At 39.6% G+C, this 144,179-nt stretch overlaps 2 protein-coding genes and 1 pseudogene across 2 annotated transcripts; 1 reads left to right on the forward strand and 2 right to left on the reverse strand.

Moving 5' to 3' along the window:
* Positions 1 to 1,320: 1,320 nt before the first annotated feature.
* Positions 1,321 to 22,347, forward strand: FRMD7 (FERM domain containing 7). Its single transcript, XM_070292004.1, has 9 exons — positions 1,321 to 1,406; positions 1,718 to 1,815; positions 11,221 to 11,335; positions 11,895 to 12,042; positions 16,010 to 16,105; positions 17,419 to 17,582; positions 18,985 to 19,053; positions 19,170 to 19,245; positions 20,313 to 22,347. The coding sequence occupies exons 2-9, from the start codon at positions 1,794 to 1,796 to the stop codon at positions 21,405 to 21,407; spliced, it is 1,785 nt and encodes a 594-aa protein (XP_070148105.1). The 5' UTR covers positions 1,321 to 1,406; positions 1,718 to 1,793; the 3' UTR covers positions 21,408 to 22,347.
* Positions 6,503 to 6,731, reverse strand: LOC138930102 (NADH dehydrogenase [ubiquinone] 1 beta subcomplex subunit 1 pseudogene; annotated as a pseudogene).
* A 1,066-nt stretch (positions 22,348 to 23,413) lies between the features above and the next one.
* Positions 23,414 to 93,950, reverse strand: STK26 (serine/threonine kinase 26). Its single transcript, XM_070292005.1, has 12 exons — positions 93,222 to 93,950; positions 92,969 to 93,119; positions 45,896 to 46,126; positions 35,451 to 35,507; positions 30,669 to 30,777; positions 30,426 to 30,583; positions 29,387 to 29,572; positions 28,134 to 28,282; positions 26,949 to 27,042; positions 26,491 to 26,553; positions 26,272 to 26,408; positions 23,414 to 25,190 (listed from the first exon to the last, which is right to left on the reverse strand). The coding sequence occupies exons 2-12, from the start codon at positions 93,008 to 93,010 to the stop codon at positions 25,166 to 25,168; spliced, it is 1,251 nt and encodes a 416-aa protein (XP_070148106.1). The 5' UTR covers positions 93,011 to 93,119; positions 93,222 to 93,950; the 3' UTR covers positions 23,414 to 25,165.
* Positions 93,951 to 144,179: the final 50,229 nt, after the last annotated feature.

Here is a 144,179-nt window from a genome sequence, read left to right on the forward strand (position 1 = left end):
TGATTCATCAGCTGTTCAGAGGAAGGATTTGGTATTTGCAGCAGGCAGCTGCCTCCTTAACAGCAAGGAATGTGTCAAATGAGAAGTTTACTTTCTTTCTTGTTAGGAGTAAAATGAAATTCACTTCCCCTTTAGCAATTGAGGCTGATTATTCTCATTTACATCTATATTTGAAAGCAGGCAATGGCAAAGTTTAGACTTCCTTTATTTTTTCCCCATTGGTCCATTTGAGAATACTTAACTGTAGTTGACTTTACAAGGAAGCGTTGTTTGAGGCCAATACCTGAGTTTCTCAGAGTGCATTCAAATATAACTTTTCTAATTGAATCATTTCTACTCCTTTAGGGGAGCATCACTTTTCACTTTCATAATGAACCCTTTTGTGAAGTGAATAATCATCTACTAATTTATCTGTTTTCTCCCAGTCTGTATTTTCATCTACCACCTGTAGTTAATTTTGATTCACCACATTGCCTTCAAGTCTTAACTGGTTTTAAAACATCTAGATGGAACGTTATTTAGAAAATTATCAATTACATCTTATATAGGGAAATGCACACAGTAGATACTCAATAAATGTTTTAATGTCTAAAATAAAATATTGGAAACAGTTTTGGACCAAGAAGGGACACAGTCAGCAGTAGAATCTTGATTATACACATCTTTTTGAAAGTAGATTGCCTTTGATAAGGGCTTGAAAGTATGGAACAAATGCTCTTTGCCTGTTCGGCAAAGCTCTGGATGCCAACATGCACTTTCTGGGTCCCTGATTATCAGTAGGGGGCTTCCCAGGTGGCGCTAGTGGTAAAGAGTGCCAGTGCATGAGATGCAAGAGCCACAGGTTCAATCCCTGGGTCAGAAAGATCCCCTGGAGGAGTGCACGGTAATCCACTCCAGTATTCTTGCTGGGAAATCCCATGGACAGAGGAGCTTGGCAGGCTACAGTCCATGGGGTCACAAAGAGTCAGACACGACTGAAGAGACTTAGCACGAATGATTAAAGCTGGGGAAAAGGGCAGTCTGGCTTCATTCCATTCGGGACACAATAATTCCATACCTGCTCTGTGCAAAGGGCTGGGCTGGGCCCTGGTGATACAGAGACGGGGGTCCACGTGAAGGGGCAGAAGCATGGCCTCAAGTTAATTTCTGAAAGACCGTCTTTTGGGTAGGAGCCAGCCTAAACTGGATGGCAGACCTGAGATCTGGCCACAGTTTCACTCTTTCGGGGTGATAGGACTTTGCCAAGATCACCTAACCTCTGTCTTTCCATAATTGGAACACGGGGTGATGATGCCAACTTTCTAAGTTGTTACCATAGTGAGGACGGGAGAGCATTTTGTGAACAGAGCAGCCCTGGCCTCCTGCACAGGCGTATTCTTGCTGAATCTCCCTTTCTCTCTGGCGGGGTATGTGGCTTTGCTACGTGGCAGAAACCACCAGAGGATGGCTGGCCAACTCCCTTGAGTTGGCGGGAGGACTTGGCCAGGGTGATTCCTAACGGCTGTAAGGCCTGCCAAAGCGCTGGCTCAGCCGAGTCGTGGTCTAGCTGCTGGTTAGGGGCTGAAGGAAGCCTATGCCTTACTCACCACCCCCAACAGGCATCTCCCTGACTGGGGGCACCGTGTCTTTCTTGAAACATCTTGGGTCTGGGCAAAGGGAAATGCTTCTGTCTTGTTCCTGTTTCTTTCTCAAGAGATGTCCCCCCACTTCTTTGCAGGTACCTTTTTACTCTTCAAATAAAGAAGGATTTGGCTCTGGGAAGGCTGCCATGCAGTGACAACTGTACAGCGTTGATGGTGTCCCACATCTTACAATGTAAGTAGCAAATGTCGGCTTTGGGGCCTGTCAGTCAGCTAGAGAACCCAGCAAAGGAGCTGAGCACCCTCAACGTCCCCACCATTGTGCTGGGACCTTTCTGTGGAGGAGACAAAGCAGGGATGAGATAGATGGAAATGACATGGTGCAGTAGAAAGGGGCTGGTCACTGTAGTCACTGAGATTTGGATGCAAATCCTATCTCTGCATTCTAACTGTTGTAGCCTGGAGTGAAGTACCCTTGTCTGTCTCTGCCTGAGTTCCCTAGTCTTTAAAATAGTGACAAGAATGCCTTCTCAGAGTGCTTGTGTAGATTAAAAGTAAATGCTGCTTTCCTTCTATCTCCGTTTAACCTTGCCCTCCCACTGCCCTCAGCTTGCTCACCAGGAGCTGATCTGGACTAATCCAGGCAGGGACTTGCCAGGCAGGCCCCCTACTCCTTCTGCTTCCCCCAGGAGCCATTTGTGGTACGTGCTTTCTGTGGCACACTGTCACATTTAATGTGATTTCCATGTTGCTCTTTATCATGATTCCAGAGAACAAAGCGCAGAGTCCAGCAGGTGGAGAGAGGCTAAAAGGGAAAAAGGCCCCAGGCGTCTATTAGAGTTCCCCATATCCTAGCAGCCAAGCCGGTGGACGAGGCTAAGTAAGGAAGGCAGGGAAAAGGAGACCCAGGGAACAGCGGGGCCTTGCCTGGGAGGGGGTGAAGCTGGGCAGGTCAGCCTGTTCCTCATCCCCAAGGGTAGGGTTGAGGCAGCTGGAAATAATCATTATGATTAATTTCATGTGTATAATCTATAATATGTGTTCAAAGGAGAATAGGCTGTTCCTTCCTATTCCTGGAGGATCATAACTTCATCTTTTTGGTTTCATTTTTTTTGACCTCTATCCATTGCCTCCCTGACAGTCCAGAAATGGTCAATTTCTGACTTCAGTGGGAACTCCAGGGTAAAGGGCTTGGATAGAGACAGTGTCTGAGTCATTGTTTACCAAGTGACTCGTAACTGAGATAGAGTGACAGCCCAGGATCTCAGGAAGGCAGTGAACAGTGAGAGCAATAGTTAATCAGAGAAGGCTTATGGAGGAGGTGGCTTCTGTGCTGCGCTTTAAAGGGATGCATAGGAATTGGATATGTAATGATAAGCAGAGAAAAAAGCAAAAAAAAAAGGGGGGCAGTGATGGTATAAGCAGGAAGTATATACAGAGGATACAGCTTAAGTACAGCTTGAGCATAGGGTCAGATTAAGGGACGTGGCCAAAAACTAGGCATCATTTTGAAGGGCCTTGAATGCCAAGGACACTAACTCCATGTCCAGTATTGTGCTTGGGGTGGGGTCGGGAGATGGGGTATGGCAAATGGAGAAAACAGTATTGGAAGACTTATCCTTCTCTACTTTATCCGCCTGCTAAATCAGCAGTCAGAAGATTGGGGCTCCCCAGACAGCCTTTGATGGGGGAGCCCAATTTCATTCTTAATGGTTCAGCATTATGGATTTGAGCACTCCCTAGTGGCCATTTCAGGCACAGCGCAGAGCACTTCAGATTTTCTAGAGGGCATTTTGTTTGCCAATAGAAGCTCTTTCCACAGAAAAAAGCTGAAGTTTCAAGGAGTCAGCTCTTCACAATCCATGCAGGTCAGATTATTTCACTGGATGCTGAGACAGTGTGCAGAACCCAACCAAGCTGCTCATTCATTTGCTTCTTTAATATTTATGTCCCAGGCATTCAAGGGCCTCCACATTCTGACCTTGTCATCTGCTTAAATCTCTCTTACACACCCCTCTGGCTCTAGCCAGACTTCCTCCCAAACACAATTTGTGCATTCCAAACAAACCTTCCATTTATGAATACCCTTAGTAACTCTTCTTTGTCATTCATTCAGCAAAAATTTATTGAGTACCTACCACCTGCCAGGTACTACTATAGGCACAGGGAACATAGCAGTGAAATAAACGACAAAAATCCTTGCTTTCATGTAGCTCACATTTTGGCAGTGGAAGACAATCAGACCAAACTAAGGAAATATATAATGTATTAATATGTTTGTCGGTGATAAGTACACCGGAGGCCATGAAATATGGAAGGGAGCGAAGGAAATTCAAGGGGCAGGTACTGAATTTTTTAAAAAGGTGGTCAGGTTAGGCTTCACTGTGAAGGTAACAGCTGAACAAAGACCTGGAGGAAGGAAAAGACCAAGCCATGCAGAAATTGGGTGGAAGAGAGCATCCAGTGCAAAGGGCCTGAGAGGAGAACATGCTGGGAATATATAAGAAATATTAAGTAGGCTTTATGGCTGGCTGGAACTGAGGGAAAAAGGGAGACAGTAATCATGGAGAGTCTTAAAAGTGTATTAAAATCGACTCCCCTGGCAGTCCAGTGGCTAAGACACTGCGCTCCCAACGCAGGGGGCCCGGGGTTCAATCCCTGGTCAGAAAACTAGATCCCACATGCTGCAACTAAAGATCCTGCATGCTGCAACTGAGACCCAGTGTAGGCAAATAAATATATAAAAATAAAATCTTTTAAAAAGCATATTCAAGACATACGATATGACTCTAAATGTGATGGGAAGCCATTAGAGCATTTGAAGCAGAGGAGTGAAATGATCTGAATTAGGTTTGAACTACATCATGCTGGCTGCAGTGGTGAAAACAGAAACTTGTAGCAAGTCATAAATAAGCCATAGTGATCTAATGTAAAGTATAATGAATGTAGACTGTAATAGTGTATTATAATTATGTAATGTGATGAATATCGCTACAACAGCAATCATATTGCCATCTATAAGTGTATCCCAATGTTATAGTCAAATTTATTCAATTGAAAGAAGAGAGAAAATAGACCTTATAAAGGATGAGAAGTGGGGAGACTAGATAACAGGCGATAACAGGCAATGGCAGGACAGAGAGAGGATGGTAGTTTGGACCAGCGTGCTCACAGTGAAGGTGCAAATGCTCTGTGCTGCCTTCTATCATTAATGATATTTACCTATTTGTATGTCATAGGTCTCTTCCTAGATTGTCAAGAGAAAAACAAGCATGGTCTTATGTGTTCTATGTTTTCCTTAGAGTCAGCATAGGGCTTGTGCTTAATATTCAGAAAGATTGGTGTGTGATGTGTGTGTGTCTAATTTATTTTTTAAAAACAGCTCAATGGTGGTATAATTTGCATACCATAAAATTCACTCGTTTGGAAGCCTATAATTCAACGTTTTTTTTTTTGTAAATTTACAGCGTTGTGCAACCCTTACCACAACTCAGTTTTCAAACATTTCCATCAGGCCAAAAGAGATCTCTCAGGACCGTTTGCCCATGCTCACCCAGCAACCACTAATTGATTTTCTGTTTCTGTGGATTTGCCTTTTCTGGACATTTCATGGAATCACAATGATAAAATATGTGGTCTTCAGCATTGGGCTTTTCTTAACAAGCATAATGTTTTGGACATTCATGCATGTTCTAACATGAATCACAGCAGTCTGTTCCTTTCTACTGCTGAGTAGTATTCCATTTTATGGGTGTACCACATTTTGTTTATCCCTGGTCAGGGATGTCTGGACTGTTTCCAGTTAAGCTATTATGAATAATATTATGAATATTCATGTACATGTCTTTGTGTGGACACGTTTGTTCATTTCTCTTGGGCAGATTCCTAAGAATGTAATTGTCTCATCTGAAGGTAAATTTTTGGGGCTTCCCTGGTGGCTCAGAGGTTAAAGCGTCTGCCTGCAATGTGGGAGACCTGGGTTTGATCCCTGGGTTGGGAAGATCCCCTGGAGAAGGAAATGGCAACCCACTCCAGTACTCTTGCCTGGAGAATCCCATGGATGGAGGAGCCTGGTGGGCTACAGTCCACGTGGTCACAAAGAGTCGGACACGACTGAGCGACTTCGCTCACTCAAGGTAAATTTAGGGCTTCCCAGGTGGCGCTGCTACCGCTGCTGCTGCTGAAGTCGCTTCAGTCGTGTCCGACTCTGTGCGACCGCATAGACATAGACGGCAGCCCACCAGGCTCCCCCGTCCCTGGGATTCTCCAGACAAGAACACTGGAGTGGGTTGCCATTTCCTTCTCCAGTGCATGAAAGTGAAAAGTGAAAGTGAAGTCGCTCAGTGTTCCAGTCTTTGCGACCCCATGGACTGCAGCCTACCAGGCTCCTCCGTCCATGGGATTTTCCAGGCAAGAGTACTGGAGTGGGGTGCCATTGCCTTCTCCGCCAGGTGGCGCTAGTGGTAAAGAATCCACCTGCCAATGCAGGAGACATAAGAGACGTGGGTTTGATCCCTGGATAGGGAATATCCTCTGGAGGAAGGCATGGCAATCCACTCCAGTACTCTTGCCTGAGAATCCCATGCATGGTCAGAGGAGCCTGGTGCGCTACAGTCCATGGAGTCGCAAAGAGGCAGACATGATTTAGTACCTGAGCATGCGTGCATAATGACTGTTAATATTGAGTACCTTCTCATCTGTTTTGTTAACCCTGCCTATGTTTTCTTTGGTATATTTTGCCAATTTTAAAATATGTTGTCTTATTGGACTTTAAGATATTTTTATATATTCTTATAAAAATCCTTTATGAGCTATGTAATTTGTGAAACTCTCTTCCAATCTGTGGCTTGACTTCATTTTCTTTGTGTATGCAAGCGCATTTTCTCTCTCTCTCTCTCTCTTTTAAAATAATGAATGTGTTTTTATTTCTCTAACAATTTAAAAACTGTGAACATTTTGTGATTCAGCCACAGCCTTTGCTTCCGGGTGACTCCTTCATTGGGTTTCAATGTCTTTTTATATAACAGACTCCTGTTCTGGAAGGCAAGTTAGCTTTTCATCATTATTTTTGTCTACATAACATCCAAAGACAAATTCCATAGGGACAAGTATATGTACCCAGTGGTCGTGCACAACCTGAAGTAAATTCATTATCAATGCTGCAGCCTTAGAGCCAACAAAAACCCCATGACCAAGGGCACCAGCCGCTGGTGGCAGCTTCTTTTTTTAAATTGAAGTATAGTTGATTTATAATGCTGTGTTACTTTCAGGTGCACAGCAAAGTGATTCAGATGTACGTTGTTGTTGTTGAGTTGCTAAGTCCTATCTAGCTTTTTGCGACCCCATGGACTGCGGCATGCCAGGCCTCCCTGTCCCTTACTATCTCCTAGAGTTTGCCCAAGTTCATGTCCATTGAGTTGGTGATGCCATCCAACCATCTCATCCTCTGCTGCCTTCTTCTCCTTTTGCTTTCAACCCTTCCCAGCATCAGGGTCTTTTCCAATGAGTCAGCTGTTCACATATATGCATATATATATACTATATATATATATACATATAGATATATACTCATATAAATACTTGTTCAGATTATTTTCTAAGTTACTATAAGATATTGAATATAGTTCCCTGCGCTTTAAGTAGGTCCTTGTTGTTTATCTTATATATATATATATATAAATGGAAGTTCAATTCAGTTCAGTCACTCAGTCGTGTCTGACTCTTTGTGACCCCATGAATTCCAGCACGCCAGGCCTCCCTGTCCATCACCAACTCCCAGAGTTCACTCAGACTCACGTCCATTGAGTCGGTGATGCCATCCAGCCATCTCATCCTCGGTCGTCCCTTTCTCCTCCTGCCCCCAAGCCCTCCCAGCATCAGAGTCTTATCCAATGAGTCAACTCTTCGCATGAGGTGGCCAAAGTACTGGAGCTTCAGCTTTAGCATCATTCCTTCCAATGAACACCCAGGACTGATCTCCTTTAGGATGGACTGGTTGGATCTCCTTGCAGTCCAAGGGACTCTCAAGAGTCTTCTCCAACACCACAGTTCAAAAGCATCAATTCTTCAGCGCTCAGCTTTCTTCACAGTCCAACTCTCACATCCATCCATGACTACTGGAAAAACGATAGCCTTGACTAGACAGAACTTTGTTGGCAAAGTAATATCTCTGCTTTTCAATATGCTGTCTGGGTTGGTCATAACTTTTCTTCCAAGGAGTAAGCGTAATCTCATACTTCCCAGTTTTCCATCCCTCCTCCCAACTCCTAATTTCTTTAATTCTGTCTTTTGGAGTGTGAGAGTTTTTAATTTTGGTGGGCTTTCACTTTCTTAAGATGTTTTAGTCCATCATGTTTTTTGGTGTTTTATCTAAGAACTTTTTGCCTAACCTAAAATCAAAAGAACTTTTCTCTCAGTTTTCTTCCAGAACTGTTTTAGGTTTATCCCTTGGGTTTAGGCCTATGATCCATTTTGAATATTTTTGTATGTTTGTATGGCATATGATTGTGAGGTAGGAATTCAACTTCATTTTTTTCTTTCTTTCTTTTTTTTTTTTTTTTTTGCTTGAGGACGTCCATTTCTATTTGTTGAAAACACAATTATTTCCGCATTGAATTATCTTGTCATCTTTGTAAAAACAACAACTGGCCATAAATGTAAGGGCTTATTTCTAGATTCTCAACTACATTCCATTGATCTATGTGTGCTCATGCCATTAGCACACTCTATCATTTACTGTAGCTTTGTGTCAGCTTTGAAATAGAGAAGTGTATATTCTCCAGCTTTGTTCTTTTTCCAAATTGTTTCAGTTGGTTTGCATCCTGTGCATTTCCATGTTCATTTCAAGATCACTTGTTTCTACCCCCAAATTTGGTGGGACTTACACTAAATTCATAGATCAGTTTTGACAGAATTACCATCTTATAAATATTGAGTCTTCTAATCCTTGAATCTGAAATGTTTCTCCATTTATATAGACCTTTGAAACATTTCAGCAATGTTTTGTAATTTTCAGCCCACAAGTTTTACACATCTTTTGTTAAATTTATTGGTCTTTTATTCTTTATGTACAATTGTAAATGGAATTGTTTTTCTAGTTTTCTTTCTTCCTTGTGCTTTGCCAATACATACAAATCCAAAAACTTTGTATATTGAGCTTCTATCTTGCTACCTTGCTGAACTCATCCATTACTTCTAGTAGCTTTTTGTAGATACCTTGATACAAAGGAAAGACAGTTTTATCTCTTCTTTTTCAGTGAAAATTCTTTATATTCTTCTTCTTGTCTGATTGCACTGACTAGAATCACTGGTAGAATGTTGGACAGAAGTGGCAAGAGCAGACATTTTTGTCTTTTTCCTGGTTTTAGGGGGAAGCACTGTTTCTTACCATTTAGTATAATTGTGATGTTAGCTGTAGGCTTGCCATAAATAACTTGGTCAGGTTGAAGACGTTTTCTTCAGCTTTTTGTTTGTTGAATGTTTTTTTATCATGAATTGATGTTGGATTTTGCTGTATCTATTGAGATGATAATGAGGTTTTTTGGTCCTTTATTCTGTTAACATAGCATGTTACATTAATTAACCTTCACACGTTGAACTGATCTTTCACTCCTAGAATAAATCCCACTTACTCATGATGTATAATTCTTTTTATATGTTGCTGGATTCAGTTGACTAGTATCTTGTTGAGGATTTTTTCCCTCTGTAATCATGAGAGATATTAATCTGCAGTTTTCTTGTGATGTCTGTGTCTGGTGTTCGTATCAGAGTAATACTGGCCCATGAACGAATTGGTAAGTGTTCCTCAATCTATTTTCTGGAAGAATCTGAAAAATTGGTATTTGTATCTTATTTGAATATGTGATAGAATTAACTAGTGAAACCATATGGATGGGCCTGATTAAATTTGAACACGATTTGTACATTTTTCAATGCGGGCAAAACAGAAATAGGTAAAAGAGCCATTGATTTCGTCTTTTTAAAAAAGCTTGTTATATAGAGATTTTCATTCTAATGTGGTTTTTTAAATATACAAGCATGCCTCATCTGTCTAAAAATGAGCATGCCATCTGTCTAAAACACAATAGAAAACCAAGACAAAAGAAAACTAACTTTCTAGTACTCAAAATTGATGCCCCATGTCCATGAATTTTACTCAATAGGAGAGCACCACATTATTCCATGGAGAGTTATTTATTCTTATAGTTCATAAAATCCTAATAGGTTTGTATATCTGGATTAGCTTTTTTTTTTCATTTAAAATGTGAATTTTAATTGTAAAAACTGTTTTGGGTTCCTATTTTATGGTAGATTAGAAGTCATTATTTGGAACCAAGTAGAGACTTCTTTAGGGGAAGTCAATGACAAGGAAGTGATTCTTATGGCTCTGACAGAGAGTGGAAAGGCCTAAAAATTATAAATAGCGTGTAAGAATTCAAAAACCAAAACAGGAGACTTCTCTGGAGGTCCTGTGGTTAAGACTCTGGGCTTCACTGCAGGGGGCATGGGTTCAATCCCTGATCAGGGAACTAAGATCCCACATGCTGCGTGATGCAGCCAATAAATAAATAAACAACAACGTCAAGCCATTTATTGTAGGGGCAGTAAATATCTGCCTCAATTGCATTTGTAGGCACAGTGTTATAATAGACATTTATAACAATAAATTGGATACATTTAGAACAGAATGTTATGACCAGGAATAAATTTCCAGTGATTTGGAAAAACAAGAATGATTTCCAGAATGATTCACCTACTGGGGATTCCACATAGTGGGGTTTTACTAGATTCCCAATGTACAGAGTGATGAATGGCTGTGGCTGGCTTACATTGTAGTTGGCATTTATAGTCTCCTTTCTTAATAATGTCTGATCAGTGCAGAGTGAGGTTAGGCGGCTGTCTTAGTTTGCTAGGGTTACCATAACAAACAACAACAGACTAGCCGACTTAAATGACAGAAATTTATTTTCTCCCAGTTCTGGAGGCTAGACATCAAAGATTGAAGAGTCAGCAGTTTTAGTTTCTTTGGAGGCCTCCCACCTTGGCTTGCAGATGGCTGCCTTCCTGACGCATCCTCACGCAGTCCTTCCTCTTGTACCTGCATTCTTGGTGTCTGGCTGTGTCCAAATTTCCTCTTCTCAGAAGGACACCAGTCAAATTGGGTTAGGGCCCACTCTACTGCCCCATTTTAACATAATAATTCATTTATATACCCTGTCTTTAAACACAGTCACATTCCGAGGTACTGGGGTACTGGGGGTTTAGGACTTCAACATACGACTTTGAAAGGGAGGACACAATTCAACTCACAACAGGGACTGATCAAGAATAGAAGAGATCATAAACAGAATGTGGGAGAATAAAATAACATTCATCTATGATCCTGGAGCCTCTAAGACCTATACCGTGTCTGTGACTTCCTATGTTGAGACTTCATAAAAGCCCACTGCTTTATTTGAAAAAGAACCAGTTAGTTCTTCCATAAAACAAAACAAATATGCATCAAGTATGTGGTGGGAGGTTTAGGGCTGCATTGGCCGCCAAGAAAGGGCTGTTTGGGGGCAGTCAGAGGGTCTGTTGGGTGCTCCGTTGCTTAACTCATAAATGGTAATGTGAAAGATGTCACTTTTCTGTCATGCAGCAGAACTGGGAGACTTTCATGAAGAAACAGATAGGAAACACTTGGCACAAACCCGGTACTTACCGAACCAAGATGATTTAGAGAGCAAGATCGTGCACTTCCATCAGAAGCACATGTAAGTTCTCTCACTGGCACCTGTTTCCACCTGTTCCACTGGCAGGAAAGACTGAAGCCAGGGACAGACACTTAAAAGCAAGCTTTTAAGTCACAGAAGCTTCACTTTAGTTCAGTTCAGCCGCTCAGTCGTGCCCAGCTCTTCCACCCCAAGGACTACAGCACGCCAGGCTTCCCTGTCCATCACCAACTTCCAGAGTTTGCTCAAACTCATGTCCATTGAGTCGGTGATACCATCCAACCATCTTATCCTCTGTTGTTCCCTTCTCCTCCTGCCTTCAATTTTTCCCAGCATCGGGGTCTTTTCCAATGAGTCAGTTCTTTGCATCAGGTGGCCAGAGTATTGGAGCTTCAGCTTCAGCATCAGCCCTTCCAATGAATATTCAGGACTGATTTCCTTTAGGATGGACTGGTTGGATCTCCTTGCAGTCCAAGGGACTCTCAAGAGTCTTTCTTGACACCACAGGCTCAAGAAAACATTGAGTTCCTCTTGGAACTCTCGGGGTGGAGGTGTCATTCTTGCTGCATTTATTAGGCTCATAAATTCTTTCCCCTTGCAGTGGCAGGAGCCCAGCTGAATCTGACATTCTGCTACTGGACATAGCGAGGAAGCTGGACATGTATGGCATCAGGCCACACCCCGCCAGTGATGGTGAAGGGATGCAGATCCACCTGGCTGTTGCTCACATGGGTGTACTGGTGTTACGGGTAACAGCTCCTTTCCTTTAAAGTCCTCAGCTTTGGGGGTTATCTTGGCTCAAACTTGAGTGTCCATTCCCAAGGTGACCCCTCCCCTCAATTTTACCACCAGCCAGAAAGGGAGGCAGTGCTTGGAAGAGTTTGAGGTAAGTTCCCTCCCCTTGATGAGCTGTTTCCTTTTGCAACCTAGAACTGACTGTTTTCTCAGAAGCTCACATGTTAGATCAAGCCAGCATGGTGGAGAGAGGAAGTCAAGAGGCTCTTCAGAACTTTTAGACCCTACAGAAGAATACAGATTTTGGCATCCTAAAAGCCCAGGCTATGATATAAAGTGCATTCAGCCTGTCCAAATCCGCCAGAAACAACCCAAAGAGTTTCTCATTCAATTACAAGTTGGAGGTGCCCAGTGCCCACAAGTAGGGCATTAGTGCCCAACCCTGCAAGAAATCTTTACTGTTAACAGGCTCATCCTTTCCCCAGGATTCTGTTTTCCAGGTTAGAAACCAACTCAGGGCTCTCTGTCCTCCATCATCATTAATCCTCATGCCTAGGAATGTGGCCAGAGGCTATTTTCAACAGTTTTTCCGTCTGTTTAGACTTCTATATCTGTGAATATTCAATGAATTCAGATCCAAGTTAAAGTTTAAGAACCTTCAGAATGATAGGCAGATACCTGGACACGTTTTCTCCCCTTGTGAGAAAGCAAGGGATGGCTTTGGACACACTGACCTCTAGGACCGAATTATAGCACTGAAATAAGTCACAAAGCAGGTCAGGCACAGACTTGGCTACAAAAATCTTCACTTTTTATTTGGTTGTAAAACTTTACAGCATGTGACTCACATTGATGACCAGAAGACCCAATGGATCACAGACATACCTGTTCACCCAGGAGGAAATTTTTACCCAGGCCACTCTAACTCTGATTCATTTTCTTTTTAAAGATAAGCAACAAGGATATATTATACAGCTCTGAGAAATATAACCACTATCCTGTAATAACTATTTAAGCTTTTTATTTAATATTGAAGTATAGTTGATCAACAATGTTGTATTAGTTTCAGGTATATAGCAAAGGGATTCAGTTTTACATATACATGGATCATTCTTGCTGATCCTGATTCTTGCTATTTCCTGTTGCATGAGAGAAGTTGGTGAGGGTAGGGGGCCAAGATCATCGTGTTAGCTGTGATCTCTTCCAGTGTGGCTACTTCTGTGGACAGTTGGGAACAATACAGATGGTCTATTTTGTCCTACATGGAATCTAGTCAAAGAATATTCATGTATTGAGTGCCTTCCACATGTTCTTCATTGTATTATTTTCTTAAAAAAGTTTTATTGAGCTGTAATTTGCATACCATGAAATTCATCTGTTTTAATGGTACAAGTCAATGAGTTTGAGTATATTTATAGTTGGGAAGCAATCCATTCATCTTTCTATCAGTATATTTATTGTACATCCACTCTGCACCAGGCACTAGAGATACAGAGGTTAATAGGAATGATCCTGACTTCATGGAACTTAAATTCTAATAGGAAGACAGTTAAGCAAGTAATTATAAAAAACTGTGACATACTTTGTGCTAGAAGAAACATAGGCTGATACGGTAACACATGTGAAAGGGACTCAGCACTTAAGCAAGCCCAAAGGGATAAGGTTGGCAGATGAAGGAGGGTGTTCCAGGGAAAGGGCACATGGGCAAAGGCCCTGAAAAGGATATAAGGATGACACAATTAAGAAGCTAACATTAAGCATGACACATGGCTCCTGTCATTAAGATAGTCACAATTTATTTTGAAAGACCAGAGAAATAATGGTCAATATCAGAAAAGAAATAATCAAAAGCTAATCTATCATATTTACTTTAGTTGCACAAGTAGTACACACAACAGAATAACGTGGTATGTGGTTACCTGTAGAGAATGGTTAGATGGGGACAGAGACAGGAGTGACAGTGGTGGGAGTGAGACTTCTCAATATATTTATTTTTCTACCTCCTTTGATTTTGGACCATGTGAATAAAAACCAAAAGAGTTAATTTGTTCGGGTAGTCCAGGAGAGCTAAGGGAGTTCAGAGGAGTTGGAAATGTGTGTGGGCTGTGACAGTGATATGGAGTATCCTAGACGAGGCGCTCCCAGAGCTGGCAAGAAGGCTTGACCATGGGGAAGTCATTCTGGTAGGAGAATGAGACGACCTGTGGGGGCAGTGGGAAAGGTACAGAGTTGGATGGAAAGGTGTTTTCTGGGAGTAATGCGATCAAAGTCATAGTCAATATAAGGGCGAGAAAATCCAGCCAAAAGTTTCAAGTTGATTCAGGCAGTGAGTGAGGAGCTACTGAAGGTCTTAGAGTAAATGAGGTGGCAGGATAAATGGGATTTTTTTAAGCAGTTCAGTCTGGAAATATAGGAAGAGGTGAGATTAGAGAAGCTATTCAGTTCAGTTCAGTTCAGTCCAGTCACTCAGTCGTGTCTGACTCTGTGACCACATGGACTGCAGCATGCCAGGCCTCCCTGTCCATCACCAACTCCTGGAGCTGCTCAAACTCATGTGCATCGAGTCAGTGATGCCATCCAGCCATCTCATCCTCTGCCGTCCCCTTCTCCTCCTGCCCCCAATCTCTCCCAGCATCAGGGTCTTTTCCAGTGAGAAGCTATTGAAGTGCAGGTTTCCCCTGCTTCAAAAGTAGAGCGTTCCTATGAAACCTTTCCTAGCTGACATGGTGTAAAGTGAAGAAGCATTAACCTAAGGACACATCGTCCTAATGGATGCACAAGATAAATCGAGATAAAGTACTGGCTGGATGCTGAGCTGCTGAGTAGCGTGTAGTTCCTGCGAAAGGAGCATAGAGATGCCACTCTTACTGCTTGGCACATGCACTAGTTTATAACACCTTGACGCAAAACAAATGCTGATTTTTATTTTTGCCTTTATTTTTTTTTTGTAAGAGCAAAATTCCTCTTTGGATTTCTTTCAGTTAGTGAAAACAGGTAATAATGTGGGGTTTTCGTGTAATAAAAGCAAAGTGGCATAAAGCAAACTTTTGAAAAGCAGGGGACCCCTCAGTTCAGTTCAGTCCCTCCATTGTGTCTGACTCTTTGTGACCCTGTGGACTGCAGCACACCAGGTTTCCTTGTCCATCACCAACTCCCAGAGCTTACTCAAACTCATGTGCATCGAGTCAGTGATGCCATCCAACCATCTCATCCTCTGTCATCCCCTTCTCCTCCTGCCTTCAATTTTTCCCAGCATCGGGGTCTTTTCTAATGAGTAGGTTCTTCGCATCAGGTGGCCGAAGTATTGGAGCTTCAGCTTCAGCATCAGTCGTTCCAATGAATACCCAGGACTGATTTCCTTTAGGATGGACTGGTTTGATCTCCTTGCAGTCCAAGGGACTCTCAAGAGACTTCTCCAACACCGTAGTTTAAAAGCATCAATTCTTCAGCACTCAGTTTCTTTATAGTCCAACTCTTACATCCATATATGACTACTGGAAAAACCATAGCTTTGACTAGATGGACCTTAGTTGCCAAAGTAGTTTTTTCTGACTTCCCTATGCTGGTTAGAAACCTTTCCCTTCTTACTTGCATTTCAGGGCAGGTTTGTGTCCCACCTAGAATGCCTTCTGTGGCCATAGTAAAGTGAAGTCGCTCAGTCGTGTCTGACTCTTTGTGACCCCATGAACTGTAGCCCACCAGGCTCCTCCATCCATGGAATTTTCTAGGCAAGAGTACTGGAGGGGGTTGCCATTTCCTTCTCCAAGGGATCTTCCCGACCCAGGGATCGAACCAGGTTCTCCCGCATTGCAGGCAGACGCTTTACCATCTGAGCCACCTAATACAACTGGATCAGTCTATACAAGAGATAGACCAAGGATAGCCCTGTTCATGTGATGCATTTTCCAACAGGTTCACATTGTCTTACAAACCAGCCTGTGCTGCTATTCATCCTGAAATCTGCCATGTGTTTTGTTATAGGGAAATACAAAGATCAATACTTTCAACTGGGCTAAAATCCGAAAATTAAGTTTTAAGAGAAAGCATTTTCTCATCAAACTTCATGCCAACATCTTGGTAAGTAGCTTTTGAATAAATTCTTTTACTTTCTACTCACTTGAGATTTCTTGGTTGTTTCTGCAAATGATTGGATTGTGAGTGGTGAAAGCTGGCTGGCCCCAACCAGTGATGTGCTTCTTCTTTTGCCTCTATATAAATAAACCAGAGCTTTGGTCAGATTTTCACTAAAGGCAAAACACTAAGAAATCCTATTGGCAGTTCTGAATGAGTAAAGTGATAGGAAAATGGGGTGACTGGGATGAAAGGCAAGTCTCCTTAGATATCATTTTTCAGAGATTTGATAAGTCAAATGAGGGAGCCCAGATCTAAGACTGTGTTCATATTAATTCAAAGTTATTTGCTTGATTTTATAAAGTATTTTCATCTTTCCTGAAGCCAAAAAAAAAAAATTGAACACCTACTATGTGCCAAATAACTGAACACCTACTCTTTCCCAAAGCAGGATGTGGGGATTGGGTATATATTAAGCCAAAGAAGCAATTATTGGGCAAGGCTGCATTGTACAGGTGAGACAAAAGGGGCTAGAAAGACTTTTTATGACTATAAAGGAAATGGAAGATATGTTATCAGCTACTTTTTTGACCTAAAGATAATTCATGCTCCGGATCTTAACCTTAGATAAAAATATTCATGTGAGCAATTTAGAAGACTGAATCCAGTGTGAAGCTTGTGGAGAATCCCAGGGCTGTATCCAGAGACCTGGAGAGGAATGGGAGAAGGGGAGGAGCAAAGTGTATTGCGGGTATATAGTGAGTCAGGGGATGGGGCAAACTTTAAGGTCTCCTCTGCAGCAGATTAGGAGAAGCTAAATGAACATCACAGAGCATCATAGAACAAGGCAGCATAAACAGGGAGAAATGTTTCCAGCTGGTATGTTACAAAGACTCGTGTATATGCAGTCATCCTATAAAAGGTAAAAAAAAAATCTCCTCCCTCCCCCTTTCCTGTTGGTCATTTATAACTTCTTGTCACCTTGAAAGGGTGCCCTTTGATGTTCATTTTAACCTAATTTACAACTTCATAAAATGTTCCTGGCAGAGAAGAGGGGGTAAAAGGGGGTGTGAGGTGAGGAGGGTGTGCAGAGTAAGACTTGCTTCATAGAGAAGGCTCTGTTTTTGAGCAGTAGCCCTGTCTGTTCCTCGGAAGGTTGCCAATCATTTGATTTCAGTAGGTGTGAAGCCTAAAGGGAGCCAAGTGGAAAATCAGAAGCTGGATGTGGACCCTGGACCAATAGTTTGGCAGGCGTTGGGCTTTGAAGGTCTTTGATATTCTTGAAGGATGTTTTGCTTGATGGAAATTGGTTTATACAGGTGTTGTGCAAAGATACTTTGGAGTTCACCATGGCCAGTCGAGATGCCTGCAAAGCTTTCTGGAAAACCTGTGTGGAGTACCATGCTTTCTTCAGACTTTCTGAAGAGCCCAAATCAAAGCCCAAAACCCTGCTCTGCAGCAAGGGTTCCAGTTTCCGCTACAGGTAATTAAATATTGCACATAAGCAAACTAAACACACAACTTCTTTTCAATAACAGGGAAGGCAGTAGGAACAGCTTGAATTCTAGAAGCAATAATCCATTTCAATCACATAAAGGATGATATCCTTAACTGGTCATTCTCTGTGTAACTCATTAAGTCAATATTTTCTAACAGAGAGGCAGGGGAAGGAGTACACCCCACTTACGGGATTAGATCAGAATTTCTGCCAGGATAGAGGGGCATATACTGTGGAGAAAATGTAGTCAATGAACCTATTGTTTTCCTTATGTGCAACTTACATGCTAGCCATGGGAGGGCTAGTTCAACAACATCCTTTTGGTTATGGTTAGGCAAAAGATAGGGTGAGAAAGCCCTGTAGGGCCTAAGGGATTAAAGAGGTTGAACAATATGGTAGTAGAGGCTCCATACTACACGTTAACACCTTGGAGAAAAGGAAGCGAGGTTGAAATAAGAACTTGTTTTTACTTGAACCCCCCAGCCTAGGAATTCTTTGAAAGACACTTTCAAACTCTTAGCTAAGATAAAAATTCTAATTCAATGCTTCCTGTAAAGGATTTTTCAAGTAGTAGAAGCCTGCCTCAGTAAAAAGTGGGATTTTTACAATGTACATATTTTTATGGAGTCGTTCCAAAATATATTCTACAAATCTCTGTCTTCTTAAACAGATGATACTAAGCATGTTTCTCCCTTTTCCTAATGACCTGAGTTATTATAAACAGTGCTTATTATCCTCTGCCAGCAGCTGTGGTACAGCAGCGACCTCAGGGCGGGGGTAGCATGTCAGAGCCTGCACCATAGTGATGAATGGCCCTGACTTTGGGGGTTTTATTATGCTCATGATTTCTTTTTTGGTTCCTGTGTTTCTCCCAGCAGTCGGCTGGTTTTCTTTGCTAGTGTATGTCTGACTGGAGCAACTTTCTTCTACTGTTTAGTTAGGTGTTTTTCTCCTGTCATGGGTTGGGAAACCAGACACATACCCTCAATAGAAACTATGTGTAAATTTAGAGGAAGGGGAAAGGCCTTTAAAGGAAAGTATATTAGTTTTCAAGGCCAGAGTTTGTACCTGTTAAATAGCCCTGATCAGATGCTTTTAAAAATTTTCTGGGTTCTGAGTAGTTGAGATTGCTCTGCCCGATTCTTGGGTTCTGAGTAGTTGAGATTGCTCTGCCCGATTCTTGGATGAGTATTATTAACATGCTGGTCTGGCACGCTCCAGTCCATGGGGTCGCAGAGTCGTACACAGCAACGTGCTCAGAGATTCATGACATACGTCACTCCTCCAGACTCTTTTGATTTCAACAATAAATGATGCTTTTGAGTTTTAGTATCCTACTGGCTTATGAAGAGCATTCATAAAATAGTTTATCTCATTTTTCTCACAGTGGAAGAACCCAAAGGCAACTTTTGGAATATGGGAAGAAAGGGAGGTTGAAGAGCTTGCCATTTGAAAGGTAACCTGGTTTTGTTTCTCTCTGTGATGGTAATTTTTTAAGTTGAATTTAGAGTGTTAAAGGGATCCTGTATTCACATGAAGACTATTTCAATTCCTTCTGTTTGGGGATTTCAGGAAACATTACCCATCTCAGTACCATGAACGACAGTGCAGGTCCTCCCCAGACCTCCTCTCTGATGTGTCAAAACAAGTAAGGTTTTTTGAAAATTTCTTCTTCTTTACGTAAGTGTAATGCATCCACATTTCAAATGCTTCCAAGAATGGATTGTGCCAGAATCTCCCAGTATGTAAAAAGGTGTAAAAAGGTTACTGTGATCAAATAGGCTAACTTCCTGGAGTCTGTCAGCTAAAGATCTCCAGCCAATAGAAGATTGTTGGGTATACTGTGGTGTGTACTATATGGACTGACAAGATCTGGGCAACCTGTATTGCTAACATCTTGCAAAATGCAGATCCAAATGAATTTCTATGGCTTTCTATTTTTGAAACTAAAAGCTTTGCCTTTTTACCTACGAAAATCTGAAGTCTTAGAGAAGCTATGAGATCTTGGGTTAAGATTTGAAAATACTTTTGCTATGTAATTTTGTTAATTTAAGAACAAAGTGCTATTCTCTTGGAGCTGAGAGATGATAGCTTCATTTGAGTTTTATAGTATGAACCATGTTCATTTTTCTTTTGCTCTCCCTTAAAAAAATCTAATTAGAGGTCTCATAAACTCTGTCTTCATTCAAGTCAGAGGCAGTTTTTATCTGAAAGGAATCAGACTTCTAATGCTGGAAGGTACCATCAAATGTTTAATCATCTCCTGCCATTCACAGCCCTCCTCCCAACCATTTTACAGAAGGGAGGGAGGAGGCTAGAACAGTGAGGTTAGGAGACTTACTTGAGGTCACACAGCAAGTAAAGACAGAGCCAAGCCAAGACCAAAAGGCAGAACTCTTGGCTTGTGAATATAGCTACTCAGCCATACTGCTTGAAGTACAATGCTGGGGCTCAAGTAGATAGAGAATATAGAGTCTGGGAGTGTGATGGTGTTGAGAAAGAGTAGTGTTATGACTATTTTTCAGCACATATATTGGGATGCGGTCCAAGTTAGAACCTTTTATGTATGTATTTATCAACCCTGGCAGAGAACATGGGCAGAAATGACTTTGTGAAAAACTACCTTTGTGAAATCAAAGGCTGATTTAGATGCCTGTCCCCACCCCAACCAAATGGCTTTTTCCCTTCTTTCACCCGCCTGTCCTTTCTCTCAAGGTGGAAGAGCTGAGACTAGGCTATGGCAGTGGGCACTACAGAACCGTGAATGGAGTGCACGCCTCTGAGCCTGTGCTGGATAGCAGGAGGAGAAATTCCACAGCGGAGGTGACGTTTGCAGCTGAGTTGGAGCATTCCAAACCAGAGGCAGATCCCATATCATTACCTCAGTCCCAAAGCAGTTCCTCTTTCCCTTTTATTTATACAGACCCAGTCTTTACTGCTGACCCTGATCCTGACACTAATCCCAGAGACTACTTTGAGGAAAGGAGTCCTCTAAGCTCCTTCCAAACAAGCTCTAAGTTTGCTGACAATCCCATGAGCACATCTTCTGGCCTTACAAGCAAAGTGAGTCCAGCAAGGCAGCTTACTTACACAGATGTGCCCTGTATTCCTTGTACTGGTCAGCAGGTTGATATTATGCCTCCCCAAGTCTTCTTTTATGTGGACAGACCACCCCAGGTGCCCAGACGGTCTCCAATCATGGCAGAGGGAAGGGAAAGACCAGACAGCTGTCTACAGTCTACTGCAGTGAAGTCAGCCAAAAGAAGCCCAAGGAACATCAGAATGAAGAGCTTTCAGCAAGACTTTCAGGAACTCCAAGAAGCTAAGGCCAGGACCACTGGCAGGAGCAATGTGAACGTAGATCTAGAAGAGCAGGATCCAACTACAGAAGATGCATTTGCATATAACATTCAAGAGCCAACCCCTAAACGTTCCCAGAGCCAATCAGACATGAAAACGATCCGATTTCCTTTTGGGTCAGAATTTAGACCTTTAGGGCCTTGTCCTGCTCTCAGTCGTAAAGCTGACCTGTTAACATATATGTTTGCAGAGCAGGAGTTTCCAACAGTTTTAATGGATCAGGGAGCTACAGAAAGGTATGTGCCTAGTGAATCCAGTGATTCAGAGTCAGAGATTCTTAAACCAGACTACTATTCTTTGTATGACAAAGGCATAAGGTCACCCATGGCCAGAATCCGCTTGTCTTCTGGTAGTCTACAGCTAGATGAAGAAGATGAAGATGTTTCTTTCGATACATCAACTGCTGAAGACAGGACTTTGCAAAAACCATGTAATTACTTTTTAGCCTAAAATGTGAACCCTATGAACATGTCCAGACCAATTCCATGTTACTCACTTAGGTGAAACATAAGGCACTTTCTGCAAAAAAACATTTTCTTTATTACTATTCACTAGTATTAAGGGAATCTTCTAAGCTTGGGCACCTAGCTTATGAAAGATCCAGCTACTGCCTCACTCCTCAAGCCTCTCTTCTATTTCCTCTGAATCATTCTGGAACATGCCCTTTCCTCACCAGCCCTGAGGCAGGGTGAGGTGGGTATCTGTCATCTCTATTATACATTTCCCCATAGAGACTTTATAAATGAAGGTCAGGCTTCTCAACACTGAAGAAAAGTAAGAACAGTAACAGTATGGACTGGCATACAAAACTGGCTTCTGATATCATTTAGTGATAACAGGCTGTGACTGTGTTGATCATTTTGTTCTTTTTTTTTATTTATTTTTTTAATTTTAAAATCTTTAATTCTTACATGCGTTCATTGTTCTTAAACAACACTGCAACTAAAGGTTTCAGTCCTCATTATTTGTGTGGGGCCCACTAAAAACGGTCCTGTTTTATGTTAAAAGACTTCAATTTTTATAACATATATTAGGGGGAGCATGGCCCTCTTGTACTTCAGGAACAGAAGGAACATGGATCATTTCAACAGAATACAAGTTTATAATTAATCTAGGACTTGGCAGAATTATAAACCTTGGAAATTCATGAACTGATCAGTTTCTAAAACCAGTCATCTGCTGATGAGGACAATATGATGTTTGACTTATTCTCTATTCTTCACTAGCTATAATATGTAGTGAAAGATAAAAGTTAACATGTTGGTCTGTGTATCTAATTTCTTCTGCAAGAATTAATTTTTTTGCCATCTCTTGTTGCATGCATGTAGGCAAGAAACTGAGATGAATAGCATTTTAATAAAGAGTGATGGAAACCCATTTACTTAAAAAACAAGTTGTAAGTATGAACTTCCTTTTGTTTTAATCAATTTCAGAAGTGATTGTCTCTAGCCTATAATTAAGGGAAGGCACAGTTAGAGAACAAGGAAAAGGAGGGAAGCAGGTGAAAATGTATAGTCAGGGATGGAGAAGTGGCAGAAATGGGGTAGCTAAAAAGAAAAAGGATAATACTCCACACTGAGTTAATGAACCACAGTTCTATTCTTGACCCATTCAGGATTTCTCTATTATTCCCCCTTGAAAGGTATAGCATTCTATTTGAGAACTTTATCTTCTTTTTTTATTTTAATGGTAAGTACAACATATTTACAAGATAATGTTAGGTAATGACATCAAAGAAATGATGCACTTATATAAGCAAGTTATTTTTATATATGACTGAATAGATAAAAGATAGATGGAATAGTTTTCTTACTCTCCTAGCCCTTACACCAGAAAAATCCCTTTTAATAAACCTCACTCTACTGCTTTTCAACATTCCAGCACTTTCCTTCCTGCTTCTGGAACCAAATCCAATAACTCACAAGTCTACAATAGCTATTTCATAATAAGAATATATGAAGCCCAATCACTTATGTATTAATCATATAGATACTCAAAGCTACATTAAGTTAATCTCTGACCTTTTCTGTTGGAAAAACCCAAACTCCTTTATGATTATATGCTGTTTCTCATCTCAATTTCCAGAAATCTTTGCAAAATTTGTTCAAATACAGGGTTCAAATCTGTATAAGATTTCCTAACAAAACTATATTAGGGCGACCATATAATTTACTGTCTAACCTAGTAAGGATATTTTCGAGTGAAAGAGGACTCTATTAATAACTTTGTCAGGACAGGAGGCAGAAATCATGACAGATATTCAAGCAGGACAGAAATCAGATATTCAAATTATAGTCCATTGGAACTATAATCAATGCATAATAAAATTGTGAAGAATATCTTCTAGTTTCCAATGGAAACTCTGATGTTAAAGTTCCAACAATAAATGAAAGGGGAAAGGAGAAATAATTTGAAACAATGAAAATACCATACCCCTCAAGAAAACAAACATTAAGGACCATGAAATTTAAATATTTATTTTTAAATCCCCCCAAAACACTGAAGTATGCTTACCCAGAAACAGTTTACAGGACTAATAACTAAAATGAATAAGCAATACAATTTTCTATTCATAATGCAGCTGTGCTGAAAGTTTCAAATAATCAATTTAAAAATTTGTTGCTTTTACTTTTATAAAAATATTCATTTAACACATGAGTTGCAAAATTATTACCAGGCCTCTACAAATTATAAACGGTGATTGAGTTTCAGTTAGTTAGCAGGTGAAATTTTTCACTGAACTATTACTTCAAAATAAAATGTGTTAAAAGTAATTATTACAGTATAGGCACCAATGAAAACATTTTCTTGGCATATGACACAACAACAACTTATTCAAGTGTCTGTATTATTACAAAAGAGGAGGAGGTAATGGCCACTTTGACTAAAAACTTATTCTTCACTTGAAGAACATCTTCTAACATTTGGCAATTATTGAGCTTTATTAAAATGACTTTTGTGCAAAACCCAAATTGTGCAGATCCAAACAATAAAACATAAACTATCAAAACTAATTAATATCAATAATTCTACAACTACTGAAATACAGCCCCACTTCAGAACTTAGGCAGGCATAATATATATACTGGGCTTAACAGAAAAGGGTATTACCCACGTAACAGTACCATAAATATAACTGAAAATTAACTGTACAATCTAACCTACCTTTGTACGGACAGAAATCATCCGGTACTATGATTATTTTCATATGAATTAGAAAATGCTTATTTAAATACCCTCTCAAAAATGAACAAATGATGCTTATGTATTGGATCGTTATGAAGAACAAAAATGTATAAATAGTTTATAGGACATTTTAAGACCATGACAAAAATATGCTGGTGTAAATTATATTCATACCTGTTGACCAGGTATTTATAATCACATGATAATCAGCTTCTTTTAAGCTCCCCAAATCCACTCATATAATATGCGATTTGAGTTGGTTTTTAAAATGAATCCTTATTCTTCCGGTATTACTGAAAATTCATCCTTGGCTAATTGGTATTGCTTTAACTTCCCAACCATGTTAAATAAGGATCAACCATCTCTTCTGTAAGAGAAAGTAAATACTGCACACAAGAGGTACCTCTGTTGCTACATGTTGCCTCTAAACACTACAGACGCAGGGCTCTCAAATGTAATCATTATTGAGCTGCCTGAATATCATACCCACTTCGTAGAAACGTCAATACTTTTCCAGGTTTCATTTCTAAGAGCTTATCAAAAACTTCTATCTTAAGAATGTGTAACTTGTTTCTGCTTCCCCACCAATAGTCATTTTTAGAATATGCTGTGTTTAAAACAAACTTTTTGAAGCTTGATGATTATAAAAGTTGAATATTTATGATGACTTTGAACAACCTGTATGTTTCATGAGTGTACAGTTAACTAAAGATCAAAACATGAAAAGTATTCATCCTAGTAACTTAAGTAATAATGATACGTAAAAGCAAAACTGTCTCAACATTTACTAGAATACAGGTGAAACTATAGTATTAAAAAGTTACTCCCTACAAAATAATCTCTTTAAAATAGAAAATGATAAACACCATCACAAAATAGTTGAATAGCTTCTTCCAAATCTTCAATGTTGCAAAGATCCAAAAGGCACATGGAGCTCATGAGTTAAGCATTGGTAAGCTTGAAGTAGCTTTGGTGGGTTTCTCTGGGTCCATATGAAATAGAAGCCAATAACGAGAAGTTTCTTAGGGGGATTCATCTGTCGAACACCTATAAAATTAGGAAAAACTTAAGTGATGTATAAGTATGCGTGTGTCTATCTTGTATCTGTATGAACTCTCCAGTGAAGGAAGTGATTGAGCAGACAAAACTGTATTGGGTCTCATCATACAGATGCTAAAACATAAGGAAGTTAAAAAAAATCCCTTTTGTGTCTGATTTTACAGCTTCCAATTGATTTGTTTGATTTGGAAAAGAGAAGGGAGGTTTTCATTAAAAACTAAGGGATTTTAATTAGCCTCCAATTAAAATAAATTAATTTAAGAAAAACTAAGGGATTTTAAGAGGGGTTTTAACTGATGAATATAAATAGGCTTTATCAGCTAAAAAGATCTAGGAGAGTATGTTTTACAGCTGTATAGTTTGTTCCAACTTGATCCCAGCGGCATCACAAATACAAAGAAATATAAAGATATGCTGAGAAGCCATATAATGAGATTAAGGCTAAGATTAGTATTGCTTTATAACTTGCTTGAGCTAAGAAGTTGTGTTTGTATATACATTTTTAAAGGGAATTTAACAATTAAATGTAAGAACTTTACTGAGTGTGTAAAGCAACAGTTCAAGAGACAGTATAGAAACTGAAATCAACCATAAGAACTTTTCAGAATCTTTATTTGAGTTTCTCTACCTAAAATCCTTTCCTTAACTTTTCCTATGGGGGTTAAACTTAATGAACTATAGCACTGAAACTGTGACTAGCACTGTGATAAGAACAGCAACAAGAATGAAAGCATTCCTAAATGGTATTTACAAGGGTCCAAATAAGAATATGCCCCCTGACCTTTTGTCTATACTCCTACTAACAAAAAAAAAAAAAAAGAAAAAAAAAGGGAAAAAACCAACTAGGCCATTTCATTCAGTGGAAAACTACCTTGTAATATGTGCAGATAATTCCAAAAGCTAATATTTCAGATGGGCGGCAAACAAAACAGTTTTCAATTATATGACTATTAAGAATTGACTTTGTTAGGAATAACCAAAATAAGTAGGTAATCATAGTATCACATCATAAATGAACATCCAACAGAAAATGTCAAATAGCTTTTTAAAAATGACATTTCAAGCTTACTTTTGAAATTTTTCAATTAATTTCTTCACCATTTTATCTGTAATGCCAGGACAGGCAGCTTCGGCCACGGCAATACTTTTCTCCAGTTCTTCGATTGCCTGATTCCTGCTTGCATTATTCTCATCCTGCTGTTTAAGCTGAGAAAGATCAATAGCTATAACATTTAAAATTACTAAACTTCTTAAATTAGATAGCCAAAGCTGATGAGTCTGTACTTACTTCAGCAAATGCAGGTGTGATTATCATAGACAAACAGCTCAGGGTTTGTACAAGATCTTGCTCCTTTGAACAAATATTATAGATTATACACATGAAATTAAAATATCACTCATGTGCATTCATTGGAGTCCTCCTCAAAAAAGACCCAATACAAGGCAACTCTCCATACTTTCTTCTCATCACTCATTCCCATCCATCGTCCAGAGGCCTCTAACTTCTAGGATTACAATTAATATGCACAATTCTATTTTAAAACATACCAATGGCTACTTAAATGACTTCTATGACCTTTTCTTAATTAGTTTGAAATGAATGGCAAATGAAACATACTGTGGACCACAGTGAGGTAGACAAGCATTTAGGGGTATTAAATTCTAACAATTTCTGGCCATCACACTGTCTCATTTTATAGTTCGACAAAGTCTACCAAAAGGAAGAGATCATCTCTGTATACATACTGCCCCATTCTGTAGTTTCTTAGGATCAGGCTTCTTTCGCACAGTGGTAAAGCTCCATTCAGGATGAGTATTATTTTCCCTGCTGGTGGACTCCCTAAAGAGATTGCCAAAGATATTTCTATAAGTTCCCAAATGACACAGCTTGGGAAAAATACCAAATCAGTGCAGACAGATTCTGAATGGATAACTGCCCCAAAGTATAAAAAAATAATTTGATCTCAGTTTCAAATACACAGTGGTTTCTGCTAAAGAGTAGCAGTGGTACCCAGCTCTAAGTATATATCAGAATCACATGTGAAGGTCTCTTACTATATATAAAGCCCTGGCCCAATCCCTTCCCACTGACTAGATCAAGATCTCCTGTAATGTGGCCTGTGGTTTTTGTTTTTTTTTTTCCATCTTATTTTATATTGGAGTATAGTTAATTTACATTTTTAAAGGCTCCAAGAGTGACTAATGGGCAGCAAAGGCCAACAACCATTAGAACAGAGTAAAGACAACTACCTTGGTACTTTTTAGACTTTTTAAAAGTTGGACAACTTCTCATAAATGCAGATATTATCTGAAGAGATGTGGTGTTGCCTTTGTGTCAGTTCAACTAGCAGAGAAGTAAATTCTGGTGTAGCCTACAGACTCTGTAGTCTAAATTAAGTTAAGGAGTTAGAGGCTCAAATGTTAGTATAAATGCTGTAGTTAAAAAAACAATGTAACTTTTTAGGGGGTACAAATCAGATATAAATGAATATTTCAATGGACCAGTCTGATCACAGTTTGGTACATGGCCAAGAGGTGAGAAACGTTAGTTCTCCAGAGGGGTTTTATAGGTTGCCAGGAAAGTATGAGAAGACATTGCTCTTTATCACTTTGGGCAAGCTAATAAAGCACCTTAAATGCAATCTTGTTCCAAAATTTTGTAATATGCTCAAGTATCCACTAGGGGTTAGACTGAGACCATTTAAAACTAAAGAAATTCACTTCTAAGGAGAAAAAAAAAAAAAAAAAAAACGTGTTTCCAAATTCATTGTACTTCACAGACCACAATTTTAAAAGATTTTCACAATTTCTAAAGTCACGCTTTAGAATAAGGTTTATATTTTATGCTAGAGAAAACACATCAGCTCACAGTAACAGATATGAAATACTGAAATGGGCTGTCTACATAAAAAGTAAACAATTGGTACGTACGAATCAGACCCGTCAGAATCAGATTCATCATCGCTGTGTCCTTCTGCCTTCCATCTCTTAAATCGATCTATCAGTTCAGTCAGATAAGAAGTCTTCTTTGAATTTTTTACAATGAATTTATGTTTCAGAAGTTCTTTAGCTGTAGGACGCTAAGGAACAAAAAAGAAAGGATGCGCCAATATGTCTAGGCTTTTTATGATTGCAAAGAGTGATATGAAATCATTATCAAGTTGAAAGGTATAAAAGTTTGTCTATAGATATGAGGATAACTAAAATGCCATAGGACAATAGCTAATTCTATTTCCGAAGTGGCTCAAGGCAACCAAATTAAATTCACTGCTTTGGTATCAATTTGCTAAAATCCAGTGGCAAAAGGTGGCCTATGTACCAGCAAACAGGCAGGCGGGGCTTTCTTCAAAGTAGAGAAACACATGATAGGACTTTGATAATTACATAAAAATTTTAAAACAAGATCGTGCATTAAAATACTTTTATTATATTTACTGTAAATTGGAATAAAAAGGATGAAAACTAGCAAGGCTATAACTTTCTTATTATCTGCACACATCATATGACCCCCATATTAATCCCTTCTCCATCACACATTTATTCATATTGCACCTAAATAAAAATACCATGTGCTGTAGGGGATATTTCCTCCCTAATATTTTATTAATATCAGAATATTCATTAGTAACCTATGATAGTTACATCCAATTTAGAGATAGTTCTTGTATATTTTAGTTTCTCACAGTTATCAGGCAACTTTATTTTAAAAACAAAAACAACAACTGTAATCAAATTTGCCAACTAAATGAATGGAGTTCACTAGACTTCAGGAAAAGTATACAACTTCATGTTGGAATTTCTGAACATTAAATAAAAAATCGTGAAACACCAACAACTTTTCATGAAAAATGCAAACAGGTGAATAAGAATCATTGTGCATAGTTATACTTTCTTAATGACATCCTACAAAATGAACTTTATTTCCCCTTGAAATAGGAAATGATCAACAGAATGAGGAAGATGCTAGGGAACATAGCAAAAAGAGAAGATGCAGGGCAAGGAGAGAAGGAACTACGGACCTTGTCAACAACTGAACAAAATTAGCTACACAGACGGGACAGTCAGGTTCCTGGATGGTCTGTAGACAGTTTCCACAGGCATTGTATTCCTTACTGTTGAACAAACCACACTGGCTCTATGTATATCTGATCACAGAAAACAACGGTCATAGCACATATACTCACAAATGATGGATCTTTGTTCAGGCAAGCATCAATAAACTCCTTAAAGGATTTAGTAAAGTCTCCGACAAGAGTTGGAGGATTGTTTTTTGGAATAAGAAACAGAACTCTCATTGGATGCATATCAGAGTTAGGTGGTTCTCCCTTGGCTAGTTCAATAGCAGTAATTCCCAGGGACCAAATGTCAGCCTAAGGTAAGGAGGAAAGAACAATTACCTTGAAATTCCATTCTAACATTCTGCCACAAAATAACCCGTGGAGTCTCATGGTCATACAATATTAAAATGTCTCAAGAAATGTGGTGTTAATAACTTTTTGATGGAATTCATTTTTTAAGAAAAGTATCAAATTCCCTACTTTGTGCCAGGCACCGCATTCCAAGCACTGAGAATTCGGGTGGTGACTAAACCAGACAAAAATTCCTGCTCTCAAGAGGCTTATGTTCTAGTAGAAGAGAAAGATAAATGAATAAACAATAGGATGTCAGATGGTATTAAGTTCTGTGAAGAAAATACAAAATCAGGATAATGGAATAATGAATAACAAGGTAAAAGGGCTGCAAATTTACATGGGATGGCTAGGGAAGACTGTTCTGTGTCAGTAATGTTTAAGCCGAGACCTGATTGAAAGGAAAGTTATTCCAGTTAGAGGGAGAGGCAAGTGCAAAGGTCCTGAGGCCAGAGGGGACTTGCTGTGTTTATGGACCAGTAAAGAGGCCACTGTGGCTGAAATGGGTAGAAAATGGAGGAGAGTGGTAGGCGATGAGGCAGAGGTAGACAAGGGCCAGACAGCAGACGGCCATGCACGTGGTAGTAAGGACTTTGCATTGTATTCCAAGTAGGATGGAAGGTCACTGAAGGGAAGATCCAAATATTCAGTATTACCAGCATCTAGGGAACTTATGATTTAGCAGCAAAATTTGACATGGCTCTAGTTATAGAAATACTCTAAGAGGAAGGAGAATTGAGGCAGTTTATTAAATAGGATAGGATGCTATGTAAAACAATATTAAAAACAAAATAGTTTATAGGTAACACTTCACTTTTGAGTCATAAGCTGACTGCTGGATAACTTCAGGAGCCATCCAAAATGGTGTTCCCACAAAGGTATTTCTTTTAATTTGTGTATCCGTCAGCTGGCCAGCCACTCCAAAGTCAGCAAGTTTCACATCTCCTTGCTCTGAGAGCAAGACGTTGGCAGCTAAGAGGGAAAAGGAAACGAAAAAAACCTCAGCTTCCTCAGAATGCATCTATTTTTCTCAGGTTCATATTAGACTTCTGTATACCTTTTATGTCTCGGTGAATTTTCTTTTCAGAATGCAGGTAGTCCAGACCTTTCAAAATTTCCTTTAGCATGGTAGCAATCTGGAACTCATCAAATGGACCAGCTCGCAGCTTAGGGGAAAACACACGCACACACATGTAAAAGTTTGGAACGATAAGGTTCAAACTTAACATTATCTTTGAAATAAGGGAATTGCTTATATATAATGAAACAGTTCTGTTTATTAAGCCAGTATTTAAACAAATGAGAAAATTCTTAAGGGTGAAGAGAGTTAAGTCAAAGGGCTAAAAGGGTTTTCAATGATTAGATTTTAATGATTAGATTTAATCTTGAAAGATAATATAACTATATATTAGCTTCTAATCTTGAGGTTCTTAAATATTTACATTAAAGATCTAAGGAACATGCTTAAGTAATGACAGATAGAAAAAATATATCAACTACTTAAATTTTGGCATTTGCTGTTTAAAACATTAAATATTTACACTGAACTGATTTTTAGATCAGATGGTCCATAAGATTTCTGCAGCAACCCAATTTGATCATATGGGTCAGCTGTAGGACCTTTCTTAACATTTACGTATTTCAAAAACATTATAAAGCAGAGACTTTTTGGAGACTCAGATTTAAGTTTTAGCTAGGAATATAATAATTAAACTATTCAAGCTTTCATTGTAAAAAGAAATTCAAATCATGGAGGGATACAGTTTTTCAAATAAATGTAACACATTTCTCTTTCTTTCCCCATCCCTGTACTAAAGCCAGTGGTTTCAACTGCAATACAAGGAAAGCAATGATTAAGTTTCAGGAGAATTTGTAATGGAATATCTGAAAATCTCTCTTTAAAATAAATGGTTATTTTAAAATTCTGGTACCTCATAAAGCACAAACAGTGGACTGTATAATATTATTACAGGAAAGGGTGGGAATCTAAAGTCAGAGCTGAGGTAGAGCTCTGTTTGCTGGAAGGAGGGAAGAGGTGGTGAAAATCAAACATTGCCCACTCTGCCTCACACTGGGAGGGATTCACAGCTCTTTGGCACCTTCTGTATTTCATCTTTCATGAATGCCATATTTATTCTGAATAAAGGGTACTTTCATGTTGAGATTTAACAGCTTAAAATAGAACCCATACTTCGGTCTCACTATTTAATATTAACTATGCTCTGGATATATAGTATACTTCAGGGATGTTTATAGTTCAGTAGGTGCCTTTCCTAGGTAACATTATCTATTTACTTTCAAATGTATCAACTTCCACCCCAAAGTATCTATTTAAACACCAGTGATTAAAAGTCATCTAAAAGGTGAAAATGGTATATTATTTTATTGATTGCTGGTAATGAAATTCTGAGGTACTACCAAAGAACTTAAAGATAAATGTCAAGTAATACTACTTAAGACTAGTACTTTAGTATCATTGATTATAAAATGTTGACAGGGCCAGAGGAGGTATATTCTCAGTCACTTAGAAAATTGGGCAAGGTCCATATAAAAGGTACTAGCTATCATTCTGAAAGATTTCTAAAAGTGGTCTGAATAATACAGAATTTTTAAAATATACTTAAGTAAAGACAAACGGAAAAGTGGTCCTACAGACACATTAGCTTATCTGGTATACTTAGGTCCAGTTTAAAATTCAATGCAATCTCACTTAACTGGGTACTGGAGGAGGATGGGAAGGGCACTTCTGTGGCAGGGAAATGGGAGTGGGGTGGTGGCAGAGTTGGGGTTTTCTTGTTCATGTCAGACAGAAAACTATCCCAAACCTTGTGGTTAAAATGTTTCCTTAGCCATGATGATAATGATCAGAAGAGGAGAAAAAAAAGGAGCTGGAAAGAGAAGGAAAGTAAATAGATGGAATAGAGGTTGCTTTTTAAAAATTTCCAATGTAACCTTGGGAGAGATGATGCCAAGATCCTGGTCCACTGTCCTTGGAGTGCACAATGGAGCTTCTCTCCAAAGACTGAAGACTTTACCATGTCTCTAATGGCTGACACATCTACCCCAGGGCAGGGCGCTGGCTTTGTATGTTGTGCCTTTGCTGTCAACTGACCATATTCGAGAGGGACATTTGCAGGCTTGGGGGTGTTCTCCCATACTCCTCTGACTTCCAGCCAGTCCCTAATACAGCATGTTTTGCTATGCTTTCTCTTATGGTTAGCATATCGTTTCCAACTTTTTCCCCTGGTGCTCATGTTTTATTCTCTTAACCTTATTATATGTGTTTTTGTTGTAAGCCACTGCAATTTTTATTGGAAACAAGTGAGGTATAATCAATCCAATAAAATAATGTACATTATGCTCAAAGTCTGTTCACACACAACTAATTTTTTTGTAAGAATGGGAGGAAATCTTGAGGTATATAGTTGTTTTCAGTTGCTAAGGTGTGTCTTATTCTTTGCAACCCCATGGACTGCAGCCCGCCAGACTCCTCAGTCTATGGGATTCTCCAGGGAAGAATACTGGAGTAGGTTGCCATTTCCTTCACCAGGGGATCTTCCCGACCCAGGGATTGAACCTGCATCTCCTGTACCTTCTACATTGACAGGCTGGTTCTTTACCAGCTGAGCCTTTGGGGAAGGTCCATATACTATATAGTGTTGAACTTAATTACTGGTCATAATCATATTACGCTATCAGGCACCAGTTTAATGGGATGAACACTTTTTGCCCAGCATTCCTTTTAATTTCTCTTGTCCCTGGTAGCAGTGCCCTCCTCTAACCCTGATCCTTTCTTAGATTCCTCCAAACGATAGCATTCTCCTAAATGAAGAAAGTGTATTCTCATCATTTGCTCTCCGTAAAAAGTCGAGTCAATGAAGTTTATAATTAAATCACAATAGTATTAAGTGTTAAAGCTAGAAAAAAGAAAACTAGAGAGATTACTCATCTAATTTCTTATTTGAACATTTGAAGCACAGGTTAAATAGTCTGCCCAATATTAGCCAGCTAGTCAATGGCAGAATTGGGAATAGGATCTAGGTCTCTTGATTTTTGGCCACTACACAGCTAGAAACATTTCAAGTTCATTGAATTTATGCTAATTGTTATTTTTTGACTTAGGCAGAGCTCAGAATGAGATTAAGATCTCAAAATCATTTCATTCAGAGGTTTCATAAAACTGCCCCAGCTACTCTTGGGGGACACAGATTGTATTAGTTAGGGCTGGGCCACTGTCCAGTGCTTCCCGTTGCTATCAGAGATTCCGAGGAAAGCAGTGCACTGGTCTTGCCAATGCCTACAAAGCAGGGAAGTGACATGATAAACATTTTGGGGGGCCAGTTAAGGTAACTGTGATAAATTTAGAAAGGATTCTTAATATTTAAAAAGTAGGAGGAGGCTCCTAGAGCAATTGTGAGGCTTCTTGTGGAGCTAATGAATAAACTATTGTTTAATCAAACTACATGACAAATAGAGCTGAGGTCATTTAATGGTGAGAATGAGACCTGACTCCATATGCATGAAGGACTATCAGCCAAAGAAATACCAGTTATGTTCTCTCACTAGACAGGAGAGAGAAAGAAAAAAAAAATGAAATGGAGCTTTAGGATGTAAGAATTAGATTAGATACAAGGAAGGATGGCCTAACTCAGCAACTGATTAAACTGAGATGAATTCCTAGAAGATGAGGCTCTCCATCAAGTTTAATTACCATTTTTTTGGAATGGTTTAACTATGGTTCTGTCTAAAGGAAGGAAAAATCGCTTATGGTCATTTCTGTTCATAGGATTATTTGAAACTTTGGAAGTACTGGCATTCAATATTAAAGGCTTTAAAAAATATTTGATCATTTTCAGTCAGAAAAATTCATTTCTACTTAAAAAAATAAAAATTAAAACATTACTCGGTGATCTTAATCATCAAAACAGTTTATTTTTAGAAACAGCAGACTCCAATTTCAAAGGCAGAGCATATTATATAAAAGTCGTATAATATTAAAGATGGAAGACAACTTAGTGCAACTTCATTTTATAGGACGTCAAGTCCAAGGATTTATGTGCCTGGCTCACAGTCACAGACTTAGTTATAAACAGAGGCAGCCCTACAAACTCAAACTCCCATAGGCCAGCCCAGCAGTCATTCTATTACACAAAGTTGTCTCCAGTCATTCATATTGCATTTTAAATACAATGTCATATTAATAAAAATTTTAAAGAGGGAGGGACAACACTGATAGAATCACACCACTTGGGGGAAGACAACCAGTGTTTCTCAATAACATTTTGTGCACAAACACATCTTCATTTATTAGAACTTTTCCCTCACACTGCAGGATTTTAGCAGCCTGGTCTGCTAAAATGGCTGTGGCATTTCCAAGTCATTGTGACAAAAATGCCATCACACTTCCAAGTCACCTATAGAGAGGCAGAGAGAACTCTGCACAGAGCTGGGTCTGTAGGGCTTCTTGGTCAAAACCCAAGAACCACATTTAAAAACAGTTATCTGGATGATATCTCTTCAAAAATCTAAGAACGCTCAGTCTTCTCAGGGATAAGCATGTAAAGTAAAACATGAAACTGATGGCAACTCTCACACACTCATTCTTAATTTGGAGGGAATTTTATTAAGCTGTTTGCATTTCTTATATACTTTAAGAACGCCAGCAATGTGCAGAACCTGCAATACAGCGGAATCTATGTTAAGAGTAGCAGTACTGAAGGCAGAGTGAACATATTAACTAAAGCAACCACTTAGCTTGCCCAAAAGCCAATGCTCACTCCAATTAAAAGAAAAAAGTGAAAGTATGGATGTGTGTGTGTAATTGTTTAAAAATACTTACAAGATCCAGCGCTGAACCGCCACCCAGGTATTCCATTATTATCCATAATTTTGAACCCTGTGAAAACCATGAAATAGCTTAATAATCATAAACCTGAGCCAAATAACATAGCATAGCATAAATGTTCAACCTGACATACTAATGTACTGGTTCTAAAATACAGGTTTAAAATTAGTTGTTTGGAACTCAATATATTTTTCCATAGACTATTACAAATAAGAGTCAAGTCCTAAGTCTTGACTCTCCCTGAAACCTATTGAATGTATGATATAGCTAAATATTAGAAATGACACATTATTGTTGCTTATTGTCGAACTATTAGCAACTTTAATAAAAGTTAGAAAAATAAACCATAGCTTTAAATTATTATTTTGAATGATGCTGCTGAAAGGAAATGAATGAGGAGGTAAATGGAGACTTGTAGAAATTCTGAATGGGGCTTCTGAGTGCTTCCCATGTGATTTGAGAGTTTGAGGACACTGGGTACTATACCTTATTTTAGTTTTTGTTTTAATCTACTTTACAAGTTTTATCAGCCACGATTAATGGGCATTTTTTTGTACACATGTAGAAACTAGTAAGAACACTGTAGCCCCCTCTCCCCCAAGGTAAATGGATAAGAGAAAGGGAATGTGTAGCTTGAAGAGCATGATGATTAATCCAGGTAAAATTAACTTCACTGTAAGTTGTACAATAGGAAATGGAGCTCATAGAGGGAACACACATATTTGAATTATAAAACAGGTGTGTACACACACACAGTATTCAGCTGTATCAGACAAAATTTGGAAATCATTAAATTTTCTTTCAGCTACAGTTTGAAATACTGGAGACATCTTTCTCTCCCCATAACATTTCATGAGTGGTATTCTCTGAATTTTTTTAGGACCACAGAATTGACTGGAAGCGGAATGGTTGGTTTTATTATACTGGCAAATAGCCAAGCTGTGAATGGATTGTATTCCAAAAGCCCATCTTTTTAAAGAAAGATGTTTGGGATTTGGAAAGCCAGCATTTTGCCATAAAAATAATGCCTAGGTTCCTGGAGCAGTCCCCTCCAAAAGACAATTTAACACAAAGGTATCCATAGTATACCTGAAAGAACACCAGAGAAACTACTATTTATACCATAACAATGTTTCTAGGGGAAAAGTGGATTCAGTGTCTTGCTTCACGTTGGGATTCCGGGAACACATTTCTCACCTTTACAGTCCCACTTGCAGGATAGATTCTCAAGCTATTGCTGGTAGTCCTGAAACTCTAAAATCCTTGGGAAGTAGGAGTTCCATTCAAAATTTCCAAGTGTCTCTGGGCCTTTACGATGGCAGAGAATGGACTCCAGGAAAATGATGATGGGTGTTTAGGGGACACTGTAGTGTGGGGAATAGGCTGTGGCCGAGAGTTAGGGACTGGGGAAGGAAGGTTCAGTTAAATTAAGATGTTGACACTATGTAGGATGTCTAAGAGAGAGAGGAACAATACCCATCTTGACACCCGCTCTCTCCTGTCACAACAAGCTAGCTTGAGCTTAGGAGAGAGAGTAGCACCTATAGTAGAACGAGAGAAAATGAATCCCCGTTACAGTGAGAGGGCAGAAGAGTTCCAGGAGGGATTCATGCAGCTCTCAGAACATGATAACTGAATCGTTCCTCACAATGCCATACAGCCTGAGAAGCTTGTCTTTTGCCACAGTTTGTTTCTAATAAGTACTACATTCTACCTCATGAATTCAGATTGCTTCCCATGCACGTGACATTTCAAAGAAAAATTAAAGATCTTACAAAACATGTTTATCTGTTTTGCAGTTCTGTGTGAATGAGAGCATCTGTTTTCCAAGTTAAAAACAATGTGTGGCTTTTTTTTTTTTTGTACCAATTGAAAACAGAGACTTACCAACCGTCTGTTCGTCACTAAAAAGTATTCATAGAAAGCTTAAAAATGTCATTAACCTTATGACTAAGCAACTTCCAGGTCTGAAAATGCTTCCTCTTTGCAAGCGAGCTATTCAGTGGAACTAGGACTCTTCCTAAACAGGCAGGGAACCAGAGCTGTCTCATAGGTTTTCTGGGTGCTTCCTTCTGACCGTCACTTTTGCAGACAAGTGTCGCTGGAGGATGGTTCTATGTCTGGACATTCAGACGACTGTGAGGCAGGCAGAGGAACTGAAGCAAAGTACGACTGGGCACAGGCAGGAACGGCAAGCTAGTGGGGCTCCTGCCTACTCACGGATGCTTTCCTTGTCTACAATGGGTCTTACTGAAAACACCAATCACAAACCAAAGCTGACCAAAAATCCCAGATCCTGTGTTTGTATTCTTCTGGAGAACTACAACTATTACCTTTGATTTCTGGTAAAAGATGTTTGCATTTGAGAATGCAAATATTTGGTTTATTCTTAAATAATTTAAAAGCCTAAGATGATATCTACATAGTGGTTTACAAATCCAAACGAGCCAAGTGGCTCTAAACCATAACCATATATCCGGCACATTTAAGCATAGGAAGTCCCTGCAGGGAAAATGCCACTTTTCCAATTATAAAACGACCCACAAGTTTTAGCAATGGGTTGGAAAGAGTAAGTGTAAAGTCCTGCATCAACATGGGTGGTAAGTTAGGGGTCAGGAAATGGCTCTCTGTTCCAAAATGCAGAAAACCTAAAGAGTAAGTACTTCAGAGTTATACTGTTTACCGGGGAGAAGCTGGAGTCTAGTTTTAACAAATCACTGGTGTCTGGAGTATCAGCTCCATTACCCCATGGGGCCTTTGAATGCCACTGTGTGCCACTAAAGCAAACATTTGGCCAAAGGGGGCAGAAACGCTACTGTGGACCTTGGGATTCATTTGTTCACAGAAAAACAAAAATTTAAAAGAAAAGAACATGTACAATAACCATGATATGTATTTTTAAGATAACAGATCATAGATCAAGTTCATATACATGAACACAGATCAAGTATATGTTGAATTAAGCAGGTTGGTCTATGAAGCAAATAGCCAAATCTAACACTGACCACATGAACCAGCATATGCAAGTAAGATAAACAAGTCACCACTGGGCAAATGTTGTATGATCCCACTGATCTGAGGAGTCTAGGGTAGGGAAACTAAAGACAGAAATTAGAATGGTGGTTACTAAGGACTACGGTGAGGAGAGAATGGGGAGTTACAGATTAACGGGTATAGAGTTTTGGTTGAGGAAGGTGAAAGCATTGTGAAGATGAATGGTAGAGATGGCCACACAGTCACTTGAGTGTATGAAATGCCACAGAACTGTACATTTAAAAGGGTTAAAATGATAACTTTTGTGATGCATATTCTACTACAGTAACAAAAAAAAGAGACAGAATGTAAAATTTTACAGAACTGCAAGGAATAGTAGAGATCACCTTGCCAGAATTTTACCATCTGAGATTTTTTTTCCAGTCAAGAATGCCTTGTCTAAAAAAAAAAAAAAAAAAAAAAAAAGAGAGAGACGGAAAAAAAAAAAAACAAACAAACAAAAAAAAGAATGCCTTGTCTATACCCCAGTCTCATATCCCAGTTCAGTTCAGTTCAGCTGCTCAGTCATGTCCGACTCTTTGCAACCCCATGGACTGCAGCACGCCAGGCTTCCCTGTCCATCATCAACTCCCAGAGCCCACTCAAACTCATGTCCTTTGGGTCAGTGATGCCATCCAACCATCTCATCCTCTGCTGTCCCCTTCTCCTCCCACCTTTGATCTTTCCCAGCATCAGGGTCTTTTCCAGTGAGTCAGTTCTTTGCATCAGGTGGCTAAAGTACTGGAGTTTCAGCTTCAGCATCAGTCCTTCCAATGAATATTCAGGACTGATTCCCTTTAGGATAGATTGGTGGGATCTCCTTGCTGTCCAAGGGAATTTCAAGAGTCTTCCTCGACACCACAGTTCAAAAGCATCAATTCTATGATGCTCAGCTTTCTTTATACTCCAACTCTCACATCCATACACGACTATTGGACAAACCAAAGCTTTGACTAGATGGACCCTTGTTGGAAAAGTAATGTCTCTGCTTTTTTTTTTTTTTTTTGGTATCATCATAGTTTAATCTATTTGATTCCATGAGGAAGGAGTTTTTGATTTTGTCATATTATATCCTTAACATATCTCCTTGCTAATCTCCATTAAAAATATTTATTTTAATTGGGGGTTAATTACTTTACAATGTTGTATCGGTTTCACCATACATCAACATGAATCTGCCACAGGTATACATGTGTTCCACATCCTGAACCCCCTTCCCTCCTCTCTCCCCGTACCATCCCTCTGGGTCTTCCCAGTGCACCAGCCCCAAGCATCCAGTATCATGCATCGAACTTGGACTGGGAATTCATTTCATATATGATATTATACATGTTTTGATGCCATTCTCCCAAATCATCCCACCTTCTCCCCCTCCCACAGAGTACAAAAGACTGTTCTATACATTTGTGTCACTTTTGCTGTCTCACATACAGGGTTATATCTAAATTCCATATATATGTGTTAGTATGCTTTATTGGTGTTTTTCTTTCTGGCTTACTTCACTCTGAATAATAGGCTCCAGTTTCATCCACCTCATCAGAACTGATTCAAACGTATTCTTTTGAATGGCTGAGTAATACTCCATTGTGTATATGTACCACCACTTTCTTATCCATTCATCCGCTGGTGGACATCTAGGTTGCTTCTGCTAAGTCACTTCAGTCGTGTCCTACATTGTGAGACCCCATAGAAGGTAGCCTACCAGGCTTCCCTGTCCCTGGGATTCTCCAGGCAAGAACACTGGAGTGGGTTGCCATTTCCTTCTCCTGTCTCTGCTTTTTAATATGCTGTCTAGGTTGGTCATAACTTTTCTTCCAAGGAGCAAGCATCTTTTAATTTCATGGCTGCAGTCACCATCTGTAGTGATTTTGGAGCCCCCCAAAATGAAGTCTGTTACTGTTTCCTCATCTATTTGCCATGAAGTGATGGGACCGGATGCCATGATCTTAAGCTTTCTGAATGCTGAGCTTTAAGCCAACTTTTTCAATCTCCTCTTTCACTTTCATCAAGAGGCTCTTTAGTTCTTTGCTTTCTGCCATAAGTGTGGTGTCATTTGCATATCTGAGGTTATTGATATTTCTCCCAACAATCTTGATTCCAGCTTGTGCTTCCTCCAGCATTTCTCATGATGTACTCTGCATATAAATTAAATAAGCAGGGTGACAATATACAGCCTCGACATACTCCTTTCCCAATCTGGAACCAGTCTGTTGTTCCATGTCTAGTTCTAAGTGTTGCTTCTTGACCTGCATACAGATTTCTCAGGAAGCAGGTCAGGTGGTCTGGTATTCCTATCTCTTTAAGAATTTTCCAGAGTTTGTTGTGATCCATACATCAAAGGCTTTGGCAGAGTTAATAAAGCAGAAGTAGATGTTTTTCTGGAACTCTCTCACTTCTTTGATGATCCAACAGATGTTGGCAATTTGATCTCTGGTTCCTCTGCCTTTTCTAAATCCAGCTTGAACATCTGGAAGTTCATGGTTCATGTACTGTTGAAGCCTGGCTTGGAGAATTTTGAGCATTACTTTGCTAGTGTGTGAGATGGGAATGGCAAATCACTTCAGTATTCTTGCCTTGAGAACCCGATGAACAGTATGAAATGGCGAAAACACAGGACACTGAAAGATGAACTCCCCAGGTCGGTAGGTGCCCAATATGCTACTGGAGATCAGTGGAGAAATAACTCCAGAAAGAATGAAGAGATGGAGCCAAAGCAAAAACAGTGCCCAGTTGTAGATGTGACTGGTGATGGAAGTAAAGTCCGATGCTGTAAAGAGCAATATTGCATAGGAACCTGGAATGTTAGGTCCATGAATCAAGGAAAATTGGAAGTGGTCAAACAGGAGATGACAAGAGTGAATGTCAACATTTTAGGAATCAGTGAACTAAAATGGACTGGGATGGGTGAATTTAACTCAGATGACTATTACATCTACTACTGTGGGCAAGAATCCCTTAGAAGAAATAAAGTAGCCATCATAGTCAACAAAGAGAGTCCAAAATGCAGTACTTGGATGCAATCTCAAAAATGACAGAATGATCTCTGTTCGTTTCCAAGGCAAACCATTCACTATCACAGTAATCCAAGTCTATGCCCCAACCAGTAATGCTGAAGAAGGTGGACAGTTCTCTGAAGACCTACAAAACCTTCTAGAACTAACACCCAGAAAAGATGTCCTTTACATAATAGGGGACTGGAATGCAAAAGTAGGAAGTCAATAAACACCTGGAGTAACAGGAAATTTGGCCTTGGAGTACAGAATGAAGCAGGGCAAAGGCTAATAGAGTTTTGCCAAGAGAACGCACTGGTCATAGCAAACACCCTCTTCCAACAACACAAGAGAGGACTCTACACATGGACATCACCAGATGGTCAATACTGAAATCAGACTAACTATATTCTCATATTCCAACCCCTATCAAAATCATACTCAAGACCCATTTTAAATGCTACTCCCCAGTTTGGGGATTAGTATACTTGATAAACCTACTCACAGATAAGTGGGAGATATGAGGGAAGTTAGATCGACCTATCTGGAGCTAAGGTGAGAGGCTGAAACCAGAGACAGGAATCTAAAAACTGTCAGAATAAAGTAGATGAGACGGATGAGGGTGAAAATGCACAGTGAGAGGAAGACACAGAGGAGGTACCCAATTAATAAATATCTGCTGCATTGAGTCTAATATGAGGCTTCTTATAGGTGTATTATAGGAAATTTAAAACGATTCTTATTTTGAGTGAAAAAAAAAACCACTGAAAAAGGAGGAAATATTTCCCTCTCAATTTCCTTCAAGTTGCACCAGAAAACTAAATTTTTTTTAATCTAAAGAAAATTCCAGAAATATTCCAGAAACATTCACCATACATTGGGAATAAGCACACATAAAAGTCTCAGGAAAAATAATAAGAAAGCTGTGTACAGATCCTATTCTGGAATATTTCACCTCAATCACTCAATTCTTTTTTAAAAAATAAATATCAGGAGTTGTGGTATATGGAGGGGGGCATATATCCTCAACATAAACAGAAATCTAAAAGCAATTTTCAGCAGCACATAAAGGCATGATTCAAATTCTATTCAATGCCTGAGTGACCTTCATTTTAAGATTTACATCGAACTAGAAAAATATTTAAAGATTATAAAAGATTCTTCCAATATTATGAGATCAGAAGGGAAGGGTTTGCTTATTTTAGCACCCTTCATAAAGACTAACTTTGTCTGTCAAGAAAATCTGCACTGAACTAAAATTAAAGGAAAATACTGTGGTCATACTGATGTGTTTATCTGGTTTTTACTCTTGTTTTTAAAAACAAAGTTATACAGTGAGCTCAGTCAAAATGAATACCCAGTACATTTTTGCAAGTCTCACGAAAAGCACTACAACTATATACAGTTTCAGAGAGCATATAATTTTCTCTCAAATGCAATAACTTTTCCTCCAGCTTACAGTGAGGTCCTGGTTATATCCTGTATTAGGACAACCTGAGAAGAACTCAGTATCCTACTTTACTCAATTAGCTTGACTCACAAAATCCCCCATGTTATCTGAAATGCAAGGATGGGCCACAATAAGAACAGAAGTCAACTGATGATGCAGTTCTCTGATGGTACTTAGAGGATGTAGCCTTGAGTTACATTGACTGCACCAAGCCAAACCCTGTTATATTTGATGTGATTTTAATTTAAAAAAAAAGCAAGCCTGAAAAGTCACACTATGTCTTAATATAAATGGAAAATAAACAAGGGGTTGATTTAAGAAAGTAATTTAAATAAACAGTATTAAAGAGTTATAAAATTATAATTCTTTTGCTCTCTGTGTATATACGTACACCCAAAATGAGACAATATGTGTGTATGTTTGTGTACAAATAATCTAGACACAAATAATCAATACCAGCCATCTGAATTTCTACAATTTTATCATGAACTAACATGTTCTTCAAAGTAGTCTTTCTCATAATGTACTTTAATGATCGGTTAAAGAGATAAAAATAATGCAGTTTAATTCTTTAAGAAGACATCTTGGATAAGAGTTCTGTATCCTAAACTGGCCTAAAAATATTCTGCAATCAAGATTTGGAGAAAACAGACTATCAGTTATATTAGTTAAAAGATTAAGTATTTGGGGGATGACTGGTACGTGTATACTATGAGGGAAATTTTTTAAAATGTGAAATCTTAGGAATAAATAATGCAAACCGAGTTACAATTCATTTTCCATGGGAGTATTGACTACAAATAAAGGTTGTGAGCAACCAATGGGGCTTCCCTGGTAGCTCAGCTTGTAATAAATCCACCTGCAATGCAGGAGACCCTCGTTCAATTTCTGGGTTGGAAAGATCCCCTGGAGAAGGGCATGGCAACTCACTCCAGTATTCTTGCCTGGAAAATCCCATGGGCAGAGGAGTCTGATGGGCTATAATCCATGGGGAAACAAAGAGTCAGACACAATTGAGTGACTAAGCACAGCACAGCATAGCACAGCAAAAGCAACCAGTAAAAGTCAATACCATGTCAGTACACATTTTAAATAGGGCTTACTTAATATTTTGAGTCAGTTACCAAAAGTAGCTTATCTGGTACAGATGCCTAAAAATAGCAAGTGTTCAGATTTGCTCCAGAGTGGATCTGAAATTATAAGGAGTAAACCAGAATGAGCATGTGCGCGCACACACACACACACACACACACACACACACACACACACACACACACACCACCATTACCACCACCACCAAATTTCCTGGGCTGCCTACAACCACGGGAACTAGAAGAGGGGGACCTAAAACTACTGAGACTGAAGGCCAATAGGATACTGAAACAAGGAATCTGACCTGCTAAATAAGCTTTTTAGGAAAGAATATGAAAGCCAAGTACACCACAAAGAATCAAGTAATTATGTACACAGTAAAACAGAGTAATGGCTAACACTCCAAAGTATATTGGATATGAGTTACTAGCAGTATTACTGCCTCCTGTGAGTCTTTCCTTCATACCATAATGGGAAAAAATGATAGAAGTGACCATTTGCTTATTTATGCAAATGGCACCTTGGGCCTTGTATGCATTCAATCACAAAATCTACACCATTGTAGTGCAAAATGGGATTGTAAGCTCTTCAAAGGCAGGAGCTGTTCACTTTTACATCTCCATAACCTAGTACAGTGTGACACACAGTGACTGGTTATTTAATGATTCATTCTACTATGCGTTAATTCCACAGTCACCTAATTCACATACTCTTAGACTAAATTAGCCTCTGTTGGGAATTCCCTGGCAGTTCAGTGGTTAGGACTCTGCACTTCTACTGACAGGGGCTAGGGTGCAATCCTGCAAGCCACACAGCTTGGCCAAAAACAAAAAAATATTAGGCTCTATAAAAAGCCAGGGAAATTGATAATGAATATCTATATAAGTATTAACTAATACAGTTTATCCCAGCAGAACATAAAAGGATAAAAAGACAGCATTAACTTTTGTGCAGGCCAAGAGCCTAATGGGTTATAAACACACCCTTCTGGCCTAGAGATAGAAAAGCAAATAAACAAAAAAACCCTTCCCTCTTATAAGCCCTGAAAATCAAAGATCTAACTAATACTGCCTTCCTCTGAAAAATATCAATATGGGGATATATTTTTAAATTTTAAAATAATTTAAACTCTAAGCTAGATTTTTCTAATTATTTATTGTTTATATTTCAATAGATACAAATCTTGACTCTAACTCTGGAACCCAAGAACTCACCAAAGAGTTTTCTGTGATGCAGAAATACCTCCATCTGCTGGAATTTTAGGTGTCTGTTAATTCTATAACCCTGGAAACTAAAAATCCAACTTTTTTGGTGGTGGGGTTAGATATTATTCTATTTAATTACATTTCAACAAGTATTTATCATGTGCTGAAGATGTGCCATGCCCTGTGCTATGTGATGTGAAAACATGACAGGTTGAACTAAACTCCCTGATATCCAGAAGCTCACAATCTAGAGGGAGGGAGAGTTGTGTAAATAACCACCATAACTCAATGGAACAAGTGACATACTTACAATACATATGCCATCAATTCTGAGGTTGAGATAGACTGGGCCATTGAGAGTAATGTGTGAAAGTCCAAGAAGAAAGCTCTTTCCTGACAAAGGTTATGTGTCAAGGCTCAGCTGCCTTTCTGCTCCTCCATCAACCCAAAAGTTCAGGTGTGGAAAAACGGTACAGCTGAGTACTGGATGCATTCAGGACACAGCTGCTAAATCTAAATCTATTTTGGCCCTACAAATGGAGCTAGATTCTGCCTGAAGGCCGAAGGCTGCCAAATCCTAATTTAAGACACTGCCTTTCAAAAAACAGAATTAAAAAAAGAAAGAAATACTCATAATGAAAGTACCTCATGATCCAGTGCACACATTACCTTTAAATATGATCCATAGTATTTCGTTACGTATGAGCTGTCACACTGACTCAAAACCGTTATTTCTTGCTGAATGTCTTCAATTTCATCTTCGGCTTCCTCGAGGTCTATGATTTTAATAGCAACCACTTGCTGGCTACGGTTATCAATTCCTTTGAAAACTTCTCCAAAGGAGCCTTTTCCAATGCGTTCTAATTTCGTGAAGAGCTCTTCTGGATCGGCTATATTATTCTGAGGGGGCAGGGAGAGAAGAAAGGGAAGAACACAAACATTTTGTATCAAAGTTTTAAATGAAGGAAAATAAATCATTTTAAGACAATATCACATTTACCTAAAAGAAAGCATACAAATTCCCTTGACTCTCCACACGTGCTTTGTTAGAACAACTGTAACCCAAATGGGTAGTCCATATTCTACTGGATCACCCACATTAAATGGGCTTAGCTGATCCTGCTATCAGAAACAATCTCATACAGCAAATGTTGTCTCTGGTGCATGCCAAAGGGCCAGACTCTTTTTAGAATAAAGCAGTTGACTATATACAATTTACACATTAGTACAATGGTAGTGATAGTGAGAGAATACCTAACCTACTGTAGGTAGGGGCGTCATTAAAATTCTTACATTCCACCAGCAAAATATTACCTTTAAACTCTCCGACTTGGACAACCCAATCACAGCACCTGTACTTGAAAACCACCATGTAAACAACACACAACACAAAAGACCCAAGAATCTACAAGTCTTTTTTTCCTTCTTCTTTATTTGGGATCCTATCTGTATGTGTGGCTCAGATGGTAAAGAATCTGCCTGCCATGCAGGAGACCTGGGTTTAATTCCTGGTTCGGGAAGATCCCCTGGAGAATGGAATGGCTACCTACTTCAGTATTCTTGCCTGCAGCATCCCAGGGACAGAGAAGCCTGGTGGGCTATAGTCCATGGGGTCATACAGAGTAGGCTATATGACTGAGCATCTAACACTTTCAACTTTCATTTGTATGTAATGCTCTCATCAATGGCTGAAAATAAAATTCCAGAATAAGTCAATATTTTTCTACAGAAAAATCTGAATCAAGCATAACTTTTCAGGTTAACAAATGTATTGGCAAGACTTAGATTTTATAACTTCACTGTCCTTCCCTGACTCAGAAATATCCTTTATTTAATAGTGCACAATTTTTATTTCAAATTTGACTCCCATAGGATAACCCTTAACCTTACTTAAATTCATATTGCTGAATATATACTGCTGATCAAGTAGAAAAAAGGATTTCCAAACCTTATTTCCAAACCAAAAGTCATGTTATTAATTAATTTTACTTTTTCATGGAAGGGCATTTTATTTTAAATATAATAGTAGTGTGTACATGTCAATCTAATTTACACTTAACTGCCTTATTAGTCTACAACTAAAACTTTACTTTGAATTCCTTCAAAATATAGAAGAATGTTATATAGTTCTAACTTGTCTATATTTAATTTGTTAATTGCACCTAGATTATCTGTTCATTTATTACAATTTAACCTGGTCATCAATTTCAGGAGGCAAATTATAGAGTTATTAGCATGTTCCTCTAATATCTTTTTTATTAGACAAATAGATCATTAACATTAATTTTCTCTCAAGTTCATTGTACCATCATCACCAAACAGACACAGTAAACTGCCCGCTTTTGAGTAACTTAAAAACTTATGACTGATTTTAAAGAATTTCATCAATTTTTCTCTTTTCGACCTGCCTAAAAGACAGTTTACACATGACCTGCTTAATTTACAAGCTTACCCATTCTCCTTGATTGGACTTTTTCCATTTTTAAAAGACAATTTTCCATGTATGCCATAGTCTCTTTGGTATGGCAAGCTACTTGTTATCTCCACCCACCTCCAGTACTCACATGGGACAAATACATCTTCAGCTGCCCATATGGGCTTTAAAAATAGTTTAGACTTCTTTAAATTGCAAACGTTTCTTTAATGCCAACATTTTGTTATAAAATACCTTTTACAAAACTTGAGTACCATCACTATTGATTAACTTGGTGCTTAATTTCTTACCAAGACATTGTGATTACTATCACATAATAGCTAACCCACAAATTATTCTTCCTACTTTTGGTAATGGTTCCTTTCTTTCTAGTAGCTTGTGGCAAAAATACTCACCAAACAGCTCAGTGATAGGTTCATCACCTTATAGTTCCCTAAATTCAGTGAATTTGGAAAAATAAAAAGAGCAAATCTTTCAGGTTTCCTGATGTAACTACAAAATACTCTAAAAGTTATAAATATACCATTGATTAAAAAGTAGACAATACGGACTTTCTGATAACACATTCTGGACCAGGAGTATATTAACTGTATAATGAGATTTTTTTTGTTCTTGGAAGAAACAAAGATTAAATCCTAATCTTCCTAATTCATGTTTTAAAAGGATTTGACTGAAACAACCACCCCGAGGGAGAACACAGCTGTTCTCGCTTTCTATAATAAATGGGTTCCTGAAAGTATGTAAATCAAAGATTTAAAAATCAAGTCACATTTTGAATTTTAAACATGCTCTGAAGTGAATCCTAACTCATCAGTGTAATATAAGATTTTAAATCAAGGAATGCAAAATTGGAAAAGAGAAAGATCTATCATTTATACATTTGCATTTCCCAATCTTTCATTGGGGGACTAAAATATTATTGTTTGGGGGTTTTCTCATGCAAAACCCCAACTTTCAGAGTGAAGGGAATCTTGAAAACAAGTTTTCACTAGTTATAACCTCACCTCCCTGACTTTCTAAATCTGGGATAGACAATACCTAAGTCCTAATTCCCCATTCACTGCGTCACCAGCTTCTTAAACCAAAGTATCCTAAGTCTTTATTAAGACATATTTCCTCCTGGCTTTTCATGCAAGGGTAAAAGTCAAGTAAATAAATGGTAAACACTCCAAGCAATGTAATTTAAAAACCACCTTATAAAGACGCTGGTTTGCCCAATCATTCACATTTACTCTTCTTTAGAGCCTCTAAGAGAATCAAGTCAGCTCCCTCTCAACCCAAATCAAATATTCTTTTAAGAATATTAAAATGTTTAAATCTATCTCTATTGCAAATGAATTTATTGAAATATCTGTGTTTGCATTGCCTTCTCAAAGCCATAGCCCAGGAAGAAGCTCTAAGTTCTGCAACAGCAAAAAGGATGAATGGCTAAATTCATGTCACATTTACTATTAATAACCTCAGATATACAGATGACACCACCCTTATGGCAGAAAGTGAAGAGGAACTAAAAAGCCTCTTGATGAAAGTGAAAGAGGAGAGTGAAAAAGTTGGCTTAAAGCTCAACATTCAGAAAACGAAGATCATGGCATCTGGTCCCATCACTTCATGGGAAATAGATGGGGAAACAGTAGAAACAGTGTCAGACTTTATTTTTTTGGGCTCCAAAATCACTGCAGATGGTGACTGCAGCCATGAAATTAAAAGATGCCTACTCCTTGGAAGAAAAGTTACGATCAACCTAGATAGCATATTGAAAAGCAGAGACATTACTTTGCCAACAAAGGTCCATCTAGTCAAGGCCATGGTTTTCCCAGTGGTCATGTATGGATGTGAGAGTTGGACTATGAAGAAAGCTGAGTGCCAAAGAATTGATGGTTTTGAACTGTGGTGTTGGAGAAGACTCTTGAGAGTCCCTTGGACTGCTAGGAGAAGACTCTTGAGAGTCCCTTGGACTGCTAGGAGATCCAACCAGTCCATTCTAAAGGAGATCAGCCCTGGGTGTTCTTTGGAAGGAATGATGCTAAAGCTGAAACTCCAGTACTTTGGCCACCTCATGCGAAGAGTTGACTCATTAGAAAAGACTCTAATGCTGGGAGGGATTGGGGGCAGGAGGAGAAGGGGACGACAGAGGATGAGATGGCTGGATGACATCACCGACTCGATGGACATGAGTTTGAGTGAACTCCGGGAGATGGTGATGGACAGGGAGGCCTGGCATGCTGCGATTCCTGGGGTCGCAAAGTGTCAGTCACGCCTGAGCAACTGAACTGAATTGAATGGTAGATAATTTATACATGCTGCACAAAAATGGGTCTGTGAAAATGAAAACCTCAGAGATCTACCTCAGGACATTCTCGCTATTCCTAACCTTTATCACCTGTCCTTTGCTTGGATTTGAACTCTTCTGCTATAGGTACATTGTTGCAAACTGAAGTCTTAGACAGACAGTATGATCACCACTAAAACAACAATGATAACAACAACCTTTTACTATGGAAATATTCTTAGAAAGTCCAAAAGGAAAAAATGAAGGATCATCATCTTGTCTCTCATGGAAAGTCAGGAGCAGATGGGTAGGAGATCAAGATGGCAGAGTGTGAGGATTCTGGGTTCACCTTCTTCCATGAACACATCGAAAGACATCTACATGTGAACCAACTCTTGCTGAAAACAATCTGGGACCTTTATGGCTCATCTACAACCAAGGTTACAAAGAATGCACAGAGTTGGGTAGGAATGGAAGAAATGCAATCTGGCCAGGGCAAGTGCCTCTAGTAAGGGACACACAAGAGGAGGGGTATTTCACAGTCTCAAGGATCCTCCTTGAGAATGATGGGTTAAAGACACATGTTGGGCATGACTCCAGGAAGACAGCCCCCTTAGCTGGTTTGAAAACCATTGGGACTTAGCAGAGGGCTGTAAGAAACCAACACTCTGCTCATGAAGCACATGCATACTTGCTTACTGTCATGGAACAAGGCAGAGGAAACAGACTGCAAACTACCTGGGGTTCTGGCTGGTTTCCCGCAACTGCCACAGCCTGTTCCCCAGCCTGGCAGGGTGCCCACTCCAGCTTCTCTTGCTCCAGTGCAGTGCATTGCTGCAAAGGCTGCTGCCACCAAGAAGAGTGTTTACTCTTAGAGAGAAGGAAGCTGCCTTGGACATATCCCTGCCTCTGAACAAGGAGAAGGAAGCCATTACCAGCATGCACGCGAGGAAACAGCCTGAAAATTGCCTGGGGCTCTGACTAACTTGCTAGGATGGTCTCAGCACTTACCCTGGCCTGTCCCGCAGTCCTCTGCTAATCCCTGTTGTTCACTGCTGCTCTCTACTAGGGCAGAGGTGCCATTGCCAGGGGGAAAGCACACACTTGAAACAGAACCAGCTAGGACCTGATCCTCAGGGCTTCTGCTCCAGTACCTTGGGCACCAACTCTGCCCCCAATGGGGTGGTGATGGCCATTGAGCATAGGAGAAGCCCTGGCTCTAGCCATTCCATCTCTAGCCACACCTTCTACCATGGTGATAGCTGCCAGCACACCCGGGGGGAAGGTGTGACTCCTGCTCACATCAGATTCAGCTCTCCCACCAAAGCCACTGGGTCCATGTAGACTGCATAGGGATGCTCCCACAGAAGCAACTTTATAGAGACAGAGATGTTAGGGAAAGAGGATTTTAAAATGTAGATATTTTAGAATGTGGTTGAACTTATATGACTACCAGTTTAAAACAAGTACATTATAGGTCAACATATAGGAACCTGATGGTAACCACCTATCAGAAATCTACCACAGATTAAAAAAAAACTAAACTAAAAAGAAAGGACCATACCATTAAAGAAAATCATCAATCAACAAGGGAAGAAACAGAAGAAATGAACAGATAACTACAAAAATAACTGGAAAAGAAGTAATAAAATGGCAATAATGACATACCTATAAATAATTACTTTAAATGCCAATGGAATAAGTGCCCCAATCAAATACGGTGCCTACTGTATAGCACAGGGAACTCTTCTCAATACTCTGTAATGACCTATATGGGAAAAAAATCTGGAGTAGGTATATCAGTTCAGTTCAGTCGCTCAGTCGCGTCTGACTCTTTGTGACCCCATGAATTGCAGCATGCCAGGCCTCCCTGTCCATCACCAGCTCCCAGATTTCACTCAGACTCACGTCCATCGAGTCAGTAATGCCATCCAGCCATCTCATCCTCTGTCGTCCCCTTCTCCTCCTGCCCCCAATCCCTCCCAGCATCAGAGTCTTTTCCAGTGAGTCAACTCTTTGCATGAGGTGGCCAAAGTCCTGGAGCTTCAGCTTTAGCATCATTCCTTCCAAAGAAATCCTAGGGCTGATCTCCTTCAGAATGGACTGGTTGGATCTCCCTGCGGTCCAAGGGACTCTCAAGAGTCTTCTCCAACACCACAGTTCAAAACCATCAATTCTTCGGCACTTAGCCTTCTTCACAGTCCAACTCTCACATCCATACATGACCACAGGAAAAACCATAGCCTTAACTAGACGGACCTTAGTCGGCAAAGTAATGTCTCTGCTTTTGAATATGCTATCTAGGTTGGTCATAACTTTTCTTCCAAGGAGTAGGCATCTTTTAATTTCATGGCTGCAGTCACCATCTGCAGTGATTTTGGAGCCCAAAAAAATAAAGTCTGACACTGTTTCCACTGTTTCCCCATCTATTTCCCATGGAGTGATGGGACCAGATGCCATGATCTTCGTTTTCTGAATGTTGAGCTTTAAGCCAACTTTTTCATTTTTCTCTTTCACTTTCATCAAGAGGCTTTTTAGTTCCTCTTCACTTTCTGCCATAAGGGTGGTGTCATCTGCATATCTGAGGTTATTGATATTTCTCCCGGCAATCTTGATTCCAGCTTGTGTTTCTTCCAGTCCAGCGTTCACTTTGCTGTACAGCAGAAACTAATACAACATTGTAAATCAACTATACTCCAGTAAAAAAAAAAAAAAGACACAGAGTAGCTGACCGGATAAGATAATGAGACCCATATATATGGTATATAAGAGATTCACCACAGAGCTTAACACACACAGAGATTGGAAATGAGAGGGTAGAAAAAGATTTCATGCAAACAGAAATGACAAGAAAGAAAGGATAGCAATACTCATATCAGACAAATAGACTTTAAAACAAAGCCTATAACAAAAGACAAAGAAGGGCATTATATAATGATAAATAGATCAATATAAGAAGATACTATATTCATTTAGATATATGTATCCAATACAGGAGAACCTAAATAATATAAAGCAAATATTAACAGACTTAAAAGGAGAAACTGACAATAATACAACAATAGTAGGGAACTTTTGACACCGCACTTACATCAATGAACATATCATCCAGACAAAAAATCAATAAGGCAACAATGGTCTTAAATGACACAATAGACAAGTTGGATTTAATAGGTATTGATTTATAGGACATTCCATCCCCAAACAGCAGAAAACACATTCTTTTCAAGTGTACAGGAAACATTCTCCAGGATAGATCACAAGGCCACAAAACAAGTCTCTCAACAAATTTAAGAGAATAGAAATTACATCAAGCATTTTTTCCCAATTACAGTAGTATAAAACTAGGAATGAACTACAAAAGAAAAATGGGAAAAGCACAAACAGGTGGAGACTAAAAAATAAACTATTAAAAGACCAATGGAAAGTGAAGAAATCAAAAGGAAATCATAAAATACTTCAAGATAAATGAAAATGGAAATGCAACTTTCAAAAATCTATGGGAAGCAGCAAATGCAGATCTAAGAGGGAAGTTTACAGTGATACAGGCCTCCCTCAAGAAAAAGATCTCAGACTAACCTACTATCCAAAGAAACAGATAAAGAACAAAGCCAAGAGTCACCAGAAGGAAGGAAATAATAAAGATCAGAGAAGAAATAAATAGAGACTAAAGAACAATAGAAAAAAAAAATCAATGAAACCAGGACTTGTTTTTCGAAAGCATAAACAAAACTGAAAACCTCTAAATAGGCTCACCAAGAAGAAAGAGGACCCAAAAGAACAAATAAGAAACCAAAGAGGAGAAATTACAAGCAATATCACAAAGATACAAAAAAATCTTGAAGAGAGTACTACAAACAATTATATGCCAATAAGTTGGATACCTAGAAGAAATGGACAAATTTCTAGAAACATGCAACCTGCAAAGACTGAATTAAGAAGAAATAGATAATTAACAGCCTGATCACCACTACTGAAACTGAATTTGTAATAATAATAAAAACTCCCAGCAAACAAAAATCCAGGACTGGATGGCTTCACAGGGGAATTCAACCAAACATATAAAGAAGAGCTAATGCCTGTCCTTAAACTATTCCAAAAATCTGAAGAGAATGAAACACTCCTAAACTCATTCTGTAGGGTCACCACTACTGTAATACCAAAACCAGACAAATACACTGTAAGAAAAGAAAATTTCAGGCCAATATCTTTGATGAGTATAGATTAAAAAATCCTCAACAAAATATTAGCAAACTTCATACATACACTATGATCAAGTAGGATTTATTCCAGTGATGCAAGATTGGTTCAACAGTCACAAATCTATCACTTAATATACCACATTAACAGTAGGAATAAAAATCACATGGTCATCTCAACAGATGCAGAGAAAGCTTTTGACAAAGTTCAACATCCATTCACAATAAAAACTCTCATCAAAGGTGGTACAGAGGGAACACATATCAACATAATAAGGGTTATTTACGACAAGCTCATGGCTAAAATCATACTCAATGATAAAGGTTCAAAATTTTTCCTCCAAAATCAGGAATCAATTCAGTTCAGTTGCTCAGTTGTGCCCGATTCTTTGCAACCCCATAGACTGCAGCACACCAGGCTTCCCTGTCCATCAGCAACTCCTGGAGCTTGCTCAAACTCATGTCCATCAAGTCGGTGATGCCATACAACTAGCTAGGATATTCACTCTCACTACTTCTAACATCATATTGGATGTCCTAGCAACAGCAATCAAATAAGAAAAAGAAATAAAAGACATCTAAACTGGAAGGAAAGAAGTAAAACTGTTACTATTTGCAAATGACATGATACTTTATATAGAAAACCCTAAAGTCTCCAACAAAAAAAAGAGAATAAATAACATAGTAAAGTTATAGGATACAAGATTATACACAGAAATCTGTTGTTTTCATTTTAAAACTAATTTTATTTTTAATTGGTGGAAAATTGCTTTACAATATTGTCTTGGTTTCTGCTGTACAACAATGTAAATCTGTCATAATTATATCATACTATAAATGAACTATCAAAAAAGAAATTTTAAAATACCATTTAAAATTGTAGCAAAAGAATAAAATATCCCAGAATAAATTTAACCAAGGAGGTGAAACTTCTATATTCTGAAAACTATAAAACACTGACAAAGGAAACTGAAGATGATACAAACAAATGGAAAGTTATCTTCCATGTTGTGGGTTGGGAGAATTGATATTATTAAAAATGTCTATAGTACCAAAAGCAATCTACAGATTTAATACAATCCCTATCAAAATATCCATGACTATTTTTTATAGAACTAGAACAGATCATTGTAAACTTTATGTGGAACCATGAAAGACCCTGAATAGCCAAGGCAATCTTGAGAAAAAATAACAAAGCTGGAGGTATGCTACCTGACTTCAAACTACTACAAGTCTATAGCAATCAAACCAGTTTGGTACTGGCACAAAAACAGACACACAGATCAATGGAACAGAATAGAGGGCTCAGAAATAGACTTCCACATTTATGGTCAATTAGGAGATCCAACCAGTCCATTCTGAAGGAGATCAGCCCTGGGATTTTTTTTTTGGAAGGAATGATGCTACAGCTGAAACTCCAGTACTTTGGCCACCTCATGCGAAGAGTTGATTCATTGGAAAAGACTCTGACGCTGGGAGGGATTGGGGGCAGGAGGAGAAGGGGACGACAGACGATGAGATGGCTGGATGGCATCACCAACTCGATGGACGTGAATCTGAGTGAACTCCGGGAGTTGGTAATGGACAGGGAGGCCTGGCGTGCTGCGATTCATGGGGTCGCAAAGAGTTGGACACAACTGAGCGACTGAACTGAACTGAATCTATGCCAAAAGAGGCAAAAATATACAACGGAGAAAAGACAGTCCCTTCAATAAGTAGTGCTGGGAAAATTGGACAGTTACATGTAAAACAATGAAATTAGGAGAACAAGATGACAGAGAAGTAGGTGGATGTGGAGTACATCTCTCTCCGTGGATACATCAGGAATACACCTTCAGACACCGAAGTGCATGCAGAACACCAGCTGAGAGCAGACAGGAGTACCTGACCAGTGGAAAAGAATTTACAGAACCATGCAAAACTCAGGAGGACGAAGGAACTAGGGGGAAAAACGGGGATGTTAGTAAGACTGGACCTACCCTTGGCGGGTGTGAGAACTGAAGCAGGAGTCCAATCTCCACATCGGGGCGATTGTCTGAGTCAGAGGAGAAACACTTAAGGCTGAGAGTGAAACAGCTGATCTTTGTCAGCCTAAATGGAATGAGAATCAAACAGTCCTTGCTGCATCCACACGTACCCTGCACAGGGACGCAGGTCCCCTAGAAAGCGCAGCACCTGGGAGCTGGAGCTTAGGGACTGTGGAGCAATCCCAGGGTGAGGGCTTCTGCTGACTGTGGAGAGACGGACTGAGGGGATATGAGGGAGGAGACTGTGGTGGGAAATGCCTATGGAGGAAAGCCAGGCAGCCATGGAAGCAAGGTGATACTGCTGAGTCGCATGTAGGGGGTGGAGCCATCACCATAGCCTCTCTCTCCCCACACGCCAGCATCAGCAGTGTAACAATAGAGAGGCTGGCCCATCAAGCATCTGATACACAGAACTACAGAGTAGGACCCCACCCAGGGTGCCCCTTTAAGTGCGTGATGCACTGATCTACAGAGTGGGGCCCCAGCCAGGGGGGCCCCTCTATGTGCCTGACAGGCCAAACAACAGAGAAGGACCCCAGGCAAGGAAGCCCTCTAAATGCCTGAAGATGCAGAGCTATGGAGAAAGACTAGCCAAGAGGCCTTCCGAACGCCAGTTACCAGAAGCTCAAAAAAAGACTCTGATAGGGCCATAACTCCTGTGGCTGGGGCAGTCTGTGTCCCTGCACACTTGGTGCCACCAGGGGACCCACAACCCATGCAGCTGAGCCACGTTCACACTCAACCCTCACTGAGGAAGAGCTGCCACAGGGAAAAAAAGTCTTGCATCTATGCACGCAGAGTCACTTTGGTCATGTCCAACTTTTTGTGACACTGTGGACTGTGGTGTGCCAGGCTTCTCTGTCAGGGGGGTTCTCCAGGCAAGAAGACTGGAGTGTACTGGCCAATACTGGTTGCCATCCTCTTCTAGAGCACTAGATTTCCTGCTGCCCTAGCTGCCAACTCTCCTGAGTACCCAGTGCTGCCAGAACCCTTGAGACCCAAGCAGCTGCACCACCTCTGCAACTGGCCCTCACTGGGGCAGACTGAAGTTCTCCAGGGCAGCCTCAGGAGCAAACCCCAGTGGACGACCCACATACAGAGGAGGAAATAAAACCACAATTGAAACCCAGGGTCAGTGGAAGTGACTAAGGAAGAAGACCCAAAATCTTCCCACCAGCTGTACAAGCTGCAGATTAAATCCACACGATCAACTAGGCAGACTCTGTGTCTACAGAATATATAAAAAGACAATGAGAGCTCCCCCAAAAGAAAATGCACTAGTGCTGATAGCTGTGGACATTGGACACACAGGAGTTGGACCAGACTAGAATCCGAGCTGCCCCCACAGCAAGTCCAGAGACCAGCACAGTGTGGGAGGGCATTCTAGGGAGGTGAGGTGGACTGTGACTCCCAGCAAGGCAAAGGACCCTGACAGCAGTAACTCAAGAAAAATATTTATTATTCTTATGTTTTTACCTGTTCTCTAGTTTCTTTTGGATATTTTTTCTTTTTTCCTCCCTCTGTTGTAGTTGTTGATTTTATTGGCACTATGAAATCTAATTAAGCTTTTGAGTTTTTTTAATCACACTTTTTATTGTTGTTACAAACCTCTGCCTCTTTTCTTCTTTTTTTAACTTTAATTTTTTAAAACTATTATTATTTTCACATTTATTCCTTTGTTTGCTTTTCCTATTGTTCTTTTCCCCTTCCAGTTAATCTTTAGTGTATATAAATCTTCTTTACCTACTTCTATTTAACTTTGAATATCTATTCTTCCTTTCTTTCCTTTCCTCTCAACATATTTGTTAGGTTTGTTTTCATTGCTTTATTCCCTACTTGGCACCTTGCTTTAGTTTTGTTTTCCAGTTTGTGCTTTAGTTTTGTTCTTAGCTGGTAGATATAATTTTTGGTTTCCTTTGTTCACCGGGGCAATGTATTTGACTTTATTTTTGTTGGACTGTTTTGACTTTGCTTATTGGTATATATGTGTATACTCCATTATTTTAATTATTATTTGCCTGATTTTGTAACTGCCATTTGTTTGGGGTTTGTCTTTGGTTGCTCATTTTTGGCTATTGGTTTTAATCTCACTTAATTCCATAACAAACCACTTGTGGAACCTTTGTTTTTGACCAGAGATCAAGCCCTGAGCCTTTGGAGTGGGAGCACTGACTCCAAGACCCTAGACTACCATAGAACTAACCCTGTTGCTGCTGCTGCTGCTAAGTCGCTTCAGTCGTGTCTGACTCTGTGCGACCCCATAGATGGCAGCCCACCAGGCTCCCCCGTCTCTGGGATTCTCCAGGCAAGAACACTGGAGCGGGTTGCCATTTCCTTCTCCAATGCATGAAAGTGAAAAGTGAAAGTGAAGTCACTCAGTCGTGTCCGAGTCTTAGCGACCCCATGGACTGCAGCCTACCAGGCTCCTCCGTCCATGGGATTTTCCCAGCAAGAGTACTGGAGTGGGGTGCCATCGCCTTCTCTGAGAACTAACCCTAGGGAGTATCAAATAGTGAGAATTCACACAAACGAAACCATCTGAATACAAGACTGGCCATCACCCAACCACCAGTAGAACCCTCCAGTAGCACCACCAGTAGCACCAGTAGCAGGATACCTCATCCAAACAAAAACAAAACAAAAATACAAACCCAATCATCAGAAGACAGGATTACCACCTCACTCAGGCTTGCCCATCAAAAGAAAAAGCAAAAGAAAACTTAGCACAAATCTCATCCTATATGAAGCTTACACAAACCACTGTGCCAATCTTAGGAGGGCAGAAACCAAAATGAAAGAATTCAGCCTTTAAGCCTGGAAAAAGGAGACCTCAAACACAGTAAGTTTAAAAATAAGTAATGAAAAGGCAGAGAAATATTGCACAAATGAAGGAACAACCTAGAAACACAGAAGTCCAAATAAATGAAGAGAGGAAATAGGCAAACTACCTGAAAAAGAATTCAGGATAATGATAGTAAAGATGATCAAAAACTTGAAAACACAATGGAGAAAATGCAAGAATCAATTAACAAAGACCTAGAAGAATTAAAGAATAAACATACAGAGACAAACAACACAATTACTGAAATTAAAAATACTCTAGAAGGAATCAATAGCAGAATATCTGAAGCAGAAGAGCAAATCAGTGAGCTGGAAGATAAAATGGTGGAAACAACTTCTGAAGAGCAGAATAAAGTAAAAAGAATGGACAGAACTGAGGATAGTCTCAGAGACCTCTGGGACCATATCAAACACACTAACATTCAAATTATAGGGGTCCCAGAAAAAGACAAGAAAAAGAAAGGGTATGAGAAAATTTTTGAAGAGGTTATACTTGCAAATTTCCCCAACATGGAAAAGGAAATAGTCAATCAATTCCAAGAAGTGAAAAGAGTCCCATACAGGATAAACCAAAGGAGAAACACACCAAGCCACATACTACTCAAACTAACAAAGATTAAACACAAAGAAAAAATATTAAAAGCAGCAAGGGAAAAGCAACAAGTAACATACAAGGGAAAGACCATATGTTTAATAGCTGATCTTTCAGCAGAAACTCTACAGGCCAGAAGGGAATAGCAGGATATATTTAAAGTAATGAAAGGGAAAAATCTACAACCAAGATTACTATACCCAGCAAGGATCTCATTCAAAATTGATGGAGAAATCAAAAGCTTTTCAGACAAGCCAAAGTTAAGAGAATTCAGTACCACCAAACCAGCTTTACAACAAATGTTATCAAGGCTTATATAGTCAAAAAACACAACAGAAGAAAAAGATCTACAAAATCAAACCCCAAACAATTAAGAAAATGGCAATAGGAACATATATACCAATAATTACTTTAAATGTAAATGGATTAAATGCGCCAAAAGACACAAACTGGCTGAATGGATATAAAAACAAAAGCCATATATATGCTGTCTACAAGAAACCCACTGCAGCCCTCAAGACACATACCTCAAGACTGAACCCACAAGACAAACCCACACAGACCTCAAGACTGAGAGTGAGAGCATGGAAAAATATATTCCATGCAAATGGGAAGCAAAAGAAACCTGGACTATCAATCCTCATATCAGACAAAATAGACCTTAAAGAATATTACAATAGATAAGGAAGGACACTACATAATGATCAAGGGATCAATCCACGAGGAAGACCTAACAATTGTAGATATATATGCACCCAACATAGGAGCACCTCAATACGTAAGACAAACACTATCAGACATAAAAGGAGAAACTGACAGTAATAAAATAATAGTATGAGACTTTAACACCCCACTCACACCAATGGACAGATCATCAAAACAGAAAATTAATAAGGAAACACAAGTCTTAAATGATACATTAGATGAGAAGGATTTCATTGATATCTTCAGGACATTTCATCCAAATGCAGAAGAATACACCTCAAGTGCACATGGAACATTCTCCAGGATAGACAACATCTTGGGTCACATATCAAACTTTAGTAAATTTAAGAAAATTGAAATCGTATCAAGCATCTTCTCCAACCACAACACTATGAGACTAGATATCAATTACAAGAAAAAAAACCTAAGAAACACAAGCACATGTAGATTAAATAATATGTTTCTAAATAACCAACAGGTTACTGAAAAATCAAAAGGGAAATAAAAAAATTTCTATAAACAAATGACAATGAAAAGATGACAACCCAAAACCTATGGGATGCAGTAAAAGCAGTTGTAAGAGGGAAGTTTATAGCAATACAATCCTACCTCAAGAAACAAGAAAAACAACCTAACTTTACACCTAAAACAATTGGAAAAAGAACAAAAAAAAAAAAAAAAACAAAATTAGTGGATGGAAAGAAATCATAAAGATCTGAGCAGAAATAAATGAAAAAGAAATGAAAGAAACAATAGTAAAGATTAATAAAACTAAAAGCTGGTTCTTTGAGACAGTAAATAAAACTGACAAACCTTTAACCAGACTCATCAATAAAAAAAGAGAAAAGAATCAAAGCAACAAAATTAGAAATGAAAAAGGAGAGGTTACAACAGACAATGCAAAAATACAAAGGATTATATAAGACTATTATGAACAACTATATGGCCATAAAATGGATAACCTGGAAGAAATGAACAGATTTTAGTTCAATCTTCCAAGACTGAACCAGGAAGAAATAGAAATTATGAACAACCCAAATACAAGCACCCAAATTGAAGCTGTGATCATAAATCCTCCAAAAACAAAAGCCCAGGACCAGGTGGCTTCACAGGAGAATTCTATCAAACATTTAGAGAAGAGCTAATGCCTATCTTTCTAAAACTCTTTCCAAAATTGCAGAGGAAGGAACACTTCCAAACTCATTCTCTGAGGCCACCATGACCCTGATACCAAAACCAGACAAAGACAACACACAAAAAAGAGAACTACAAGCCAATATCACTGACGAACATAGATGCAAAAATCCTCAACAAAATTTTAGCAAACAGAATTCAACAACACATTAAAAAGCTCATACACCATGATCAAGTTGGGTTTATCCCAGGAATGCAAGGATTCAATATATGAAAATCAATCAATGTGATACACTATATTAACAAATTGAAAGATAAAAACCATATGATAATCTCAATAGATGGAAAAAAAGTCTTTGACAAAATTCAGCACCCATTTATGATTAAAACTCTTCAGAAAATGGGCATAGAAGGAACCTACCTCAACATAGTAAAAGCCACATATGATAAGCCTACAGCAAACATTGTTCTCAATGGTGAAAACCTGAAAGTATTCTCCCTAAGATCAGGAACAAGACAGGGGTGTCCATCTTCACTACTATTACTCAACATAGTTTTGGAAGTCCTAGCTACAGCAATAAAAGAAGAAAAATAAAAGGAATCCAGTTTGGAAAAGAAGTAAAGCTCTCATTTCAGATGACATGATATTGTACATTGAAAACCCTAAAGATAACTATCAGAAAATTACTAGAGCTAATCAGTGAATTTAGCAAAGTGGCAGGATACAAAATCAACACACAGAAATCACTTGCATTTTTATATGTTAACAATGAAAAATCAGAAAGAAATTAAGGAATCAATCCCATTCACCACTGCAACAAAAAGAATTAAATATCTAGGAATAAACTTCCCTAAGGAGACAAAATAACTGTACACAGAAAATTATAAGATACTGATAAAGGAAATCAAAGATGACATAAACAGATGGGGAGAGATTCCATGTTCCTGGGTAGGAAGAATCAATACTGTGAAAATAACTATGCTGCTGCTGCTGCTAAGTCGCTTCAGTCATGTCCGACTCTGTGTGACCCCATAGATGGCAGCCCACCAGGCTCCCCCATCCCTGGGATTCTCCAAGCAAGAACACTGGAGTGGGTTGCCATGTCCTTCTCCAATGCATGAAAGTGAAAAGTGAAAGTGAAGTCGCTCAGTCATGTCCAACTCTTAGCGACCTCATGTACAGCAGCCTACCAGGCTCCTCCATCCATGGGATTTTCCAGGCAAGAGTACTGGAGTGGGGTGCCATTGCCTTCTCTGGAAAATAATTATACTACCAAATGAAATTACAGATTTAATGTGATCCCCATCAAATTATCAATGGCATTTTTCACAGAACTAGAACAAAAAATTTCACAATTCATATGGAAACACAAAAGACCCCGAATAGCCAAAGCAGTCTTGAGAAAGAAGAATAGAGCTGGAGGAATGAACTTTCCTGACTTCAGATTATACTACAAAGCTATAGTCATCAAGACAGTATGGTACTGGCACAAAAACGGAAACACAGACCAATGGAACAAGATAGAAAGCCCAGAAATAAACCCATGCACCTACAGGTACCTTATTTTTGACAAAGGAGGCAAGAATATACAATGGGCAAAGACAGCCTCTTCAATAAATGGTGCTGGGAAAACTGAATGGCTACATGTAAAAGAATGAAATTACAACACTTCCTAACACCATACACAAAGATAAACTCAAAATGGATTAAAGACCTAAATGTAAGACCAGAAACTATAAAACTCTTATTAGAGGAAAACATAGGCCGAGCACTTGATGACATAAATCAAATCTTCTATGACTGGGACCTGACTAAACTTGAAAGCTTTTGCACAGCAAAGGAAACTATAAGCAAGGTGAAAAGAAAAGCCTCTGAATGGGAGAAAATAGCAAGTTAAACAACTTACAAAGGATTAATTTCCAAAATATACAAGCAGCTCATACAACTCAATACCAGAAAAACAAACAACCCAATCAAAAAGTGGGGAAAAGACCTAAACAGACATTTTTCCAAAGAAGACATACAGATGGCTAACAAACATATGAAAAGATGCTCACATCACTCATTATCAGAGAAATGCAAATCAAAACTACAGTGAGATATCATCTCACGCCAGTTAGAATGGCCACCATTAAAAAGTCTACAAACAATAAATGCTAGAGAGGGTGTGGAGAACAGGGAACGCTCTTGCACTGTTGGGAATGTAAATTGATAGAGCCACTATGGAAGATGGTATGGAGACTCCTTAAAAAACTATGAGGAAACCCACCATATGACCCAGCAATCTCACTCCTAGGCATATACCCTGAGGAAACCAAAACTGAAAAAGATACATGTATCCCATTGTTCACTGCAGCACTATTTACAATAGCTAGAAGAACATGGAAGCTGGAGAAGGCATAGGCAACCCACTCCAGTGTTCTTGCCTGGAGAATCCCACGGACAGGGGAGCCTGGTGGGCTGCCACCTATGGGGTTGCACAGAGTCGGACATGACTGAAGCAGCTTAGCAGCAGTAGTAGCAGCAGCAGCAGCAGCAGAACATGGAAGCAACCTAGATGTCCATTGACAGATGAATGGATAAAGAAGTTGTGGTACATATACACAATGGAATATTACTCAGCCATAAAAAGGAACTCATTTAAGTCAGTTCTAATGACGTGGATGAACCTAGAGCCTATTACACAGAATGAAGTAAGTCAGAAAGAGAAAGATAAATATCATATACTAATGCATATATTGGAGAAGGCAACGGCACCCCACTCCAGTACTCTTGCCTGGAAAATCCCATGGATGGAGGAGCCTGGTAGGCTGCTGTACATGAGGTCGCTAAGAGTTGGACATGACTGAGCAACTTCACTTTCACTTTTCACTTTCATGCATTGGTGAAGGAAATGGCAACCCACTCCAGTGTTCTTGCCTGGAGAATCCCAGGGACGGGGGAGCCTGGTGGGAGGCCATCTATGGGGTCGCACACAGTCAGACACGACTGAAGCAACTTAGCAGCAGCAGCAGCAATGCATATATATGGAATCTAGAAAAATGATGAAAGTGAAAGTCACTTAGTCATGTCTGACTCTTTGTGACCCCAGGGACTTTACAGTCCATGGAATTCTCCAGGCCAGAATACTGGAGTGGGTAGCTTTTCCCTTCTCCAGGGATCTTCCCAACACAGGGATTGAACCCATGTGTCCTGCATTGCAGGCGGATTCTTTACCAGCTGAGCCACAAGGGAAGCCCAAGAATAGTAGAGTGGGTAGCCTATCCCTTATCCAGTGGATCTTCCCAACCCAGGAATTGAACCAGGGTCTTCTGCAGATGGATTCTTTACCAACTAAGCTATTAGGGAAGCCCAGAAAAATGGTACTGAAGAATTTATTTGCAGGGCAGCAATGTAGAAACAGACATAGAAAATGGACTTTATGGACATGGGGAGAGGGGAGGAGAGGGTGAGATGCATGGAGAGAGTAACATGGAAATTATATTACCATATATAAAATAGATAGCCAACGGGAATTTTGTTGTATGTCTCAGGAAACTCAAATAGAGGTTGTGTATTAACCTATGGGGTGGGGTGGGGAGGGAGATGGGAAGGAGGTTCAAAAGGGAAGGAATATATGTATACCTATGGCTGATTGATGTTGAGGTTTGACAGAAAACAACAAAATTCTGTAAAGCGATTATCCTTCTCTTAATAAATACATAAATTTTAAAAAAGAATGAAATCAGAACATTTTCTCATACCACATACCAAAAAAAAAAAAAAAACCCTCAAAATGTATTAAGTACCTAAAGACTGGAAACTATAAAATTCGCAGAAGAAAATATAACAGATAACTCTTTGACACAAATGTAGCAATAGTTTGTTTAGATCTGTCTCCTCAGGCAAAGACAATAAAAGCAAAAAAAAAAAAAAAACCAGGAAATAATTAAATTTAAAAGCTTTAGCACAGCAAAGGAAACCACTGACAAAACGAAAAGGCGATCTACTAAGTGGGAGAAAATATCTGTAAATGATATACCTGATAAGGGGTTGGTATCCAAAATATATCAACAGCTCGTCAACTCAATATAAAAAAAAAAGCAAACAATTTAATTTAAAAATGGGGAGAGGACCTGAATATACATTTTCCCAAAGAAGACATACGGATGGCCAACAGGTACATGAAAAGATGCTCAACATCACTAGTCATCCGAGAAATGCAAATCAAAACCACAATGAGATATTACCTCACACCTGTCAGAATGGCTAACATCAAAAAACCCACAAATAACAAATGTTGGGCAGGATGTTGAGAAAACGGAACCCTTGTACAATGGTGATGGGAATGTAAACTGGTGTAGCCACCATGTAAATAGTATGGAGGTTCTTCAAAAAACTAAAACTAGAACTACCATATGATCCAGCAATCCCACTCTTGAGTATATATCCAAAGATAATGGAGACATCAATTGAAAAAAGATATGTGTACCCCATAGTTCACAGCAGCTTTATTTAAAATAGCCAAAATATGGAAACAACCCATCTCCATCAATAGATAAATGGATAAAGAAGAAGTGGTATATGTATACAATGGAATATTACTCAGCCATCAAAAAGAGTGAAGCTTTTCCATTTGTAGCAACATGGATGAACCGGGAAGGTATAATGCTTAGTGAAATAAGTCAGAGAAAGATAAATAGTGTATTAAAGTTATCACTTATATGTGAAATCTAAAATAAAAAACAAATAAACATATATAACAAAACAGAAATGGACTCAAAGATATAGAGAACAAACGGAGGAGATGGGCTTGGGATGGGCAAGATAAGGGTAGGGGATTAATAAGTACAAACTACTATGGATAAGCAACAAGGATATACAGTATAGTGCAGGGAATTATAGCCATTATTTTGTATTAACTTTAAATGGAGTACAGTCTATAAAAATATTGGGTCACCATGTTGTATATCTGAAACTAATATACTATTGTAATCAACTATAAGTAAAGAAAAAAAGGCAAATCAGGGGCAGATGAAAGGCTTCTTACATACTTAAATCAGAGAATTAAGAGGGCTGAAAGAACTCTCTTAAAGTCTTTTCTAAGTGATCTCCAGTCCTCGCTACACATTAGAATCATGAGTACAACTTTTAAAATGCAGATACATAGGCCTTATCCCAAAATTACTGATTCAGAATCTCTGAGACTGGGGCCCAGGAATCAGTATTTTTTAAAAAACTATTCCAAACTATTACCTATGCAGTTATTTTGCCACTAATCTTAAAATGATCATTCAGGAACCACTGAGCAAACAGATCTGAAAATGGTATCCTTCATTATAGGGAACCCATTTCTGCTATTTTTCCCAGGCAAGCATATAGCGCTCTTCTAACTCTGCACACTAAAAGTGGACAACTTGGAGATTAAAATAAAACCAAGAGATCTTTGGTATTTATATATACATACCTATATTTTAAAAATTGAGTCTGTTATACTTCTTCTAAGGAAGGACACTTCAAATAAGACTATAAATGTAATATTCAGCAAAACACATGCAACATATCCCATATTCCTTATGTATGTATTCTTGAACAATTTGTACCCAGTACAGTCTATGTAATAGTAGGATACATAATAAGTTAAGATTTAATTGATGACCATTTTGAATCAACAGTCAACATTGACAAAGAGTAAAAGGTAGCTTATAGAAAATGGGTACAAACTGTGCAGTGGGGTGCAGGGGCAAAAAATATATATATATTTCTCTCAATCCTGTTAGGGTCTCTGGCTAGGTTTGAAAATTAAACTAAGACAGATGAACAGACGAAATGAATCTAATTTTATAAAAGTTTTAACCTCCATGAGGAAACGAAGATTGAAAGAAATGGCTAAACCTGCATGTTTTTATGTTAAGTTTGATGAAGAGTGGAGGGTGGAACATCATGGAAAGAGTGATTGGGCAAAGGGTATGTGCTGAACACAACAAACTGCAGGAAACTTAGCAACACCTGTTTGTTCCGATGCTTTTTGGCATCCCATTGCCTTTGGAGACAAAGATGCCCCTTCCATCTGGGTATAGGGAGAAGACCTCTCAAATGACAGTTTCATGACCTATTTTAAGGCAGCAGGGGAGGGCGGAGTCTTTCTCTAACTCCTTCAAGTTAAAATATTCAACATGTCAAGGGGCTATATTTTGGGGTTACTGTGCCCTGAACGCCATCAGGGGACATTAGGTGATTAGAAGAAACAAGAAAATTGCAGGCAGAACTAAAATTTGTCTTGGAGTTCTAGCAGTATGAACATCTGGAAAGCCAAAGGTGGGAAAGAACCAACGCTGAAGAATCTAGTTTCTTTAAATCTGATGTAGCTACGTGAGCCCTCTAGTCTGGAACTGAAAGTGAAAACAATAGATTTAGGAAAATGAAGATACATTTCTCCGAAGTTTTGACCAGGAAGGGTTGAGTTCTGGTGAACGAACCTTCAGAAAGCAAGAAGTAAGCAAGGCTGACCTCAAACTACGTCTTGCATTTGCCTCCCAACCTTAGTAAAATCCATACTATGAGTATTCTTGGCTACAAGATACTTCTTGCACTTTACAAAGTAAGATCTGTGTGTAGGCTTATCAGTGACTCACTAATGAGGAGGGGTACACAGGAAATTATGAGCAAAGAATGTGCTAATGCTATCCAGGCTTAGAAAAGCGGTAACAACCAGAAGGAATGGGCAATGGACCACAGAGAGTAACTAAAAACGTTAACAATGTACTAAAAACTGGAGATGCACTCTTTAAATTGCTCAGATTAGTTCTCCTAAGCTAAAGAGGAAATATTTTTCAAGATTACTTTCATGTCTATACTATTACATGTTGTTTAACAATATACAATGCACAGAAATCTAAGTCTTTCTCTAGTGGTTCCAAAAGCCTCAAATTCAATTTGTTTTATTATGATTATGTTAAGATTTTTCAATTGCCCTATGAACACTGCTTCAAAAGTTTGTTTTATACTTCCTAACCAAGAATTTGTTTATTTTGACATTTAAAAATTGTCACTGTTACATTTAAAATGGATAAACAATAAATTCCTAATATATAGCACAGGGAACTATTCAATATATTAAATATTTTGAGATAAATTATAATGGAAAAGAATATAAATAAAGAATGTATGTATATGTATGACAGGGTTACTTTGCTGTACAGCAGAAATTGGTACAAAATTGTTACTCAATGATACTTCTATAAAAAAATTTTTAAATAAAAAAGATATTGCCAGAAGGAAAAAAAATAAAGATGAAAAGTTGACAGCCATCTACCCCTTAGCACTGCTTCAGTTCAATACCCATGGGAAATTATTTAAGTGCTATAATGATCTAAGCGCAATAGACTTCTCTTTGGATAGAACTGTAATAGTCACAGTCTTTTAGAGCTGGAAGGAAATGGTCATTTAATGCAACTCCTTATCACCATTATCAGCAACAAGCATTTATCGTATGCCTTCTGTGTCCTAGGTTAATACCACCAAACAGAAGATGTGAAATTTAAGGCCATTTATGTCAAAAGGATGGTAGACACGTGCTGTGTTAAGTCGCTTTCGGTCTGTCTGACTCTTTGCAACCCCACGGACTGTAGCCCATCAGGCTCTGTCTGTCCATAGGATTCCAGGCAAGAATACTGGAGTGGGTTGCTACTTCCTTCTCCAGGGGATCTTCCCGATGGAGGGATTGAACCCACGTTTCTTCTGTCTCCTGCATTGGCAGATGGGTTCTTTATCACTAGCACCACCCGGGAAGTCACGATGATAGACATAGGGCGAGGTTAAAAAAGGAATCAAATCCTGGAATTAAAAGAATTCTAGAGTCTCTGGGATGAACAGGAATTTGGCAAGGAATGGATGTAGGAAGATAAAAGGAATTTAGAGTGATCCAAAACGTATTTTTACAGGGAGAGAAACTGTAGTCTACAGAGGTTATATATTGTTCAATGACATAAGGCAATTAACTAGTGACAAAGCTCAAACTTGAAGTTAAGTCCCCTGATTCTTAAGTATAAGGTTCTTTCACTACAGCTTGGATTAATTTGTAACCTAAACTATATTTTTTGGCTATAAAACCAAACTGTTTTTCCATCATGCACAGATCATACAACTATCCAATATCTGCATAGTAATTTCAAAGAATTTGGGAAAAAAACGCAACATTTTAAACTTTAAAGAATTTGAAAATCTTAAAATAGGACTTTCCTATTCTTTGAGACATGATTTCTTAAAATTTTTGAACCACTGTGCAACTGATTGATTTCTGTATATATGCACAATTACCAAACAGTTCATATTACAATCTTACAGAGATGTGTCTCATATGTAATCTTGACTTTCTGGCTTATTTTTTTCCAAGTCAGCAACTAGCCTTTAAAGTGTGGGAGGCAAGGTAGTGATGGTATTCCATACCATGATTCCCAGAAGACCCAATGTCTGGAAGCCAACAGCTCCAATTCCAGCTTTATCAGTGATTTATTTTAGACTTCAGTAACCATTAACACTATGGTTTTCAGCTCTGTTCAGTGTGTGAGACTCTCAAATTGATTAAATTATCTAAGAATAAAGACAATACTTTTGTGCTAGGTTTTATACAGGCATAGAATTGCTTAAATGACCATGTGAGTACTCAGATTATTTTAATAATGAGAAGGATAAAACAAGCTCCTCATAAATTTTTCTCAATTTCTGAAGAATGTGATGTTAGCAGAGTACTTCTCTATCTTATCTCAGGTTCATATTATAAGTATCTGATAAAATTTTATGGAATTCTTGAGACCTCTGCGATTTATATTTCTAAAGTAAAATATTTAGCTTCACTACATTTTGCATATAACGGAATAAGAACTAAGATAAAAAATTAAGTACGTCTGTATGTGTTTCAAATTGAACGTGAAGAATTGGGCTTGAAGTCAAACCTCTTGAGGTGGTCAGTCATTTGAGTTTGTATTTCCATATTTGTGAGAGCTCAAAATATGTAAGTGCATAAAAGAGAATGTTTTTAGTTAACCTATTTTTATGGAATACTCACATCTCTCAAAGGTAATTATAACCTGCTTTTTCAACACAAACTAGAAGTCAAATTGTTCAATTTTATGTATATATAATGACAATTGAAATGTAGTCAGAGATATAGTTAAAACAACTCTGGGCTTCCTTGTGGTCATCAGACCACATTTTATAAACTCACAGTTGAGTTCCTGTCTTTACTCACCCACTTAAAAGGCAGTTTTGAGATGGATGAGGTAGCAACAAGGCAGTCCTGGTCTTAACAGCAAAGCATAAAGTCAAAAGTCTCACACAGTATTATTTTGTACTCTCAAGGCAACAATTTAAACTTTCAGCCATACTGTGCACAGCAATAAGAAAAATATGTTCATAAGGCAGAAATAAAGTTAAATTTATAAGTACTTTTTCATCTTCCCTTTATTTTATTATTCTTACTTTTAAGTGTACCTCATTAGTGAAAATACTTGGAATGCAAATATTTTAGTAAAGGATAACTTTGTTAAAATTATTACAAAAGATTTTGACACAACTGTATGAATAACATAGTAGTTTGAGGAGTTTCTTCTGATTAATAATTTTGAGTCTACTTCATCTTTAAGAACAAAAGCATAATTGATAATATTCCTTCATCTTAATTCCTCCTACTCAAGAGAGGATAAGAGAAGAGCTTCCTCTGCCTCCTAACTTGCATTCTTCTTTTCACCCAAGCTCAGATCAGAGGAAAAGAACAATGAAGTAAGCGGGATACATTCTGGGATTTGAAGAATGCCGTTCTTTACATCTGTTTGTAAGACAGTTCAATTTATATTGAGTAAAGAAGAATGAAACATATCTTTGATTCTATTGTCACTTTACCACATGCCACATTTTTCTTAAGAAAACTGAACTACAGAAAGAATGAGAAGAAATTTAATTATAACTTCCCCCATCTTAGAAATCCTCAAGTAAGAAACAAAGTCATAACAAGCAGCACATTTATTAGCTCCATTTCCCAGACCTTTAACTTCTTATTTTAATTGAGTGGAAATGTCAGGTTCTTTTGTTCAGCCAGGTAAATCATCTTTGGATCTAAGACCTCTTAAATTAAAGGGAATAAATAATCTTATCTTTTTTACTAACTCTGTGGGAGTGGAAGTTCCCTAAATCTTTAACTATATCCATAGGTAAAGGGAAGGAAACATCCTGCAAACAATCACATTCTTCTTTCAATAACCAAAAGTCAAGGCTGTCATCATAATAAATGCTGGATGCAGATTCCACTGCATCAGTTAGCTCATTTCTCTCTGACGTTCAGCCATTCTAAGGGGAAAAAGATCTGGTTTCTTAGAAGCATTACAGAGGTAAAGAGCAGAGAGATCAGGCAAAATTGGCATAATTGTGCTTACCCCAGAAATTACAAGAAATCAACATTAAATGTCAGCTTCCCCATCTGTATAATGAAAGAGAGAGAGGTGGGCCCAGTGATCGGTAAGTCCCTACTGTTCTGACACTGAATTAATGATGTTCTAGAGGCCAAATCCCTTTGTTCCCCTCTTCTATCACTAGCAGTTCCCAACTCTAATTTTTTTAAAAATAAATTTAAATTTTATTTATTTACTATTTATTTATTCCCGGCTGTGCTGGGTCTTCGTGGCTGTATGAAGGCTTTCTCTAGTTGCAGAGAGCACGGCCACTCTCTAGTTGTGGTGCTTGGGCTTCTCACTGCAGTATCTTCTCTTGTTATGGAGCATGGGCTCTGGGCATGTGGGCTTCAGTAGTTGCGGCAGGTGGACTCAGTAGTTGCAGCATGTGGGCTCTAGAGTGTGGGATCTGTAGGTGTGGCATACAGGCTTAGTTGCCCCCTGGCATGTGGAATTTTAGTTCCCCGACCAGGGATCGAACCCATGTCCCCTGTATTAGCAGGCAGATTCTTTACCACTGGAACACCAGGAAAGCCTCCCAACTCTACTTCTGAAGCAATCATTAAAGTAAGGGATGAACTGGTACTGACCACATGGTCAATTTTACAGTTGTATACACAAGTGAAAAGTACATACTATCCCATTGTTCCAGTAGGAAATTCAGAATTACTAGTAGGCTGCATTCAAATTCCAACTCTCTGATACTATAATGAAGCAGGCTCAGAAGCCAAGGATGGGTGGATAAAGAGCAGCAGAGTGAACTACTCTCCAGATTGACCTCTCGACCCCTCACACTAGCCATGCCCCATTATACATGAGTGACTGCTCCAAGGAAGTCACGGGGAACCAGGAGCTCAGCTCATACAGGACCTAAGGTTATATTAGTCTTCCTCTCTTTTCATTGTAAATTTATTCAGAAAGTAAAGAGCGGATTCATGGTGATGTATGGCAAAACCAATACAATGCTGTAAAGTAATTAACCTCCAGTTAAAATAAATTTATATTTAAAAAAAGCATACAGAAACTAATGAAATTATTTATATCCACCCATACACAGAATTAGAACATCCAACAAAAGTAAATGCCCAAAGGGGAACAATTCTGTTAATACTTTCTAACATTTGAGCCTTTGAGCCATGCCATTTTCACAGTCAACAATACCCTACCTCTCTTCTAGACATCCAAATCTCTAAAACAAACAAGCAGCAAACTACATTCCAAACTCCCCAGGGGAATCTGATCACCCAAACAATCAATTGTCTCACTGTCCACCCTCCCACAGCCCTTTGCTTGAACTGCCATTACAACAGCCATTTCATTATCTTTGCATTCTCTTTCGTTGCCATGACCTATTTTCTTTTTAATTAATTAATTAATTTTTTGGAGGCTAATTACTTTACAATATTGTATTGGTTTTGCCATACATTGACATGAATCTGCCACAGGTATTCATGTGTTCCCCATCCTGAACCCCCCTCCCACATTCCTCCGCATCCCATCCCTCTGGGTCATCCCAGTGCACCAGCCGCGAGCACCCTGTCTCGTGCATCGAACCTGGACTGGTGATCTGTTTCACATATGATAATATTCATGTTTCAATGCCATTCTCCCAAACCATCCATTTTCTAAATGAGCAAGCACATTAAGAATGGGGCTCTGACTCACTAAGCACCAGGTGCCCTCACAGCACCCAGAACAGTATTTTATATACTGAAGCTCTTGGATGTTTTCAGGGTGCTTACCTGGGGGCCCTCCTATGATGAAATCTTTGGCAGGAAGTTATCCTTCCATTTGTATTTGATTTCTGACTTTTAGCACAAGAAGATTACATTTACTCAACTGAAGGATGTTAAAACAAGATTTGAAGTCAATTCCTATTTCCACATGTGATTGACATGATAAACTTTACAAAGTTACAACTTTTGAGTTTTTTCCTTTCTACTGGGGAGCTCTTTGGGTAGCAAAAAAGCAATTCTTAAAATAGTATGGAGCTGTACTCAAAGGAAAGTTGTAAGGAACCATACACAAAAGCATGCATACCAGTGGCACATGCAAGTCTGATTCTGGAAGCACATCTGTAATCACTATCAAACAGTCACAGGACTACTGTCTGTCCTGGAGAGTCTCGCATGATATCATACACTTATATAAAGATTAGAGGCCTCAAAGAGCCACAGTCTGTGTCTCATTCTGCTGAACACTGCTTTTAATTTAGTTGGGCTCAACACATATAGAAAGAAATGCACAATTCAATCAAGGATCAGGTTTAACCATAAGCATTAAGATTAAAACTAAAGAGATTATTACTGAATAGACAGTATGTTACATAAATGTGCTCTGGGATTGATAACAAGCTTTAACTATAAAATATTCATTTGGAAAGGGGGGACAAGGCAAAGATTCTGCTAATATATAAATGATAAAACAGGGCATTATTTAATCAAACCTGCACAGGGCACTTTAACATGATGAACACTGAGAGCCTCATTTTATGCTATCCATACTGGAGGCAAAATTAAAGAATGTCATTCTAGCACTTTCAGAAATAAACACTTTGGGATAGAATCTAAGGTAGAGGCCCCTTAGAGCAAATATTGAACTATCATGGATAATGTTATGGTGAATCTTCAACACACTTATTAAAATGCATTGGATTAAAATAAAATTGATTTGCTCACTGTCTATCTTCCTTCTTGATGCAGAACTCCAATTAAAATCAATAGGTTTGAAGCTTGTAAGCACAGCACTAAATTATTAATACCATGAGTTCTTTTAGAAAATTAACACTGATTGAAAAAGTGTAATTTTACATAGACTTACCTTTTCATTCTTAATGAGAAAGTGGCTGCAGTATGATTTCCCTCCAACATTTCTCTCTTTAATCAAATCTATACTTTGAACAAATTTAATCAAATAGTATTTGCAAGGAGTTACCCAGTGGAATCTTAGGGCTAAGGAAATTTATCTCTTGGGTCCTACTGGCTTTAATATTCTTTGATCCCAAGAAAATGATACCAATGGCATGCTGCTGTCAATAGCAAACAATTTTAATCTTGTCAAACCCTATGAATGGACCAGAGAGGAGATTATAGAATACTCTAAAAGAAGGGTCTCCAGTTTTTCAACAATTCATTTTCCACTTTTCATTTCCCCAAAGTGAAAAATATCACGGTGTGTGTTTATATGTGTGCGTGGGGTAGGTGCATGGCTAAAAGAATAATGTTTATTGTTTTTTATGTCCCATCTACTTTAAAATAATTGTAGCAGTGTATTAATAAATAGGAATACACTCAGAAACCAAGTAAATGTGAATGTGTGGGTGTAACAGTTATACCTGAAAACCTAAGCTAAGAAAAAAGTGACATTCACTCAGTCACATCTGACTCTTTGCGATCCATGGACTGTTAGCCTGCCAAGCCCTTCTGTCCATGGAAATGCTCCATGCAAGAATACTGGAATATGTAGCCATTCCCTTCTCCAGGAGATTGTCCCAATCCAGGGACTGAACCTGGGTATCCTGCATTGCTCCCTGGGGGCTCAGAGGGTAAAGAATTTGCGTGCAATGCAGGAGATACAGGTTCGCTCTCTGGGTCAGGAAGATCCCCTGGTGGAATGCATGGCAACCCATTTCAGTATTCTTGCCTGGAGAATTCCAGGGACAGAAGAGCCTGGTGGGCTGCAGTCCATGGGATTGCAAAGAGTCAGACATGACTGAGTGAGTAACACTTTCACTTTCTCTTGCATTGCAGGCAGATTCTTTACCATCTGAGCCACCAGAGAAGCCCAAACTACCATAAATGAGCATAAAAGTGAGCCCTGTGCCTCGCACCATGATACACTCAACATATGTAAGAAATCAGCTTGCATCGCCAAATTTGTTACTTTAACAAAACAGGGGCTGGATTTCAACATCCTCACTGATGATGATTTTATTATCATTATTCCCTTTCCTCTGTACAGGAAATACCAGCTCATTTGGAAAAAACAAAAAATAAAGCCCTACATATTGCTGTATTTCCATTTTCCCAAAGAATTTCAGCTTAAATAACTCATCTTCTTTTTGTTATAAATTAGTATCTTCTCAAAGTTCATCAGCTTTCCCTGAACTAAAGTTTCTTAAACCAATCTCCATCCTGCCCCACTGTCAATAGCATTTGTGACTGTTCTAATTCCTACCCCTAAAGGTACATATTCACCAGTTAGTTTTTAATCCCCATTGATCTGTGTTTACGTTACTGAAATCTATTCATGTTACCAAAGCATAATATTAAAAAAATAATTTTCAGATAAAGGGGTGAATGCTACTGAAATTATGAGATATCTACTAATATGAGTTGAATTTTTTAATTTTTAAGAAATACTACTATAAACATAAGGCTGTTTACAATATTCTCCATACCACTACAGCTAGGATAATATATTTTATTAGTTGAAACATATTGTCCTGTTCATTTTGCAATCAACAAAACTGCAATTCTCCAACAAAGATAATCAACATCCAGTATGAAATCTGAATACATGTGTGAAATCTGCTGCTGCTGCTGCTGCTAAGTCGCTTCAGTCGTGTCTGACTCTGTGTGACCCCCATAGACGGCAGCCCACCAGGCTCCCCCGTCTCTGGGATTCTCCAGGCAAGAACACTGGAGTGGGTTGCCATTTCCTTCTCCAGTGCATGAGAGTGAAAAGTGAAAATGAAGTCACTCAGTCGTGTCTGACTCTTTGTGACCCCATGGACTGCAGCCCACCAGGCTCCTCCGTCCACGAGATTTTCCCGGCAAGAGTACTGGAGTGGGGTGCCATTGCCTTCTCCGATGAAATCTGCATACATGTACAAAATCAGATTTTTTTTGTCCTCCAAAAAAATACACTATGTGATCTTTTTAGGAACTTTAGAGGATCACAGGATTTTAGAACTGAAAGTGATCTTTATAAAATGCTTGTCTTTTTTATTTTATAATGAGAGTTTTCTAGCTGGGGATGGGGTGGGGAGGGCAATGACAAACAAGTAACCTCAGGATGGAGACAAATGACAATGTTCCTTAATTAGTTTTTGAATTGCCATAGCCAAAATAAGCTTGATGAGCAATTCAAAGTAATTAAAATGTTTGAACAGTACACTACCCGAAAAGATCTCTGATCTACAACTTGAGCCAACTTGTACCCTATCATTTTACAGCCCTAACCAGAGATAAAGTACCATTCACCAAGCAAATCTTCACCGCCCACCCCAAAAGGACTCATACAAGATTTTGAAAAACACAACCTTAGAAGTTCCTTTGTCTTTTCTTGTCTTGTCTAATTTCATTTCCTTCCTTTCTTTCCCTTCTTGCCATCCAGTCTTAAAGCAAGCTCAGCCACCCAGTGAAGCCGTTCCTGACCATCTCAGCAGCCTCGTTTAACTCACCCATCCTAGAAATTTCTGAGCAGGTTAGCAGTGAGCTACTGAACGCATTCAGCAGATGAGTAAAAAAAAATAAAATCTGTGTTTCAGGTAGTTACATTATGTCTGCACATTGCCTCAAGTGTACTTAGTGACAAGAGGCCCGCTCGCTACCTCTTGATAAAAGAAGGGATGATGTCTGACATTTTCCAAGAAAAAAACACTGCTTAGAACTTCACGATTAACTGAATATGGGGATAAAGGAAATCAGCAGCAAATTACAAAGAATGCCTGCTGGTCTTTCTCTCCCTTGGTAATTTTGTGATTTACCAATATATGTTTTATGGCTGATGGTACCTCCCCCACTGAATCAAGTAGTTAAGTGGCATTTGGTGCAGCCTGATTATTTCATATGCTATGATCTAATCATTTGAATGCATTTTTGATTAAGTACTATTCTTCTTACTGCTGACAAGGTACCTGAGATGTTAATTGTAGGGTGAAGACACTTACTCAGTACAAGGAGGAAACAAATGTGATTATATCTGACACTTAACACTCTCTATTCACTTTCCTTCTCTAATAGATATAGCCCCTTAATTTAAAATAGTGATAAAAGCAATCAATGCCTTCCCTTATAGTCCTTTAAAATTTACTTCTATTTCTTGTTGTAGAAACTAAGAAAAACACTAAAATATATTTATATATACACATACATAATTTATTATTCATTATTGTTTCCAACACAACTTTCCACATCATTCAACTATTAAATATAGTTTTTGTTTAGAAAACAAGAACACATCTCCCTATTTACTATGATCTGGAGTCTTTCCTTGAATTAAGCATTATAATAATGGGACCAATATACAAGTCAGTTACCTCAACAAAGAGAAACTTTCCTAATATCTTACTGTATCCCTAATCCCACAGAAAGTACTATAAATTGCTTCCCTCCAGCAATTCTCAATGAGGTTCCATGCCCTAAGACAGGGTTTGGCAAACTTTTTCTATGAAGGACCATGTCGTAAATATCTTAAGGTTTTGTGGGCTAGGTACAGTCTGTGATCTCTGTCACATATTCTTTTTAAAGAACTCTCTAAAATTGTTTAAAAAAAAAGAATTTTTTTTTTAGCTTTCAGCCTACACACAAACAGACTGCATTCAGGATTTGGCCATTGGCTATAGCTTGCAACTGTTGCTCTACCAAATCTACTGTCTAATAAATAAACTCCTCTCTAGTGCATCTAGGATGGTTTTAGTTGTATCCTTCTTGGCAGAATTGAGAAAACATTCACTCATATCATTGTCTCTGTTTTATGGTTCAAACAGTCCCAGTGGAGAAAGGTTGCATTAGATTAACAAACCTCTGAAAACACTACTGGAAGAAGGTGATCATTATTATTGTTTAAAAAATACAGACATTCAAAAATATTTACAAGGGAGAATGAAAAATCCACATTTTTAAGGAAACTTCATTTTGTACAAAACAGAAGTCAAACATTATTGCCCCGCTCGCTACCTCTTGGAAATTTAATTACACATGGTACAAAAGTAACTACACATTAATTGCCTCAGTAGAAAATTAAATACATCCAATTCAGAATTTGCTTGGAATAAATATATGATCGCATATCTTTTATAAATAATAACCTAGTCCAGACTCCTGAGCAGAATCCCCAAGGCTCACAGTTTTACATTTGAGGAGATACATGCAGGCATTATTTCATGCTATAAAGGAACAGAACATACCATACTCTTCATTTTAGTAGTTAGGAGAAAACAATTTAGTGTCCTACTAGGAAAAAAAGGAATTAAATTCTCAAGCTCTGGAATCACGTGGCCATATTAAATAAGAATATCCTGGAAAAGGAAACGGCAATCCACTCCAGTTTTCTTGCCTGGAGAATCCCATGGACAGAGGAGCCTGATGGGCTACAGTCCATGGGGGACATGACTGAGTGACTTTACTATACCTATACCATAATTTCGGAGAAGGCAATGGCACCCCACTCCAGTACTCTTGCCTGGAAAATCCCATGGACGGAGGAGCCTGGTGGGCTGCAGTTCATGGGGTCGCGAAGAGTCGGACACGACTGAGCGACTTCACTTTCACTTTTCACTTTCATGCGTTGGAGAAGGAAATGGCAGCCCCCTCCAGTGTTCTTGCCTGGAGAATCCCAGGGATGGGGGAGCCTGGTGGGCTGCCGTCTATGGGGTCACACAGAGTCGGACACGACTGAAGCGACTTAGCAGTAGCAGCAGCATCCTTTCACAATATATGGATCATCTTTTGAGCTAAAGGGGTTTTTAAAAAATCATCTACAACTGTGCTTGCTCTTTCAATCAGGATCTTACCTACACTATGACGGTACAATGCACTATTAAAAAATAACGCCTAAAAGTAAACATATCAAAATGCTTCTGGTCATACAGATGGATTCTCCCAAAACACCTAGGTACGTGGATGGACAACAAGAGAAAGCTGTCTCTAAACCTGAACGTGGGGAGGGGCCTGCAATCCCTGGGCAGAATAGAATTTTTTTTTGTTGTTTAATATGAAGACATTTATACCTTTTAAATTACTGGAGAGTTAAAAGGCAACAATAGTGCAGTATTTGGTATCCATAGGTCTTCTTAGAAAAAAGTAATGGACTACATGCTTCTCTAGAGGTCTTCTCTCAGCCAAGACATAAATCAACTGGTGCTAAAAAGTCATTAGGCAAACTTATTTTAAAGTAAATCTGAGATGCTACTTAGCCTTGAAATGCTCCCCAAAAAACTATTTTAATCATTCCCTAAGGGAGAATTTTAAGGTCAGAACCCACTGGAGAAGTAACAATAATATCAATTCCAAGTCATTGGAAAGAAAGGTTTCTTCTCTTCAGCTTCCCCTCCCCCAAATAACAGCCCAAATTAGTTAAACAGAATCCAGTGATAATCTAGCACTTTTCCTTGTTAATGAAAAATATTCATTTTGCCTTCAGAGGCGGGAAAAGTCCACCCCAAATGACTCCAAGTGTCTAGAAACAATTTATTGGCCCAGTATGCACGTCCCCAAAATTGCACATCTTAAACAGAAAAGCAGCTGAAACCACCATCCCTATGATGTCAGCTCTTTCCCCTGATCTTTCACAAGCTTTCTCCCAACCAAAAGACTCTTTACATTTCTTGCCATAACAAATCAATTATGTAAATGTAACTTGTATCACAGAACTCATAAGCAATAAGAAAGAAACGAATTACTATTACCTCCCCAATTTCCTTTTCTGTTAGCTTTTTCTCCTCTCTGCAGAAAGCATAGAAATTTCCCATTCTAAAAAATATATAGAGAGAATTCTCAATCATTAAAGCAAAAGACTATTTTTTCCCTTCCTGGGAAAATACTCTTTCTCTTCTTCCAGAGTCCAACACCTTTTCCCTCACCTACATTTTCTGTTTGCTCATGAGGCAGCAGTAATCCTCTGGTATTATAAAATTCTACCTTCCCTAAGCAGGGTTTACACTGCAGCCTTCAAAACGATGCCTGAACCTCAGCAGATAGAAGATCCATAGCAACAGCGGTAATAGTTTTTTTCACTTGCTATTACCAGAAATCACAGTCCAAAAAGACGATGATGGAGGTGTCACCTATGCTAAAACCTCAAAATTGATTCATTATTTAACTAGTCAAATCCCACGTTTTCATTTTATGTGCCCTTTGGAAAGCCTGTGACAGAGAACCAAAGAAAAAGATCTTTCAGTGACAGTCACCATTTTTCATGAAGAGATAAATAGTTTTTTTTTTTAAAGCAGCTCTCCTATACAAGATTTTGTCACTGAAACAGAATCCAATGCCCTATCCCCTCCATTCCCTATCACCCTAAAATCTACTGTAAAGTACCTATAACAACGATAACTTCAAAATAAGAGCTTAGACAATGATCACAAGTTCCTGTTAACCAGAAGTCATTTGTATACTACTCACATGCCTCTGATTTTGCTAATAGGCAAACAGATTTATACTTATCAAAAGCAGTTCCTTTGATGCAATGGTTCTTTGTAAGACTATTCTATGGGAGAAATTAAGCAGAGAATTGAGAATCTTGATAATACCATCCTACGTAATGTTCAATTCAATTCTAATTCACTAAAATAGATTAACATTGGTACTAAACTTCATTAAAAGTTGTTTACCATGATCTGTTTCCTGTATGGAACTGACCGCTGTGAGTCCATTTTCTTTAAGAACAGTAATAACTTAAATATTAAATACAGCAAAAAGAACTAGTCATGATAAAACCGCAACATGTGTAGAATCCTGGAAACCCTGTTAAGTGTGTAGACATAGGTACATATAGACATATGTATTTGTCTTTCATAAATACATATTTAAGGATTTTTAAAATCTTTTTAAAGGTGATAAAGAATTCTATATATTTTCTATATAATAAAAATACTTAGCAAATCCATGGATACTGTAATTTCTACTGAGTACATACTTTTTACATCAATGTTACTGAATTTCTTTTATATGCAGACCGTCTTATATGACATTGCCAAATCATAATTTTCTGCTTCTTGAACTTAGTGATCATCCTATCTTTTACTCATTTTTATTTTGACAATGCACTTTTTTACTTTAAATAGTTATATCTAAAATTGGTACAGATGACTAAATACTGGCCAAAGTTGAACCTTATTTTGTTGAACAGATTTTGAAGGTTTTTCAAACACAAAATATACTCCACATATGATATACATTGCATGTGCATATAACATGGCCCCAATGAATCTTTCCCCATAAAAACATAATTTACCATACAGAGTAATGAAAAATGGATCACAAAAGTAATTTAAGTACCCTGGAAAAGAGATAGCAACCCCATAAGAGATGTGAGGAATAAGGTAAACTTATAATTTTAAACTCAAACAAATTATATTCCCTAAAGGGGAAGAAAGCCCTCAAGAAACTTATTTTAATGGTAACTAAATATCACCTGAAATGTGTGTGTTTAAAGGCTCATTTCTACACATTTTTGAACATCTTCACTGGGGCCAAATCTTTGATTCTCAAGGATAATTTTGGTTTGGTTGGTTGTGTGTTCATTTTGATATTGAAAAGTGACTTAGGTCCAAAGCTGGTGAATGAAGTGGGGGATCAAGTTTGCTCACATTGTTTGGTGTTGGCAAACTCATTAAATGGGCCCATTTGCTTCTCTTATTTCCAGTTCCAACCCTTTGTTTGTAGCTTAGTCAGTAAAAAATCTGCCTGCAGTGCAGGAGGCCGGGGTTCGATCCCTGGGTTGGGAAGATCCCCTGGAAAAGGAAATGGCAACCCACTCCAGTATCCTTGCCTGGAAAATCTCATGGACAGAGGAGCCTGGTGGGCTGCAGTCCATGGGGTCACAAAGAGTCTGGCATGACTGAGCTACTAATACTTACTTCCTTATTTAATCCTTTGTTTAAACTGAGCTCTAGGCTTTCCTACAGGATACTTGTTGGCAGATGGTAATATATTAATCTGACAGGTATAGAGAATATTTTAGAGGGCAGAAGATGGAGTCAGAAAGGCCATTTAGGAAGTGGTTTGATATTTCCTTAATGATTCTGAAGCAACTTCCTCTCCCCTCCAAGAATTTCCATATGTAAACACAAGTTGGCTTTGGAATGTGATGACCGAATGGGTATTTTTGACATAATAGCAGCTCAGAGTTAATACTTTCAGGTTTTTTTTTTTTGGGGGGGGGGTGGATAATACAGAGTGAGGGAAAGAAGTTCTATACAAAAAAAAAGATGAGATGTGTAAAAATTGGAAAAAGTTTTTTAAATGTCTATCTTTGGGGTAAATAGTGCCACTCACTGTCATTTAGGAAAGTGGCATTTTATTTCTCTTTAGCCAATTTGCATTTTCACAAGTATAAGCATAAATAGATTTCATGTACTTAAGAGAAGTGTTTACATTTGAAGGTAAGAGCATTTACTGAACTGTCAAACCTATCTGGATCAAGGGACACAGAAGTGATGGTTGACAGTGAGATTTTGAAAGCTATAAAAATTAATACAAAATTGAGTTCAGCTTCTTGGAAGGATGACTGAAAATCATGTTATTTTGATCTCTCACAATTTCATCTACTCTCTCTCTCTCTCCAGGTAGCACTTCCCATCATCCTCTTCATTCCTGAACTAACCTGTTACTACTTGCTTCTGCTTGGTTGTGTAGCCAGTGTTACAAATTCAACAGTTTGAAAAAAAACAAAAACATTTTCTCCCAAACTCAGCCATATCTTTGAGTCTTTACTGTCATGTTTTTCCCCTTCCCATGTCCAATCAATCACCAAGGTCTGGCAGTCTTCCTTGAGTGGTACTCAGAGTGGTCCCCAGACCAGCAGAGCAGTTGGGAACTCATTAAAACTGCAAGCTCATGGCCACTGCAGACCTACTTGAATCATAAAACACTGGAGCTGGGGCCTGGCAATCTGTGTTTTAAAAAGCATCCAGGTAGTTCTGATACATGCTCAAGCTTGACCATCACTGCCCTAGATCACACCCTTAACAACTAAAGCCTGGGCTATTACAATATCCACTTATTATATCTAGCCTTTCTCCAACCCAGACTGTTAGGTTACAAGCCTAATCTTCCAAAACCAAACAATAAACCACTGCTTTGATCAGTTCACTTTCTTGATTAAAAAAAAAAAAAAGTACACCTTGTTGTAGGTTGAGTTAAAAATAACTGGCTCAGTCAGGCATTCAAAGAAAGTGAAAGTTGCTCAGTCCTGTCCAATTTTTTGCGACCCCATGTACTATACAGTCCATGGAATTCTCCAGGCCAGAATATTGGAGTGGGTAGCTCTTCTCTTCTCCAGGGTATCTTCCCAACCCAGGGATTGAACCCAGGTCTCCCACACTGCAGGTGGATTCTTTACCAGTTGAGTCACCAGGGAAGCCCTCTGGCATTCAAAGCCTTTCATAATTTGGTCTTGACATAGTTCACGGTAACCTCTGTTATAGAAGGAACTTTGTATGTGCCCCTTTATGCCTGTTCTCCTGCCAGTCTCCCACTCTCCTTTAAGGGTCTGTTCAGGGCTGCTTTGCCTAAAAGCAATGTAGGGCAGTGGCAAAAACACATGTGCCTAGTATAAAGGTGTATAAATGATAGTTCCCTTCCTTAAATTGATCTTCCTTAGAATGCTGCTGCTGCTGCTAAGTCGCTTCAGTTGTGTCCGATTTTGTGCAACCCCAGAGATGGCAGCCCACCAAGCTCCGCTGTCCCTGGGATTCTCCAGGCAAGAACACTGGAGTGGGTTGCCATTTCCTTCTCCAATGCATGAAAGTGAAAAGGGAAGTGAAGTTGCTCAGTCGTGTCCGACTCTTTGCGACCCCATGGACTGCAGCCTACCAGGCTCCTCCGTCCATGGGATTTTCCAGGCAAGAGTACTGGAGTGGGGTGCCATTGCCTTCTCTACCTTGGAATGCTACTATGTCCATTTCTATCTCATTTGGTATTCATTACTATTGCCTAGAGAATTCTAAGGACAGAGGAGCCTGGCAGGCTATAATCCATGGGGTCGCAAAGAGTTGGACATGACCGAGTGACTAACACTATGACTATATGACTGACTATTGCTCTGCATTGTTAGATCTTTAAATGTGCAGATGTCTAACCTTTTCAGTTACAGTATAAACTTCTTGACTTCTTTACACTTTGTGTGTTTCAGAGATAGATATCAAGCACTATGTCCTACATCACGTAGGCCTTCCAAACTTTGCTGCTAATAATTTTCCAGCTTAAATCACCCTTTGGTGTTTCATGAAGACTAAATGTGTAAAAACATTAAACCTGGATCACCAGTATCCAACTTGGGAAGTCTATTATATTACCATTAACTGACAGAAGGAGCACATCAGAAGGCTCAGAGCAAAGTTCAGACAGAGGATCTGAAATAAAACTACAGAAGCAAACAGGACCCTAAATAATGAATTCGCTAACTGTTCTTCTCATGGGGTCAGAAGCACTTGAAAAGCACACAGTTGAAGTATGCTTCTTCCCCTGAGGCTGCTAGACACACTGACTACAGCCTCCTTAACCATAAGAGGTCAAGGTTCTATTTTCTATCCCCATACTTCGTAGCATGTGTGCATGCTTTGCTGATTGGTTTCTTTTATGCTTCTACTTAAAGTTAAGACAGGCAGCAGGAAATTGTGACCAGGGGGTCCAGAAACTTTTCCAGCTCTAGGGGGCAATAATAATGATGAACCTAGGTTCTGGGAAGAAATTATGACCTCTTGGTTTCTACTGGCTCAGTTGCCCCAACTTTTCTTGCATTAAAACCAACTTATGCCCCACCTGATTATCTATGTTGCCCATCCCTTCCCCACCACCCACTGCTGTGTTATTTATACTATGGTGCAGCAAGCAGTTAAATCCTAGCATAATATAACATACTGTAAAGTGATATGTCCCAAAGCCAATGGTTTAATGGAAAGCTGGGGGAAGGGGATAAAAAGACACTCACAGAGCTACGCAAAAATGCATTTTCAAAGAAAAATCTGGATGCATCTAGATGTTCTTGAAGTCTTTCCTCCACCTGCCAAAAATTCACTCCTTGGATTGTTACCAGACTCTACTGAAATCTGGTAGAGTAATTAACTAGTGTGCTTAGAAATTCCCTAACATATCTACTGTGGTATGGATTTCAAATCCAGTAAAACTTCATTAAATTGATACTGGGAAGCAACTTCTATGATTCAAAGCAACTGTTATTCTTCAGCTAGACACACTATTGTTCTGTAATAAACAAATTGAAAAATTCAATGATGGGTGATTTAAACCCTACTTTTTTCAGTCCTTCGCATTTTAAATTGATAGGGTTTTACAAATTTTTCCTCACTTAAAAAAAATACCACTAAGAACACTATCTCTTGTTACAAGGATCTTAATGAAACATTGAAAAGGTTTTGTTCTGTAAATGTTTTCCATGAGAAAAAGATAAAAACACAGTGCCTTGGATTTCCTCAGCAGTGCCTTCGTGAAATTACTTGATCACAAAGGAGGAAAGTGGACCTTCAAAAAAAGATAATTAGGATATTTTTAACCTGTAGACCTAAGCTGTCTACAATTTTGTTTACTCTAGTCCCCAGGAAGGGTGAACCACGGTTTTGTTCATATTTTGCTAGAATATCCAAAGCTGTTGTACCAATGGCTAATCTGGTATTTTAGGATGCGGGTCATTCTAATCCATGACTGTAGGATAAATGAAGGGAAAAGAAAGCTCAGTGGGTTGCTGTCAGAGGTATGCTGGAACAAGTCCAGAAGAGGCTGACAGGGAGTAAGCTCTATTCTCAGTGAAAGGTGATGGGGAGAGACAAGCAGGAATAGAGGGGAAGGATGGGATCTGCTTGGCACTAGGTCTCTTGGTTTCTCTGAATGTGCATTTCAGAAGATCTGCTTGAATTATATGGGATTTGGGGGAGGGACAACATCCATGGGATAGGTCACACAGTGAGCCATTAAACAAAGACACCTCAATATCAGTGAAATTTATCAGATTCTTTCTAATGACAGCTGGGACAGAGAAGTAAAGAGGTTTTATTTATTTGTTTGTATTTTTTTTTGACAGGGGGACACAGGCAAGGGACAAACGGTTATTTTTCTCAAAGACATAAATTTGTCTGAAATCAGCCCTAGCTACTAGGGGAGCAATGAGGGCTCCTCTTTCTCTCAAAGGTCTTGGAAGACAAGAATAAGAGTTTCAGTGCGTGGACAGCTGATTAGTTACCAGTATATTTTGTTAGACCGATCACATATAATGCATTTTTAGTAAGTAGAAAATGTCTTCAGTGTGCACACATAAATTAGCCTTCACGATCTACAAGAATTCAAGCAGAACACAATATATTTACAAAAACAGAATGGAAAAGTCAGAAATTTCTAGTCTATATGTACTGTACTCACGAACCAACACTTTTACACATAATTCATACCTAATGGAAAAGAGAAGTAAAATAGATGGTCCCTGCCTGTAAGAAATTTACAACCTAGTTTGAGAGACAAGTATAACATATATAATTAGGAAAAATCTAAGGCAGTATATAAACCAAGGACTGGACTGTCTGCTACTGACAAGGGATATAATAGGTGCTGGAAAATGGGAGTGATTACTGTAGTCTGGAATGTTCAGAGAGAGTTCATGGAGAAAGTAAGATGGAGACCTTGAAAATCAGGTAGGGTCTGGCCATTCAGTGATTACTGAATTGTAACTGGCATGGTAGAACAAAACAGCTTTCTTGTTGGGGAGTAGAAATAACTAAGTATAGATCTGTAGAGAGGAGCCAGATGACAGGAAGTCTGGAAAGCTAAGCAGAAGACTTCAGGTCTGGTGGTGGTGGTATTTGTGTGGGTGTTTTGGGGTGGGGGTGGGAGACTGGATTTCAATAGGAAAACTGTAGGTTACCAAGCAGGAGTGAGAAGAGATAGTGGCAGTGTTTTCATGTGATTAGCCTAGCATTGTTTGGCAGAATGAACTGCCCATATACATCATAACACCTTTGATGAAAGAGTTCAAAATATACTCCACAGATGATAGTTAACTCATCCTAATAACATTTCATAGAGGCAAAGGAAACGCAGCTTTTATTATTCCCCACTTTGTAGATGATGTGCTCAAGGTCACTGAATAAACGAAAGGCAGAATAAAAAACCCCACAGGATCACAACATTCAGTGGTTCCTAGGTACCGGCTAAATTATATTATCTTATTTGCTATGACTCAGGCAATGGAGGTACATGATGGACCTTTGTCCTCTTGTGCCATTTTTAGACCCTCCTTAGTGTTCAAGGCACATGTCCTACCATGAGCAATTCCTGTTTACTCTCTGTTCAGCCCCAGCCTGCTTACCCCATACTTTGCAACTACCTCCAACTCTCCCAGCTAAGAACTGTCTTTGATCATTCTGATTCAGCTAGTCTTCTCCCATCATCAGCAACATATTCAACATCTCTGTATCAATCACCTACCAACCAAGACAATGGTTTGGGTTTACGTATTAGTGCAAGCACTGCTTTCTATTTCTTTCTATCTCAAATTACAAAGCTGATTAGTCCCTTCAGAAGGTGGAAGGAAGGTAAGAAACCTACATACTAGATTCTGACACCAAGCTGAATTCCTTCTCCAATTTAGGTTTCATGATGAGAGTAAAATAATTCCTCCCCCACCCCCAGTTAACTCCTTCCTGATCCTGACGCATTTGCTCATCCCCGAATGCATCTTAAATCACCATTCCTTTTCTTACAATCCTCCACCTTAGCTTCCTGCCTCATGAGGGCCCTCACTCCAACATGCTCTCTGACATTATGACCTCTCCCTCCTTCGTGGCTCCCATCCTTCAGTTTCAAGTAAAGAAACCGGCCAAAAGTAAATGCTCAGTAAATGTCTGATGAATGACTAAGGCTCCAGATCTATCTCTTCAAGTATTCGCTGGACATTTTTAAAACTGGCTTTACTGAGGCATGTTGATATACAAAAAAAAAAAACTGTACATATTTAATGTATACAATTTGATGGGTTTGTACATATACATACACCTTTGAAACCATCTCCACAGTCAAGGTAACAGACATACAGCTCTACATTTTTGTCATCCTGCTGTTACCTCAAACTTCACAAGCCTGCAACAGAAATCATTAATATTCTACCAGATCTGACTCTTCTCCCTGACCTTCCAGCTTTTTTTTGGATGTACCATAATTGTCCCAGTTCCCCATATTCGATATCACAATGGCTTCGATGCTTTCTTCTGTACCTGGCTAATTTTAAGTCTAGTAATTATATACTAGTAATTATATGTACTCATAGTACAAGGCATATGGAAGGCAATCAGTCAATGCAAGGTCCATTGCATCTGTATAGATATGACAGCCTCATTGAAGTAGCCTCAGTTGATCAAACTACCTGAAGTCTCTCAATCCTCCACTTCATCTACTCATCCAATCTTAAGATTTCTCTTCCTATATATAACTTTGTTCATTAAGCCTTTCTTACTTAACAATAGTGGCTAGTCCGAAGGCCAAACCCTTCCCCAGCATTCAAGAACTGCCACAATCTGGACCCAATCAAGTCTTCTAATCTTACCTCCTACTATTTCTCTATTGCAATTCTTCATCATAGTCCAAGTGATTTTTATCCCATGACCAAGATTATATGGACCCTAACAATCTTTTGGGGGCAAGACTTCAACTCTTCCAGTCAAAACCCTCTATTACAGAGTAAGTATCATAGATTTTGCATTATTTCATGTTTCATGTACTAGATTTAATTCCCCAACAACATTTTAAGATCTTTAAGGGCAGGCATTGTGTAGCATACTTCTGTATCCTTCCCAGAACCCAGTAACTAGGTTCACCAATGCAAGAAAAGGTTTTCCACCTCTTAGATAAAAGTATTCAATAATGTGTTCATTAATCCTTAACCTTCATTTCCATCTCACATCTAAAATAACAACCGTTTAAAAACCGTACCACCTTGATCATATTTAAAGATACGTGAAGGCTAATGTTTAAATTCTTTAGCACGAAGTTAAAAAAATTCTTTCACAAGAGGCATAACATAATAACAGTTAGTACTCTAATTCAACATTTAACTTCATTCTCTCACCCACACTTTATGAAAGATTTAACACCCAATTTAGAACACTTGTCTTCATAAATACTCATGCAGTTTCTAAGGGGAAATATCTTAAACTTAAGTATGATTTACAACTGTGAACTTCAAAGAAACAACATGTTTTAAATCATTAAAGAGTAAATATTTGAGTGGAAAGAAACAGGTTTGTTGGTTTATTTTGTTTAAGTTGTGCTTTAAATATTTTTCAAGAGTTCAGCTCCTGGTATGGAAAATTCCTTTAGCGATATACTACAGAAATAAGCACAAATTAAGCATCAAAAAATTCATATCCTTTACATTTGGTGTAATATAGCAAACATTTCATTACCACAATATTAAGAAATATTAACAATACGAGTCTGAATAACTAATTCATAAGGAAGGGTTTTAACTGGACCAAATCCTGGGTTTTCTTTCGTCACTCCAAGTTTCTTTTCTATTTTAAACTAGAGGCAACAGAAATTTCTTTGTTTGAATGTCAGGAATGCTGGAAGTCTTAAGTGATAGAACAGGTAGCTCGACTTCACGTCTCTCCTCAGGGGGAGAAAAACACTGCGGGTAAAGTAATTTTGTTTTTATTTCTGGAAAAATCATTTTTCCATCAATCTTCATAATTCCCTAAAATAAACTGTTAAAAAGTTACTGGCCAGTCGACCACTTCACCCTGATTTGTGGAAATACTATACATTAATTTCAGGAACACATGGCTAACTCAAGTTTTCTCACTACTGTGAAGATCTAAAAGTTGCTCCTAACTCTTGCAGAAAAAATTTTTACAAGCTCGTGATATATTCCTGCATCTCATTTTCACTACTTTTAAACAAAAGAATAGTCACAGTAGTCTAGGCATGAGAGTCACGCTGCTAATCATCAAATTTGTTTTTAGGATACCCCACAATTTTAACTGTGGAAAACCTGTTTGTTGCCCCAAATGCTTAAGAACCACATCTACAGAGAGCATGGAAATAAGAAGGTAAGAATTTACCATTTCATTCAGACAGAGACAGTGACAAGTATTCCTCTCTTCTTGGCAAATGTTGAGATGATTGCCCTTCCCAAAGCCATCACAACTTTGGGTAGGAATAAAATGAAAGGCAGAATTTATCATTTAAAATATGAGACTCACATTCTAACCCACCTTAATGAAGACTTTTAAAAATTAAAAAATTCAAAAGATAGGGAAATCAGATAATGAAACAAAGCAAGGAGCCATAAGAAATACTGAACAGTAAGGAGTTCCTAAACCATGTAAATCAAATAAAGGCAAATCAAATAAGGACCAGAAACCATATAAATCAAATAAAGTCAAGACAAATGAAATAAAGACCAGAAACCATTTTCTCCTCAGCACGCAGGGTTCCCCAGAATCAAACTTGATCGGGAGGTGCTCACTCTGCTGACGCACGCACGCAGGCAGCGCGTGCACACAATGGAGCGAGGAGTACTGAGACACTCCGAGACAAACTTCACATGCGGACTCTTCTACTCCCCGAAGGAAAGGAGAGCACGGTGGGAAAGTTTCCCCACTTTCTTCCACATCAGACAGAGCAAAACTGTAGTTGATAAGGCAAACTACTAATTCTCTCGACATAATCAAAGGCACAACTGAATGAATGGGGTGAGGGGCAGTGGCTGGGGGGAAGGAGGGAGGGAAGGAGAGGGTGGCGTGAGAAGAAGGAAGTTTGAGGCATTTTGTAAAGCTTGAATGGATTAACCTTTTAAAAGGCCCTGATGTCTCGCATTTCCCTTTTGCTTCCTTTTCTTTTTTCTTTTTTTTTTTAATGAACTACATCGATTTCCTGGGACTCAACCCAGACTTATCCTATATTTAGCTGAAAGGCCTGGTGCCTAGGACACACAGGAGTCCTAAGTTAGATATATGTCCGATACAAACAGTCCTTTGGGGGGAAAGCACTTTAAAAATCACTTTTTTCGTGTGATCATGCATCAAATATGACCAACTGTTATTTTTTTTAAGATGAATTCCATGCATTATTTAGTAAATTAAGGCCCCAATCCATGGCGCTTTGATTTCTACTAGCAACATAAGCTATTTACCAAACATTTTTTTCTGAACTTAGAAAACGTTTGCTTTCACATTTTTAGAAGATAATGAGGCTTAAGTGCTTCTAGTCTTTTACCTATTCATAAGTGGGGGTGTTTAGGCTGTCTAGCAAAGGAAAAAAAATAAAACGTGAATGCTTAAAAGCTACTCAACTTGGATAACATTTAGTAGATAGCTTGAAATGCACCGATTCAAAAACCTAACAATGCAGAAAGTTTGTGGACATAGCTTGTTTCTTCTTTAATAAAATGAAAATGTAAGGGGGAAGGGCTGGTAAGATGTAAAAGATAAAAAGTTAGGTCCCAGGCCGTAATATCTTGTCGTCCAGGACAAAAAGCTTTGCAACAACCACACTGCCACAGCCCTCCGGTGGGAAAGGCTGGGGGCGGGGGCGGGGGCGGGGGCGGGGGCGGGAGAGTCATCACCACCGCTGCTCTAACTTAGGACCCTGCGTTTCTCACACCCCACTACGGGCTGCGCCCGGTGGGGGGAGCGAGACACAACTTGGCCCCAAAGCAGCAGCCCCAAAAGGGGAAAAAAGTCACCTCGCTCTTTGCTCTACGCACACAGGAAGAGCCCAATTCAAAGCCGCCACCACCGACACCCCCTTGCCTTGCTCCGCCCCAACTTGTGTGTGTGTAAGCACCACTTGCGTTTTACCCAACGAATTCCGAGACACCTCCATCTCTTCCAAGTGAAGTGCTTCCATTCCCACCCCCACAAGCGCACCAGCTCAGCCGGCGCAGGTGTCCCGCCCCTGCCTGTTTTAACACCCCCCCGCAGCCCCCGGCATCCCCAAAGAGCCGCGCGCCCCAGTCCCTCCGCGCCCGGCCGGCACACTGCACCGCCTAGCTTACACGCCGGGAAACACCGAGAGCTCTCCGTCCGGGTCACCTGGCCGGAGCGCCCGGCCCGGCTTCGGTCGGGGAAGCCCCGGGCCGCCTCTCGTCGCCGGCGCCCAGCGCGGAGCGCGCCCCGAGCTCCCGGGCAGTCACGTGGACGGCGGGGGCGGCCCGGGCGTCCTCACCTGCATCCCGGGCACTTGGACCGCCACCGGTGAGTGGGCCATGAAGGCGAAAGCGGCTCCGCGCGGCTTCGGCGGCGGCGGCGCCTCGGGCTCCGACTGGCTCCTCCTCCGGGGGTAGGTCGGCGGCCCTCTCAGGCTTTTCGACCCGGGCCTGGAAGGACACACACGAGTTGGGTGACAGGGCGGGGGGCGCGCGCGGCCCGGGGCCGGGAGGTGGGCGGTCCGCCGCGAGGCTCCCCGGGACTCAGTCTACCTTTCTGGCGCCCGCCCGCCGCTCTGGCCGCCGCCTCCGCTGCCGCTGCTGTTGCTCCCGAGCGCCCGACGCCGTGTGTGGCAGTGGCCGGGACCTGGGCTCCAGTGATGCCGCTCGTCTGCGCCTCGCCGCTTTAGGAAGAGGAGGTGGAGGCGCCCCAGCCACCCGCCCGTTCGCCGGGCCCGGGAGGCGGTTGGGGGCGGTTCCGCCGCTGGCCCTGCCCCCGCCCCGCCGCCGGGCGGTGTCAGGAGAGCTAGGACTGCGCTGGGAAGGGGCTCGGCTGGGGCTCCTGGAGCCCGACAAGAGGGAGGCTCTCCTGGCCCACGGAGAGGAGAGCTCGGGGACTGGAGGGCGTGGAGCACGGCTCGGCCTGGAGAGAGAAGGGAAGAGTTCGGGTGACCCGCGGGGTCCGAGGGCGTCCCGGGCGCGGCCACGTTGCAGGCAGGCTTGCGAGGGCACGGGCGGCGCAGCCTCGGAGAAGTGTTGAGTTGAAACTTGGCGGGCGTCGGAATTCCTTCTCGAGTCCTCGACGTGGTCGAGGGCGGGGGCGCAGAGAGCCGCCGAGTCCGAGTCAGCGGACCCCTGCTCTCCCCCGCGTGTCCCCAGCTGGGGCCGCGCCGCTGGGCGGGGTCCGTGGCCGCTCTCCTCTTTCCGGATTCCCCGCCCCCCGTCAGGCTTCAGGTGCCTTAAAACTGGGGTTACCCCTACCTCTTGGGCTACCAGTTGGGCGGTTGTGGGGGAGGGCGATCAGACTGGGGCTTCTCCGCATCACAAGCACGTGTAAGAGAGACGGAAGTTGGAAAACAGATGGCACCTAGGCAGAAAAATGAATGAGGAAATAGAGGCCTGGGAAATGAGATTGGGTCATTCGCAGGACGTATTATTGAATTCAGCATACAGAGCAGTGGTTTCGGCAAGTCCCTGCCTCCACCCCATTTGAAGTTCCACTCCAGCAGGGAGGTAGACTCTTCGGAGAGTAACCTAACAGTAACGAGATTAAAAATAATAATAATAGCAATTGCAGTCATCTCATTAGGAAGGCACCTTTGGGAAACCACAAGTGCCAGTTTAAAATGAGGATGGAGTTCCCTGACTTGCAGGTTATTGTAGGGCTGTACCCACCATGGTGTTGGGGCTCTGGCAGACGAGAAATGTTTCTCTTGTTCCTTTTGAATCTGTCTCAAAAGATAGCATGTCATTGTTATCAATATATTTAGCTATCGTTAATGAGTTCCATTTTCTGTCAGGGACCGCTAAGTGCTATGTGTGTGTGTGCATGTGTGTGTGTGTGTGTGTCTTGCCTTACTGAATCTTCACAAGGGCCCTCTGAGGTCATATTACCTTTCTTCCATTTTACTGAAATGCAAAAAAAGGCTCAGTGAGCTTGAATAATTTGACCCAAATATCACATAATTAAGAAGTGGGAGGGCTGGGAATTCAAACTCAGGTCCTTCTGACTTTTAAGATCTGCTCTCTTAACAACTGTCAAGTATACAGAACAGTATTGTTAACTATAAGTCACAGTGCCATACATCACATCCCCAGAATGTAACAATCTTCTAACTGGAGATTTGAGCCCTTTGACCACCTTTACCTGTTTCCTGCATCACCCTCCCCTGGCAACCACCAAACTACCCTCTGTGTCTGTAAGTTTGGTATTTTTTTAGATTCCCTGTGTAAGTGAGATCATATAGTATTTGTCTGTCTCTGTCTGACATTGCACTTAGCATAACGCCCTCAAAGTCCATCCACATTGTCACAAATGGCAGGATTTCCTTTTATAGCCAAATAATATTCCTTTGCATGTATATACAGCACACTTTCTGTATCCATTCAGATGATAAAGGATATCCTCAATTCCAGGCCCTCCGTACTTCCAACCTGACGATAGGCCTCAATCCAGTCTGGATTTCCCACCATCCCAGTTCACACTTAATGCCAGCCTGACCAGAAACCTACAGTGTCATGTAAACTCCATAGTGGTTCCCTGGGATTCTTTTTAAAGTGCAGATTTTGATTTAGCAAGCTTGGAGTGGGTCCAAGATTCTGCATTGCTAACCGGTCCCTGGGTGGTACGATAGTGCTGATTCTTAGACCACACCTTCAGTAGCAAGGGTCTGAATCAAGCTCCATCATTTAAGGCCCATCTCATGTCCCAACCCCACTGATTCTTCTGTGTTGCTACAGGCCTTCTTTCAGACTCTTCCTATTGCATGTTGGTGGGAGCAGCACTCACATTGTAGTTCTTTTCTCCTTATATCATGCATTTCATTTGCTTCTCACATAAGAATTATTTGGATAGAATGTCAGCTTTTTGAGGGCAAGATTTATGTTGGTTATGTTCATTGCAGTATCCTCAGAGCCTAGAACAATGTATGGCACACAGGAAACCCTCAGTAGATATTCATTGAATGAATGAACGGATGGATTTCCTTTCAATTCTTCGCTGAGTTTGGTATAGTGCTAGTTGGTATAGTGTTTTATTGATAGCCTGGTTCAACTCTCATTTTTTTGTCTTCTAAATTCTTTTCTGTTACTTTAATTTCACAACTACTTAAAAGGGCAAGTTGTATAACTTTAATAAATAATGTAAACATATGTACGAAGTGACTTTTCCTGACATGATTTTGTGCTAGAGTTATATAAGCATGTGGAAGACTGAATGCTACATTTTGAGACCTGAACTATCGAGGCATTTCCTTAGAAACACTGCGTTTGAGATCTTGCTGAACTTTCTACCTTTCTCTAGCTTTTGTGCTATTAAATAAACTCTTTGTTGTTATTATTGATAGATATCTCTTGGGTTTTTACATGGAGTTACTTGTAATTACTTTGGCCACCTCATGCGAAGAGTTGACTGATTGGAGAAGACCCTGATGCTGGGAGGGATTGGGGGCAGGAGGAGAAGGGGATGACAGAGGATGAGATGGCTGGATGGCATCACTGACTCGATGGACATGAGTTTGAGTGAACTCCGGGAGTGCCTGGTGTGCTGTGATTCATGGGGTCGCAAAGAGTCGGACATGACTGAGCTACTGAATTGAACTGAACTTGTCATTTGCTTATGCTTTTTCATGTGTCTATTTCTTAATTTAAAAAAATGACAAGAAACTCAAGGATGCTTTTGTTATCCCCCACACAAAAGGGCACATGAATATTTTTACTCCAAAATGTCAGCCTAGAGTCTGATAATATATTACAATGTGTTCCCACAGCTTGAAGGGAGATACCATATCTTATGTTCTGAGTAGCCCCAGAGGGTGTGACATAGTGTCTGAGATCAGATTTGGTACTTGCTTAATTGATGTGACCTGAGTGGCTATGAATACTGAATAGCCATATAAATAAAGTAAAATTATATACTAATTATATGCTTAATTATATATTAAGCAAAGTCAGTGAATTCCAAGTTAGACTGTATCCTTGAGCCCAGCAGAAGTTAATAATTAAAATTAACAACCTGTGGCTTCAGTTTCTTGACATTTGTCATGCCCCCAATATTAAATATTTGATTTTTCCTATGTTTATAAATATTTACTGAGTGGATTGGGCCCATAGCTAAAGTGTAGATAGACAAAAGTGGCCAAACTTTAATGTAGGCAATAATGGGGTCATGCATTAGGACAATGGTTCTCAACCAGGGGAAAATTTGCTTCCTGGAGACATTTTTGGTTGTCAGAAATTAGGGGGTGGGAAGGGTGCTACTGGTAGCAGGTAAAGGTCAGAGACAGTCGTGCCTGATTCATTGTGACCCCATGGACTGCTGCCCACCAGGCTCCTCTGTCCATGAGATTTTCCAGGCAAGGATACTGGAGTGGGTTGCCATTTCCTTCTCCAGGGGATCTTCCCAACCCAGGGGTCGAACCCAGTCTCCTGCACTGCAGGCAGATTCTTTACTGACTAAGCTACAAGGGAAGCCCAGTCTGATGCACAGGGCTGCCCTTACAACTCAGGATTAGCCAGCCCTAAATGTCAGTGGTGCCTGCGTTTGAAACACCATGCTCTATACTCTTTGCATTAGGGGTTACTAACCAGGTAACAAGACTCTAAGAATCCCTGTTCCCTGAATATTTCAGTTCAGTGTGGTGGGTGGGGTTAAAACAAACAATCCCACAGGATACTGGGCCACATCAAGGGAGTACTGGAAACAAAGCAGTATTTTTAAGCTACCTTTGTATAAACTATAGATCATCTGCCACCAACGAGTGACTACTGCTTAATGAAAACTACTATTGGACAGAAAATAACTTTAGGAAAAATTTAATGATTTGTGTTTTAAAATTTTTATCATGGGGCCATGTTCTAATGTACAAGGCATTACCTGGGAGCCTTCAAATATATTACCTCATTGAGATAAATTTGACCTTTTACACCACTTTATCAAATTTAAAGGTAGGGTTTCATATTGACTCACATTTTGAGACTAATGACTACATTAAAATGGATAAAGTTCATATGTGTCTGAAGTGTAAGAGAAGTCGATACAAGTATCTGAATTTCTTTCAATTATCTGAGTATTTGAAACTACAGGAAATTATCTGGGTAATTCTAGAACCTCGCCATCCAGTGATAGGAATATTTTGATGTAAGCTACCAGACTGTATTAATATTTGGAAATATACCATTCACTGGTTCTTTTTCTTTTTCTTTTTCTTTTTTTTTTTTTGTAAAAGTGTACGTGATACTGTAACTCTCTTTACTCTCTGTGGGTATCAAATTGGAAACCACAAAATAATAATAGTTCTTGCAGATGTTGGAGCCTCGCTATCATTCCAGCAAAGCATCCCAATGAAAAACAGATTGAATCAATTCTTAGTCAAGGAGAATTAAACCTGTGTAATTGCTTGATTCTCTTGAATAACTTTGCACTTTTGGGGGCTCACACAGTACTCTGCCATACTAGTAGCACAGCTGACTTTTCTTGCTAGCTTTACTTCCTGATGCTACTAAGGGGAGTAGAGCAACAGAGGAGGTGGTGGAAGCAGATGCCGTTTAAGCGGTTTCCTGCTTAGAACATTTCTTTACATATACGCTTCAAAATATTTGCATTTAGATATGAAAAGAATCGAGCTCATTACTTCTTGCCTTTACCAATTGGTTGCAAAACCGAGAGGTAGACCTGGCCCGAACATTTTATTCACATGTAGAGATAGAAGTCGAAAGAGAGAAGGATAAGAAAGAACTTCCTGGTTCCAGTTTTGCTGCCTGCCTAAACTCACACGGTCTCACTGTTGATCATCAGAGGCCTTGGATCCAAGGTGAAAGGCCCCAGAAGTTTGCCAACCTTCACTCACGGTCTCCTCAATGATGACAGACCAGTGCTCGCTGTACCACTCACCCTATAATTGTGTTTTGTATTGCTACAGGGTACATGAGGAGACTGGGGAGTTTCTTAGAAGAGATTCTCTGGGAGACTAGGCTCTTTGTAATGAAGTCAGGTAGCTTCTTTGTACTCTCCAGAGTGCATATTTTAGTCACAGGAGAACCATTCATGGGTTACCATGAAACGATGCTAGACAACCAATAGGGGTGATACTTTCCCCCTTGGAATTAACTTTTTTTGAAATGTATTGAATTGACCACTTGTTCTTCAATTTGTAGGCTTCTTGAGAAAACAGTCTAGTCAAAGGTGGCAGTTAAAAACAGGAAAAAAAAACCTGGCAGTTGAGACCGAATAGGAAGTGACTATGCCATCAGCTCACGCTGAGGAAAAGGAAGTTATCGCCAGGACCTCTAAGAAAGGCAGCTGTGTAAAAATTACCCTTCAACTCGCTCACTGAGGTTCTGTCACCCTGTGGTAGAAGCTGCCATGGCTTTATTGCTTCTGTACTCAGAGAACATGAACAGAACTGGAGAATAGCAGGCAGTCTTTACAGGACCGTTATCAGGGACTACCAGTAATTTCTGGGGCAGAAACTCAACATTGTAGACAAGCAAAGCTCCACACTACTCATTTGTTTTTCTGTACCAAATCGGTATTTTAAGATTAGTTAGAATTTAGTATGTTCCACCATGAGGCGCATTACAAGAGTGCAACTATATACTGCAACAGGGGATTTTCACTGAGAAATGGAAGATGGAAATTTTTTTTAATATACTTTCACTTGGGCTCCAGAGCCAGTCTAGGCTACACCACCCTTCCCTTTTTCCTTTCTCCTCTCTTCCCTTCTTTGCTTTCTCACATACTTCTTGAGCACAGTGCCAGTAACTGTGCTAAGTGCTTGGAGAAGAAAGAAATGCAGAGTTTGCTTTCTTTCAAGAAATGGCATACATGCACACACAAAAGACAAGCAGCACTCAGCAACCTTTAAAAAATGTGTAAAATACTTTAAAAATAAAATAAAAAAAAAAACAAGGCGCACTCAAAGTGATACAGAATGATAATAGCAAGTAATTTCAAAAAGGTTACAGCAACAGGCACCAAAGAGCAATTCATTTTATTTGTGTAGATCCTGGAAGGTTTCTCAAAAAAAGGTGATATTTGCACTATGCCTTGAAAAATGGGTAGGAGGTAGCTAGGTAGAGAAATGGGGAAAGGGAGCGGAGAAGAAAGAGCATTCCAGATAGAAGGAATAGCATGAGCAAATGCCTGAGCGAGGTGTGTGTGTTCCCATCACCTGGTGACCTAGTTACATTACAGATACTGTGCTCCATTTGTATAGATTCTGATTTTGTGGGTCTGGGATGAAGAAAGGGTATTTGTATTTTATTAAAAAACAACACTCCCCAGGTAAGATTATGATATGTCCTCTTGGTTATAAACCACTAGCTCAGAGGAATGACAAGCTCTCTTTGAGGACGATCTGGTAGTTTGGTTTAACAACAAGCAGAGGCCTGTTACATGAGACAACCCAGCAATGAGGTTGGAAGGAGGAGTGAGGGGTAGACTGTGAGCCTCGTCTGCCATGCCAAAAACTTTAGACTTGATCCCGTAGGCTCCTAGGAGCACTGAGTGGTTTCAAGAAAGAGAGGAATTTGCTCCAGATTTGTATTTTCAAGAAGAAAAAAAAAAACCAACACTCTATTTAGTATATATAGGATAAATTGGATATAGGAGACACTGGAAGCAGAGGGACCTATTACGAGTCTATTAGGAAGCCATTGTAAAAATACAGGAGAAGGATTAAACTAAATTAATGGCTGTGAGAGTGAAGAGGAGGGGATAGATTCCAGAAGCAATTTGGAGGTGAAACCAACAGCATTTGGTTGATTGGATGTAGACAAGACCAGAGGGAGAATTTTAAGATGCCAGAGACAACAAGCTTAGGGAAATGGGTAAATGTTGATGCCTGGAACTGAGCCAGGGCATCCAGCAGGAGGACCAGGTTTGAAGGAAAGATAAGGAGTTTAGTTTGGGGACACTGAATTTGAGGTGCCTGTATGATGTCTAAGTGGAGATGTCTAGAAGGCAGTTGAAAATAACAAGAGGTCAGATTGCAGATACACATCTGAGAATTGCAAAGAGAAATGCTTCGTAACCTCATGGCAAGAAGTCAATACAAGGCATAAAAAATAGAAATCAAGTTGGGACCGTTCACTTCCTATTTAGAAAATCACTTCTTGAATAATTATTCTATGTTTTGGTCCAGTCAAATGATGTCATGCCTACCGACATAATATCTATCTGCAAAAACTATACACTTTTCTTCAAAGTAATGATTGGTAATCTCATGTCCATAAGATGATATTACTAAATATTTCTGCTGTGTCCCTGCATACATAGATTGCCCTTTGAATGCATGATAGTGACAATAAAGAAAGGAATGAGCAAAGGACAGAAATGATGTGAAGAGATCTGAATGCTATGTTGCCAAGTTTTCTGGGATGGTTTTCTTGCATGCAACTGTAAAATAGATTATTGTGCGCCAGAACAGTTTGTATTATATTTCCCCTCCTACACTCAAAAGAAAATGAGGTGGGAGATGACATGCATGCCTGGTTTCATGGAGCCAAGTTAGTGTCTTCTACAATGAAAAGAAAAACAGGAACAATTTATTGTAATCTAAAGCACAGATTACTGGCAAAATCGTGTTGTTTGCCTGCTGTGAAAGTGCACAGCACCTTTAGTTAATATTTCTTCAATTTTTCAGAATCATTCATACCATTCTGGTTCTTCCATTTTTTCTGTGCTATTGACCTTTTATGAAACTTCACACATCCCTATAGTTAACCATATGTGAAGGTAAGCATTCAAGTGGCCAAATGCCAACTTGAAATTAACACAGATAAATCATGCTTTTCTTATAAATTGTGAAAATAGTGGTAGACATTTACAATCTGAGATCATGAAAGCAGATACAAATAGATTACATTTTAAATATTTTGTACAATGCATTTTATTATGTGTTTGGGTTTTTCTCAGGTGTTACAAGAAACTGAAATATACCAGCTCTTAAATTTTAAAGTAACTTTTGCATCAACAGTATACAGAATCCTTCTGTGCAAATATAGAAAAATGAGTGCTTAGTATGTTGTGAAGGATGGATTTAGTTCATGAAACATATGCTAAAAAGAGATTATTTTTTTCTTTTTTTCACCAGACTCTCAAAACATAAAAGGTTACTGCTGTATGGAAAGGTCATTAGTATGAACAATAACAGAAGAAACTGTCTGGGTTGTAAAATGCTGGGCTATTTATTGACTATGTTTCCTAGTTAAGAAAACAGTAAGGTATTCGGTGTGAGTATGCATAAAAATACTCTTCAGGATCACTCTTCTACTTTGGTTCTGCACATAGTAAATTATGTATAAAGTAGTTCTTTCACTGTCCTTTTTAAAGCAAGAAGCTCAAGTCAAACTCGTATTAATGTAAATAGAGGAATCAAAGCTATTATTTATATAGTGCTTACTCTGTGTCAGGCATGGTTGCAATTAACATTTATCCTCACCACAATCCATGAGCTGGGTACTACTATCATAATTTCGTTCCCATTTTACAGTTGATGAAACTGAGGCACAGAGAGAGTAAGTATCTCATCCAAGGTAGGGTTGCCAGATAAATAACAGGATGCCCAATTGAATTTAAATTTTAATAAGCAATGAATAATTCTAGATGAGATATATACTTTTAAAATATTATTTTCTGAAATTCAGATTCAACTGACTGTCTGGCATTTTTATTTGCTAAATCTGACAACCCTACAAGCAAAGGTCATATAGTTATTTAGAAGTGGAGCCAGAATTTGAACCCAGGGAGTGTGACATGAGAATTCATGTTTGTATTGACATGTATACACTATCATATGTAAAATAGATAGCTGGTGAGAAGTTGCTACGTCACACAGGGAGTCCAGCCTGGTGCTCTGTGATGACCTTGAGGGGTGGGAGGCTCAAGAAGGAGCTGATATATGTGTAATTATGGCTGATTTGCATTGTTGTATAGCAGAAACCAACACAACACTGTAATCTTCCTCCAATTAAAAAGTAAATAAAAAGATATAAATAAGAATTCATGCTTGTAACCACTCTGCTTTTACTGATTATAAGGAATGAAGGGTAGAGTGCTTTATTAACTATATATGGAATATTGAAAAATATTATGACTCGTGAATACCTCATGGACAGGATCATAGATTTATAAGTTTGAATTTATTAAATTTACTCTAATTTGTACTATTGTTTGGACACAGTATTTATAGTGAGAATTTTTGTTTCAAAACTGATAAGACCCATAACATTTTTGAACTATTTTTTTTCCTTCAGTGCTCTCCAAGGAAAGAGACTAAAGAAAAAGTGTGATTCAATGTGATGAGTGGAGTTAACTGATCAGTATTATTGTTCCAAACACCTTTCTCGTCCTTCAAAAAGCAGCTTTGTGTTGTGTATAAAGAGTAAGAGCATTCTCTTAGTAAGCGCTTTTTAAAAGAAAAATATGTCGTATATTTACTCACACCATTTTCTCCTCTCTTTGTTTGATAGTTTTACTTGAGAACAGGCAAAGGGACGTTAGCTTTTTGAAAGGTAATACAATGTAATGGAAAACACATGAGCTTTGGAGCCAGCCAGAGCTTATTAGTGGTGTGAACTTGTCTGAGCCTCATTTTCCTCATCTACAAAATGGGGATTATGAATGCCTCTTACAAATGGTGATGATGAAGATTAACTGAGCTAATGAACATAAACTTCTCTAATGTGATCCAATACAGAACGGACACTTGCACAAACAGTGGTAGTTCCTTCCTCCTGTACATTTGCCCCTTCCCCTGGGCCTCCAGTACTCTTCAGCAACCCTCGTGAATCTTTGAAAATCTTCCGCTTATTTATGACAGCCTTTTGACTTGCCCAGAGGTTACATAGCAATCAGAGGTAGAGTCAGTTGGAATCCAGAGTGCCTAAGATGTTTTTCTTTCTTTTGTGATTTTTTTTGGGAATTAAAATGTTTAGGTTAAAACAGAAAACCACAGTGTGATTTCTGCTCTTAGAGATGAGTTGTGAGGATTCTGGAGGTGTTTTGTTGCCCCTACATTGAGAATGTTCTTAGAATTTCAGGTAGGGGTTTATATACTTCAGTTTCATGGGGGAAGTCACCATGGATATTTCTGAGGGACACAGAAAGGCACAAAAAGAAATGGAAAGAGCAGGGAAATTATGTTATTAAAGCATTTTCCTGTGTAGATGTGTGCGCACGTGCATGTATGTTGTTGAAGCAAGAGGTGGTGACGTATGATGAGGGAAAATACAAAAGTTACTATACTAAAATAAAATGCAGTTATGATCAAATACAAAGTCATTATAATATTAGAAAGCAAATAACTGCTATTGAAAAAAAAAAAACAATCCAGGAAAGTGCTATATAGTGTACTAAGTAAGAACATGGACTGTGGAGTCAGACTGCTTAAGTTCAAATTCCGGTCTTGTTTACACACTAGCTCCATGATCGTCAGTAAGTTCTTTCATTCTCTGTATTTCAGTTTCCTCATCTGTCAAATGTGGGTAATAATAATAATAGCTATCTAATCGAGTTGACTTAAGGTCCATAATGTGTGTTATTTTTTCCTTTAAATTTTATTGAAGTATGCCATACATACAGAAAGTTACACAGATCTTGTGCCAAACAGCTCAGTGAATTTCACAAAATTGGCACATTCCTGTATGTCACCCCGATCAAGAAACAGAACACTGCTTGCACCCCAGAAGTCTTCTCGATGCCCTCATCCAGTCATTACCTCCTCCAGCCCAAACGTATCCACTTCTTGTCTTCAAGCATTGTGGATTCCTATTGTCTACCTTTGAACTTTAAATGAAGATCTATGTGATATGCTTAGAACAGTGCCCAGTGCTAGTGCTTAGTCGCTTTCAGTCCTGTTCAACTCTTGCGACCCCATGGACTGTAGCCCACCAGACTCTGTCTGTCCATGGGGTTTTCCAGGCAAGAATACGGGAGTGGGTTGCCATTTCCTTCTCCAGGGGATCTTCCCCACCCAGGGATCATACCCAGGTCTCTTATGTCTGCTACACTGGCAGGTGAGTTCTTTACCACTAACACCACCTGGGAAGGAAGCCCTGGCACACAGTAACACAATATAAGCTTTCCAAAGTGATGTTAATCATAACAAGAAAGAAGGTATGTTTGGGGAGTAGAATTCTTAATAGGAATAATGCAATCAAAAGCAAATCTGTGGGCTAAAGGAAGTGCCAACAGTTAAGTATTAGATATTGAAAGTAAAAGTAAAAGTGAAGTCGCTCAGTTGTGTCTGACTCTGCAACCCTGTGGACTGTAGCCTACCAGGCTCCTCCGTCCATGGGATTCTCCAGGCAAGAATACTGGAGTGGGGTGCCATTTCCTTCTCCAGGGGGTCTTCCTGACCCAGGGATCAGAACCCAGGTCTCCTGCATTGCAGGCAGACGCTTTAACCTCTGAGCCACCAGGGATATTAAGCTTCTCTTAAAAATATTAGAGTTCTTGAGAACATTTTGTTTCTATAAATTATAAATTATATTTATTGTATATTCCCTGGTAAGAAAATACATTCCATTTGAGACATCAGAGAAAACATATGCCCAAATATTTTAACACAATCTAGAATAAGCATTTTATTCAAATTGTTAAAAGACTGATAAATGAAAAATGAGTTTGGCAGGAGCCTTTTCAGGCCTCAACTTCCTCATTGTAAAATGGAGAGAATTGGTCCATCTCTAAGGTTCCTTCCAGCACTGACATTTAACGATTATATTAAAAAATTTTCTTAAAAAGCAAAATCTGGAAATCTCTGAGTCATTGTTTTATAGCCAAATAATAAATCTAGAGTCACAGTCAAACATGACCTTTCGGAAGAAAGACAGCAGGGTCTCTGTGAGAGAAAAATCATGTCTGACTAATTTATTAGTAAATAACATATTGACAAAGAGAAACCAGGAGATAGAGTTTACATAGACTTTTAAAAAAGCTTTTGACAAGCTTCCATACTGTTGACATTTTTGTTGCTCTTAAATGAGTTGTTACGGGCCTTGGGGATACGTTTTGCCGTGAAAGGTGAGCTAATTTACAGAATGAAATGGAGGATCGGAAAAAGTGGGTGCTTCTCTGGATGGAGAGGTGTCAGCATTGAGATTCCCATGGTCCCTGCCTTACTTAAATGTTGTTTGTAAAATAAGGTATACACAGTGGTGTTTCTGTGTTTGTAGCTGGCACTAAGCTCTTCTCAGTAGTGAAGTGGTAAGCTGGCACAGGATAAGTTGCAAGCAAACCTCTCCAAATTGAGGGAGTAGGGAAAAGGTACAATACATTACCTCAGCAAGGTAAAACATTTATTTAAAAAAATCCTAACTATACAATATCTATAATAAGATCTGTTGTTACTTATGGCTCTAGAAAGAGACCTAGGAGTTGTAGGTATTTCTAGAACAATTTCAGCTGACTGGCCATTTTGGGTGGTAAGGTCAACAAGATGCTGTGTGTCAATAGAAAACACGAGAAACAGAATACCATACTATCCTATTTTTGAAAAAACAATTAAACCTCGTACAGCCTTGTCTGGAACAGAATATTTAATTCTGGGGGTTTTAAGAAAGGGAAAATGTACTTCAAGAATGGAGTGAGAAGGTGCTATTCTGAGACAGCCTCAAAGTGTTAGGATTCTTTAACCCAGGAAGGTGAAGATAGAGGCAATGGCCAAAGTTCACTAATAATTAGTGCTAATTTAGTGCTCACTCTGTGCCTGGCACAGGTCTAAACACTTGACATGTATCGAATCTTTCAATACCTATTATACCTATAAGGTAGGTCCCACTCGTATCCTCAATATGAAAGCATCATAAAGGGTATGTACAGAGTAAATAGTAATCAGAACTATTCACTGGCCGGAACTCGGAATAGACCTTTAAAGTCAAAAGAGTCAAATCCAAGACAAACAAAAGGAAGTGAGACTTTACACAGTAGGCAGAAAAACCTAGGGAACTCACCACCTAAAGCAACAGTACACGTTGAGCTGAAGAGATTCCAAGAAGGATTTAGACTATATTGGTAGAATATAAAACCAAAATAGCTTGTGAAGAGAATCTTGTGAAATATCCGTAATCTTTGAGGTTGTCATTAATGAGGACCACCACACCCTTTCCCCTCCTACTGCCAAAATGTCTCTGAGTCCCCCTGTACAAATTCTGGGCTGGATGGGCCAGAAATTTGGCCAAGTGTGGCTTTTCCTTTTAATTATGACATAAGTAGGGAATGGTACATGAATTCCCTGTGGGCATTTCAAGATGGTTGTAATTTATGCTATACTTGAATGTCTTCATTGATACACAGAATCCTATTTTAAGCAAAGCTTAGCCCTGTAGAAATGGATCTTTTTCCAAACATTGCTTGCAGAAGAGTGAATTGCCACACAGAGAGCAGGTAGGGGGGTTTGCTTTAATATCCAGCCTCTAGTCAGTATTTATTTGGGGTTATTTCATGCTCATATATCTTTCAGAAATTATATTTCAGAGAAAATAAATTTCATACAAGGAAAAAGAAATAGCTTAAAAGAATACTCCTGTGTAAAAACCATCATATGAAAACTTACATGATACCTTCTCGGTCAGATCAATCTTTATGAAACTCAAGCACAGACCATCCAGCGTTGCTGAGGGCTTCTCGGGTCTTGTTGGTATAACACTGCTGGATTCCACAGAATGCACCAACTTCCTCCCTTGGCTTGCTGACCTCTACCTTTTTGAAACATTGTATGTGCTCTGTGCATACCATGAAAAAGAAAGGGAGTAGAAAGTCTTGGAGTGAATGTCTAGTTACAGAGAACTAACTTTATCTGTCGGAAGGAAGTATGAAAAGATAAAAATGAAAAAACTTGGAAAGCTGACATACAGAGGAAGGGGAAAGGGACAAATGAAGAGAGAAGATTGTTCTGAAGTGTATTATACGGCAATGAAAAATTGTTTAGGGACTTTCTTGGTAGCCTAGTGGTTAGGATTCTGGGCTTTCAGCATTGTAACCCAGGTTCAGTCCCTGGTCAGGGAACTGATATTCCACAAGTGCAGTGCGGCCAACAACAAAAATAATAAAAATTAAAAATCTCTTCAAAATTTGTTTTCCTTTTTTCATCTTAAAAAAATTATTAATTTTTAATTGCAGGCTTTAATTTAATTTTAAATGTGGATCTAAATGGTAAAATGGATAATTGCACCATCGGCAAAATGGCGAACCTGCCCAATCCTTCAAGCTGTCCTACTTCTCATAGCAGAGACTGCTCTCTTCATTCCCCTCACTCTGACCCTGTGTCCTCTGGCTGCCCAAAGCTTGTTTCAACAGCTAGTGGCTAAGCCAGTACTTCCTCACAGTGCCTCAGTTCTAGGCCATTCTCATCTCTCTTGGTCAAAATGTATCTGTTTGATACCTTGACCTGCGTAATATCTGTTTGATATCTGCCTGTTTGATATCCTGACCTGAGAATATTTTCATCTTATTCATCTTACAAAGAATATTTATGAAATGTGGCTGTCTCTCTACTTGGAGTTGCAAGCAGAGATATTTTGGGAGCAGAGGCCTCCTCACACCCTCAAATATCTGGTGGAAAGCCAACCGTTTTTATCTAAATCAGGTAACCACAGTGACCTTACATGTCCTCATCTGTAGAATGGAGCTAATAATACCCTTCATTTCTATTACAATTGACAACACTCTCACACACATTTACCTGTTTGGTTCTCAAAGCCACTCTCTGAGGTGAGGGTTATTTCTCCAGCCTACAGACAAGGGAACTGAAGCTCAGTGAGGTGAAGTAACTTGTCCTGGTATAATTTATGAAAAGGCTAGTGCAGAAGGAGAGGAGTCAGCTATTGATGAATTGATATGTGATGACAGAAGCTGCCCAGACTGTGGTGCCTGGTACAGGAGCCACATAGCTGTGCGGAGGCAGTGTGAAATCAAGGTTGTACATATGGGGGCTTTGGAGTCATAGACACATAGGTATGAAATCTTGGCCCTGCCTCATTTTACCTGGCATCCCTTCAGCAGGTCACCTTCTCTGAGTCTACATTTCCTCATTTGGAAGATTCAGATTCTTCCCTTAAGGAGATATTGTGAGGATTAAGTGAAACACTGAGTGTACTGTGCTTAGTATAGTGCAGAGCACACGAGAAACAAGCAAAAAAATCTGGAATCTTCTGGAATGATTAGTGGTAGTAATACTTTGTACATGTGCTAGCCCACCACATGAAGTCCACTGGCCCAAAAGTAAGAGTCAGCTGCTAGTAAGCAGGCTGTAGGCAAACAGAACCAAACATAGTTGACGCAAGGAAAGAAAAAGAAGCCTGGTCAAGGCTACCTAGGACTAGGTTGCCGTTCCTTAAACAGTGGTTCTCAAGCTTGAGCCTGTACTAGAATTACCTGAGGGACTTGTAAATGACAGAGGACTGGGCCTTATTCCCAGAGTGTCTGATTCAGAAGTTGAGGATAGGGCCTGAGAACTGGCAATTCTAATGAGTTCCCTGACCTTGGACGCCCACTTTGAGAATCATTGTCAAAGAACGAAGAATCCTGTCCAGTTCTAAGCATCCAAGTCTCCTTGCTTTTGTCTCCTCTTTCTGTCTTAATAAAAAATTCACCTGAAAAATGCCACCCTTATTTCTGGTAGACCAAAGGGAATTGCCCGTAACTGAGAGCTTAGGCAATCAGAGGACTCTTGGAGACTGGGGAAGGTGGTGGCAATGAGAACTCTAACAGCAGAACAAAGCTCAAGACTCAGATGAAAAGGAATCAGAGACAGCTGTGATTACAGAGCCATTCCCAGCTTGGATTTTCCCTCACAAGCTTTTTCTTGCCTAAGCTTTTTATCCCTTTTATAACTACAACTGTATTGGGAGGAATGGGGAAACAGTCACTGTATTTTTTTTCTGAGCATTTCCTACTCCCTTATTTTATTCTTTGTCGACCACAAGGCCAATATGAACTTGGAGAGCCTAGAGCAGCGTGCACAGATTGTGGCAGCCAGAGCAAGAAGTTCAACAAAATTAGAGATCTCTCTTAAAGTAAAATATGTGCTATGTGCTCTGGATCATGTTACAGCAAATTCAAAAACCAAGGGCTGTGTTCCAAGTCACTGCCTGGCAGTTGTCAGTAACAAAGCTTCTGCTACCTGTTAAACACAGTTAATGAAGTAGCCTGTATTTATAAATCAGAGGATTTGTCTTTGAAAATAGTAACCTAATAGAATGAAAAAGATAGATAGCCTTGGATTTAGACTTCTGAATTACAAATCATCTGTCCCATGAATTTGAAGGAGGTGTAAGAAACTTGTGCTCTTACATATTGAGAATATATAGTTCTACTGCAAATCTTAGGAAAATGAAACAGGAATAGGAACCTCTGCTAGAATTCTAAGAATGTAAGCTTCTTCAGCTGTTGATGCAGAGACTAGGGATTCCATATACAGTGTCTGGGCTTGTTCGGTGCCTTAAGCTATCAAGTATTTGCCTGTACCAGCCTACCCACATTGCATGAAAACAGGCCTCCCTCATTCTTTCAGAATTCATGGCTGCTGTCCTGAACCATTCACCCCGGCTTATCTCGTACTCATTCTTACCTTTTCCTCAGTCCGCTCTCATGTCTGACCTCGTGATTCATTTTTTCTTCTTACCACCTTGCCTCACCCTAGGAACTAGCACTTAGTATACTTCTCCAACTTGAACCTTTTTGGAGTCCTCTTTGGCCAGTTACCAGCTTTGCGACCCCATGGACTGTAGCCCACCAGGCTCCTCTGTCCATGGGATTCTCCAGGCAAGAATACTGGAGTGAGTTGCCATTTCCTTCTCCAGGGGAATCTTCCCAAACCAGAGATCGAACCCTGGTCCTCCTGCATTGCAGGCAGATTCTGTCTGAGCCACCAGGGAAGCTCTGACTAACGCTTGGTCAATTATCAGATTCTCTACTTGACTAGACTGCTCTTGGCATCCATGAATGAGTGCTGCATGGGGACCAACCCATTCCATAGGACATTTATCCAGGCCCCCATGAAAGGTACCCCTGTGCCATACACCACATCCAGGAAACAAAACTCAGATATGAGAGATTTGTGACTCCTTGATACTGCTCTCAGAAGGAACAGAAAACAAATGGAAGGGAAAGAATTTGATTGCCCAATCATTAGATACAGAAGAGCCGACTGAATTTCTCTATTATTTACAGTACATGAGGAAGAAAAGTGATGGTTTATAGTATATACTGTTCAATAGTTCTGACTTCTCAGATATGAAGAATTACTATTTTCCCCCTTCTTCATACTCACCTCCCCACAACAACCCACCAATGGGTTAATTGCCAAAACTTACTGATTCTACTCTCTATGATGTCTCTTGAATCCATTATCTCTTGCCTGAGCTATTTGCAACAGTAGGCTAATAACTGGTCTCCCTGTGGCCAATGTTTCTTTCTCTCCTGGTTCCACTCTCCCATGTCCTTCACCCCCTGCCAATCCATTCTCCACACTTCTGCCAAAGTAACCTTTCTAAAAACACAGATCTGATCCTGTTACTCCTCTTCTTAACACTTTCATTCCCATTTATGTATCTAATTGTTATTATATACTTTTGATTCTAGTTTTCTATACTAGAAGATAGGCTCTTCTAATTATGACAATAATATTGGTCTACCATGTATTGTGCTTTAGAGTGTTTTCGCAACTATTACATGGTTTTTGAAAATTATTCCTATGATTTAGTTATTATTTATTTCTATATTTGAGGAGAAAGTATAACATTTTATACATCAGTAATGCATAGTATGCAGTGGACATATTAAAAATTAAATGTATTGGATCTATTTCGTTGAGTTGACTAGGTGCTCTTAAAGAAAAGTGAAACTTGCAGTTCCAAAGAATCAATTTGTTAAGTCTTATTCAGATGCTGACAAATCTCAGTTGTTTAGAACGTGCAATTACTGAGGTCAGAGTTGACGGTTCAATTCCCATTTGTTTAAGTTAGCCTCATTCAGTTTCATGGACATAGTCTATAACCCTAACCTCAGCCAACTATTTCACAATTGCAGGTCCCAAAGGACATGAGTAACAGAATGTGGATAAATCTACACGATGACTCCAACCCTGTTACTTGAAAACAAATATAATGGTAACTCCTCAGGGTTATATAGATTTTTTGTATATGCAGTTATACGAAGAAATTTTAGTGATAATCATCTATACAAAGAGACAGTATGATTTTCCCAAATGATACTTTGAGGACCCTAGAGGATGCTCCATAAATATCTCATTCCAATAGTAGTTTTATAATTATACAATTCCTGTCTAAATGCTAGTTTCATCTCTACTGATGACTCTGGTAACAATTATTAATGTAGCCTCAGATAAACCCTGTAATAATTCTACTTATTAATTTCTATATTCTCTCTGGAGTGAATAGCAAAATATTGTACATATCATATTAGCTTTCTCATTCACAGAGAGGTGATGAGCATCAGGCTCAACCTTCTGTACCCGTGACATCACAAACTACCTATGTGGTAGCATTATGGAGACCCTGATCTGAAGTTTTCTTGTTTCCTCTTATTTACTCTGGGTTAAGGCACAAATTCTTCCCTGGTGGCTCAGAGGTTAAAGCATCTGCCTGCAATGCGGGAGACCTGGGTTCGATCCCTGGGTCGGGAAGATCCCCTGGAGAAGGAAATGGCAACCCACTCCAGTATTCTTGCCTGGAGAATCCCATGGACGGAGGAGCCTGGAGGGCTACAGTCCACGGGGTCGCAAAGAGTTGGACACGACTGAGCGACTTCACTTTCAAGGCACAAATCCATTGTTAATAAACAAATATCTGAGAGAAGTAATGAATTGTTGTCAGCCATTAGCACCCAGGTATGAATTACTTAATCAGATCCTTTCCACTAACATGTAATGAAAGGAGGTGCCTTAGGGAAGATACCTGACTGGTATATTTTGATGGGAAGATAGTAGTCCATATCCCAAGGTACAGAATGGGATATATAGGGGTGATGTAGGGATGGTCCTAGAAGAGAAAAGGGAACAGTGCTGCAAGAAAAGCCTATCTTACATCCACATTTGGCTTTTAGTCAGCAATAATACGTGAAATGGTATTATATAAACAGCATCTCAAAGTGATTCAGAAACCAAGTTCTGATATCGGACAGACTTGGATTCAAATTATAATTCTGCCATTTTCCAGTTGTGTGGCCTTAGGCAAGTTTCCTAATTATTCTGAGCTTCAAGTTGCTGATCTTTGAAGGTAATAATAGCACCTATCATACAGGGTTGCCTTGAGAATTAAATGGGATAATTCATGTAAAGCACTTAGTGGAATTTCTGAGACATACTAATGATCAAGAAATGTTAGCTATTGCTATATATAAATTAAAAATTAAGGTCGCTTATTCTCAAGTATGTTTAATATATTCTCAATTGGAAGGCTTTTAGTGGAGTCAGATTTATGCCACCTCAAAATAAAAACTCTATAAAATGTCTCTGATGCTAGAAAGAAATAAACCTGATTAAAATGACACAAGAAATAAGCCCAAGAGATATATGAAGACAGGAGGATCCCTATGTTCCAACAGAGACCTGAAAGCTATACTTTAGAAAGATGAGGTCTAATCCAGTGTGTGGACTTGACACTGGAATTAGTACCACGAGAACTCAGAGCAGGGTAGAAGGACAGCAGATGTAACAAAGCTGGGAACAGAAGCCAGTGTTACTTATTCACCTAGAAACTGCGTAAGTTATCTGGTCAACCTGTAGTTTCCCTCAAAATCACAATTTAGAAGAAGAGAATGAAGGTACAATTCCTTTCCAAGATAGGAGTTTGAGGGCAAGACATCACTGATGATCAATTGAAAAATCATGCTTATTATTATTTAGTAAACTTTTAATTGACAGTTCAGAGAAAATACCATTTATGTTTGTGTCCTCCTTGAGCCGGAGGACATTGCTTCTTGTTCAAAATCTGCTGATTAGCTGGCATATACAAATCTCAAATCGCCAAGTTACAGCTGTTGCTTTTTTAGGACTTAAACAAAGAGTCCTTACCTATGTGACTAAAAACAGAGCAAAGTACTAGGTTTGATGGAATGTTAAAAGTATGGCTGTTAACTGTCCCCTGCATAATAACTCCTGACAGCCATTTCCTGCTTGGCAGCATGGGGGGAGGGTGCTGGAGAGTGGATGATTGACTTATCATCTTGACTCGTCCTTATGACCTGACTGATCCCTTCTGCCTACCTGTCCCGAACAAGCAACACTTTCTTTCATTATGGAGACTGTCAGTATCTGGTTCTAAGGGGAAAGGTCATGATTTTGTTTTGTTGGATTCAAGAAATGTGAGTTTTTGAGTCAACAGAAGAACAAGTAACATTTGTATATCGAGCCTTCCAGCATATAAAGCATACTTTCATACATGACTTTATTTAATTCCTGTAATAGGTATATGAGGTAAGTCATAGCTATTTTTGCTTCTACTGTGAGAACACCGAGTTTCTAGGGTAAAGAGACTTGTCCTAAACCTCATAGCTGTTAAGTGGTAAACATTTCAACATCGATTCCAACTTCTAGGCTCTTGACATCCCACCCTAATTTTCATTAACACTATCTCCATCTACCAGGGTTCCTGGTCTATAATCCTTGTGTCTGACTTTTCCTTCAAACCCTTTCTTCTACTAGTCATGAGCTGCTATTAATTTTACCTGCATAGTGCTTCTCAAATCTACCCACTATTGAAATTCCTATCCCCACTTCTATGGCCCTAGCCCAAGCCACCATTGCTTTTTATCTGGATTATTACAGTAGTCTCCTAACTGGTCTGATTGTGATTTTCTGCTCTGTCCTACATATTGTTGCTAAAGTGGGCTGTTTAACAGGGGGACAGACGGGGGAAGGAATAGTTAAGGAGTTTGGGATGGACATGTACACACTGCTATATTTGAAATGGATAACCAACAAGGATCTACTGTAGAGCGCAGGGAACTCTATTCAGTGTCGTGTGGCAGCCTGGATGGGAGGGGAGTTTGGGGGAGAATGGATACATGTATCTGTGTGGCTGAATCCTTTTGCTGTACACCTGAAACCATCACAACATTGTTAATCTGCTATACTCCAATATGAAATAAAAAGTCTCTAAGAAATAAAAGTGGGGTGGACTATTTAACAGTGTCAATCTGAATATGACACTCATTTGATCAAAACCCATCAATGGCTCCTCACCTTCAGAATGAAATCCGAATTCCTTAGCTTGGCCCTTCCTCATCCTTTTCCTCCTCTCCTTTTCATATACCCTATGTTCTGGCTAGAACTAGCTCTCTTCTGTTTCTTCTCCTCCTTGAATCTCTCGTGACCTTTCTTATTTTGGGGCTTTTCATTTTATTGGAAAAATCTCTTCCTCCTGTTGCCTACTTTATGATGTGGGAAGAGTGTGTAACAAATGTCTCCAGTGACATTTTCTAACCCTGACATAGTCCTTCTGTTCACCTTCATATAAACTCCTGTTATGACATTTAACAACTTTAGTAATCATTGATTTACATGTTCATCTGACCCACTGGACTCTGAGATAAGGGCCAGAGACTTGTCCTGTGAAACATATACCCAGCTTTTTTGCTTTCCACAGTGTTTGGAATATAGTAAGGAGTAAAAAAAAAAAAAAAAGGTTTTTTACATGAAACTCATAATCAGTGATTAATTATCTACCATATGCACAACTCTGTGACATGTGGGAAGGTACTAGGTCCAAGCCTTACTGAAAAGAGGAGAATTACACAATTCATTTTGCCAAGAGGCAACATAAGACATTTTATAATTGAGATATTGTGTGGCACTGACTAAAAGTCTGCAGCAGTTAGAAGAAGATTGGAAACTAGGGAGGCACCCCTTTCCTGTAGAAATGATGATTACTTATGAAGGACCAATAGCAACTGAATATTTGCCATCTGGCAACTGTCACAGTACTCACTGTAAATCAGATTTAATAAAACCAAGTCTTTTTAAGAGGTGAAGGTGTTTTGTGTTATTTAAGGAGAAATATCATCCCCTGGGAGACTGACTCAAGGAAAGTACTCAGAAACTGAAACTAAATTCCTCCAAGTGTTAGGAGGTAGACTTCTACCTGTCTGGGATGTGACACGCTTGGAATACCTTCTTTAAGGCAATTCAGAATCATTCTTTTCATCGAAGAGAAGAAAGCACATTTGCTTTTCATTTAATCAGTCAAAGTTTGAATAAATCAGGGTGGACATTTGGTGTTGCCCATTGGGCACCCCTTCCTGGGTTAGCACTGCCAAGTCTCCACTTACACTCAAGCAGAAAGTGATGCCAGTGGTTTTCCTGTCTATGGCTTGCACCCGCTGTAATACTCTGGCATAGACTGCGTAAATGTTTCCCTCCATTATTAGTTAGCTAACTGCGAAGCTTCATGTTTTCCCTCAAGAGTAATCTTGAACGGCCCCCAACCACCACTGCACAGAGTTGGAAATTGTTGTTTCCGTTGATAAATGTGGGGCCTTAAGTGTTTTCCCAGTAAAATTGAAGTAAATCCAGATTTTCTTTAAAACATGGGCATTGTGGAGCTCTAAATGAGAGATGTTATTCAAGAAAACCAAATCAATAAGCTTCATTGAGTATTTGATATTTGTAAAGCCCTGTGCTTACTGCTGTGTGGGATATGTGGGCGCATAGACCAGATTCCTTGCCCTTAAGTTGTTAGGTGGTCGAGGGACCCCTTAGCTAGATCATGAATGGGAAGAAGAGGTGAAGTTGACCCTTAGTTGGTATGTTATGAAGTTATTAATTGAGGCATTTAGAGAAAACTTACAGAGCAGACAAGCTATGATAGGAGAATGTAGGCCAGGGAGAAGAGATTGGCTAAAGAATTAAGTAAGGAAAATGGAAGATTCAAAGTGAGGATCCTAGAGGCATGATGGTGAGTAATGCCAGGTAGAATCTCCTAAGACAGAAAAGTGCATGGGACAGTGCATGGAGAGAGCAAGGCCTGTGTTGTGGGCTGCACGGAGTAGGAGGTAAAAAGCAAAGTTCACAGAGCAGAGTAGTCAGTGTGCCACTTGTGTTGATGATGAAGGCAGAGACTGCATACATAGAAGTGGGTTCTACCAGAAGCAAATAGGTTCCATATAGGGCTCAAACAAAACAGAGCCCTGTAGACCTCCAGAAACCAGAATGAGAACCAAAGATAATAGCTCCACCCTGGACTGGTGGATGGAAGTAAAGTGAACCAACCTGAATCCCATCACGCTATGAAAAGGCCTATGATTAGAAAAAATGCCAGGTGATGGATCTGAATAGAATCCACCTGTGCCTTATATCTGTTCAAACTAAGCCTTGTGAACTGTACCTGGGAGAAACTTTACTGGTATAAAGTATAGAGCTTGGAATGTCTGTATGTTGGAGGGAGCCTGAGTTATAAATTACTTGTGCTGGTCCTCAGTGGATAAGATGAGCAGAGGAATAGTACTGGAAAACCTGAACAGTCTGGAGAAAATGGAGAACTTACAGCTCCAAGTAAAGAAATCTCCAGCCCCATTACACATGGCATCTTAAGAATATGAGCTATGTCAAAGTGGGGGAAGCATGCCTGAGATTCTAAAATTCCCACCACTAGATTCTACCTTTCATGGCCTTGAGGTAACAGTGTTTTTTCACTGAACTAAAATTTGTTGCCTTGGAGTTGTTGTTCAGTCGCTAAGTTGTGTCCGACTCTTTGTGACCCCATGGACTGCAGCATGGCAGGCTTCCCTGTCCTTCACTATCTCCTGGAGTTTGCTCAGATTCATGTCCCTTCAGTTGGTGATGCTATCTAACCATCTCATTCTCATACCTTGGAGGGATAACCTTTATCTGATTCATTTGTTTTGTCTCCATTCTTTCAACAAACATCAAGGGCCTGATACAATGCTAGGAGTACACATATTTATAAAACCCAATCCCCCCTTCCAAGAAGCTCACAGTTTAGCTGTGCTTAGGGCCTTGTGTGAGGATGGTACAGGGAAGTTCGTTTCGTGAAGAGGTTAGATAGGATGAAGTTACATGAGAAAGTGGGAGTGGGGGCGGGGAGGGGAGACAGACAGAAAGAATGTGCAGGCAGCTAATAAAAATTCAGGGCCTGGAGCTCCGTGGGGGTTAAAAACCAAAGCGTCTGGGGAGGAAGGAGAGGATCAAAGCAGAAGATAGGCTGGAATGGGAGGATGGTAAATTCTGTGGATGGAAGACAGATAACAAAGCCTGTTAAGAAGAGAGAGAGCCAAGCCAAAACTGAAACTAGAAGAAACTAAATTTTCTAAGTTTTTCATGGATAGAATGTCTTATTTCAATATAATGCCTTTACAGCGTGTGTGTGCATGTGAGAAAGAGAGAGAGAGAGACAGACAGACAAGGAGACACAGGCCAAGAGAGAACTTGAGATTCTGTCAAACCTTTTAACTATTGGTACAGGGTGGAGACTGTAACCACTAAAACAAAAGCAACTAGACCAGTGAGCCTAAATTGAACTTTAAAAAAGAGGAAGTGAGGAAAGTTTGTTTGTGAGCTCTGGTGGCAGGAAATCCTGTGACTAACCTTATTTCACACATCTCAGATTATTCAAAGGGATCTGAACTTTCTTAAGATCAGTAACTTAAAATGGAAGGGACTGTCTCAGAGGCTGTGATGTCTGAGAAGAGCTGACCCCTTGCTAAGCAAAGTAATCCAATTTAAGTTGCCCTTCAGTGTGTGAAGAGAGGCTTCAGGGAACATGCCTTCCTGGTCTTCCCAATCAATAGTGCAATGCAGCATTAACAAATGAAATTCAGCTCTATTGGAAAAAATGCCAATATATTGGAAACAAAATCAACAGGTTACCCTCGTTTTACTTGTAGAAATATTTTTCTAGGGCTGAAATCAACCACCATGTACGTGCTCTAATAATTGTCAGTAGCACTGGTGGAAGTTTGGACTGTGGTGAGGGCTGCAGGGGAGTTGAAGAGTTGGTGAGGAGGGGAAAGGCTGATGGTCAGGGTGAGGCAATTACAAAACAGCAAGCATCCAGGCAAGTGACGACATGTCCTTCTGCAAGGGCACACTAATAGGAAGGAGCTCCTCTGCTGGGCTGGGCCATTAGCAGGGAGAGTAAGGGTTCCAACCACCTGGAGCTTTCATTTCCAGCTGAAGGTGCAAGTAGTGAGTACTTCTTGCTGAAGTAGCAAGAAGAGGGTCCAGACTTATCTTTCATCAGCCACAAGTGAAAATGTACCTCAGGCAAACACTGAAGCCCTTGGCTATTTTGTATTCCAGGATAGTACATAAAGCACGCTCAGTTTTCAGAAGACAATAAAAAAAAAATTAAAGTGTGCAAATTGTTGACAATATATGCTGAGGCCTGCCACAGATCAGGCCAACTGCAGTTTCTAAATCCAGTGGGACCCTCGTTACAACACATCATATCACTGCTCTCCCCTTGAAGTCCCCAGGAGTCTCACCAAGAGTCTAGTCCCCCTTTCAAACAGTATCATGTATCCAGAGGAGCACAAACCATCTTCCCAACCTCCTCTCCGGGCTCTGTAGCTCTGTGGGGGATGTGCCTGTCTCTACAGGCAGCTGAGCCTTAGTAAAGGTCAGAATCCTATTTACAGGCCTGACTTGCCATTTCGCTCATGGACTAATGATGGCAAGGTTCTTTCTGTTCTGTCTGAAATCATTTGGGGGAACCTGCTGTGTTCAAAGAATGCAAACAAAAGGCAGGATGAATAAATAAGTTAGATATTTGCAGGCACATGCTGGAACCAGGCCTCCAGCTGACAGACATACTGGTGGAGACCTCGGGGCCCTCTGCCTCCTTATTAGGTTCACACTGGCCAGCCACCAGACCTGAGGGGCCAGGTCAAGGTTGGAGACCCCAGCAGGCTGAAATGAGTACTCCCAGCTGGTCTGGGGAGCACACCTGGAGGCTGGGGCTGGAATTACGTCTGCACCTGGTTCAGGCAGGGTTCAGGAATCTGAGACAAGAGCTAGGCAGATGCCAGGCAGATGCCAAGACATGAGGGAGGGGGATATCCCAAGCCAAGGGGAAGCTGCAAACAACAGCAAAGGGGCTGGAAGGCATGGAGCACTTCTGAGGACAGGGAGGATCTTTTGTCAGTGCCCAGAAATTTAGGAACCTGAGGACCTAGAAATCAGATCAAGCTCTAGGACCTAGGAGAACACCTTGAAAATTGTACAGGGCTTCGGAGGTGATGGGGTGGGGTTAGGTGGGTGGGGGAGTGTTAGAGGGCAGGGAGGTCAAAGAAAGAGCTTCTCATCACTGACTTCAGAGGGAAGAAACCAATGGCCTCCAATCCTGGTGATTGGGTTGATTATAGTTTTAAACTTAGGCAAGGGCCTTGGGCCTGGAAACCAGTAAGGAAACTTGGGACTCAGTGCAGTCCATTTATTGAAAGCCTACTATGTGCAACGCCCTCTGCTAGGTTCTGAATCAGGAATGTGACAATTTGGAACTCAGTAGCCATATCAAAAGTGTAAACCGTGCCTGACTTGACAGTGTCAAAAAGCCAAGCATAGGGCTTCCTTGGTGGTGCAGAGGATAAGAATCTGCCTGCCAATACAGGAGATATGGGTTCAATCCCTGATCTGGGAAGATCCCACAAGCCGCAGAACAATTAAACCTCTGTGCAGCAATGATTGACCCTGCACTCTTGAGCCCAGGAGTCACAACTACTAAGCCCTATACTGCAACTACTGAGCCCGTGCGTCCTAGAGCCTGTTCTGCACAGCAAGAGAAACCACCACAAAGAGAGGCCCATGCACCAGAGCTAGAGAGGAACCCTGCTCACCATAGAGAGGAAAACCCACACAGCAATGCAGACCAAGCACAGCCAAAAAGAGAAATATAATACTGGCTTTTTAAAAAGCCCAGTATATGGAGTGTACAGACCTGATTGGGCATATGATGTGCTTTTGACTCATTGTGAATATGACAACTATAATTTATGATTCCCAGATCAGACACGTGAACTAAGGATTTTGTCTCGTGACTGAATTTATTTACATAAAGTTGTTATAAATTATTCTAAGGTTGAAATATTAAATCACATTTAGTTCTGCATTTTACAATTGATCATTATTTAAAGTAATAAACACATGAAGAGAACTATAATAGACAACAAGAAAAATGTGTATGAGTGAGAAGCAAAGAGGTAAATTAGAAAATGCAAACACTTTGGAATAGAAAAACATGATTGCAAATCCTGTTTGTACCATTTACTAGCTTCTGATCTTGGAAGCATTATTCAACCTTTCTGTGCCTCATTTTTTCTCGTGGGTAAAATGGGAATAAAAAATAATACCTGTAAGAATTATCGTGAGGATTAAATGAAATAATGTACAAAAAACATTTAGCAAACTGTCTATACGTGAATACTCAAAAATGATGGTTTTTATTTTTGTTGTTGATTTTGTCATTCAGCTATTGTTGAAACTTTTACAATGTATTTGGCTTGTTTCAGAAATATTTATCCTTAATATTTAAAAAAAATGTTTTCAAATAAATCATGTCAAGCATTTCTGCATTCATTTGGATTATTCAGAGAAAGTTTATGTTTTTAGTAATTAGGGATGGCTTTTTTCATTCCCTTAATTTGCCAGTATTTGAAAATGACCCTTGATCCCACCATTCCCATTTCATAGTAAAATGAAGATTTTCCACATTTCTTACATTTAGAAGATTAATATTCTCAAGAGGAAATTATTTAAGTACATTGTACTAAATCAGATCTATAGTTACTTTCTCTATATCCCATTTGGCTGATAAGGACTCAATAGGATATGACATAAGATCCAAAGGTTCATTATAGAAATTATTGTAACATAAAATAGCAAAAACACTTTGGGAAAGATTCTGTCTCATTTATGGTTCTTTATCGACTGACTCAAGGATAGCTTAGTTTCTCTAGGAATCAGATCCTGAGACAAGGAATTGAATGAAAATGGTTTGTTTGGAATTGCAGGTAACAGTTGTAAGGGAATGGGATAGTTGTAAAAAGAAAAAAAGGCAGTCAATAAAGAGTATGCTGCTGATTAGCAATATTGTTAGTTTCAGGTGTACAGTGAAGTGAATCTACAATACAGTGAAGTGAATTTACAATATTGTGTTAGTTTCAGGTATACAGTGATATATGAATACATATACATATATCTTCTTTTTCAGATTATTTTCCCATATAGATTATTATCAAATACTATAAACCAACTATACATCAATAAACTTTTTTTTAAAAAAAGGGCATGCTATTAAGCTGGCTAACATAGTGGTGGACTAATACTTAATCATATAGGGAACCTCTGGAAAATGGTGCAACACATTTACCTCAGAATTATCCCACCCAAGAGGCAAGGGAGCTGAAGTAGTTGTACACCAACTTATGGGCCACATCTTACCTCTCCTAGAATTCACTGGCATTTTTTAAATTGTTGCATGTATAGGTAGCATAGGAATCTATAGTTCTGGGAAAAGAGCCCTCAAGCAGTCATGCAGATACTGGCAGTTGGAACTCAGTGCAAACACATGGAAAGGACCGAGGGACATAGGAGGAGTTCCGACAACACCTGTTTATCAAGGGACACTCACAACTCAAATAGACTTCTGTTCCATGAGATGCAAGGCTGCTGGGCTAAGGTTTGGTCTAAGCTCTGACTCTGATTCTGGCTATCTTACTCTGTTGCCTTAATCTTTTAATCTGCTTCCCACTGACTGACATGTATTTTCTTGCTACCAGAGTAAATATCTAACAACTGAGGATGAAAGGACTCAAACTGAGAGAGAGAGACAAGGGAGAGAAAGAATACAGCTGATACCTGTCTAGCCGCATGGAAGCAAGCGGTTGCCTGGAGAGGAGATCCCATGAGAGAGTCAGACTCTCGAACTCCTAAGACAATGTCCTAAAATGTGAGGATTCTGTTGCTATGCTACTTTTCTTCAGTGTGGAATGGGGGTGCTGGGAGAAGGGAGAAGTTGGTCAACATTTATTAGGATTTGTCTTCCTAGGGTCTAGGTTGGTAGCTTTCACACTGCGTTCCTGGGTATAGCAGACATTTGCCATAGTCTGGCTATCAGCACCCTCTTGATAGTTCTCCAGCCTCCTCTTGAGGAATTTCTCATTGTGTGTGGTCCCAGTAGCAAGTAGTGTTTACTTTTCATTGTAGTATCCCAAGGGCCAGAACCTACTACATCACAGCTCTTTGGACCCATGGGGGCAGACATGTAACTGTCAGAAAAGTCCTAGAATTATTTAGTACAACTATGGAAGACTTGGGGTGTATGATAGCAACTGAAGTGAAATCAGAAGTTGAAAGAAGCTTCTTTACTTCCATGGATTTTATAAGTGGGATGTTTCAGAGTTAAACGGTAAGGGTCATCTGAACAGTTTCATCACACTGGGAAAGGGGATGGTGGTGGTGGTGGTGACAGCTACTAGTTACTGAATACCTGCTCTGGGCCACACACCTCACATGGGTGATATTTATCTTTACCAATTCTGTGGGCTCAGTGCTAGTATTACCTCTCCATTTTTCAGAAAATGGAAACTGAGGCTGAGGGAAATTATGTAACTTGCCAAGGATCATAGAGTGGCATGTGGGGTTTAACTCCAGTTCTGTCTGACTCCAGAGCTGGAGCTCTTTACCATCATGCTGGGCTGCTACTGCCCGTAGCCAGGAATTCAAATACGTAGTTGGAATGGACTTTGCTGAAACATGAGCAGAAAGTAGAGAGGAGGGCACCATTAAATTAGCTGACCGCAGAGTGTGACCTGGGAAGGGAGGCTGTTGTGGTCAAATCATATGGTCATGATTCAAATGAAATGGGAGGTACTGAGTGATTGGAGGTTGCAGGGAGGGTGAAGAACTGGTTAAGTGACTACAAGGAGTGATCAAGACAGTATGGAAGACTGATGTGATTAGAGATGGAGAGTGCTGTTTCAATAGTAGTGTGTGCTGTTCTTTGGCTTATGTGGATTTAAAAGAGCTAGCTTCTCTATCTACTGCTATTATCTTCTTCAATATTCTGTTGATTTCCTGACTTTTATAAAACCCACTGGAATCTTGACCTCATAGCTTTGTCCTCCTCCTGCTGCTGCTAAGTCGCTTCAGTCATGTCCGACTCTGTGCGACCCCATAGATGGCAGCCCACCAGGCTCCTATTCACATACAATTTACACTATGCTTAAATCTCTGTTTTTACACATCCTCATAATTATGAGTTCCTGATAATTCTGATAATGATTTGGAGTGTATGTATGTGTGTGTGGTGTTTGTTTGCATACATGTGTCCATGCTTGCTTGCATAGTGTGTTCCACTTTATTTCTCTTTCATTTCATATAATGTCTTTGATAGGGAAGTTCCATCCAAGAATGCTCAGTTCAAATATATAAGACAACGCATGCTTGAGGAGCTCGAATAATGATGATTTACATATTTCAAACATAAAAAGTGAGCTTAAGATTCCTCTTTTGTCTAAGAATTTCTGAGGGTTTAGAGGAGCTATTTTTGAGTGTACAATGAGAATATGAGAATTATAGCTTTATGCTGGGTTGTGCAAGTGCGTGTGTGCATGCACACACTCATCCATGAGTACATGTGCGTATGCTTCTCCCCATCCCTGTGCTTTGCTGTGATTGAAACATCACAGTAATCACCAGCACAACGCTGGCAGATACCCTGAGGGCTACTAGTAGCATGATATTCTCAGAGCTGTGAAAAAGAAACTTGAGAAATCATATTGAAAAAAATCTTGTTTTAATCTCCTTAGGCCTTAGGGGTTATAATAATAGGGACAGATATAAAATTCACGTAGGTGTCTAACCTCAGCATAAATTGAAGAGGAGAAACTCAGTATTCCTCCCTTACACATACTCCTTACAAACACTTCCCAGGATCTCTTGTTTACACTAGTTGTTGGGGAAATGTGTTTTCACATGAGGACAGGGAGGGCTGGAGAACGAGTGTGTGTTCAGGTGTCTTAACAGCTGTGTGAGGGACATACTTGTTTGTGGAAGTCAGTTGTTTGCCAAGGTCCAAGACCCCTTCCTATATCTAATTGTACCTCGCATCTACACTGTGGTAAGACTCCAGACTGATGAGAGTGAGCCTTGCAGGCTTGCAGACTGGCTAAACCTCAAATCAGAGGTTCATTATTGTTGAAAGAAACCATAGGGTTTATCCAAATTACTGAGACAAGGGTCATGATGGGGACCAAATCCAATTTTTGATTTCAGGAACTTTGCAATGAGAAGGGTAAGCTACCAGCAGTCTTATTTGCATAAGGACTTGAAGGCCTCCTGGAATGAATGGTGAAGGCTCTCAGCACAGCAGGATTAAAAATGTCGCCAAAGAAGGGGAGACAAAGACTGTTGCAACAAGGGAGGTTGACAGGAAATCACTTGAAAGTAGGAAAGGAGAGATCCTTGGGCTTATTCTTGTGACACTGGCTTTGAAGCATTGAGAAATGCACGAATGGGACTCTGGAAGGTGACCCTCACATGCTGTCTGGCCTGATCCTTCAGACCTTATTTGCACAGCAAAGAACAAAACCCAGAGTAGTCAGGATACTTTGCCTCACACACAATCGTATGTGTTAGAGAACAGATCAGGTTAGGTTGGTCAGGAGAGTGTTACTGAAGAAGGTATGGTACATACGCACAATGGAATATCACTCTGCCATCTGCAGCAACATGGGTGGCCCTAGAGATTGTCATACTGAATGAAGTAAGTTAAAAAAGGAGAAATATCGTATGGCACCTGTTATATGAAGAATCTAAAATGAGATGATGCAAATGAACTTATTTACAAAATAGAAACAGACTCACAGACTTAGAAAATGAACTTATGGTTGTCAGGTGGGAGAAAGATGGGGGAAGAGGTAGGGAGTTTGGTATACAGACATGTACACACTACTCTATCTGAAATGGATAACCAACAAGGACGTACTGTATAGCTCAGGGAACTCTGCTCAATGCTATGTGCCAGCCTGGATGGGAGGGGAGTTTGGTGGAGAATGGATACATGTATATGTAAGGCTGAGTCACTTTTCTGTTCACCCGAAACTATCACAACATTGTTAATCAACTATACTCCAATATAAAAATTTTTTAATAAAAGTTTTTCCAAAAAAGAGTGTTACCGAAAGGAAAATATGCTCCATACTGGGGTTGTGACAATTGCATCAACAGAGTGCTGGGAGCAGTTAATGGTCTGCCACTAATATTAAAAGCAATCACACTGCTTCTTGAGGCTTGCTGTGTCAGACCACTTTCATACTTTATAATAATCCCATGCAGTACATACTAGCTCATCTCCAACTTACACAGGAGAAAATAGAGTTAGATAGGGTATCTGGCACAGGGTCATGTTACTGTTGAGTGGCAGCCCAAATACAAAGATTTTAACTTCAAACCCCATGCTTTTAATCACTGAGCTATAAGGTCACAAGAGTTACCAAAAAGAACATGCACTTCCTGGTTTACTAGCCTTGGAGTTCCAGATCATTTTTGATTGGAAACTCGAAGCGGAGCTCATTGAAAGGCTGTTGCGACCCACAGAAGAAAGACAGCATGACTGGATCCTTCCTTTCTCTGGGATTGGCTTTGCCCACGTGGGAACTGAGGCCAGCACAGAGCAGAGGTTCTCACCAGGGCTCGTACTGCCCTCTGGAAGAGGTTTGGAAAGTTTGCTGGGACAGGTTTGTCTTCTTACATATTTCTACCCAAGTCTTTACATATAGAAATAAATATTGTTTTAGAATAAATAATTTCCCCCTTTTTCACTCTTTTGATCACACGATGTTATTTTTTAAATACATATGTAGATGGGTTGAATCACCTATGTTTCCTACTTCAGGATAACGGGAGGAGTAAAAATTTTTTTTTTCTTATTAGAAAGAAGCATTAGGGTAAGAACCACTGTTGTGGATGGTTTATAATGGTCCTCCCAGTTGTCATAGTCTATGTTCAAAGGCAATGTTGGGGCAAGTGAAGTCATGGAATGCCCACTATCAGTAGTATTGAGATGACCTTACAGCCAAGACCTGCCTCCCTGATATAGACGTAACTGGATTGCCTTCACCTAGGGCGCCCTGCTGATATCGTTCTCCTGCCACCATTTGAGGTCACAGAAGTTGCTCCATGAAAGATCACATAGCTTTGGACTTTGGCCTCTTTGTTTTGCTCTCCAGTACAGCCTTGTGTGTACATCACGAGGCTACAGGGAAGACAATCTTCTTTGCTACTCTGGGCCAAAGGGACGGTCTAACAGAGGAAATCCATTAAAACACGTGACAAGTGGGTCTCCTGAATCCTCTCAGTGTAGCTCAGGTCGCACTGATTAGGTTCAGACCATAGATTTTCTGTGTTGCTCGCCCCGCTCCTCTCACCCATAATGGTGGGCTGTTCCCTACTCCTCATTTATAGGATTTTCTTTCCTTTCATCCTTTCAGCCCCAGCCATAATCCTTGAGTTTCAGTCTGACTGCTCACTGGGCAGGCCACTAAACTCGACCCCTCAGTTGTGTCATTTCAAGGCTTCTGCTAACATCTCTTCACAGGTCTCTCTTAGCCTGCCAGAGTCACCTACAAAGCCACTTCATCTCAGAAGGCCTTTCTGAGCTACCCTAGCTCGCTGCTTCCCCCTAGTCCTTCCAGCCTGATCCAGTGAATCAAGATGTGACCTCTGTTTCTCTACACAGCATGTTTTCTCTCTGGCCTGGTCTCCACTGAGTTCAGTCATCTTATCTCCATCATCCTCTGAAGCAGGGGGCTTCTTAGTTGTCTCACAGGTGATGAGCTTGCTATCCAGGAAGTTTCACAAGAATAGGGATATGTCTGTGATATTCACTGTCATATAACCCTAACCTACTAGCACAGATCCCTGACACCGAGGGGGCAATAAATGTATTTCAATAAATACATGTATTTATTGAATACAATAAATAAATGTATTTCAAGTCACTGGCTGAGTGTGAATATGTGCACTTCCCATTAAAGGTAATGGTGGGGGGTGATTTTCCCTGGCAGTCCAGGGGTTAGGACTTAGCGCTTCCTCTGCATGGGTTTGATATCTGGTCAAGGAACTAAGACTCTGCATGCCATGCAGCACAGCCAGAAAGTAAAAATAAAAAAAATTTAAAGTTTTTTAAAAAAGGTAATAGGGACCATGGTCTCTGCCTGGTCCCCAAATAACTATTGAATTTAGGATTTTCTATAAGGAGCCAAGGATACTGATCAGCACTGGGACCTAGTCTGGTTCCCAAAAAGAGCCTAAAAATCTCATGGCCTAAATCCACAAAATGTTTGTCCTACATCCATTTCTAGAAAGTTCCACTCTCCTAAGGAATAGTTTGGTAAGGCCCACACCAAGCATTTTCAAGAAACAACTTGGCTTAGTGGAGTCGGTGAAAAGGGGCACTCCTCCACTTCCACTCCTATCTCTCCCAGGCTGGGAGTGGAGATGCTTAGACGTTCACTGCCCTAGTCTTTCAGGGCTGCCCACAGCTTGGAATCCAGTTTCAATAGGACTCTCTAGGTAAAATTTGGTTCAAGCAGCACAGTGTCTTTTTCCCCTCAGAAAACAGGAAAATAAGACTGGCTTATGTGTCACACATGGAAAGTATTCGTCACGATGCTGTGAAAAACTATTTCCAAAGGTTGTCCAGGCTCTGCTTGTCATTTCCACTCTTCCCCAGTGGCTGAGGAGGGTGACATGCGCCCTCTGAAGGGCACAGCAAGCTTTCCTCCTGCCCAGGGCCCTGCTGGGATTGGTCTTGTCCCCCTCACTCTGCTTCCTTGGAGCATACCTATCTACAGGAAAATTAGGGAAACCAGTGGCCTTGGGCAAGGTAAGTCGTGCTCTGGGCCTCAACCTCTGCATTTTTAAAATAAAAAAGTGGACCTATTGAGGTCACAGCTCCTTCAAAGAGACAATCTTGAGAACATATGAACTTTGAAACAGATAAAAGCAGATTTCATTCACATTTCTGCTACTCGGTGGCTGTGCAACCCTGAGCAAATCAATTAACATCTCAGCCTCAGTTTCCGTATTTGTAAATTAGAGAGCAAACGTATTTTGGTAAATGAGAGAGCATGAAAGAAGACACCTAGCACAGGGCTTCCTGTTGTTGCTGTTAGTCACTCAGTTGTGTCTGACTCTTTTGCGACCCCTTTGGACTGTAGCCCACCAGGCTCCTCTGCCCATGGGATTCTTCCCTTCTCCAGAGGATCTTCCGACCCCAGGGACCAAACCTGTGTCTCCCGTGTCTCCTGCATTGGCAGGCAGGTTTTTTACCACTGAGCCACAAGGGAAACCCAGCACAGTGCCAGAACGCGGCAATTACTAGTTTCCTCCTCATCTCCCTTCCTTCTTTTGTCCCTTCTCTGGCCATAAATTACTGTCAATGGAATGTTTGGAACAAGCATGGTGATGCCACCTCCCTGTGCCATTGTCTAATGTCTAGACACTTAGAGTAAGGCTGCTTCCATTCTCGGTGGAAAGTGAGGGAAGAACATGTTCCAGATCACAAGGAGATTGTCTTCTGGGAGCATCTGGTCGTGGACCCCAAAGCATTAGCAGGATTCCTATCCCACTAAATATGCTTTCTCAGACACAGTATAATATATCCTCCTTTTAGGTGATCAAACCATAAGATTAGCATTTGCTCTTTCAGTCACTGGCATATATAAATTTGGGAGATTAGGATTCACTTTATTGACTGAAGGTGAGCAGAAGTCTCCCTTAAATCCATTTCAAGAATTTTGATTCCTGGACTGATCCAACTAGGAAGTAGAAAGTGAGCGTCAGCAATATGCTCACATAGTCTCATTACCCATGGAATGTACATTCTTGTTGCTTAGAGTAGATTATGAACGCCTTTAAAAAGCAGGGCTTTTTTCTATGGATTTTAGTAATTCCCCATGGTATGTGCTTTGGTGCTTTTGCTATAAACAGGATGCATATATTCTGTCTTTAATTTCTGGCTATGGGGTAGTATAATTTAATGGTTAAGAAGGCAGTTCTAGAATCAGATCTTCTGAGCTGTCTGATCTTAGCCAAGTTATTAATAATTAACTTTGCCTGGTTCCTTTCACCTCTAACATAGAAATGATAATAATACCTGCCTCATATAGTTGCTATGGGAATTAAATGAGATAATGCATATAAATTACTGAAAACAGTGCATAGCATAAAGCAAACGCTCAGTAAATGTTAGGTTACATTAGGACTATCACTAGCATTAGATCAGCATCGTTATTATTATGAGGGCCCTTTGTGAGGGTATAGCTAATTCACTATTTATTAGACTCCAGCCTGTTTTCTAAAGTGAAGTTGTGGGGAACTCACAAAGTGGAATTGCAACAAAGTTTTTAGCAATGAAATAAAAATTTGCCCCCAATTTTGTTTTCACAGCTAGAATGAGGCTTCTAGTAAATCTTGGCCTAGTTGGACTGTTGTCCCTACTTCTCTAATCTATAAAATCCACAAAATCCATTCAGCATATATTTCTGAATGAGCACTTGCTGTGTTTCAGGCAGGTTTGTAATTTTCTACTTTATCATATAGTTGTATCATGTGTGCTTGCATGCTCAGTCATGCCCAGCTCTTCGTGATCCCATGGACTGTAACCCACCAGACTCCTCTGTCCATGGAATTTTCCAGGCAAGAATACTGGAATGGGTTGCCATTTCCTCCTCCAGGGGATTTTCCCAACCCAGGGGTTGAATCCACGTCTCCTGCAGCTCCTGCACTGGCAGGCAGATTCTTTACCACTGCACTGCCTGGGAAGTCCCATATACTTGTATAGTTTTGCAGTGTATGGTTTTACTGCCCGTCACATTAAATAATCAGTTTTGTTTTGAACAATGTAAGCGTCTCTCTTGGGGTTTAAGATAACTAATAAATATCTCTATGCTTTCTATCTGAGGTTAGAACCAATGTGGGGAGAGAAAGAGAGAGAACCAGTGGTCAGGCAAATGACAATCAAAACAGTTGACTTCTCCTATGTTGGTGAGAGAACCTAGCTTAAGTCTGGGGACCTCGCCAAGGCTACCTTCCTTGCTTTTAATTGAGACGGTCTCTCACTTTCCTATGGGAAAGTGGAACAATACCAGAAAGGGCCTTCCTGTGCAGGCAGGCAGATCCCAAAGGAGAAGAGAGGAGGATTCCAAGGCAGAGATTCCCAGGTTATTCATCCATGCTCACCAATTAATTATATCCTTCTCTGACACGGATCATTGAGCAAGAAGTGAGGTAAGAGGCCAGGAGTGGTTAAGGAATCTCCTCATGTGGAGCCCTGAAGGGTGAGAGATTATGTCCACCCGACTCTCCTAGTGTTTTGTCATCTTAACCACTAAGCATATGGCCAACCAGGGATAGAGCTCCCTCCTCTGGAAAGGAGATCAGTGATTTAATCTGATTCTCTGACTCATGAAGCCACTTTCCCAATACCACTTCTTACTGGGGGTGTCTTACAGAGATTAATGGTGGGTGATGTTGATGTTTTTGCTTCTGGAAAAGATTAAGAACTGTACATTAATTATATTAATATGGAACCTGAAACCTGGGTGGACATGGCTGAAGAAATACACAACCCTGGGGAGTTATCTCACATTCTTTTCATGGTAATGAACCTTAAGCAAGCCCTAACTGCTGCTGACAATTAGAATACATTTCCCTAGTGCATTCATTATCCCATTCTCCTAGACAGCTTTTTCGTACCAGTTCTTTCCTCAAACTCCAACACCTTCTTTCCCACTCTCACTCTCAGCTGATGGTCTTGGTGGTTATTTTACTGAGGAAATAGAAGCACTCGTAAGAGATTTTTTTATAAGCTCCTATCACTAGATAGATATAGTAGGGTAAACCCCCCTGCTGGCATTTGTGCCCATTGTAGTCTAACAGGCTTCTTTCCGATTACTTTGGATGCACTGCCCCTGCTCCTAGCAAAGGCTCTCTTTCTAAACCAGAGCCAATGCCCTGTCTGTGATATAGGGACTTTATTCCAACAAATTTTCTTGCTCCTATGTCATCATTTCTCTGTCTTTACTGAGTTTTCCCATACTCAAACAGTTCTCGTATCCTAAAACATAGCACAACAAAACCCCTCAAAATCCTCTCTCCACTTCCTCCCTCTATGTACTCTCTCTCTCTCTCTCCCTCTGTCTTTCTCTCTCCTGTTTACAGAAAAGCTACTGACAAGAGTTATCAATATTCTGTGTCTCCAATTCCACTCCTCCTATTTACTCATGAACCCACTCTAATTTCTCTTTTGCCTGTGTTCCTCCATCAAAACTGTCCTTATCAAATCCATCTATGACTTCCTTATTGCCAAATCCAATGATTGATTCCTGGTTCTCATGTTATTTGTCTTGTTGGCAGCATTTGACATAATTTATTATTTTCTCCTCCTTGAACTCTCTCTTCACTTGATTTTCAGAACACCATATTCTACCTCTCTGGCTGTTCTGTCTCAAACATCTTTGCTATCTTCACCTTGTCTTCCTGACCCCTAGACATTGGAGTATCACAGGGCTTAATCTTGGGGCCTCTTCTCTTTAATAAGCGCTCCACTCATGCTGAGAACTCTTACATTTATAACTTCAACTGGGAACTGCACACTCATACATGCAGCCACTTACTAGACCTCTCCACTTGGATGTATAGTTGACAACTCTAACTCACGATGTCAGAACTCCTGATCTACTCCCCTAAGAACTCCTTTTCCTAGTCTTCTCTCAATAATAGCTATCTATTGTTATCGCAATAATAGCAACTCCATTTTTACAGCTGTTTAGGCCCTTGGTATCTTGAAGTTATCCTTGAATCCTGTGTTTCTTTTACAATCTTAAAAACAAAGAGAGTTCATCAGCAAACCTTATTGGCTCTACCTTCAAAAGGTATCAATAATCCAGCCTCTTCTTAACCACCTCTCCAGCTTTTTCTCTAGTGGAAGGCACCACCATTTCTTTCCTGCATTACTGTCATAGCCTATTAGCTGCTCTCTATGCCTTCTCTCTTGCCCCTAGAGTTTATTTCCAGATAGTAGCCAAAGTTAGCTTGTTAAAACTTAAGTGATGCCGTTCACTCCTCTGCTCAAATGGCTTTCCGTCACCTTCAGAGTAAATGACAAAGGCAAAGCCATCTCTCCACTTCAAGGCCTGCATGATCTGGTTCCCTGTTACTTCTCTGCCTTCATTTCCTACTGCTCCTCTCTTTGCTCACTCCTCTCCAGCAACATAGGACGCACTGCTGTTCCTCAGACCCCCAAGGCCTTACCTCAGGGCCTTTACACTTACTACTGCTTCTGCCTGAGCCGTTCTTCTCTCAGTTATCTTTATGGCTTGCTTTCTCAACTCCTTCAGATCTTTGTGCAAGTATCGCTTGCTCAGTGAGGCTTTCTCTGATTATCCTGTTGAAAATGCAACCACTTTCCCCCCATTATTTGCTTCTGTTGAGCACTGATTTACAGTCTGACTCACTGTATATTTTACTCATTTGTCTTATTAAGGTTCTGTCTCCTCTTCCCAAAAAAAGTTACTCGACGTGGGACAAGATTGTAGATAATAAATATATGGTTTTTAAACTCAAGGCTTAAAACCTTGGGAATTCAACCTATGATCAAGATGGAGTAAAGGCATTCAGATTTACCCTCCTCCTTGAAACAACTAAAAGGCCACACAAAATATGTAAAATCATTGTTTTCAGCACACATAGTATCAGGCAACAAAGGACAGAGATCCCTGAGATATGGGAAACAAGTGAAGTTAGCCATATGATAGTCCTAACTCAGCACCCTGAGAAAGATTCCAGACGGTGCAAGGAGGAACACAGTCAGAGCCTGACAGGCTCCCTGAATTAAGGAAATGGAGCTTAGAGTCCTGGGAGACCAAGATGGCGGAGCAGGATACTGGAGATGGCAGAGCTGGAGACGGAGAGAGAACCATGGAGATCTTCAGAGCATCTCACCCACGTATTCAGAGCTATTCCTATCAGCACATGCATATTTGAAAAATAACTGAGGTCAAGGAAAGAACCACTTGAAAGGGTTAGAAGTAACAATGATTGGTGCTCACACAGGGCCAGGATACTGCCTGTTCCCAACCAGTTAGACTGGAAAACTTCATAATTCACAGGTCATTGAGTAGAGTACTCAAAAGGGTCTTGCCTCTACAGTGGAAAAGATTCAGCTCTAGACTAAACACTGCTGTGAACCTGCCCAACAAATCATAAAAGCAAGACCCAAAAGGATGAAACTGTTCCCAAGTAACTTAACAGTGTCCCAGAACAAAGTTCAAGAATATTTATAGGAATACAAAAATATACAGCACCCAACAAGGTAAAATTCACAAAGTCTGGCATCCAATCAAATATTACCAGGTGTGCAAAGAAGCAAGAAAATTCAACCTACACTGAGGGAGAAATCCATCAATCAAAATCAACTCAGAACTGACACTATAAGAGATGTTAAAGAATTTCCTTCAGGCAGAAGGGGAAATGATACTAGATGGAAATATGGGTCCTTACAAAGGAGTGAAGAGTACTGGAAAGGTAACTACATGGATAAATACTCAAGAAATTTTATTTTCTTATTATTGAAACTCTTTAAAAGATATTTGGTGGTTTAAATGAAAGAATTACAAGGTAAAATGGGATGGATAACATATGTAGAAGTGAAATGGATGACAGTAACACAGAAGCCAGAAGAGGATAAATGAAAATTCAAATAGAAGAAATTTCCCGTGATGGTATTACCTATGGTACTACTTTTACCTAACATTTTGACGATTACAGGATTTGAATGTTTTTCTGCAGTAATGGAGTATGCTCCAAGTGTTCCATCTCCCTCTCTAATTTCTTCTGAAAGGTTCAGCTAAGTTTATAACAGCTGAATTTCCTCCTTAAGTTTTTCCTCCTTTGCTTTTCTATGTGCTGGATCCTTTTACTTTTTATTTGCATTTTGATTTAGAGTTTTTTTTAAAATATACTCTTCTAGGTTCTTCCTGTGAGATCTCCCTTAGTGAGATAAATGGAACATAAATTATCATTCTTCCAAAAGTATACACTGTTCAGAGAAATATTGTCCACTTTTATCTCCTTAAATTGCATAGTCCCACTCGGGAGACTTTTTCCCATCAAAACCAAGCTCTGTTACTACCCTTGACTGGATCCCCTGGTTCATCTTTGCTCTGCCTTTCCTTAGAGCCATAGTCCATAAATTTTACTAGCATGTTTCTTTAGGATACAGACAGTTACTTCTTCTTATCTACAAAACCTCTGTCATCCTGAAATTTACACAGCAATTCCTGGGATATTTGATGCTGATCCTCCTTGTCTTTTCTTCTCAAGTCAGCCCAGATTTTTTCAAATCACTTCCTACAGTTGCCTTTCTCTTCAGTGGTGTCTCACAATTCTTTAATGATTGTCATGCAGGTCTCTAGTTGCAAGTTGCTGCAGCACTAACAACACACATTGTAGCCATGATAGGATTTATCAGGAATAGAACTTACATGCAAAGGAGTAGCAAAACCCACAGGACCCATGTATCACATAAATATGGAATATCTGTTGCACTGAAAGATGTGCTTGAGTACACAAGAGCTGGCAGACATTAGTAGAGGACACTCTCCTGTTGTGGGGCTCCCTGGATCAGGAATTATTTCTGAGGCACCTTTGAGGCTTAACTAACTTTTTAAGTTGTAAAATTAGGTTATTGATTTCAGATCTTTCTCCTTTTTTACTGTAGGCATTTCACAGCTATAGGTTTCCCTCTGAGCACTGCTCTCACTGCCTTTCATAAGTTTTGGTATGTTGTCTTTTTGTTTTCAGTTGCCTCAAGAAATTTTCTAATTTTCCTTGTGATTTATTCTTTGACTGATTGGGTGTTTAAGAATGTGGTTTTATTTTCACATATTTGAAAATTTTCCAGTATTCCTTCTTCTATTGATTTCAAGTTTTATTCCATTGTGATTGGGGAAGATGCTTTGTATTTAAAATTCATCAAAGCCTCTTCTGGCTCTGGATCAAAATGGTAGGGTAGGAAGCTCATGAGCTCACTTCCTCCCATAGACACACCAAAACTATATCAGTGTATAGAACAACTATCTCTGAGAGTGACCTGAAGACTAGCAGAAGAGATTTCAACAACTTAGAATATAAAGGCCATATCGATATGGCTAGGAGGAGAAGAGATGGAGACTATTCAGAACCCACATCTGTGGTGTGATGACCAATAAGTATGAGGGATATCATAGCTGCAGAAGTCCCCCTGCAGAATGAGGGATCCAAGTCCCACATCAGGCTCCCTAGGTGATGCTGACCCCTGTAATAACATCTAGCTTTGAAAATGAGTAAAGCTTATGTCTGGAGAGTTAGAGGGCTGTGGGAAGCTGAGCTCTTGAATGACTTGCTCACAAACTCATTTGTTATGAGTCCCAGTGCAGAGGCAGCAGTTCGAAAAGCATCTGAATCATATGAGAAGATACACTGACTAATTTTAGGGTATGTGCCAGAGGGGCAGGGATCTGGTGCAGCTTTCTCTGGGGATAGAAATGCTGGTGGTTAAAACTAATAAATGAATTCAGTGAAGTTTCAGAATACAAAATAAATATACAGAAATATATTGCATTTCTATATACTAATAATGCACTATCTAAAAGAGAAAAAAATTTTTTTAAGCCCATCTATAATTGCATCAAAAGAATGAAATAAATTTAACCAAGGAAGCAAACAACTTGTACTCTGAAAACTGTAAGACGTTGATGAAAGAAACTGAAAATGATAGAAAAAATAGAAATATACACTGTGTTCATGGATTGGAAGAATTAATATTGTTAAAATGTCCGCACTATCCAAAGCAATTTACAGACTTAATGCAATCCCTGTCAAAATACCAATGACATTTTTCACACAACTGGAACAAATAATTCTTGCATTTGTATGGAACCACAGAAAAGCACAGATAGACAAAGCAATCTGAAGAAAGAAGAACAAAGCTGGAGGTGTCATGCTCCCTCACTTTAAACTATATTACAAAGCTATAGTAATTAAAACTATATGGTACTGGCACAAAAACAGACAAAAAGATCAGTGAAGCAAAGTAGAGAGCCCAGAAATAAACCTATCTTACCTGGTCAATTAATTTAAGACAGAGGAGCCAAGAATATACAATGGGAAAGAGATAATCTCTGATAAATATTGGGAAAGCTGGACAGCTACATGCAAAGGAATGAAACTGGCCACTTTCTTAAACCATATAAAAAATAAACTCAAAATGGATTAAAGACTGAAATCATAAAGCTTCTAGATGAAAACATAGGCAGTATGCACTCTGACATCAATCTTAGCAATAGTTTTTGTATATATCTCCTCAGGCAAGGGAAACAAAACAAAAATAAACAAATGGGACTACATCAAATTAAAAAGCTTTGCACAACAAAGGAAACTGTCAAGAAAACAAAAAATCCACCTGCTGACTGGGAGAAGATATTTGCAAATGATAAGGGGCTAATATCCCAAAAATACAGAGAACGCATGTAATTCAACATCAAGAAAGCAAGCAACCCAATTAAAGAATGGGCACAGGATCTGAATAGACATTTTTTCAAAAAAGACATACAGATGGCTAACAGGCATACAAGAAGATGCTCAAAATCACTAATCATCAGCGAAATGCAAGTCAAAACTACAATAAGTTATCACCTCACACTTGTCAGAATGGCTATTATCAAAAAGACAATTAACCAGTGTTGGCAAGGATGTGGAGGAAAAGGAAATCCTCATACACTCTTGATGAGAATGTAAATTAGTGTAGCCACTATAGAAAACAATATGGAAAGTCCTCAGAAAATTTATTTATTTATTTATTTTTAACTAGAACTGCCTTATAACCCAGCAATTCCACTGCTGGGCATACACACTGAGGAAACCAGAATTGAAAGAGACACGTGTACCCCAATGTTCATCGCAGCACTGTTTATAATAGCCAGGATATGGAAGCAACCTAGATGTCCATCAGCAGATGAATGGATAAGAAAGCTGTGGTACATATACACAGTGGAGTAGCCATTAAAAGGAATACATTTGATTCAGTTCTAATGAGGTGGATGAAACTGGAGCCGATTATACAGAGTGAAGTAAGCCAGAAAGAAAAACACCAATACAGTATACTAACACATATATATGGAATTTAGAAAGATGGTAATGATGACCCTGTATGCGAGACAGCAAAAGAGACACAGATATATAGAACAGTCTTTTGGACTCTGAGGGAGAGGGAGAGGGTGGGATGATTTGGGAGAATGGCATTGAAACATGTATAATATCATATGTGAAACGAATCGCCAGTCCAGGTTAGATGAATGATACTGGATGCTTGGGGCTGGTGCACTGGGATGACCCAGAGAGATGTTATGGGGAGGGAGGAGGGAGGGGGTTCAGGATGGGGAACACATGTACACCTGTGGTGGATTCATGTTGATGTATGGCAAAACCAATATTGTGAAATAATTAGCCTCCAATTAAAAGAAATTAATTTGTAAAAAAAAATTTAAATAGAACTACCATATGATCCAGCAATTCTATTTCTGAACATTTATCTGGAGGAAACAAAAACACTAATTAGAAAAAAATACACACCCCTATGTTAATTGCAAAATTATTTACAATAGCCAAGGCATGGAAGCAATACTAAGTCCTCATTAATTGATAAATAGATAAAGAAAATGTATATATATATGTACATATATATATACATATGTGTATATACACAATAGTATATTACTCAGCCTTAAAAAGGAATATCTTGCCATTTGCAACAACATGGATGGGCCTAGAGGATATTGTGCTATGTGAAATAAGTCAGACAAAGAAAGACAAATATTGTATAATTTCACTTATATATGGAATGTAAAAGCCAAATGAACAAAGTTAACAAAACAGAAAGTGAGTTAGAGGTTCAGAGAACAAACAAATAGTGACTAGAGTGGAGGGGACAGAAATAAGTGAGGGGGATTAAGATGTACAAACTTCCAGGTGCAAAATAAATGTGCAATGTGGGGAACAGTCAATAACCATGTCATATCTGTATTGTGACAGACAGTAACTAGACTTATCATGGTGATTATTTTCAAACATATAGAAATATGAAATCACTTTACTGTATAATGGAAACTAGCATAGTGTTGTAGGTCAATTACATTTCAAAAAACAAATAAGCTCATAAAGAGATCAGATTTATGGTTACCAGCAGTGGGCAGTGAGGGGAGGGGAAACTGAATAAAGGAAGTTCAAAGGTACAAACAAAATAAATGAGTACTAGGAATGTAACATGTGCTTCTCAGTTGTCTCAGTGGGTAAAGAATCCACCTGCAATGCAGAAGATACAGGTTTGATCCCTGTGTTGGGAAGAGCCCCTGGAGCAGGGCATGGCAACCCACTCCAGTATTCTTTTTTCTAAAAAAAATAAATTTATTTGTTTTAATTAAAGGCTAATTACTTTACAATATTGTAGTGGTTTTGCCATACATGGACTTGAATCCGCCACGGGTGTACACGTGTTCCCCATCCTAAACCCCCTCCCACCTCCCTCCCCATCCCATCCCTCTGGGTCATCCCAGTGCGCCAGCCCTGAGCACCTTGTCCCATGCATCGAACCTGGACTGGTGATCCGTTTCACATATGATATCATACATATTTCAATGCCATTCTCCCAAATCATCCTACCCTCTCCCTCTCCCACAGAGTCCAAAAGACTGTTCTATACATCTGTGTCTCTTGCTGTCTCGTATATAGGGTTATTGTTACTATCTTTCTAAACTCCATATATACGCGTTAGTATACTGTATTGGTGTTTTTCTTTCTGGCTTACTTTACTCTGTATAATCGGCTCCAGTTTCATCCACCTCATTAACTGATTCAAACGTATTCTTTTTAATGGCTGAGTAATACTCCATTGTGTATATGTACCACTGCTTTCTTATCCATTCATCTGCTGATGGACATCTAGGTTGCTTCCATGTCCTGGCTATTATAACAGTGCTGTGATGAACATTGGGGTACACGTGTCTCTTTCAATTCTGCTTTCCTCGGTGTGTATGCCCAGCAGTGGGATTGCTGCGTCATATGACAGTTTTATTTCCAGTTTTTCAAGGAATCTCCACACTGTTCTCCATAGCGGCTGTCCTAGTTTGCATTCCCACCAACAGTGTAAGAGGGTTCCCTTTCTCCACACCCTCTCCAGCATTTACTGTTTGTAGACTTTTTGATAGCAGCCATTCTGACTGGTATGAAATGGTACCTCATTGTGGTTCTGATTTGCATTTCTCTGATAATGCCACTCCAGTATTATTGTCTGGAGAATCCCATGGACAGAAGAGCCTGGCAGGCTTGCAAAAGAGTCAGACACAATTGAAGCTACTGGACATGCATGCACGCAGGGATGTAATGTACAACATGATAACTATAATTACCACTGTTATATGTTATATGTGAAAGTTGTTAAGACAGTAAATCCTAAGAGTTCTCATTACAAGAAATTTTTTTTAATGTCTTTAACTTTGTGTCTGTATGAGATGATGGCTATTCAGTAAACTTATTGTGATCATCACTTAATGATGTATGTAAGTCAAATCATTACCCCATATACCTTAAGCTTATATAGTGCCATATGCCAATCATATCTCAGTAAAACTGCAAGAAAATCAACGCTAGTTCAACTGACAACTGAAACAAATGCAAAATGCTTTTTCTTGACTCAGTTATTGCTTTAACACATATCAGAAGTACATTATGTACACCTCCCATTTTGTCACACAGAATAGTAAGAAAAAATGTGCATTAAACGGTTGATATTTTTTTTAAATTAACTGCTTCATCGAGGACATTCTTAAGTGAAACTGACATTTTAACCTTTCAAGTGCACGGTGATCAAGAATACAGTTACTAATTGGTACAGTTTGGTGCTACTTCCCTGATTGGTAGTTTTGCCCACTATTGCTTTTGTACCATGGGTGCAAGTGTAAACACAGTAAAAAAAGGAAAATGACTTTTTACAATTTTTATGAAAAGCGTCTTGACCTTGTGGACCTCTGAAAGAATCTGAAGAACTATCAGAGATCTATAGACCACACTTTGAGTGTCACTACTCTAGTACTGAGTAACATTAAGAATAATGAGTGTACAACTAACAAACTGATATACAGGTAAAGAGAAATAATTTTTAAATAAGGTAATAAAAGAGAGAGAAATGAATGTACATAGATAGAAAATGTTATACAATGGTAGATTTAAACTCTTAAGGTCATTTTTTCCCTTGGTCTCCAATACAAGTAGAATGTAACAGGTAATTCCAATCATTCTCCCAGTGTTTCCAGATAGACTTGCATCCTTGGGTAAGTGCTGCTGCTGCTGCTAAGTCACTTCAGTCATGTCCGACTCTGTGCGACCCCACAGACGGCAGCCCACCAGGCTCCCCCATCCCTGGGATTCTCCAGGCAAGAACACTGGAGTGGGTTGCCATTTCCTTCTCCAGTGCATGAGAGTGAAAAGTGAAAGTAAAGTCGCTCAGGGGTAAGTGCAGTTTAGCTTTATTCTGAGACTTCTGCTTCAAATGAGTGGAATGAACAATGGGAACTAAGATCACTAAAGTTATTTGAGCCACAAGTTTAGAAACAAATATGATAGAAAATAATCCTCACTTTGCTAAATGAAGATAGCAACTCATACCAATTTACTTGAGAATGTAGATTCACCCCTGCCAATGAAGATCTAAGATGCACATGGAGTATGTCAAAGAAAGGCTGCATCGTTTGAATGCATAGTCCTTCAAGCTTCACGAGAATTTTGTGATTGGCATACTCATTTGCTTCCTATTTAGAAGCAAATTCAAGGACAAACAAGATGAGGTAAGGAGGCATTCTCTAGATCCCTTCCCCAAAGACAAACTGTCTAGTTCATTGAGTTGGACACTGCTAGGGGTTCATCAATAGTATCTTCACTGTCCATTCCATTGTACAGGTGTGTCTATCTCATCGATTGGTTGTCCATCAAATCTGAATCTAATCTATCTCATTGACAGGCCTTGTCTCTCACAATATAGCTTCTTTAGTGTGCTGAGAGGTGTTTGTCATTTATTTTGAGCTGAATCACACATCCATAATAGAATTATAACACGAAAGAGTTGAAAGTAACCTTTGCAGTCATTTCTTCTAACCTCTTACTTGATAGAGGAATATCCTCTACAGTAGCCATGTCTAGATGTCATTCAGCAGGTTCTTAAGTACTTCTGATAACAGGGAGCTCACTAACTTATGAAGCAGGCCATTTCAATATATTCAGCCCCAGTTCTTAAGTTCTTCCTTATACTGAATCAAGACTTCCTAGAATTTTCATCTCAGCCTAGGCACCCACTCAGTGTTCACAGAATAAGAATAAGCTCACTGATTTTTCTCCAGAGGGCCTCATATTTTGGTGTTAATATTATAATTCTTTGGGTTTTTTTATCCAATATTTAGATCTTCTTTGGAAAACTGGGTACTGATGCTTTTGGTAAGTGACATTAAAGAGTCTGTGTAGGGCATAGGGAAGAGGGAAACACCTGCCTTTATATAATAATATCATTGTAGTGGACATATTTGGATGGCTACCTAGTACTCACTCTCCATCTTCAGATTTTATAACAGACTCCTGATTTTATTCAGATGTCTGTCATCTACTCCCCAATCACACTAAGCTGAGGAGATAGTGATCTTGTCCTTAGCTCTAGTAGTGGGACTTGACTGTTTCAGTCAATGGAGGTAATGCAAACCTCCTTCCCAGTGATTAGTTCAGAAATAAAAATTAAGCTAATAAATGCATGACATACACCTAGCAACTGTTATTGATACAGAAGTAGGCTTGTAACATTGATTCAGTCAGTTTGAAGGGAAGTACTTTTTATTTTATGATCAGGGGAAAGATTTTTCTCTCTCTGTCATTGAACATGAGCAAGTGAAGAGGAACTAAAGAGCCTCTTGATTAATGTGAAAGAGGAGAGTGAAAAAGCTGACTTAAAAGTCAACATTCAAAAAACTAAGATCATGGCATCCAGTATCATCCCCTCTTGGCAAACAGAAGGGGTGAAATGTGAAAGCAGTGACAGATTTTATTTCCTTGGGCTCCAAAATCACTGAGGATGGTGACCGCAGCCATGAAATTAAAAGATGCCTGCTCCTTGGAAGGAAAACTATGAAAAACCTAGGCAGCATATTAAAAAAGCAGAGACATCACTTTGTCAACAAAAGTCCATATAGTCAAAGCAATAGTTTTTCCAGTAGTCATGTACAGATGTGAGAGTTGGACCATAAAGAAGGCTGAGCACTGAAGAATTGATGCTTTCAAATTGTGGTGCTGGAGAAAACTCTTGCGAGTCCCTTGGACAGCAAGAAGATCAAACCAGTCAATCCTAAAGGAAATCAATCCTGAATATTCATTGGAAGAACTGATGCTGAAGCTGAAGCTGCAATATTTTGGCCACCTGACACGGAGAGCCAACTCGTTGGAAAAGACCCTGATGCTGGAAAAGATTGAAGGCAGGAGGAGAAGGGGATGGCAGAGGATGTGATGGTTATATAACATCACCTACTCAATGGACATGAATTTGAGCAATCTCCAGGAGATAATGAAGTACAGAGGAGCCTGGTGTGCTGCAGTTCATGGAGTCAGACATGACTTAGCTACTAAACAACAATAAAATTCACCACGGCACTCCTGTAGCGGGCACAGACAACTTCTAGCTTCAGTTGGTATCTGTATGATCATTAAAGACCTGGAAGTTGAATACATATCTGTTTGGCAAGAATGAACACCCTGTTCTATCTTGAGTTGCACCCATGGCACACATTTTAGCAGTTACTTCATTTACCACCAAGTCTTGCCTTTCATGACACTCTACACCTAAGATTTGTAAGTAATTTTGGACATGATGAAGAAAAAAGTTTCCTGTATTGTGAATGGGACTGAGTGAGTGATTTGATGCCCAGTGTTTGTTTTCCTGCCAAATTTATATAGTGTCTTCAGGTATCAAAGACTTCTGCCAGTTTATTGACCCCAGTTTATCAACCACTTCTCTTCCCCTCTAAAGAAAAATGGAGTGCTTCCCTGATGATAAAGGATGGTTTAACTGTGGTCTCTACACAATATCTGATCATTCTACTTGTTACTATTAATCTTCATGGATAAACTTCATGGAGCATTGATCTTTGAAAATTTAAATACTAAGGTGTTTATGATATTGCTTTTAAGTGGTGATGATAAACCCATGTTGCTGCTGCTGCTGCTAAGTCGCTTCAGTCGTGTCTGACTCTGTGCGACCCCACAGATGGCAGCCCACCAGGCTCCCCCGTCCCTGGGATTCTCCAGGCAAGAATACTGGAGTGGATTGCCATTTCCTTCTCCAATGCATGAAAGTGAAAAGTGAAAGTGAAGTCGCTCAGTCATGTACGACTCTTCGCGACCC

The sequence above is a fragment of the Ovis canadensis genome, chromosome X (assembly GCF_042477335.2).
Source record: "Ovis canadensis isolate MfBH-ARS-UI-01 breed Bighorn chromosome X, ARS-UI_OviCan_v2, whole genome shotgun sequence".
Classification (NCBI taxonomy): Eukaryota; Metazoa; Chordata; class Mammalia; order Artiodactyla; family Bovidae; genus Ovis; species Ovis canadensis.

Bases quoted from the DNA above. Each gene is read 5' to 3' on its own strand.
- FRMD7 (XM_070292004.1), top strand. From the start codon at position 1,794: ATGGTGTCCCACATCTTACAAT. The intron at 16,106-17,418 runs GTAAGTAGCTTT...TGGTTTATACAG, and splicing joins AACTTCATGCCAACATCTTG to GTGTTGTGCAAAGATACTTT. The intron at 17,583-18,984 runs GTAATTAAATAT...TTTTTCTCACAG, and splicing joins GGTTCCAGTTTCCGCTACAG to TGGAAGAACCCAAAGGCAAC.
- STK26 (XM_070292005.1), bottom strand. From the start codon at position 93,010: ATGGCCCACTCACCGGTGGCGGTCCAAGTGCCCGGGATGCAG. The intron at 35,508-45,895 runs GTAATGTGTGCA...TGGTTTTCACAG, and splicing joins ACTATGGATCATATTTAAAG to GGTTCAAAATTATGGATAAT. The intron at 28,283-29,386 runs GTGAGTATATGT...TTTGTTCCTTAG, and splicing joins TGAACAAAGATCCATCATTT to CGTCCTACAGCTAAAGAACT.